The sequence below is a fragment of the Astatotilapia calliptera genome, chromosome 5, assembly GCF_964374335.1.
Source record: "Astatotilapia calliptera chromosome 5, fAstCal68.1, whole genome shotgun sequence".
Lineage (NCBI taxonomy): Eukaryota > Metazoa > Chordata > Actinopteri > Cichliformes > Cichlidae > Astatotilapia > Astatotilapia calliptera.
Window position 1 is genome coordinate 37,208,577 of NC_137426.1, and position 144,179 is coordinate 37,352,755.

The 144,179-nt window shown below is 41.8% G+C and overlaps 2 protein-coding genes across 17 annotated transcripts; one reads left to right on the forward strand and one right to left on the reverse strand.

Annotated features, from left to right (window-relative positions):
* The first annotated feature begins 32,716 nt into the window (after positions 1-32,716).
* Positions 32,717-40,347, forward strand: LOC113023062 (C->U-editing enzyme APOBEC-2-like). The gene is made up of 3 exons (XM_026169132.2): positions 32,717-32,875; positions 38,571-38,794; positions 39,653-40,347. The coding sequence occupies exons 1-3, from the start codon at positions 32,844-32,846 to the stop codon at positions 39,958-39,960; spliced, it is 564 nt and encodes a 187-aa protein (XP_026024917.2). The 5' UTR covers positions 32,717-32,843; the 3' UTR covers positions 39,961-40,347.
* A 10,106-nt stretch (positions 40,348-50,453) lies between these two features.
* Positions 50,454-120,511, reverse strand: plekha6 (pleckstrin homology domain containing, family A member 6). Of its 16 annotated transcripts, none has more exons than XR_013909354.1 (22): positions 119,818-120,278; positions 105,454-105,569; positions 96,849-97,247; positions 95,721-96,183; positions 95,412-95,498; positions 94,924-94,977; positions 88,459-88,530; positions 87,814-87,894; positions 86,820-86,969; positions 86,555-86,650; positions 82,570-82,681; positions 82,332-82,471; positions 77,386-77,553; positions 76,927-77,002; positions 76,559-76,662; positions 75,696-75,854; positions 74,630-74,776; positions 74,357-74,487; positions 63,496-63,644; positions 57,967-58,074; positions 57,472-57,646; positions 50,454-57,376 (listed from the first exon to the last, which is right to left on the reverse strand). XR_013909354.1 is itself a non-coding variant. In XM_080302181.1 (22 exons), exons 3-21 carry the CDS (start codon positions 105,485-105,487, stop codon positions 57,977-57,979), a joined length of 2,697 nt encoding a protein of 898 aa, XP_080158307.1. In that variant the 5' UTR covers positions 105,488-105,569; positions 119,818-119,918; positions 120,342-120,511; the 3' UTR covers positions 50,454-57,646; positions 57,967-57,976. The 16 variants fall into 16 exon arrangements, 14 of the variants coding, with proteins under 14 accessions (XP_080158307.1, XP_026023498.2, XP_080158308.1 ...); XM_080302181.1 differs by adding an exon at positions 120,342-120,511 and having other exon boundaries at positions 50,454-57,646; positions 105,477-105,569; positions 119,818-119,918; XM_026167713.2 differs by adding an exon at positions 120,342-120,492 and having other exon boundaries at positions 50,454-57,646; positions 119,818-119,918.
* Between the last annotated feature and the right edge of the window lie 23,668 nt (positions 120,512-144,179).

Genomic DNA, 144,179 nt, shown 5'->3' on the forward strand with positions numbered 1-144,179 from the left:
CTATCAAAAGTTACAGCTATTTATATGAAGTTGTACAAAAACGCTTTCTTTCGCCAAGACAGTGCGTTTCTCACTGTTACATGCATTTGAATGGGGAACTCGACCGAAACAAAGTATAGGTTTTCATTATGTGAATAACTTGGAAATCTTAGCTCAAACAGCTACAAAACCTGTTTTCCCAGCACGGGAACCTTGAGTTCTATAAGATAAAGCCATAAACATGTTTGTCTGAGTCTTCTATCAAAAGTTACAGCTATTTCTATGAAGTTGTACAAAAACGCTTTCTTTCGCCAAGACAGTGCGTTTCTCACTGTTACATGCATTTGAATGGGGAACTCGACCGAAACAAAGTATAGGTTTTCATTATGTGAATAACTTGGAAATCTTAGCTCAAACAGCTACAAAACCTGTTTTCCCAGCACGGGAACCTTGAGTTCTATAAGATAAAGCCATAAACATGTGTATCCGAGTCTTCTATCAAAAGTTACAGCTATTTATATGAAGTTGTACAAAAACGCTTTCTTTCGCCAAGACAGTGCGTTTCTCACTGTTACATGCATTTGAATGGGGAACTCGACCGAAACAAAGTATAGGTTTTCATTATGTGAATAACTTGGAAATCTTAGCTCAAACAGCTGCAAAACCTGTTTTCCCAGCACGGAGACCTTGAGTTCTATAAGATAAAGCCATAAACATGTGTATCCGAGTCTTCTATCAAAAGTTACAGCTATTTATATGAAGTTGTACAAAAACGCTTTCTTTCGCCAAGACAGTGCGTTTCTCACTGTTACATGCATTTGAATGGGGAACTCGACCGAAACAAAGTATAGGTTTTCATTATGTGAATAACTTGGAAATCTTAGCTCAAACAGCTACAAAACCTGTTTTCCCAGCACGGGAACCTTGAGTTCTATAAGATAAAGCCATAAACATGTTTGTCTGAGTCTTCTATCAAAAGTTACAGCTATTTATATGAAGTTGTACAAAAACGCTTTCTTTCGCCAAGACAGTGCGTTTCTCACTGTTACATGCATTTGAATGGGGAACTCGACCGAAACAAAGTATACGTTTTCATTATGTTAATAGCTTGAAAATCTTAGCTCAAACAGCTGCAAAACCTGTTTTCCCAGCACGGAGACCTTGAGTTCTATAAGATAAAGCCATAAACATGTTTGTCTGAGTCTTCTATCAAAAGTTACAGCTATTTCTATGAAGTTGTACACAAACGCTTTCTTTCGCCAAGACAGTGCGTTTCTCACTGTTACATGCATTTGAATGGGGAACTCGACCGAAACAAAGTATAGGTTTTCATTATGTGAATAACTTGGAAATCTTAGCTCAAACAGCTACAAAACCTGTTTTCCCAGCACGGGAACCTTGAGTTCTATAAGATAAAGCCATAAACATGTGTATCCGAGTCTTCTATCAAAAGTTACAGCTATTTATATGAAGTTGTACAAAAACGCTTTCTTTCGCCAAGACAGTGCGTTTCTCACTGTTACATGCATTTGAATGGGGAACTCCACCGAAACAAAGTACAAGTTTTCATTATGTGAATAACTTGGAAATCTTAGCTCAAACAGCTGCAAAACCTGTTTGCCCAGCACGGAGACCTTGAGTTCTATAAGATAAAGCCATAAACATGTGTATCCGAGTCTTCTATCAAAAGTTACAGCTATTTCTATGAAGTTGTACAAAAACGCTTTCTTTCGCCAAGACAGTGCGTTTCTCACTGTTACATGCATTTGAATGGGGAACTCGACCGAAACAAAGTATAGGTTTTCATTATGTGAATAACTTGGAAATCTTAGCTCAAACAGCTACAAAACCTGTTTTCCCAGCACGGGAACCTTGAGTTCTATAAGATAAAGCCATAAACATGTGTATCCGAGTCTTCTATCAAAAGTTACAGCTATTTATATGAAGTTGTACAAAAACGCTTTCTTTCGCCAAGACAGTGCGTTTCTCACTGTTACATGCATTTGAATGGGGAACTCGACCGAAACAAAGTATAGGTTTTCATTATGTGAATAACTTGGAAATCTTAGCTCAAACAGCTGCAAAACCTGTTTTCCCAGCACGGAGACCTTGAGTTCTATAATATAAGGCCATAAACATGTTTGTCTGAGTCTTCTATCAAAAGTTACAGCTATTTCTATGAAGTTGTACAAAAACGCTTTCTTTCGCCAAGACAGTGCGTTTCTCACTGTTACATGCATTTGAATGGGGAACTCGACCGAAACAAAGTATAGGTTTTCATTATGTGAATAACTTGGAAATCTTAGCTCAAACAGCTGCAAAACCTGTTTTCCCAGCACAGAGACCTTGAGTTCTATAATATAAGGCCATAAACATGTTTGTCTGAGTCTTCTATCAAAAGTTACAGCTATTTCTAAGAAGTGTTACAAAAACGCTTTCTTTCGCCAAGACAGTGCGTTTCTCACTGTTACATGCATTTGAATGGGGAACTCGACCGAAACAAAGTATAGGTTTTCATTATGTGAATAACTTGGAAATCTTAGCTCAAACAGCTGCAAAACCTGTTTTCCCAGCACCGAGACCTTGAGTTCTATAAGATAAGGCCATAAACATGTTTGTCTGAGTCTTCTATCAAAAGTTACAGCTATTTCTATGAAGTTGTACAAAAACGCTTTCTTTCGCCAAGACAGTGCGTTTCTCACTGTTACATGCATTTGAATGGGGAACTCGACCGAAACAAAGTATACGTTTTCATTATGTTAATAGCTTGAAAATCTTAGCTCAAACAGCTGCAAAACCTGTTTTCCCAGCACGGAGACCTTGAGTTCTATAAGATAAAGCCATAAACATGTTTGTCTGAGTCTTCTATCAAAAGTTACAGCTATTTCTATGAAGTTGTACACAAACGCTTTCTTTCGCCAAGACAGTGCGTTTCTCACTGTTACATGCATTTGAATGGGGAACTCGACCGAAACAAAGTATAGGTTTTCATTATGTGAATAACTTGGAAATCTTAGCTCAAACAGCTACAAAACCTGTTTGCCCAGCACGGAGACCTTGAGTTCTATAAGATAAAGCCATAAACATGTGTATCCGAGTCTTCTATCAAAAGTTACAGCTATTTCTATGAAGTTGTACAAAAACGCTTTCTTTCGCCAAGACAGTGCGTTTCTCACTGTTACATGCATTTGAATGGGGAACTCGACCGAAACAAAGTATAGGTTTTCATTATGTGAATAACTTGGAAATCTTAGCTCAAACAGCTACAAAACCTGTTTTCCCAGCACGGGAACCTTGAGTTCTATAAGATAAAGCCATAAACATGTGTATCCGAGTCTTCTATCAAAAGTTACAGCTATTTATATGAAGTTGTACAAAAACGCTTTCTTTCGCCAAGACAGTGCGTTTCTCACTGTTACATGCATTTGAATGGGGAACTCGACCGAAACAAAGTATAGGTTTTCATTATGTGAATAACTTGGAAATCTTAGCTCAAACAGCTGCAAAACCTGTTTTCCCAGCACGGAGACCTTGAGTTCTATAATATAAGGCCATAAACATGTTTGTCTGAGTCTTCTATCAAAAGTTACAGCTATTTCTATGAAGTTGTACAAAAACGCTTTCTTTCGCCAAGACAGTGCGTTTCTCACTGTTACATGCATTTGAATGGGGAACTCGACCGAAACAAAGTATAGGTTTTCATTATGTGAATAACTTGGAAATCTTAGCTCAAACAGCTGCAAAACCTGTTTTCCCAGCACAGAGACCTTGAGTTCTATAATATAAGGCCATAAACATGTTTGTCTGAGTCTTCTATCAAAAGTTACAGCTATTTCTAAGAAGTGTTACAAAAACGCTTTCTTTCGCCAAGACAGTGCGTTTCTCACTGTTACATGCATTTGAATGGGGAACTCGACCGAAACAAAGTATAGGTTTTCATTATGTGAATAACTTGGAAATCTTAGCTCAAACAGCTGCAAAACCTGTTTTCCCAGCACCGAGACCTTGAGTTCTATAAGATAAGGCCATAAACATGTTTGTCTGAGTCTTCTATCAAAAGTTACAGCTATTTCTATGAAGTTGTACAAAAACGCTTTCTTTCGCCAAGACAGTGCGTTTCTCACTGTTACATGCATTTGAATGGGGAACTCGACCGAAACAAAGTATACGTTTTCATTATGTTAATAGCTTGAAAATCTTAGCTCAAACAGCTGCAAAACCTGTTTTCCCAGCACGGAGACCTTGAGTTCTATAAGATAAAGCCATAAACATGTTTGTCTGAGTCTTCTATCAAAAGTTACAGCTATTTCTATGAAGTTGTACACAAACGCTTTCTTTCGCCAAGACAGTGCGTTTCTCACTGTTACATGCATTTGAATGGGGAACTCGACCGAAACAAAGTATAGGTTTTCATTATGTGAATAACTTGGAAATCTTAGCTCAAACAGCTACAAAACCTGTTTTCCCAGCACGGGAACCTTGAGTTCTATAAGATAAAGCCATAAACATGTGTATCCGAGTCTTCTATCAAAAGTTACAGCTATTTATATGAAGTTGTACAAAAACGCTTTCTTTCGCCAAGACAGTGCGTTTCTCACTGTTACATGCATTTGAATGGGGAACTCGACCGAAACAAAGTATAGGTTTTCATTATGTGAATAACTTGGAAATCTTAGCTCAAACAGCTACAAAACCTGTTTTCCCAGCACGGGAACCTTGAGTTCTATAAGATAAAGCCATAAACATGTGTATCCGAGTCTTCTATCAAAAGTTACAGCTATTTATATGAAGTTGTACAAAAACGCTTTCTTTCGCCAAGACAGTGCGTTTCTCACTGTTACATGCATTTGAATGGGGAACTCGACCGAAACAAAGTATAGGTTTTCATTATGTGAATAACTTGGAAATCTTAGCTCAAACAGCTACAAAACCTGTTTTCCCAGCACGGGAACCTTGAGTTCTATAAGATAAAGCCATAAACATGTGTATCCGAGTCTTCTATCAAAAGTTACAGCTATTTATATGAAGTTGTACAGAAACGCTTTCTTTCGCCAAGACAGTGCGTTTCTCACTGTTACATGCATTTGAATGGGGAACTCGACCGAAACAAAGTATAGGTTTTCATTATGTGAATAACTTGGAAATCTTAGCTCAAACAGCTGCAAAACCTGTTTTCCCAGCACGGAGACCTTGAGTTCTATAATATAAGGCCATAAACATGTTTGTCTGAGTCTTCTATCAAAAGTTACAGCTATTTATATGAAGTTGTACAAAAACGCTTTCTTTCGCCAAGACAGTGCGTTTCTCACTGTTACATGCATTTGAATGGGGAACTCGACCGAAACAAAGTATAGGTTTTCATTATGTGAATAACTTGGAAATCTTAGCTCAAACAGCTGCAAAACCTGTTTTCCCAGCACAGAGACCTTGAGTTCTATAATATAAGGCCATAAACATGTTTGTCTGAGTCTTCTATCAAAAGTTACAGCTATTTCTATGAAGTTGTACAAAAACGCTTTCTTTCGCCAAGACAGTGCGTTTCTCACTGTTACATGCATTTGAATGGGGAACTTGACCGAAACAAAGTATAGGTTTTCATTATGTGAATAACTTGGAAATCTTAGCTCAAACAGCTGCAAAACCTGTTTTCCCAGCATGGAGACCTTGAGTTCTATAAGATAAAGCCATAAACATGTTTGTCTGAGTCTTCTATCAAAAGTTACAGCTATTTCTATGAAGTTGTACAAAAACGCTTTCTTTCGCCAAGACAGTGCGTTTCTCACTGTTACATGCATTTGAATGGGGAACTCGACCGAAACAAAGTATAGGTTTTCATTATGTGAATAACTTGGAAATCTTAGCTCAAACAGCTACAAAACCTGTTTTCCCAGCACGGAGACCTTGAGTTCTATAAGATAAAGCCATAAACATGTTTGTCTGAGTCTTCTATCAAAAGTTACAGCTATTTCTATGAAGTTGTACAAAAACGCTTTCTTTCGCCAAGACAGTGCGTTTCTCACTGTTACATGCATTTGAATGGGGAACTCGACCGAAACAAAGTATAGGTTTTCATTATGTGAATAACTTGGAAATCTTAGCTCAAACAGCTACAAAACCTGTTTTCCCAGCACGGGAACCTTGAGTTCTATAAGATAAAGCCATAAACATGTGTATCCGAGTCTTCTATCAAAAGTTACAGCTATTTATATGAAGTTGTACAAAAACGCTTTCTTTCGCCAAGACAGTGCGTTTCTCACTGTTACATGCATTTGAATGGGGAACTCGACCGAAACAAAGTATAGGTTTTCATTATGTGAATAACTTGGAAATCTTAGCTCAAACAGCTGCAAAACCTGTTTTCCCAGCACGGAGACCTTGAGTTCTATAATATAAGGCCATAAACATGTTTGTCTGAGTCTTCTATCAAAAGTTACAGCTATTTCTATGAAGTTGTACAAAAACGCTTTCTTTCGCCAAGACAGTGCGTTTCTCACTGTTACATGCATTTGAATGGGGAACTCGACCGAAACAAAGTATAGGTTTTCATTATGTGAATAACTTGGAAATCTTAGCTCAAACAGCTGCAAAACCTGTTTTCCCAGCAGAGAGACCTTGAGTTCTATAATATAAGGCCATAAACATGTTTGTCTGAGTCTTCTATCAAAAGTTACAGTTATTTCTATGAAGTTGTACAAAAACGCTTTCTTTCGCCAAGACAGTGCGTTTCTCACTGTTACATGCATTTGAATGGGGAACTCGACCGAAACAAAGTATAGGTTTTCATTATGTGAATAACTTGGAAATCTTAGCTCAAACAGCTGCAAAACCTGTTTTCCCAGCACGGAGACCTTGAGTTCTATAAGATAAGGCCATAAACATGTTTGTCTGAGTCTTCTATCAAAAGTTACAGCTATTTCTATGAAGTTGTACAAAAACGCTTTCTTTCGCCAAGACAGTGCGTTTCTCACTGTTACATGCATTTGAATGGGGAACTCGACCGAAACAAAGTATACGTTTTCATTATGTGAATAGCTTGAAAATCTTAGCTCAAACAGCTGCAAAACCTGTTTTCCCAGCACGGGGACCTTGAGTTCTATAATATAAGGCCATAAACATGTTTGTCTGAGTCTTCTATCAAAAGTTACAGCTATTTCTATGAAGTTGTACAAAAACGCTTTCTTTCGCCAAGACAGTGCGTTTCTCACTGTTACATGCATTTGAATGGGGAACTCGACCGAAACAAAGTATAGGTTTTCATTATGTGAATAACTTGGAAATCTTAGCTCAAACAGCTGCAAAACCTGTTTTCCCAGCACGGAGACCTTGAGTTCTATAAGATAAGGCCATAAACATGTTTGTCTGAGTCTTCTATCAAAAGTTACAGCTATTTCTATGAAGTTGTACAAAAACGCTTTCTTTCGCCAAGACAGTGCGTTTCTCACTGTTACATGCATTTGAATGGGGAACTCGACCGAAACAAAGTATAGGTTTTCATTATGTGAATAACTTGGAAATCTTAGCTCAAACAGCTACAAAACCTGTTTTCCCAGCACGGGAACCTTGAGTTCTATAAGATAAAGCCATAAACATGTTTGTCTGAGTCTTCTATCAAAAGTTACAGCTATTTCTATGAAGTTGTACAAAAACGCTTTCTTTCGCCAAGACAGTGCGTTTCTCACTGTTACATGCATTTGAATGGGGAACTCGACCGAAACAAAGTATAGGTTTTCATTATGTGAATAACTTGGAAATCTTAGCTCAAACAGCTACAAAACCTGTTTTCCCAGCACGGGAACCTTGAGTTCTATAAGATAAAGCCATAAACATGTGTATCCGAGTCTTCTATCAAAAGTTACAGCTATTTATATGAAGTTGTACAAAAACGCTTTCTTTCGCCAAGACAGTGCGTTTCTCACTGTTACATGCATTTGAATGGGGAACTCGACCGAAACAAAGTATAGGTTTTCATTATGTGAATAACTTGGAAATCTTAGCTCAAACAGCTGCAAAACCTGTTTTCCCAGCACGGAGACCTTGAGTTCTATAAGATAAAGCCATAAACATGTGTATCCGAGTCTTCTATCAAAAGTTACAGCTATTTATATGAAGTTGTACAAAAACGCTTTCTTTCGCCAAGACAGTGCGTTTCTCACTGTTACATGCATTTGAATGGGGAACTCGACCGAAACAAAGTATACGTTTTCATTATGTGAATAACTTGGAAATCTTAGCTCAAACAGCTACAAAACCTGTTTTCCCAGCACGGGAACCTTGAGTTCTATAAGATAAAGCCATAAACATGTTTGTCTGAGTCTTCTATCAAAAGTTACAGCTATTTATATGAAGTTGTACAAAAACGCTTTCTTTCGCCAAGACAGTGCGTTTCTCACTGTTACATGCATTTGAATGGGGAACTCGACCGAAACAAAGTATAGGTTTTCATTATGTGAATAACTTGGAAATCTTAGCTCAAACAGCTACAAAACCTGTTTTCCCAGCACGGGAACCTTGAGTTCTATAAGATAAAGCCATAAACATGTTTGTCTGAGTCTTCTATCAAAAGTTACAGCTATTTCTATGAAGTTGTACAAAAACGCTTTCTTTCGCCAAGACAGTGCGTTTCTCACTGTTACATGCATTTGAATGGGGAACTCGACCGAAACAAAGTATAGGTTTTCATTATGTGAATAACTTGGAAATCTTAGCTCAAACAGCTACAAAACCTGTTTTCCCAGCACGGGAACCTTGAGTTCTATAAGATAAAGCCATAAACATGTGTATCCGAGTCTTCTATCAAAAGTTACAGCTATTTATATGAAGTTGTACAAAAACGCTTTCTTTCGCCAAGACAGTGCGTTTCTCACTGTTACATGCATTTGAATGGGGAACTCGACCAAAACAAAGTATAGGTTTTCATTATGTGAATAACTTGGAAATCTTAGCTCAAACAGCTGCAAAACCTGTTTTCCCAGCACGGAGACCTTGAGTTCTATAATATAAGGCCATAAACATGTTTGTCTGAGTCTTCTATCAAAAGTTACAGCTATTTCTATGAAGTTGTACAAAAACGCTTTCTTTCGCCAAGACAGTGCGTTTCTCACTGTTACATGCATTTGAATGGGGAACTCGACCGAAACAAAGTATAGGTTTTCATTATGTGAATAACTTGGAAATCTTAGCTCAAACAGCTGCAAAACCTGTTTTCCCAGGACAGAGACCTTGAGTTCTATAATATAAGGCCATAAACATGTTTGTCTGAGTCTTCTATCAAAAGTTACAGCTATTTCTATGAAGTTGTACAAAAACGCTTTCTTTCGCCAAGACAGTGCGTTTCTCACTGTTACATGCATTTGAATGGGGAACTCGACCGAAACAAAGTATAGGTTTTCATTATGTGAATAACTTGGAAATCTTAGCTCAAACAGCTACAAAACCTGTTTTCCCAGCACGGGAACCTTGAGTTCTATAAGATAAAGCCATAAACATGTGTATCCGAGTCTTCTATCAAAAGTTACAGCTATTTATATGAAGTTGTACAAAAACGCTTTCTTTCGCCAAGACAGTGCGTTTCTCACTGTTACATGCATTTGAATGGGGAACTCGACCGAAACAAAGTATAGGTTTTCATTATGTGAATAACTTGGAAATCTTAGCTCAAACAGCTGCAAAACCTGTTTTCCCAGCACGGAGACCTTGAGTTCTATAATATAAGGCCATAAACATGTTTGTCTGAGTCTTCTATCAAAAGTTACAGCTATTTCTATGAAGTTGTACAAAAACGCTTTCTTTCGCCAAGACAGTGCGTTTCTCACTGTTACATGCATTTGAATGGGGAACTCGACCGAAACAAAGTATAGGTTTTCATTATGTGAATAACTTGGAAATCTTAGCTCAAACAGCTGCAAAACCTGTTTTCCCAGCACGGGAACCTTGAGTTCTATAAGATAAAGCCATAAACATGTTTGTCTGAGTCTTCTATCAAAAGTTACAGCTATTTATATGAAGTTGTACAAAAACGCTTTCTTTCGCCAAGACAGTGCGTTTCTCACTGTTACATGCATTTGAATGGGGAACTCGACCGAAACAAAGTATAGGTTTTCATTATGTGAATAACTTGGAAATCTTAGCTCAAACAGCTGCAAAACCTGTTTTCCCAGCACGGAGACCTTGAGTTCTATAAGATAAAGCCATAAACATGTGTATCCGAGTCTTCTATCAAAAGTTACAGCTATTTATATGAAGTTGTACAAAAACGCTTTCTTTCGCCAAGACAGTGCGTTTCTCACTGTTACATGCATTTGAATGGGGAACTCGACCGAAACAAAGTATAGGTTTTCATTATGTGAATAACTTGGAAATCTTAGCTCAAACAGCTGCAAAACCTGTTTTCCCAGCACGGAGACCTTGAGTTCTATAATATAAGGCCATAAACATGTTTGTCTGAGTCTTCTATCAAAAGTTACAGCTATTTCTATGAAGTTGTACAAAAACGCTTTCTTTCGCCAAGACAGTGCGTTTCTCACTGTTACATGCATTTGAATGGGGAACTCGACCGAAACAAAGTATAGGTTTTCATTATGTGAATAACTTGGAAATCTTAGCTCAAACAGCTGCAAAACCTGTTTTCCCAGCACGGAGACCTTGAGTTCTATAAGATAAGGCCATAAACATGTTTGTCTGAGTCTTCTATCAAAAGTTACAGCTATTTCTATGAAGTTGTACAAAAACGCTTTCTTTCGCCAAGACAGTGCGTTTCTCACTGTTACATGCATTTGAATGGGGAACTCGACCGAAACAAAGTATAGGTTTTCATTATGTGAATAACTTGGAAATCTTAGCTCAAACAGCTACAAAACCTGTTTTCCCAGCACGGGAACCTTGAGTTCTATAAGATAAAGCCATAAACATGTTTGTCTGAGTCTTCTATCAAAAGTTACAGCTATTTCTATGAAGTTGTACAAAAACGCTTTCTTTCGCCAAGACAGTGCGTTTCTCACTGTTACATGCATTTGAATGGGGAACTCGACCGAAACAAAGTATAGGTTTTCATTATGTGAATAACTTGGAAATCTTAGCTCAAACAGCTACAAAACCTGTTTTCCCAGCACGGGAACCTTGAGTTCTATAAGATAAAGCCATAAACATGTGTATCCGAGTCTTCTATCAAAAGTTACAGCTATTTATATGAAGTTGTACAAAAACGCTTTCTTTCGCCAAGACAGTGCGTTTCTCACTGTTACATGCATTTGAATGGGGAACTCGACCGAAACAAAGTATAGGTTTTCATTATGTGAATAACTTGGAAATCTTAGCTCAAACAGCTGCAAAACCTGTTTTCCCAGCACGGAGACCTTGAGTTCTATAAGATAAAGCCATAAACATGTGTATCCGAGTCTTCTATCAAAAGTTACAGCTATTTATATGAAGTTGTACAAAAACGCTTTCTTTCGCCAAGACAGTGCGTTTCTCACTGTTACATGCATTTGAATGGGGAACTCGACCGAAACAAAGTATAGGTTTTCATTATGTGAATAACCTGCAAATCTTAGCTCAAACAGCTGCAAAACCTGTTTTCCCAGCACGGGAACCTTGAGTTCTATAAGATAAAGCCATAAACATGTGTATCCGAGTCTTCTATCAAAAGTTACAGCTATTCATATGAAGTTGTACAAAAACGCTTTCTTTCGCCAAGACAGTGCGTTTCTCACTGTTACATGCATTTGAATGGGGAACTCGACCGAAACAAAGTATATGTTTTCATTATGTGAATAACTTGGAAATCTTAGCTCAAACAGCTGCAAAACCTGTTTTCCCAGCACGGAGACCTTGAGTTCTATAATATAAGGCCATAAACATGTTTGTCTGAGTCTTCTATCAAAAGTTACAGCTGTCTTTATGAAGACCATGAAAAACGCTTTATTTCACCACGTTAGTGCGTTTCTCGCTATTACATGCATTTGAATGGAGTTCTCGCCCGACACCAAGTATAGGTTTTCATTATGTGAATAACTTTAACATCTTAGCTCAAACAGCTGCAAAACCTGTTTGCCCAGCACGGGGATATTGAATTCTGTAAGATAAAGCCATGAATACGTATATCTGAAACGTCTATCAAAAGTTACACCGATTTATATGAAGTTGTGCAAAAACGCTTTATTTCGCCAAGACAGTGCGTTTCTGACGATTACATGCATTTGAATGGGGAACTCGTACGAAACAAAGTATAGTTTTTCATTATGTGAATAACTTTAACATCTCAGCTCAAACTGCTGCAAAACCTGTTTGCCCAGCACGGGGATATTGAATTCTATAAGATAAAGCCATAAATATGTATTTCTGAGTCTTCTATCAAAAGTTACAGCTATTTCTATGAAGTTGTACAAAAACGCTTTCTTTCGCCAAGACAGTGCGTTTCTCACTGTTACATGCATTTGAATGGGGAACTCGACCGAAACAAAGTATAGGTTTTCATTATGTGAATAACTTGGAAATCTTAGCTCAAACAGCTACAAAACCTGTTTTCCCAGCACGGGAACCTTGAGTTCTATAAGATAAAGCCATAAACATGTGTATCCGAGTCTTCTATCAAAAGTTACAGCTATTTATATGAAGTTGTACAAAAACGCTTTCTTTCGCCAAGACAGTGCGTTTCTCACTGTTACATGCATTTGAATGGGGAACTCGACCAAAACAAAGTATAGGTTTTCATTATGTGAATAACTTGGAAATCTTAGCTCAAACAGCTGCAAAACCTGTTTTCCCAGCACGGAGACCTTGAGTTCTATAATATAAGGCCATAAACATGTTTGTCTGAGTCTTCTATCAAAAGTTACAGCTATTTCTATGAAGTTGTACAAAAACGCTTTCTTTCGCCAAGACAGTGCGTTTCTCACTGTTACATGCATTTGAATGGGGAACTCGACCGAAACAAAGTATAGGTTTTCATTATGTGAATAACTTGGAAATCTTAGCTCAAACAGCTGCAAAACCTGTTTTCCCAGGACAGAGACCTTGAGTTCTATAATATAAGGCCATAAACATGTTTGTCTGAGTCTTCTATCAAAAGTTACAGCTATTTCTATGAAGTTGTACAAAAACGCTTTCTTTCGCCAAGACAGTGCGTTTCTCACTGTTACATGCATTTGAATGGGGAACTCGACCGAAACAAAGTATAGGTTTTCATTATGTGAATAACTTGGAAATCTTAGCTCAAACAGCTACAAAACCTGTTTTCCCAGCACGGGAACCTTGAGTTCTATAAGATAAAGCCATAAACATGTGTATCCGAGTCTTCTATCAAAAGTTACAGCTATTTATATGAAGTTGTACAAAAACGCTTTCTTTCGCCAAGACAGTGCGTTTCTCACTGTTACATGCATTTGAATGGGGAACTCGACCGAAACAAAGTATAGGTTTTCATTATGTGAATAACTTGGAAATCTTAGCTCAAACAGCTGCAAAACCTGTTTTCCCAGCACGGAGACCTTGAGTTCTATAATATAAGGCCATAAACATGTTTGTCTGAGTCTTCTATCAAAAGTTACAGCTATTTCTATGAAGTTGTACAAAAACGCTTTCTTTCGCCAAGACAGTGCGTTTCTCACTGTTACATGCATTTGAATGGGGAACTCGACCGAAACAAAGTATAGGTTTTCATTATGTGAATAACTTGGAAATCTTAGCTCAAACAGCTGCAAAACCTGTTTTCCCAGCACGGGAACCTTGAGTTCTATAAGATAAAGCCATAAACATGTTTGTCTGAGTCTTCTATCAAAAGTTACAGCTATTTATATGAAGTTGTACAAAAACGCTTTCTTTCGCCAAGACAGTGCGTTTCTCACTGTTACATGCATTTGAATGGGGAACTCGACCGAAACAAAGTATAGGTTTTCATTATGTGAATAACTTGGAAATCTTAGCTCAAACAGCTGCAAAACCTGTTTTCCCAGCACGGAGACCTTGAGTTCTATAAGATAAAGCCATAAACATGTGTATCCGAGTCTTCTATCAAAAGTTACAGCTATTTATATGAAGTTGTACAAAAACGCTTTCTTTCGCCAAGACAGTGCGTTTCTCACTGTTACATGCATTTGAATGGGGAACTCGACCGAAACAAAGTATAGGTTTTCATTATGTGAATAACTTGGAAATCTTAGCTCAAACAGCTGCAAAACCTGTTTTCCCAGCACGGAGACCTTGAGTTCTATAATATAAGGCCATAAACATGTTTGTCTGAGTCTTCTATCAAAAGTTACAGCTATTTCTATGAAGTTGTACAAAAACGCTTTCTTTCGCCAAGACAGTGCGTTTCTCACTGTTACATGCATTTGAATGGGGAACTCGACCGAAACAAAGTATAGGTTTTCATTATGTGAATAACTTGGAAATCTTAGCTCAAACAGCTGCAAAACCTGTTTTCCCAGCACGGAGACCTTGAGTTCTATAAGATAAGGCCATAAACATGTTTGTCTGAGTCTTCTATCAAAAGTTACAGCTATTTCTATGAAGTTGTACAAAAACGCTTTCTTTCGCCAAGACAGTGCGTTTCTCACTGTTACATGCATTTGAATGGGGAACTCGACCGAAACAAAGTATAGGTTTTCATTATGTGAATAACTTGGAAATCTTAGCTCAAACAGCTACAAAACCTGTTTTCCCAGCACGGGAACCTTGAGTTCTATAAGATAAAGCCATAAACATGTTTGTCTGAGTCTTCTATCAAAAGTTACAGCTATTTCTATGAAGTTGTACAAAAACGCTTTCTTTCGCCAAGACAGTGCGTTTCTCACTGTTACATGCATTTGAATGGGGAACTCGACCGAAACAAAGTATAGGTTTTCATTATGTGAATAACTTGGAAATCTTAGCTCAAACAGCTACAAAACCTGTTTTCCCAGCACGGGAACCTTGAGTTCTATAAGATAAAGCCATAAACATGTGTATCCGAGTCTTCTATCAAAAGTTACAGCTATTTATATGAAGTTGTACAAAAACGCTTTCTTTCGCCAAGACAGTGCGTTTCTCACTGTTACATGCATTTGAATGGGGAACTCGACCGAAACAAAGTATAGGTTTTCATTATGTGAATAACTTGGAAATCTTAGCTCAAACAGCTGCAAAACCTGTTTTCCCAGCACGGAGACCTTGAGTTCTATAAGATAAAGCCATAAACATGTGTATCCGAGTCTTCTATCAAAAGTTACAGCTATTTATATGAAGTTGTACAAAAACGCTTTCTTTCGCCAAGACAGTGCGTTTCTCACTGTTACATGCATTTGAATGGGGAACTCGACCGAAACAAAGTATAGGTTTTCATTATGTGAATAACCTGCAAATCTTAGCTCAAACAGCTGCAAAACCTGTTTTCCCAGCACGGGAACCTTGAGTTCTATAATATAAGGCCATAAACATGTGTATCCGAGTCTTCTATCAAAAGTTACAGCTATTCATATGAAGTTGTACAAAAACGCTTTCTTTCGCCAAGACAGTGCGTTTCTCACTGTTACATGCATTTGAATGGGGAACTCGACCGAAACAAAGTATATGTTTTCATTATGTGAATAACTTGGAAATCTTAGCTCAAACAGCTGCAAAACCTGTTTTCCCAGCACGGAGACCTTGAGTTCTATAATATAAGGCCATAAACATGTTTGTCTGAGTCTTCTATCAAAAGTTACAGCTGTCTTTATGAAGACCATGAAAAACGCTTTATTTCACCACGTTAGTGCGTTTCTCGCTATTACATGCATTTGAATGGAGTTCTCGCCCGACACCAAGTATAGGTTTTCATTATGTGAATAACTTTAACATCTTAGCTCAAACAGCTGCAAAACCTGTTTGCCCAGCACGGGGATATTGAATTCTGTAAGATAAAGCCATGAATACGTATATCTGAAACGTCTATCAAAAGTTACACCGATTTATATGAAGTTGTGCAAAAACGCTTTATTTCGCCAAGACAGTGCGTTTCTGACGATTACATGCATTTGAATGGGGAACTCGTACGAAACAAAGTATAGTTTTTCATTATGTGAATAACTTTAACATCTCAGCTCAAACTGCTGCAAAACCTGTTTGCCCAGCACGGGGATATTGAATTCTATAAGATAAAGCCATAAATATGTATTTCTGAGTCTTCTATCAAAAGTTACAGCTGTCTTTATGAAGACCATGAAAAACGCTTTATTTCACCACGTTAGTGCGTTTCTCGCTATTACATGCATTTGAATGGAGTTCTCGCCCGACACCAAGTATAGGCTTTCATTATGTGAATAACTTTAACATCTTAGCTCAAACAGCTGCAAAACCTGTTTGCCCAGCACCGGAACATTGAATTCTATAAGATAAAGCCATAAATATGTATTTCTGGGTCTTCTATCAAAAGTTACACCTATTTATATGAAGTTGTACAAAAACGCTTTATTTCGTCAAGACAGTGCGTTTCTCGCTATTACATGCATTTGAATGGAGTTCTCGACAGACACAAAGTATAGGTTTTCATTATGTGAATAACTTGAACATCTTAGCTCAAACAGCTGCAAAACTTGTTTGCCCAGCACGGGGATATTGAATTCTATAAGATAAAGCCATAAATATTTATTTCTGAGTCTTCTATCAAAAGTTACAGCTGTCTTTATGAAGACCATGAAAAATGCTTTATTTCACCACGTTGGTGCGTTTCTCGCTATTACATGCATTTGAATGTTGTTCTCGCCCGACACAAAGTATAGGTATTCATTATGTGAATAACTTTAACATCTCAGCTCAAACAGCTGCAAAACCTGTTTGCCCAGCAACGGAACATTGAATTCTATAAGATAAAGCCATAAATATGTATTTCTGGGTCTTCTATCAAAAGTTACACCTATTTATATGAAGTTGTACAAAAACGCTTTATTTCGTCAAGACAGTGCGTTTCTCGCTATTACATGCATTTGAATGGAGTTCTCGCACGAAACAAAGTATAGGTTTTCATTATGTGAATAACTTGAAAATCTTAGCTCAAACAGCTGCAAAACCTGTTTGCCCAGCACGGGGATATTGAATTCTATAAGATGAAGCCATAAATATGTATTTCTGGGTCTTCTATCAAAAGTTGAAGCTGTCTTTATGAAGACCATTAAAGAGAGTGTGAGACGGTCGAGAGTTTACGCCAGCGCCCGGTTATAATTTAGATAGCAAGGAGCAGACGGCTGAGTTTCACTCCACCGAGGGAACTCATGACGTACTACCCAGCTTTCTTTAGACCGAAGGCCGGGTCCCCCGCTGTTTCCGGAGCGGCTAATAATAACGGTGACATTTAACGTATTTTATCCGATAAATAAACACTGTAAAATGTATTTATCACCCCCCCAACAGCCCTTTTGAATGTCTCCCTAATTCTGAGGTCTCAAGGTTGGGAAAGTATAGCCACAACACCTCACTCTTGGAGCACTTTTTTGCCACATGTATCGCAAACCATGTCTCAGCTGTTTGTGGAGGTAAAATGCGTCCGCAAAATTACGCTCAGCCATTGTTGTGAGTGCGCGCGCCAAGGGGCTGCGAGACATTTATACAGCCGTATTTCGCACATGACTATGAAAGGCGGAAGAGGAAGTAGTTCCTTTGAATGTAGACAATCCGAATGTTATAGTTTCTTTCCACTGTGTTGCTGTTAATGATAAACTACAAATTAACCTGAAATTACTAAAAATATCGATATTTTAATGTGAGAATCGATTCTAAAACATAAATGACTGGTATCGGAGGAATCGATATTTCAGGATCGATCCGCACATCACTACTCCCCACCATTTGACCTTAGAACTGAAGAAGCTTCTCAGATGAGAGGTGAAACGTCTTCAAGCAACTTAAAGTCCAGACGCTTTTCTTTGTAAGCTCCTTTGACTACGATGACCTGGATGACTGAGAACCTTCACAGACATATAAGTTCTAATCTTAAAAAGTTTAAATTTCTTTGGTATTTAACAGCAGAAATTAGGCTTTCTTATCGGAGGTCAATTTTGAAAAAAACAAAAACAAATAAACAACAGCAGCTGACAGCACTGTACATGACTTGTGCATAATAAGCAAACAAATAATGCAGAAAACAGAGATTGGATATGGGAAACTGTTCTTGAAGTACACTGAGAGTGATAGAGAGCTGTGCAGGAAGTGTGATTTTATTGTGGTGGAAACAAAACAGCCAAAGTTAGAGAGCATGATATTTATCAAACATGAAGCGTAGCTTTGATCTTCTTTTGCTGCTGGTTCAGGGAATTTTGATTCGGAGATTGACAAAACCTGCAGATTTAGAAGCTGTGATATGTCTGCTTTCAGCACTGACGGCGTTAGTGATGGGATTTCCGGCTCTTTTTAAAGAACCGGCTCTTTCGGCTCGGCTTACTAAAAAGAGCCGGCTCTTTTGGCTCCCAACGGCTCTTCAGGTTGTTTTGTTGCTTTAATTTATTCATTGTTAACAAGAATATAAAATTATGCGCAAAAAGGGATTACTAATGTAAAAACAAACAAACGTGGTTTTACTTATATATGTTCCAAACTCCAAAGCATGTACAAACTCCAAAACACATTTCTAGCATTAACTGACCTTCCAAAACAGAGCTACCTAGATCACTTAAATTACACAATTGAACGCATATGTGTATTGTTTGTGTATTAATACACAAGCACTCATATGTATTCAAATAATTTAAAAAAATGTTCATTTACCTGTTACTACCACACACCAAATCCGGTCATTGATACTTGTTGGATTGTGTAGCCACTAGGTAACAAAAGCCTAGTATCCGGGAGCACTTCTGTTGTGTTTTGTACGTGTTTTGGAATTTGTACGTGCTTCTGAGTTTTTACGTGTTTTGATGTTTGTATGTGCTTCGGGGTTTGTATGTCCTTTGGAGCTTGTACGTGCGTTGGAGTTTGTACGTGCTTTGGAGTTTGTATGTTTTTTGGAGTTTGTACGTGCTTCGGGGTTTGTACATGCTTCAGGGTTTGTACGTGCTTTGTCTCTAGCGGTTTCCGTAAAAATACTTTAATTTATTCACTCTACATAAAATGTAATAAATAAATCATTTAATACAAAAAACAACTATTTACATCTCAACTTTTAACTATTTAAATTTTCAGCTTTTTCCTTTTAAACAAATTTAAAGTGAAACAACACAAAACACTGCAAACCACAACACAATTAAATATAAATTAAAATATGAACACAAAAAGAACATGTATATTCTGTCATATGGACCTGCATGAATAAACTTTCTGAATCATTTATCATCTGCAACTGAAAATAGTTGTGGATGATTACTATACCTTTCCAATGTGACGTTGTTGTCCCTGGCTCTCTTTCTCTGTCTCTCCCTCCGGCTCTGTTCCTGTGCTACTGCAAGTGTAACTACCGCCCTTACCCCCTCTTCCCAGGGTAAAGCACAAGGCTCGCATGCTGAGTGAAGCGGAAAAAAAGTGCAAGAGAGAGAGGGTGAGAGAAGGAAAAAACAAAAACAAAAAAAAACACGGCTTGCGATAAGGAGCCGGTTCGCGTTGTTTACTTCAAAGACCCGGCTCTAAGAGGCATTTCGTTCACGACCGACCCATCACTACATCTGAGTCTGAGACCTGACATTTTTTCTTGTGAGACTGAGACCTGACATTTATTCTTCTGAGACTGATACCTGACAACTTTTTTCCTGAGACCTGACGATGTCCTAAAATGTACACCGTACCTCAGAGCAACACAAAGACTGAAAACTAGTGATGTGTGGATCGATCCTGAAATATCGATTCCTCCGATACCAATCATTTATGTTCTAGAATCGATTCTCACATTAAAATATCGATATTTTAGTAATTTAGAGTAAATTTGTTGTTTATCATTAACAGGAACACAGTGGAAAGAAACTATAACATTCGGATTGTCTACATTCAAAGGAACTACTTCCTCTTCCGCCTTTCATAGTCATGTGCGAAATACGGCTGTATAAATGTCTTGCAGCCCCTTGGCGCGCGCACTCACAACAATGGCTGAGCATAATTTTGAGGACGTATTTTACCTCCACAAACAGCTGAGACGTGGTTTGCGATACATGTGGCAAAAAAGTGCTCCAAGAGTGAGGTGTTGTGGCCATACTAGGGAGACATTCAAAAGGTCTGTTTGGGGGGGCGTGATAAATACATTTTACAGGGTTTATTTATCGGATAAAATACGTTAAATCACTATTATTATTGGCCGGCCCGGAAACAGCGGGGGTGTCCAAATTCAGAGGCTGCTTCCACCTGAGGACCCGGCCTTCGCGGTCTAAAGAAAGCCGGGTAGTACGTCGCGAGCTCCCTCGGTGGAGGGTGAATATAACCGGGCGCTGACGTAAACTCTCGACCGCCTCACACTTCTGTTTAATTACTTTTCTGTTTGACGTTTATTCAGCTGTGTGAAAACCCCGGAGGAACCCTTCCGAAGGATTAATAAAGTTACATTTAATTTAATCTAATCTAATAACTTTAATCTCAATCAAACCGAATTACTCACAAACAAATAAAACACTGAAAAAGCCAAACAATAACATTTTTAAGTTATCAGAGTGGCTTGTATATCATGTTTAACCCCGAGTAGCGAAAGACCACGGGGGTTTGAAAACAATGTGTCAGTTGGCTCAGATATTTGAAGTTCACACAGCTACATTCTCACCAGAAAATATGTTAAAAGTTTTTTGCGACCCAGAAAGAGAAATAAGAGTAATATTAAAACTAAGTAGCTGCCGCCATTGTTGGAAACTGGAATTGGCTGGGCCGCGCTATAAATTCCGTGATATGGTTTTTCAATTTTGTTGTCCGGGTGGAAAATCGGGAGAAATTCGGGAGAATGGTGGCTCCGGGAGATTTTCGGGAGGGGCACTGAAATTCAGTATTCTCCTGGAAAAATCGGGAGGGTTGGCATGTATGGTTGTGGCAACATCACTAACCTTGTCAAACACCTCAGAGTAAATCATATCACAGAATATGAGGAGTGTATGTTGAGGCGAACTGAAGAGGAGGAGAGGGACAGGTGCTGCTAGGGCGAGACAGACCTCTCTCATGGAGTCCTTTAGTGCTGCAGGCAGGCGAGGTGTTCAAATAGACACAACTTCAGATTTTTTTTATTTCTATATGATGAACTCTGCATTATTAATTCGTAGAACCTGGGACCATTTCGTGGCCTTTGCGTTTTTTAATTCCACGCCATTTCCACTGTGTTTAATGGAGTATAGCCAAATTTTCAAACATGTATTTTTTTCCGATTTTATTTTAAAATTTCAGTCTGAGTTTTTTAAATGAGCTTAAATGGCTGAATAAAAGGCATACATCCACTATCGAACCTCGTGGCCGATTTCTGCCCCTTGAAACCCATTATAAACGCTATTTTTCACTGCAAATTAATTACGGTCAAAGGGATCGTCGATGTTTTTAAGTTTCATTTTCATTTTGGAGGAGGCCTTAGAGTTGTAATTTTTTTATTTGTCCACCGGGTGGCGCCCTTGCTTCACATTTGACCCCGGGCTGGAAAACAGCGGGCTGCTTAGACAGACCTGCGGGAAAAGAAGCCTGATTCCCGGCGTGCAGCAGCGGCTTCGCCCGCTGATCGGGCGGGACCATTTTCGGTCCCTAGGACCGTGAGAGGGTGCTTTTTTTTTTTTAGTTAACAGGAAATTACGTATTTGTTGTCACGTGGTATCGGACGTGTGTGCTGGAAAAAGCAGTCCCCGGTGATTGTGCCCCGGTCATCGTCGCGACTTACCCCGGGAAGATGCACTTTTTTCGGCCTAGAGGAGCAGCATTTGCCGCCTGGAGACCATTTTCTGGTCCTGAAAAAAAAAAAAAAAGGCGATCGAAATGACTTTTGGTGCCAATCTTTAGTCCATCTAAAGGCCTAATTATAATAACAATTGAATATTACCTCAAATGGTTATTTTGGAAAATATTCAAGTTTTATGTTTTTTGGGGCAAAAAAAGCAGTGCGCTCATGTGACGAAACCGGGATATAAAGGGTTAAAATCTGCGAAATGTAATTAAAACTTGACATGAATATTTCAAGGAGAAGTAGGTCTAAAAGATTGGCTAATTTAAAGTGGAATAAAATATTAATATATAAATTTTTTATAGCACTTTTTTGGGCGTGGTCGATTAGGACCGATAGTGTGTGCATTTTATGAAATGCGCTCCTGCAAAAAAAATAAAAGTGGATCGAAATGAATGTTGGTGCCAATCTTTGGTCCATCTAAAGGCCTAATTATAATAACAAACAAATATTACTTCAAATGTTTTTTTTGGAAAATTTTTTGTTTTTTGGGGCTAAAAAAACAGGGCGCTCATGTAATAAAACTGGGATTTAAAGGGTTAAAACAATGACATGAATATTTCAAGGAGAAGTAGGTCTAAAAGATTGGCTAATTTAAAGTGGAATAAAATATTAATATATAAATTTTTTATAGCACTTTTTTGGGCGTGGTCGATTAGGACCGATAGTGTGTGCATTTTATGAAATGCGCTCCTGCAAAAAAAATAAAAGTGGATCGAAATGAATGTTGGTGCCAATCTTTGGTCCATCTAAAGGCCTAATTATAATAACAAACAAATATTACTTCAAATGTTTTTTTTGGAAAATTTTTTGTTTTTTGGGGCTAAAAAAACAGGGCGCTCATGTAATAAAACTGGGATTTAAAGGGTTAAAACAATGAAAATATAATTAAAACTTGACATGGATATTTTAAGCAGAAGTAGTTTTAAAAGATTGACTAATTTAAAGTAGAAAAAAATATTGATATATAACATTTTTAGAGCACTTTTGGGGCGGGACAATTTTTGGTCCCGAGGTTCACGAAAGGATGGGATTTTGAGGTTCTACCAAGGGTTAATTAGTTTTCTGTTTGATTATTCAGCTGTGTGAAAACCCCGGAGGAACCCACCCGAGGGATTAATAAAGTTAAATTTAATTTAATCTAATCTAATAACTTTAATCTCAGCCAAACTGATTTACTCACGAACAAATAAGACACTGAAAAAGCCGAACAATAACATTTTTAAGTTATCAAAGTGACTTATATATCATGTTTAACCCGAGTAGCGAAAGGCCGCAGGGGTTTGAAAACGATGTGTCGATCGGCTCAGATATTTGAAGTTCACACAGCTACATTCTCACCTGAAAAAATGTTAAAACTTGGGGTTTTTTTGCGACCCAGAAAGAGAAATAAGAGTAATATTAAAACTAAGTAGCTGCCGCCATTGTTGGAAACTGGAATTGGCTCGGCCGCGCTATGAATTCTGCAATATGGTTTTTCAATTTTGTTGTCCAGGTGGAAATTCGGGAGAATGGTGGTTCCGGGATTCTCCCGGAAAAATCGGGAGGGTTGGCATGTTTGGTTGTGGCAACATCACTAACCTTGTCAAACACCTCAGAGTAAATCATATCACAGAATATGAGGCGCGTATGTTGAGAGGAACTGAAGAGGAGGAGAGGGACAGGTGCTGCTAGGGCGAGACAGACCTCTCTCATGGAGTCCTTTAGTGCTGCAGGCAGGCGAGGTGTTCAAATAGCACAACTTCAGTTTTTTTTATTTCTATATGATGAACTCTGCATTATTAAGTGATACGAACAAGTAATCTGATGTCCTGTAATCATTATGACGCTATAATTTGAGATACAATAAATAAAATAAGTTTTTTTGTATAAAGTATCGGTATCGGATCAGTATCGTCGATACCATCCTGAAAATTACTTGGTATCGGATCGGAAATCAGTGGTATCACACATCACTAGTGGGGAGTCCCAGATTTAAACCTAGTGGGAGTATCCCCCCACAGAGGGACAAAAGGACCCCCTGATGATCCTCTAATCGCCTGCGCCAAGGTGTGAAACTGGGTGTGGGTCCCAATCAGCCAGGGTTAGGGTGAGCTCATTGTGAAAACCTGGCCCCACCTTATTATGCAAATTCCTGAGGTACTCAAAACATGCGGCTATCCTAAATGGGCGTTCTTAAAGTCAGCAAAGAGGCACAGAAAAGAAGATCAGACACCAGCGAGGATAAGAAGGACAGACGCAACATCATTGTCATCCCCTATGTAGCCGGTGTATCAGAAAAACTCAGGAGAGTTTTCTCCAAGCATGACATCCCGGTGCATTTCAGACCCAGCAACACGCTCAGACAGAAACTGGTTCACCCGAAAGACAAAACTCCAAAACACAGACTTAACAATGTGGTGTATGCTGTACAGTGCAGCAAGGAATGCCCAGACCTCTACATTGGAGAGACCAAACAGCCACTTCACAAGCGCATGGCACAACACAGAAGAGCCACCTCCACAGGACAAGACTCAGCAGTCCATCTGCATCTTAAGGACAAAGGTCACTCTTTGAGGATGCCAATGTTCACATTTTGGACAGAGAGGACAGATGGTTTGAAAGAGGAGTGAAAGAAGCCATCTATGTCCACTGTGAGCGACCATCTTTGAACAGAGGCGGTGGTTTACGACACTAACTGTCTGCCATCTATAATCCAGTTTTGAGATCCCTTCCCAGACGCCTTAACGCCCACTCACATCCTGGCCATCTGACCTCAGGAATTCGCATGATAAGGTGGGGCCAGGTTTTCACAATGAGCTCACTCGAAACCCTGGCTGATTGGGACCCACACCCAGTTTCACATCTTGGCGCAGGCGATTAGAGGATCATCAGGGGGTCCTTTTGTCCCTCTGTGGGGGGAAACTTCCACTAGGTTTATATCTGGGACTCCCCACCATTTGACCTTAGAACTGAAGAAGCTTCTCGGATGAGAGGTGAAACGTCTTCAAGCAACTTAAAGAAGTCCAGACGCTTTTCTTTGAAAGCTCCTTTGATTAGAACTTATATCAAATTGCAAAACTCTTAGCTGTATCTCTAATTAAACCTCTTTAACTTTGCTCTGCTTCACTTCAGCAGCATTAGGTGATGTTTATATGTCGATTCCTGGTTTTCTTCAGGTTTTGATCTACTGCAAAATATTTTTAAGGTTATCTGCTGTAAGGCCAGGACAATCTCCTTCATGTTTTTCAGTTTGACACAAAGGCATCTGCTGTGATGCTCACACTTCTAATGAAGTCTCACAAGTGTCAGTACTGATAAATGATCAGAATTATAATATATTTTCCTACTGTGTGAGGCAAAATTTCCCCGATTCAAATCGAATCAGGACATTGTGAATCAGAATCAAATCGATTATAGAAATCAGTGATGATACCCAGCCCTATTCATCACCTCCTCGGTCTCCTCCTATCTTCCCCCTTTTGCCCATCTTTTGCTGTTCTTTCTCTTACCAAACGGCTTCATGGAGCATGAGTCCCATCCCGTTCTTTCTCTGTCTCTCTGTGACCTTTCATTGGCCTCGTGGCCAATATCCTGTACCTGGTATGTGTGGCACAACTCTCCAATTACCCCTAGAGTGATAGAAAATGTTAAGGTGGGAGTTTGTCTAGCAAGGAGGAGAGTTAATGGGGATACGTAAGATGATGGTTGACTTGGTCAGGGTGGAAGCCCATAAAGAGTTTAACACAACAGCAGCCTGAGCCCAGTGACCAGCTCAGCTCCAAAGTAGGAACCAGTAGGAGCCAATTTTTTCTGCCAGTTTACTCCTTGACAGCAGTTAAGTGTACAACAATAGGAATTATACTGACATTTCAACCACCTTCAGCTCACCAGTTAGTGTAAACACACACATGGAGTACACTTTTCACCGGTATAACACTCACATTCTCGCTTGGAGTACCTTTTAGTTAGCAGCCTCATTTTTAGAGACATCACAGATAATCAGATTCGTCCTATCACTGCCAGCAATAATACACAGGTGTCTACCTCTCAGAGACAGAAAAGAGACACACTACCAATTAGGAGTTGGAGATTTAATGCATCATTACTTACAGAACAAGATTTCCTTAATTATTTGAAAAAGGTGTATGGACTCATTTAGAAAACAATGACCTGCCAGGAATATCACAATGTATTCTTTGGGGAGCTAGTGCAAAGGCTACGTTTGGAGAACTTTGAACATAGCAACATATTTAGAAATGTCCTTGCTAACCAGTTAAAACTTACAAGTATTTATTATATAAACAATTTGACTAGGAACATTACTCATGATCCGCAGCAAATAAAACAATCTTTTAAACACTTATACAAAGCTTTATGCTTATTACATCTGTAAACACGAACTCTGCTATCATTAGCCTACATCTTAAACTAGGTAAAGATCCCACACTCCCATCCAGCTACCACCCAATCTCACTCATAAATGTAGACATTAAAATAATCTGCAAAGCCCTTGCCAGAAAATTAGAAAAAAAATCACTTCTTTCATCATAATAATAATAATAATAACAATAATAGCTTTATTTATAAATTGCTCTCAGACAAAGTGCTGTACAGCTATTTGAAAATAAAGATAAATAAATAAAAGTGATGCATATCAATAAAAGTTAAAAACATAATAAAAGTTAAAAATGATTTAAAAAAAAAACCCTAAAAGGCAAATAATTAAGACATGTTGGATATGGTGAACAAGAGGGTCTTCAACTTAGCTTTAAAAACCTCCACAGAGCATGCCTGCCTAATATCTTGAGGGAGGTTGTTCCACAAAAATGGGGCACGAAAAGAAAAAGCGTGTACCCGGATAGTTTCTTTCTGGCTCTAGGAACCTTTAAAAGGCCAGAATCCTGGGATCGGAGAGCATGGGATACAACATAAGGGTGCAAAAGATCAGAGAGTTATGAAAGTGCAAAACCATTTAAAGCCTTGTAGGTGAGCAGCAGGACCTTAAAATCTGCTCAAACCCGGCAAGGTAAATGGTAAATGGCCTGTATTTATATAGCGCTTTACTAGTCTCTAAGAACCCCAAAGCGCTTTACATATCCAGTCATCCACCCATTCACACACACATTCACACACTGGTGATGGCAAGCTACATTGTAGCCACAGCCACCCTGGGGCGCACTGACAGAGGCGAGGCTGCCGGACACTGGCGCCACCGGGCCCTCTGACCACCACCAGTAGGCAAGGGGTGAAGTGTCTTGCCCATGGACACAACGACCGAGACTGTTCAAGCCGGGGCTCGAACCGGCAACCTTCCGATTACAAGGCAAACGCCCAACTCTTGAGCCACGATCGCCCCTTCAAGGTAGCCACTGAAGGGATTTCAATACAGGGGTAATGTGCTCAAATTTTCCAGTTTTAGTTAAAATGCGAACAGCTGTATTTTGCACCATCTGTAAACCTCTAAAACCTTTCTTTGGTAGCCCAGAAAAGGAGAGTGTTACAATAATCAATACGTGAAGACACAAATGCATGGACAAGAACCTCTGCAGTGTTGCTTGATAAAACATGTCTGATTTTGGCTATGTTCCTTAAATGATAAAAGGCGGTCTTTGTTGTCTCTTTTACATGAGACTCGAAAGAAAGCACCATGTCGAACCCCATACCCAAGTTTTTAACCTTGTCCCTGCAATTTATGACATAGTCATAAATTTTCAAGATGAAATTTTGGGACAAGTATTGAAATTTTTGTGGTCCAGTGACCATCAACTCTGTCTTATCAGTATTAAGAAGCAGGAAATTATCCGATAACCAGCCCCTAATTGCAGATAGACACAATTCTAATTTAGACACTTCAGCCCAATTTCCAATGGTTAAAGGAACATAAAGCTGCATGTTATCAACATAACAAGGAAAAGTTACATTAAAAGAATGTAATAGAACACCAAGAGGCAGCAGATACAGAGAAAACAGCAATGGGCCAAGTACAGAGCCCTGAGGCACCCCATGCCCCACTGCACAGATCTCGGAGAGATCGTTTTTGAAACTAACAGTCGGAGACCTCCCAGACAAGTAAAAACTCAGCCATGATAAAACATTTCCTGTAACTCCAATAAAATGTTCAAGCCTATCCAATAAAATACAGTGATGCCAGCAGTAATAAAACTGAAGTGCGATCGTTGTCTGCATTTACCAGCAGATCATTTACCACTTTGACTAAAGCTGTTTCTGTGGAGTGATTTGGTCTAATAGAAGACTGAAATGTAGAGATGGGATTTCCGGCTCTTTTTAGAGAACCGGTTCTTTGAGATCGGCTCACTAAAAAGAGCCGGCTCTTTTGGCTCCAAACCGGCTCTTCGGGGTGTTTTGTTGCTTTAACTAATTTATTATTAACAACAATATAAAATTATGCACAAAAGGAATTACTAATTTTAAAAAAAGTGGTTTTAAATATATATGTTTATATATAAATATATGCGGTGGCCCCTAGAGACAAAGCACGTACAAACTCCAAAACACATTTCTAGCATGAACTGAACTTCCAAAACAGAGCTACCTAGATCACTTAAATTACACAATTGAAAGCATATGTGTATTGTTTGTATATTTATACACAAGCATTCATAAATAGTCAAATAATAATTTTTAAAAAAAAGTTCATTTACCTGTTATTACCACACACCAAATCCGGTCGTTGGTACTTGCTAGCTTGTGTAGCCACTAGGTAACAAAAGTTCAACACTGCCCCTAGCATCCTGGAGCACTTCTGTTGTCTTTTGTACGTGTTTTGGAGTTTGTACGTGCTTCGGAGTTTGTACGTGTTTTTATGTGTTTTGGAGTTTGTACGTGCTTCGCAGTTTGTACGTGTTTTTATGTGTTTTGGAGTTTGTACGTGTTTTGGAGTTTTTACGTGTTTTGGAGTTTTTACTCCTCACCCCCCACCCACCCCTGTGGCTTGTCATGTCTTCACAATGTTGTGCTGTGGACATTTATGTGCTTTTTTGTGCAGAGGAGTTTTTTTGTTTCCTGTTCTCATGCTGTCCTACCATGGAAGCATAGCATGAGTAGGGGTCTCTTTTTTTCCTCTTGTACCTTCCCCATTGTAGTGTACATTTCAATGTTTTTTTTCTCTGATTCTACCAATCTCCCACCTGTATCCCCATGTAATGTTTGTGCTATAAGTGTAAGGTCGGGGGGGTCCCATTTCACTGCAAGGCAACCTGCATGTGACGAATAAAGCTTTGATTGATTGATTGATTGATTGATTGATTGATTGATTGATTGATTTTACGTGTTTTGGAGTTTCTACATTTTGGAGTTTGTACATGCTTCAGGGTTAGTATGTGATTTGAAGTTTGTATGTGCTTTGTCTTTAGGAGCCACCATAAATATACTTTTTTTTATTCACTCCACATAAAATCGAATAAATAAATCATATAATACAAAAATCAACTATTCACATTTCAACTTTAAACTATTTAAATTTTCCGCTTTTTCCTTTTACAAATTTAAAGTTAAACAACACAAACCACAACACAATTAAATATAAATTATAATATGAAAACAAAAAGAACATGTATATTCTGTCATATGGACCTGCATGAATAAACTTTCTGAATCCTTTATCATCTGCAACTGAAAATAGTTGTGGATGATTACTATACTTTTCTAATGTGATGTTGTTGTCCCTGGCTCTCTTTCTCTCTCTCTCTCCCTCCTGCTCTGTTCCTGTGCTACCGCCCCTAAAGCACAAGGCTCGCATGCTGAGTGAAGCGGAAAAAAGTGCGACAGAGCGGGTGAGAGAAAGAGAAAAAAAAACAAAAAACAGCTCGCGATAAGGAGCCGGCTCGCGTCGTTCACTTCAAAGACCCGGCTCTAAGAGCCATTTTGTTCGCGACCGACCCATCACTACTGAAATGGTTCATACCGATTGTTAGTTGACAAATGCTCAGTGAGCTGCTAAAAAAACAACTTTTTCATAGACCTTAGACAAAAAAGACAGATGTGAGATGGGTCTATAGTTTGCAGCCATGTCAACATCCAGTCTGAGCTTTTTCAAGATTGGTACTACCACAGGTGATTTAAAACATTCAGGGAAGACTCCAGTCGTCAGTGAAGTATTTAAAAGAAACAGAATGTAGAGTCCTAATACTGTCCTTTTAGTGACTGTAAATTTGATTCTTTTTACTGAATCGAGTTTTAATGAGTCACTCACCAAAGTGAATCGGGTTTTTTGACTCATTTGATTCACTGAGTCAGTTGACCAGAGAGTGCAAAAGATGTACATTTTCACTCAAACTTAATTTGTTTCTCTTTTCATGTAAATCCTACTGCTAAGATGAGTGATTCTAAAAGAAAAAAAACTATTTTATAGAGCAAAAAAAGCACAAATACATTTCTAAAATTAAGTAATTTCCTATCAAAATTGCTTAATAAACATTTATTTTGTTTATTTTTATTTTATTAGATTTTTCCTTAAATGCGTCAAATATATATTTTCTCATCTAAATGTCCACTGAGCTGTGAGCCAGGGGGCGGTAATGCGCCTTAACATTGGTTGCCAACCAAGAAGAAGAAGAAGCTGTGAGCCAGGAAGGAGGGGGTGAGTGAGTGAGTGATTCGTTCGCTCTATGGTTGTATCCCAATTCAGGGTCTGCAGCCTTAAAGGCCGCATTTTAAGGCCGATTACGTCACAGCGACTCGATGAAGGCTGTCCCAATTCAAAGGCTGCTCGAAATGTGGCCCTCAAATGTGTCCTTCATTTCCCTGAATTTTAAGGAATTTTAATGATTTTAATGTAGACTTCATGGTCCAACATATCCCAGAATGCATAGCACGGCAGTGGGTGTGGATAATTTTGCCGAAAAAAAACTGCAGATGAGGGCGGAATGATCAAAGCTCATGTAGAAACAAACACATGAACAAAAGATTTTCTCCTTCATTTCTGTCAAACAAAGCTGTATGACACGTTTCCAGCTGTTAGTATCATGGTTGCTAGGCAACCTGGGCAACACGACGGAGGCTAGATGGTCCCATTTCACAAGCCTCGCACTTCCGGCCTTAGCGGTCTTTGAGTACTCGGCCCTTGAGGATCGTTGAGGCCGCGTACTTTAAGGCTGCAGACCCTGAATTGGGACACAGCCAAGGATTCAGCACAGGAGGGAGGGGGTGAGTGAGTCCTGAGTGATTCGCTTACCCTACGATTCAGCACAAGAGGGAGGGGGTGAGTAGCTCAAATGTGCTGTTAGCAGAGCGATGCTACTGTGAACCGAGGAGCTATTGTCTTGATGAGCTTCTCCTCAGGGTTTTTTCTTCCAGTTCAGAGCAGAAATTTTTTTGTTAAGATACTGGATGTTGTGTTTTTCTCCACAATTTTAATTATAAGTTAGATACATTGCTGCTAACAGCAACAGGGATGAGTCAGTGAGTCAGTTGGGCTTGTGAATCATGATTCATGAGTCAGTAAAGTGATTCTCGAGTATTGAACGATTCATTCATGATTCGCGCATCACTAGTTCCTTAACACTTAGAGCCCCCGAGAGCAGCCATTTGGCCCAGGTTGGTAGAGGATCCAAAGAACAGGTTGTAGAACGAGCTGCATTTACAATCTTAGTTAATACAGACAGGGAAGTAACCTTGAAGTCAGAGAACAGTTTATCCAGGCTCCAGAAATCTAGAGGCCCTCCAGAGCACAAGATCCCAAGGAGGACCACTGAAGGGGTTGTCACCCCACCCTCCTAGAAAAGAGCTGAGGAGAGCCCCAGGCGGGGCAGTCACCTTGCAGGCACTGTGCACAGAAAGCTGTGACGATGTGCCCACAGGCTCCGCCAGCAGCCAGCTACGCCAGAGCAGACACACCCCCCCGGGCCCAGAGACCCGAGGGTCCCCCCACCACCCGGAAGCGGCCCGACTAAGCCATGGGCTGGTTCTTATAGAGTGCTATTCTGATCTCAGTACTCAAAGCAATTGATGACAAACATTTGACTTTTTTGTCAAAAGAGCAGCTGAATAAAAAAAATAAATGAATGTGAATGAATTCATTTGTGTGATTCTTTTTAAACAAATAACTTCAAAAAGTATGCTAAATGCTTCTACAATATAGGTGAAACTAAAATGAATGTGTTATAAGAAATACTCACATATATATTAGTTTAGCACTTTCTAAAGAGAATACCAAATGTGGTCTTTTCATACAGAGGTGGGCCCTGTTCTGACACCCTTTTTAATTCTATTCACACCCAGTCATGTGCTTCTAAGATACTAACACTGTAACTGAACAGTTTTCTGCTTTCTGAATATTTAGCCTCTTTCACCAGACATTCTCTTTTATCCAGAATGTCTCTCTGTGCCTCTTACAGTTACACTACATCACTGACAACAAATTTAGCAATGCTTCCCCCACTCTCAAGGTCTTTAAATAGCTGCAGCTCACAGACCGGGCAGCTGCTTCTGTGCGTCTTACTCTGGTTTGACCCAATTAAGCCTTTAAAGGCTAATCCCATTCCTGCTATTTTTAGATTAAAGTGCTGATAAAGTTTTTTTGTTTTTAAATATCTTTGCATTTCTGTTCCAAGAATAAATGTGGGTTGTCACCTATCCTATCTCTCAGAGATTTTTAGTTATTTGCTGTAATCTCTGTGAAATTGTTCCCCTTAGATTTCCTCACCTTGACACCAAACAAACAAATAAACAAAACTTAATATTAGCCAGATTTATCCTTTGAACTACTGTCTCACCTATATGGGCTGCTCCTTTTGACTCTCTCCTTCTCTCATTGGCTGCATTCCTTTCTTCTTTTTCTCAGCCCTGCCCCCATCTATCATTCTTCTCCTTCTTGCTCACTAGTCCTTACCTCCCTTGACAGTATATTTCTTTGGCCATGGATGAAAAATGTCAAACACTCGTGAAAAGAAGACAAAAAGAAGAAAATTAAGTTGCTGAAATCGCAAAGGATGCAAAAGAAAAAAAGAACAAAGAACAGGAAACTGTGGATAATAGAGAAGTTGCATCAGCTGAAGCAGCAACCACCAGTTGCCATACTGGAGATTTTCAGTTGGAGCCAATGGAACTACCTCCTTTTGAAATAATTACAGGGTAGGTTACCCCTTTGACAAATTTATTTTAAAATAAATGCATCTTACACAGTTTTTCTGTCTGTTTTTTCTGCGACTCTTTCTTAGATGTCTGTTACTGTAACATGTTCATTTTGCTGTGGTCTGCGTGGTGTTAGCTCTACTAGCCACTGAGCATGTTATGCGTTCTGTCCATCTCCCATATACTCTTCCAGTATTGCTCCATCTCCAACCTTGGTGGGGGTTTTTTCATATAGTTCTCCGGCCACTGACAGGATATTTTGTAGGTATTCCTTTCGTCATCGCAGTTTTCTGCAGTTCTGATAGTTGGCTAACTTCTCTCTGTGTTGCCTTGATCTAATCTGATTTTCCATGGATGATGATATCTCCCACCGATCTGGGACAATACTTGTCATGCATGGTTTTGTCCTACAGGCAGAAAATGCCCATGTGTTAAATTCAGCTTTGGGAAAAAACAATGACTTTAGAACATGTAAAACATCCATGTAAAACACCGATGACCTAACAACTCCCCAAAAATTAAGCCAAAATGTCTTTATCGCCCCCTGTTGTCTAGCTTCATAAACCCCGCCTCCTCCATATTAGTGGGAACAGCTTGTTCCTGATGGTCTTCTTCACCCATCTTTGTTCAGGGTGAATGTATCTGTAGATAATAATATGGACTCTGGATCCTGTTAACAAATAAAAAGATCTAATTACACTTATATGAAACCTGCTGCTATGTTTTTACATTGAACATTTTATTTAAAGTTCCCATGTTACCAGGCTGTAGAGTGACCTGTGAGTGCAAAATGGGTCTGATCCTCAGTCTTAGTTAAAATCCTAAAGGACAACATTTAATTTTCAGATATTTCTGACATTAACACTTCCTCTGGGCCTCTGTGCAGTGGGCAGCTGATGTCATCTCAGTCTAAAATAGGAGTGCCGAATCATTCGACTATATAGACTACAAGAGTAACACAGGTGTGAAGCATTGCTAACTAGCTAGCACAAGCCTCTAACACTGTGTGCATGCTAAACGGTTAATCTAGCAAAGTTCTTAATGATAGGAGCAACAAACTGATCAACTATAAGCTGTTAAGGCATATGTCTTTTTAATTATAGCAACGTGGTTGTATTTATCTTAATTTAGCAAGCTGTCAGTCACAGTAAACTAGAGATGGACCGATCCGATATACACTATCGGTATCGGTCTTAATCTGACCTAAATTACTTGTCGGATATCGGGGAGAAAAGTAATCCGATCCATTAAATAACACAAAAGCATCTCACAAAACTTGCAACAATGCATAGGCCAGGCCAACCTTAGCACGTTGGAGCAGTATGCGTCACGTGACAGAGCAGCTGTTGTGTATGAGACCTGTCGGGCAGTCTGGAGTTCACACTGTAAGCATCTGGAGCCTTGCTACACGCTGCCAAACCAAGTGTTGTGCTAAGGTAGGTATCCCCGACAAGATAAGTTACCCCTGTGTCACGAGCATTTGCTGGGCACAGAGATCCAGTTTACTCCGCCTCCATTACACACAATTAGACATGGAAGTAGTGATGTTTTAGTTTTTTGAAAAAGTGAAAAGTGAGTGTGGTTACATTACCATTCAGTTTGAGGGTTACAGCAGAAAATTATATATTTATTGTTCTCACGTGGTATTGTAGGGGATTATTCTAACAAATGAAGGACATTTTGCCTGATAATTAGTTTTTATCCTCCTGTAACTAAAACCTCCAAAGTTTCAGGAGTAGGTAGTCATTATAAGAAGTGTTTGTGAAATAAAAATCAAGAATGTGGGATACTGTTTGTCCGTGATTTGGAGCGCCCAGCATGTGCTCCCAACGCAAGAGAAATGGTTTCTATTGGGGATACCTACCTTGGAACGACACATGGCTAAACGGTTTCAGAATCAGAATACTTTATTGATCCCTGGGGGAAATTATTTGGTTTGGTGGTTCGGAAAAAAAAACTATGAAAAACACTTTTGTCATACATTTGTTAAGTGTTGTATAGAAATTACATGAAATTCTTTCTCAGGTTAAACGTGATAGAAGCAGCTTACACTGACATCCATCCTGATAACAGATGAGTATCGTGAAGCTGTGTTTGCATTTATTTGCACTGCTTTCCACTCTGGAAATCTATTTATGTTCAGCTTAAAGTATAGAAGGGTCAATTTTTTAAGTTGTTGAATACTAACTTTATTTTGTCCTAGTATTGCACTTCTTTTTTTCAGAACCAAAAAGTTTTTGAAATCTGCATAAAATTGTATTTTATGTTACTTTCTGAATATTTCTTTAAATACTTAGATTTAAAGTTCTGCTAAAAGTTTAAACAGAAAGATCAGTATTGCTGAACTGCGAAATATTTTGGGTCCAGTGTATTATTTGGATATGGGTATAACCTAGAATAGCTTTAGTGTTTTGTTTTTTCAAACTTGAGTATGACCCTATACAAAATGGAGTAAAACATTAAAAAAACAGTTTCATTGATTATAAAAGACTGTATCAGATTCATATCGGTATTGGCAAAAATCCAAAATTATGAAATCAGTATCAGACATAAAAAAGTGGTATGGTGCCATTTTTAAAGTAGAGCTGAGGTTTGTGGTTGGGGTTTGACGCAGTGACTCTACCTGAAGTCACTGCTGTGCAGAATCTGGCTCCAAATGTGCAACATGGCAGCCTGCACAAACAGGAAATTTTGGTTTCATTTCTGTGCAGTTGTTGGAAGTGGAACCATGTCATTCATCTTTTATACAGTCACTGGTCAAAAAGCAACCTGTTTTCACAAAGAAGTTTGGGATTTTTTGATATAAGGAAAAAAAAGACACTAAAAAAACAACAGACAACATCTTGATGCATTCTCAATCATCCAGGGAAGCAAATCTCCAAAAGTTGATTCTGTTCATCTGGACATAGCGTTTTGTGGGAGAAACGTTTCGTCATTAGTGTTTCATCCTTTCCTTCTTTCAATAACAAAGAAATATTAGCTTCACATAGCGTACGGGGAAATGCTTGAGTATGGAAAGAATGCTTAAACATTCTCAATAAAAGCGGGACCACCTTTTCAGAGTATTTTTTATACAATTCAATGCCAAACCCATCTGGGCCTGGGGACTTTCCATTGGGGAATGACTTAATAGCTTTTGAAACTTCTTCAATAGTAATTTCTGAGTTTAAAGCCTCTAGTGCAGCGTCATTCATTTTCGGGAGATCCAGCTTCCTTAACCAATCAGAAATATTGCCCCAAGATTTCGACATATAGAGCTCTTCATAATATTCTCTAAATCACTCATTAATAGCTTTAGGGCTGATTAAAATTTCGCCTGATCTTGATTTAAGGCCTCTCAGCTGCAGAGAAAGAAGCTTATGGGGTTTATCTCCAAACTCAAAATGCTTCTGTCTGATCCTAAATAACTGATTTGTTACTTGACTAGATAAAATTGTGTTATACACAAACTTCCTTTTAATGATGTCTTGAAACAAAGAGGGACAAGACGAGGCCTTGTGGTCCTGTTCTAACTGTGTTAATTCAATTTCTATTTCTAACAGGCGTTTCCGGCATTCTTTTTTTCCTCGAAGTTTCAAAAGAAATCTCCTTGCATTACCACTTTAAGTGTTTCCCATAAAATCGAATCAGAAACATCTTGTTTCCAAGAATTCTGATATTTTAGCTGTCATAAATTGGCAAAAGAATGTCTCAGACAGGAGTGACGGGTGAAAACGCCAGTTACCCTGTTGTTTCGTTCCACAGAAGTGGTTTGAGAGTGATCCGAGATCAAGATGTTGTGATAAGTTGAGCATACAACTTTAGACATCAATTTAGAATCAAGCAAAAAATAATCTATTCTGGAGTACGATTTGTGCACTTGTGAAAAATAAGAGTAATCTCTACCAGTAGGGTTACACAGTCTCCAAACATCAACTAGGTTAGTAGAACTCAACATATTATTCAGAACAGTCAAAGCGTTAATCAACTGGGAGGTTTGAGTAGAATCTATCCAAGTGTTTATCAAGTACACAATTAAAATCGCCTCCTAAAATTACATGAGTATCAGCGAGACTAGGTAACAAATTAAATATTTGTTAAAAGAAAGCTGGGCTATCAAAATTAGGACCATATAAATTCAATAAAGTAACATGGGTTGCATGAATATGGCCCGTCACCAGAACAAATCGACCATTCGGATCACTAACTAACTAACCGTGGACTCATGTCTAAATGGGACTGTTCTACGGATCAATATAGCCACTCCTCGGGCTTTACTGGAGAATGTCGACTGAAAAATATGATTAGTCCAGGAGCACCTGAGCAACCTCTCTTTAGTCTGTTTCATATGAGATTCCTGAAGATACACAACATCAGCAGCTAGCGATTTCAAGCGAGAAAAAAACCTTAGCTCATTTGTGCACATGCCCCATTCCTCGCACATTCCAGCTCACAAATCTAATGCCACCACTTAGCGATGATGAATTAGGATTCACTCCAGAAATAATAAATAGCAGTGTACACATGAATTGCCCTTGTATAACATTAATAAGTACAACATACCGACAACACAAAAAACATAACCCTCTTCCCCCCATCCCACTTTCCCAGACAAAGAAAAAACCCTGCATACTCACAGAGGGTCCACATGACCATTACGAACTAAACGGTCCAAGGTGACGAGCTTTCCAACCTCCCCCCACAAAAAAAGAAAAAAAAAATACCCTCAATGCCAACATAGTTGAGAGAAAAATGAAATAGTCACATACATCCCGATGCAATGAGTTTCAAATGAGATATCAGAGATGCCTTCCTGTATAGTTCCCAAAAAATCCTCAGCCTCACGGGGCGTGGTGAACGCTTTGACCATGGAGCCATGCGTTACCCGTAAACGCGCTGGATAGTAGAAACTACACGGAGCTTCAGCATCCATTAGGCGTTTACGCACGTCCTGGAAGACCTGTCGCTGTTTCACCACCTTCGTCGGGAAGTCAGGGAGGATGTGAATCGCCTTGCCATTAAAGTTCAAGGGAAACTGCTCCCGAGCAAGCTGTAGTGTCTTCTCTCTCACTTGAACGCGATGAATCCGCGCTATAGTTACCCGGGGATGATGATCGCCTCATTATCCGCTTGCAATTTTAAACATGTTTTCTCAACAAGGGAAAGACAATGGTGGTGATCAGAGCTAGCGTTTTCAACCTCCTGTAGCCAACCGCAGATACTCGTCTAAGATGCCTGTGATATAGCAAGAGACACTTCAAGACTGTCAAACCTTTCAGTCATCATGATATTTATTTTCTGAATTTCAGAAAGAACCTTGAAAAAACTTTTATCACCATTGTCCACGTCTTTAGCAGGCTCCGAGGTTAGTTCAGCTTCGTCGACTGGTTCAGGGGGAGCGGTGTTGGTCCTGTTCAGAGGCTTATCCTGCTTTTTAGCTTTTTCAGCTTTTAATTTGGGCATCCTGTTTGAGTTAGGAAACAAGTATTCTTCAGTGAAATCAGGAATTCTGAGGGATAAGGCAATAAAGTCCAAAATGTGAAGAGAGTATGAGGAGCTCCACAGAACCATGTCTACTCCATTCGGGGCTCACTAGCGCCCCCGTTTTTGACTATATATAAGACCATTTTGTTTCTTTCTCTACGAGATTGAAAAATGCATCTATAAAATATTATGTCAGCAAATGTTTTTTTTTCACTTATTCTGTTTTATACAGGGACAGGATAGATCCTTTTATCTATAAGTTCCAGTTCAAGAATGTTGAATACTCTTCAGGACGCAACAAGACCTTACTTTGTTACTTGGTGGATAAAGGAAACACATCAGATGGACTGCTAAGAGGCTACCTGGAGGATGAACATGCTGGGACTCATGCTGAGGAGGCCTTCTTCGCTCAGTGTTTGCCACATTGCAACCCTACAGTCAAATATACAGTCACCTGATACAATATTTGTTTAAAGTATCGTGTGGTCTTGAGAACGTGGCAGTTTAGTCGAAACTTATTTCTTGTTTCAGTCAGGTCAGAAGTCTCCATTTTAGACCCACTCACCTCTAGTTTCACCCTTCAAGGCAAAAATCATACATACAATAATGACAGGGGGAATTAAAACTATTAGTTACTAATATTAATGAAAATGAACATGGGTTGTTAACAGAACAGCTGGTTGAAGTTATTACATTTATCCAATCAAATAGTTTTCAGTGCACACTGAGCCTGAACCTGCTCAGCTAGGCTGTTTCATTAGACAAGATGGGTAAACACGCAAAAGGTGAAGGCATCTGCAGTATTTGAAACCTCAGCAAAATGGATGTTAAAATTGATCTCACTGAAACACTGCAAAAGAACTCAAAAAGACAACTCTATCAGGCCACCTTCTATTTGGTTTGGCTCCATAGAATACTGGTTTACATGTTTGATTAACAAGCAGCAGATCCCTCATTTGAGCTTGAGAGGAGACATAAATACCTTGAAGCTTTGTCACGAAAGGCATTCATTGTATGTAAAAGGCTGCAACATCTAAAAGTTTTTTTTTTCCTGCCTTTTTTAAAGCAAAATTCTGCTCCATACCAGATGGTGGCCTGGGTGGGCAGTTCAGTGTGAGACTCCTGTGTACCTGTGTAAAATGTGGAATATGTCTGAGCCCCACACTGTTCGTCTGGTATATCATTTGTTCTCAGACTATGAGACAATCAAACTAGATACAATAAAAGCATCCAGTGACATAAATTAGATTTTGCTGTATACTGACAAGTAAAAAGAAATGTATTTTAATTTGAATTCTGCCTTGTTTTTTTCCAGGTACGTGTCCTCCAGTCCCTGTTCAACTTGTGCTACAAAGATAGCTGAACTATTGACGGACCGGAAAAATCTTAAGTTGAATATCTTTGCTGCTCGGCTGTTTGAGTGGGAGGAAGGAGAGATCCAGGCTGGGCTGAGGACCCTGCACGCTGCAGGCTGTAAACTGAGGATGATGAAGCCTCTAGATTTCTCTTACACCTGCGATACATTTGTTGAGAATGAGGATCAGCCTCTGAATCTGTGGGAGGACTGCAAAGAAAATTACGAGTATTACCATGAAAGACTGTCTGATATTCTAACACCATAAATTCTCATTTTTAGCATTTTGCCTTTTTTAGAGCTATAAAGTTATGCAGTGATACTAAATCTGTTATCTGCTTTGGCATTATTTATCTTTAAATAACTTCTTTACAGTTCAGATCTGGTACAGAGAGATACACAGACAGAAACAGAGATATTTTTCATAACAAAAGCTGAAAATCCTAATTAAAAAATTTATGTATGTGTGGATCTAGCCTTAGTGTCGGTAGAAAACTGGGATTTATGAGATGGCCACAGTTACTAATGTTGCTTTAAGCAGATTATTGTTATTTGTTTGTTGTTGTTATCTGAAATTTTTTACATTTCAAATAACAAAGTTTCACTGCTCTGTCACCAGTTTACAGTAAGAAATAAAAAATATAAGGAAAGCAAATTCAAGCTGCTGGCTCTTTAACTTTTAGTAAAATTCATCCAGTTCAGTTGCACTCGCAAGCTCTAAAAACAAAAGATTCAAAAATGTTCTCTTCCTTTTTATGACTAGGATGAACCGTGAGTATGGTGCAAGTAACATGTTAATAAGAAGTCGTGTTTTTGCTGGAAACAATCAAGCAATTGCACACTAAGACCCACAACTAAGGTGCAATTACCCTGTAATCACATGCAATTTCAGGTAAAAAGTTAGGCTTTTGCAGGAATCAATGAAACCAATGCGCCTTAGTCTAAGGTTTTGGTCTCATCTGACCAGAGCAGCTTCTTCCACATGTTTGCTGTGTCCCCCACATGGCTTGTGGCAAACTGCAAACGGGACTTCTTATGGTTTCCTGTTAACAATGGCTTTCTTCTTGCCACTCTTCCATAAAGGCCAACTTTGTGCAGTGCACGACTAATAGTTGTCCTGTGGACAGATTCCCCCACCTGAGCTGTAGATCTCTACAGCTCGTCCAGAGTCACCATGGGCCTCTTGGCTGCATTTCTGATCAGCGCTCTCCTTGTTCGGCCTGTGAGTTTAGGTGGACGGCCTTGCCTTGGTAGGTTTACAGTTGTGCCATACTCCTTCCATTTCTGGATGATGGCTTGAACAGTGCTCCGTGGGATGTTCAAGGCTTGGGAAATCTTTTTGTAGCCTAAGCTTGCTTTAAATTTAAATAACTTTATCCCTGACCTGTCTGGTGTGTTCTTTGGACTTCATGGTGTCGTTGCTGCCAATATTCTCTTAGACAACCTCTGAGGCCGTCACAGAGCAGCTGTATCTGTACTGACATTAGATTACACACAGGTGCACTCTATTTAGTCATTAGAACTCATCAGGCAACGTCTATGTGCAACTGACTGCACTCAGACCAAAGGGGGCTGAATAATTACGCACACCCCACTTTGCAGTTATTTATTTGTAAAAAATGTTTGGAATCATGTCTGATTTTCGTTCCACTTCTCACGTGTGCACCATGTGTGCGCTTCACACTACATTCAGTCATCCACCCATTCACACACACATTCACACACTGGTGATGGCAGCTACATTGTAGCCACAGCTGCCCTGGGGCGCACTGATAGAGGTAATTATAGTTCAGTTATGTTCAGTTAGCCCTGCGACAGACTGGCGACCTGTCCAGGGTGTACCCCGCCTTTCGCCCTATGACAGCTGGGATAGGCTCCAGCGCCCCCCGCGACCCTGAAAAGGATAAGCGGAAGCGAATGGATGGATGGATGGATATGTTCAGTTACCAAAGTAATAAACGGTTAATATTCACATAATATCATGGTAGCAACAGTGGTTACAGTTGAGTAATATTACACTGAAATGTATGTAATTGGATAATAGGAGCCCAAAAACCAGGGACTATAGTCTGACAAACAGTTATTTCATAAATGTAAACTATAGTAGATAGGACAATGATTATGGGCAAACAGGTTTTCCAGCAGTTTGAGCTAAAAGTTTGAAATCATATTCAAAATGACAAAATGTAATCTTTAATTTTCGTTTCAACACATTAATCGCAATTACGTTGGCTATTGCATACACCTCAAAATCTGCTGGTTCTCAGTGAAATACGTTGTTTTTGTGCATCATCATATAGATAGATGTAATTCAAACATCTTTTATTCAGTTTGAGCTAAGAATTTCAAATTATACTCAAAATGACAAAATGAACATGTTTAAACAAGAACAGTGTCATTTCACTACATTAACTGCTATTATAAATTCTCAGGGAGTACAGCGGTCTCTCACAATAACGCGGTCCACCTTTCACAGCCTCGCTGTTTCGTGGATTTTTTTGTGCAATTTTGCATGTTTTCTTTCTTTCTTTTTTTTTCATTTACAGCGCATTTTGTTCTGCTTCCTGATTGGCTGTAGATCATTGTCAATCAGTCTCATGCCGTGTCTCCTGTACACTACAGAATGTGTTCAGCTTGTAAGATTTACATAGATCTTCGATTGCTAGCAGTGTGATTCTGAAGTGCTGTACTGTACGTTTATATGTTTTCTCCCCAACAAACAACAATGTTGATGAAACTTTTGCACTGTCAAAGGGACCTGCAGGTGCCTTTGGTTTCATTCTATAATACTGGACTTGTGTTTTTACACTCAAAAAAAATGAAATTGGGTGGTTGTTACATGTACAAGATTCAAACTTGTAATTTGAACTAAATAATTTCACGTTTCTATGGTGAACATAATTAAATCATGTAGCATCTGCATGAAATTCAGCAACTTAATTTGTTCTTGTTGAGGTGACATGATACAATCTTGTTGTAAGAGTGGTTAGTTGCCTGGACTCACAAAATTTACAAGATCACATTAGACGTCAAACTGCAGGAAAATGGCTGGAATTTTAAGAGGCAGACAACTACACCACACCACGTGTATGCTATCGCTATTTATTGTGGTTTAACCTCTCAAGGACAAAAATGTACAGAAAATTCTGCATCAAGCCTTGTAATCATAGGTTTCCTAGTTTTGATAAGCCTGGATTTGGTTTGGTGGTGTGATGGTTAGTGCTGTTGCCTCTTAGCAAGAAGGGCATGGGTTCAAATCCACAATCTGGTTGGTTTGCAGTGGGTTATTAGAGTGAGCTTAATTGGTCATTCTAAATTATCCATGAATGTAAGTGCAGATGATTGTTTATCTCTATGAAATCATCAACTCCAATATTGGTTCATTAAGCAAGACTAGCAGTAATTGCCTTGATTAACAAAGTAGTTGTTCAAACAACAAGATTGTGTTTTCCTGAAGTGTTTAACTTGTGTAAAATGAATTAAAACAGATTTCGCTTTACATACTTCAATAAATCACTTCAAATCAATGCAAGTATACTATGTTGATCCAATGTAATCTGATTACATTAAACCACCAAATGTCAAATGCATTGGTTTGCCATGGTCAAAAATGGGTTATTGTACTTGGTTAAATCACGTGGAAAAAGGTGCCATGATTAAATTCAACATCATTCAACAACAGATTTTTTCGAGTGTACGAAGGTTTGAACTTTGAGAGTTTAAACAAGAGAGAAAAGTGTGAAAATGTTCATGCCTGTCTGAGAAAAGTGTATAAAGTGTAGTGAGGGTTTTACAGCCTTAAAACATCTATAATAATTGTAAAAATACAGCTGGCTACTTTGTGGATTTCACTTATTGCGGGTTATTTTTAGAACGTAACTACCGCGATAAACGAGGGACCACTGTACACGTCAGAATCACTTGTTCTCAGTGAAATATGGTCTTTTAATGCATCATCAAAAAAAAAAAAGTAAGTAAGAGGCTAACAAACTGTTTTCTGAAGCGCTGGTGCCTCTATTAGAAAAACAACACAGTGCTTGAGAAGCACTATGCTGAGGCTTGGTTCATCTAACCCGAGTCACGTCACTGCTTTCAGTACCTGATTCAATGGTTTAATGAAGTAAATCATTGGTGGGATCTTTGGTACGTTTTGTGATGATTCTGTGCGAGAGATAGTGAACCAGTGTGCGAGATGTCATGGAGCCAGCGAGGAAGAGAGGACTTTCTGCCTATTCCTAAATAAAAAACAAACAAATAGAATAACTTTATATGTTTTGTGTTTTTATTTTACCAGTTCATTACAAATCCTGCTCACAGGTCACAAACATACATAAGAAATACACTACACATAAAAGTTATAATAGAGTATATCAAATGTACCTGTCCACTGGATAATTACATAACCACATGGAGGCAGGACATCACAGCACACTCCCAACCTATTGTAACAGTCTCTTGTAAATTATTATACATAATGTCACAATCAAAGAGAGACCATACCATGGTACATGTTTTAAACAAGGAAGGTTCATTCATCAAAATTATTTCATAGTGAAACAGACATAACATAAACAGTATCCCGATATCAGACAGAACTGTCACGTGATATTATACAGAAGTTGTCAACTCAGCTCTCTTGAGTGGGCAATTGTAACAAAATCGTTGATTGCAAGCTGTAGATTCAAGCAGCTCTTCATATTTTTGTCCAGCAGATGGCACCAAAGAGGACTGTGTAAAAGCTTTGAGTAATGAACCCTTTTTCAATGCTTCAGAAAGCATTATTTGGCCACCACTAGTAGTACGTGATCATCTACACATTTTTTCTTTTCACGACATTGTTTTTTTTAGCAGAGCCAAGAAGGCTTCATCTGTTTAAAAATTGTCCTTCAATATAGTTTGTCAACAGAGATTATTGCATTCCGGGTTTTTTTTAATAACTTGCTTTCTTATGAGGACCAGGTGTTCGTTGTGCAACAGTTTAACAAACTGGCATCAGCACTGATAGCTTTTGATCTCAAGAAATAATGTGTCGCTAACCTGAGATGAAGAGGTTGATTTTGTCTGGGTTGGCAAATTGGTGAATGAGTCCAGTCATTGAGGGTGTTTTGATGAGGATGCAGCTCCATTTTTTGTCTTTTTCTTCTCCATTGTAATATTTGCTAATGGGATGAATAAATATAGTATTTCAGCTCATCCAGGTTGAAATCAGGAGTTAATGTAAAAAAGTGTGAAGAGAATGTGTTTATTCTGCTGGATTGTTTCAGAAGTGGTCCTTCTCAATGTCATGCCCTTCTAACAAGATGCACTCATAACAAAATTTCAATTGTCTAGTAGAGCATGAGGATGGCAGAACCACGATGAGTTGCTAGCTGCCCATTACAGTTTAACCAGAGGAAGGAAGTAAAGAAGTGCATATACAAATGATAGGGAGAACTTTCAGGTATCTTTACTTTACTTTAGTAATTGGCGATCGTGGCTCAAGAGTTGGCAGGTTGTCTTGTAATTGGAAGGTTGCCGGTTCGAGCCCCGATTCCGACAGTCTCGGTCGTTGTGTCCTTGGCCAAGATACGTCACCAGTTGCCGACTGGTGGTGGTCAGAGGGCCCGGTGGCGCCAGTGTCTGGCAGCCTCGCCTCTGTCAGTGCGCCCCAGGGCAGCTGTGGCTACAATGTAGCTGCCATCACCAGTGTGTGAATGTGTGGGTGACCGAATGTAGTGTGAAGCGCATTGGGGTCCATAGGGACTAAGTAAAGCGCTATACAAATACAGGCCATTTACCATTTTAATTATTTTTTGAGAACTTTTAATCTCTACATTTTAAAGAATATATCTGTACTCTATTTTTTGGGAGCCTTTTTCAACTTTATTCGATAGATACAGTGAAGAGAGGACAGGAAGGTAGGGGCAGATGAAGAGGGCAAGACATGCAGCAAAGAGCTGCGGGTCAGACTAAAACTCGGGCCAGCCGCTCTCAACCATATGGCATGTGCTGACCCGCTCAATGCACTAAGCTAAACCAGCATCCCAAAAGTCTGTACTTTTTACTCCCTACATTTTCAAAATAGGCTCTGAGGAGAGTTTTTTCATGTCACTGCTAGCCTTTGTACATCAAACTGATTTGAGCCTAAAAATTAACACTTGGAAGACAATATTAATTGTGTATTAATTGTCAAGACATTTTGCATCAAAAGTGATTAAAGAGACAAAACCATGTGCCCTATACAGGGGCTAAAGTTAGTTGTTGTTGTTGTTTTGTTTTTAGGCACAACACCAAAACGAGTGCAGATGTCTATAAGTTACAGTTACCATACTTATATAAAGCATCTAGGTAGTGCTACAAACGAGTAGTGAGAGAAGCATAAAGGGAGTCATGTTTTTTAAGTTGCAGGTAACTTTAAGTTCCGCGTTTCTATCAGCTCAGCAAACATAAACTGTTTGGGCCTACAGTTTGTCTGCTGGCTAAAGGTATACCAGCAGTTTTTCACAAAGGTAAAGACAGGACAGGAGATGAGGAAGAGAATTTATATTTAAAGATAAGGACTGCTCATTGGTGTTTGATAACTGGCAATTTAAAGCTTAAATATAAGTCCTCACGTTTTTAAATCAGATATTGGGTCTGCACATATGGAACACCAGGACTGCCATAATGAATTAATTAAATACACCATTAAATAATTAATTAAATGTGGCAATAATTAATTACAATTGTAAATAATTAATAAAAATGGGAGATAATTAATTAAATAAATATTTTTGACAGATTTAATTAATTATTTATTTATTTCACATTTTAATTAATTATTGACACATTTAAATAATTATTTAATGGTGTATATATTTAATTCATTTTGGCACTATTGAGTCCTTCAGGTCTCACCACGAATTTATTTTATCTGTCAACCTCAGGGGGCGGGGTTAACACTGATCCAGTAAAAACCATTGCTTTGGCCTGGTGGCCATTGTTTTTAGCACACAAGAACCAGCATGTTGAAACTAACAGAACTGTACTTTGAAAAACCCTGTTTGTGTGTCACCAAATACCGCTTTAATATTTTTTAGCCGAGAATGTAGTGGTTTAATCTTCAGATATCTGGTTGGTTTGTCAAGATACAGCCTCTTTGCAAAAGTGCTTCGATAATTTTGGAGATGTCTGCCCAGTCTCACGGCAAAGCGTGGGATAGACCCGCTTGCTTTGTAAGCAATCGAGCTGTTATTACCGCCGACAAAATGCAGGTCCCGGTAGTCAGCTGCCATACACTGACTTCATTTACTGAGGTTATATTTATCGGGTTTTTATTTCCTGATGTTCGTATGTGTCATACCTGTTTCAGTCGCCAATTCTGAATTATAACTAACATTAAAAACATGTTTAAGGAGGAGGGAGAGCAAATAAATCTGATTCACATCTGATCTTTGGGTTTTTGTTCAATAATCAGCATGACCTGTGTATAAACGCATAAACTTTATTAAAAGAGATAACATTGGTTTTCTGTCATGTAGTAACTACTAGGTTTAACTGTACAAAGGTTGTTCGACATATGAAACACATACTTCATGATGTTCAGCTGATATTTTTATTGCAAATATTAATCATGAGGGTAAACGGCCCTGTACACCATGGAGCCAGGTCAGCACGATATCTTCTGCTCTCTGATTTAACACAGAGTTTCCCAGCTTGGTCACATGAAAGTGTCGGCAGCATCAAACTAATCTAACAGTCATCTACGAATAATTCACGGATCATATCAATATGATTTTACAGAAAATCATCCTTATTACTGCCAACTATTCCAGAGACGTGAAAATCTACAGTATAAAGAACAAAAATACAGCAGTCTAACGCAACACTGTAACAGAGATGAACGCATCAGTTTGTCGCAGATCAAAGTGGAATGAATGTGATTGGTTGAACAGATGTTCATGATCTGTGTTACCTCCATTTTCATCAGCATAAGAGACTCAGCAGCAGATTAGAATAACATTTATACATTTGATAAATCAATCAAACCTGTTCCGACAATTTGAGTTTGTATTCCCTCAGCTGCAGACTCGCTGCTGTTTAAGTGTTTGAGAGGAAGATTAGATAGAAAACAAACGTCAAACATAGACTCAGTCTATGTACACATTTGATATGAGGCCAGTACGTATAGTTGCTGTGTCCTGTTTTAAGATCATATATGTAAAATTGTTGTCTGACCTGCGTCCAGCTGCTCAGAGTCTGTGGTTACCATGGTTACTGCATAAGCACAGGTCATTTAAACAGCTGGCACTGCGAAAACCTACAGACGACATGAGTGTTTATGTTTGTCATTGCAAAAGAACTGTCTGAATGGTTAACTGAAGTTAACTTGGATAAATTATAGTTAAGGAGTATCACAGATAACGCCTACGTGAGCTGTGCGACTGTTCACCACTACACTGAAATAAGTAGGCTATTACTGAAATACACGTGCTATGTCATAAACTATGATATAAATAGGGAGGTCCTATTAACATGTTTAGTTTTAGAGGACACCTTCCTGCCTTTAGTCTCATTTATGAGCAGTATTAGTTTCTTCTACCCTCCAGAAGTCTGCACGATGTGTTTTATAGTTTCTAATAATCCTTTGACAGTTAAACATAACATGACCGAAAAAGAAAATCGGGAAAAAAAATCACACAAATTGTATGTTAACCTCGTTTATTTTTAGTTAAGTAAACTCTAAAAATTCTAACCGACAGCTGGTGCTTAGAATACAGTTGAATAACTATTAAAAAACAGATGATATAATATTTCTGTCCAGGTTGCAGACTTCATGATGAACATGCTGTTGCAAACTCTGCTCCTCTCAGTGGAAATGCGCCTTCTCTTTCCTCTTTGTATAAAAACATTTTAAAAGTCAGTTTAATCTCAAAATTCACTGTTAAATCCAAAACACACCAGATAAAGAAAAGCGAATAGTTCAGTCTAACACATGTGCCAGTGAACCATTAAAGGTCTGTAAAACTATGCAGTTATGAAACGTAACTTTAACCTCAGCCAAACCGATTTGCTCAGTTGTAAATAAAACAGCGAAGTAAACGTGACCCGACAGACAGAACCTGAGTGAATGAAGTCCAGCGTTTAACCACTGAGAGCTAAAACTCAGGTGAGGTTTCAAAGTTGTGTGCCGGTGATTGGACATCAGCCACTGATAAAGTGGGTTGGCTTATAAAGTGCTCTGTTGGGAAACAAGCTCCAGCAGCTCTGCGCTCGGGGGAAAAAAATCTATATTTACTTTTCTTGTGCAGAAAAATGCGCTGACATTGCTTTATATCGAGCACCGGCTGCCCAGTTAAACTGTGACTATCACCAGGTAACGTGGGCGCGTTTCTTGAATTAGCAGCAGGTGTTAAACAGCTGACAGGTGAGGAGGAGGATGCATGCAGGTAAACTGCGGGCCTGTTGAGCTAAAAAAAAAAAAAAGCAGTTAAGCTGGAACACCGGGGCTGTGAGCTCGGTGCACTCTGCATGCTGACTGTTAGCAGAGCTAGTGATATCTCTGAAAACATCTGAGCACTTTTGTAAACATGTTCTATGTTGACAACCTGACCAGACATGTGAAGATTACGCCGCGACACTAAAACACTATTAAAAGTGTAGTTGGTGACAGAAAAACGGGGTATTTTAAAACTACACCACCACCACTGCTGCCTGTGATTTGAAATGCATTCTGGGATACCTGGCTGCCCCAAGTCCACACAAGCAATCGATTATCTAGGATTGACCTGTCTTGACTTACTTTGCACGGCAACCAATCAAATGTGAGAGAAGCTGCAATGGCAGCGTTAACCCCGCCCACTTAGGTTGATGGGTGAGGCTGACAGATAAAATGATTTCAAGGTGAGACATGAAGGGGACAATAGTGCCAAAATGAATTAAATAAATGCATCATTAAATAATCAATTTAAACTGTCAATAACTATTTAAATGTGTTATTAATTAATTATGTCAATAAATTATGGGTTAGTGTGAGTCAATAATTAATTAATTAAATGTGTCATAAATATTGATTTAATTAATTACTTACAATTTTAATTAATTAATGCCACATTTCATTAATTATTTAATGGTGTATTTAACGAATTCATTATGTCAGTCCTGGCGTTCCATGTGCACATGTGACATTATGTGAAATGTGCTAAAAAACAACAAAAATAGACTAGATGCTATTAAAAGGTTACATGAAAAAAATTGCAGTTTAGTGCAGGATTAACTGGTTAGCTTGCAGGAATGTGATGGATTTAAATCAAAGCATTGTGCTGGACTGGTGCACAGTGGCTGTGGTGCTCATGGTCAGAGTTAGGTTACATTAAGTGTAGCAGAAATTTGTTTGAAGTTAAGCTGATGATGGTTAAATTGATTGATTGATTGAACTTCACCTTCATACTGTTTAGTATAAAGTAGTGCTGTGCGCATTGCACAGATTTAGGTATCTATCCAATACCAAATAAATACAGGGCCAGTATTGCTCATACCAATACAGATACTGAACTTCCTGTCGCACTAGTATTGACCATCGATACCAGAGTATTTTTTTACTTTTACTCGAGTAAAGAAGTTGAATCAGTACTTCCACTTTTACTGGAGTATTTTCAGTGCTAGTATGTGTCCTTCAACCTGCAGAATGCCTGTACTTTTTCCACCTCTGAATTTAACCAATCGTCTAATTGAGTCTTTATGTTTACTAGAACTTAAGATGATCACAAATACAACGGCCTGTTAAAACTCAAAGAGTCCAAATTGTCTTTGGTTATGCCCTTTATTCATTCAGACATACAGACAGGACAGTTTTCCTCAGTAGACTTCATGGCAGTGAATACCATCATAAAATGAATTAAAATAACAACAATAAAATATATTATACACAATGTATCATACAAAATACTGTAATGAAACCATAAGCATCTAGTTAAAAGTGTATACATTTACTTTATTTTATTTATTGCTTCTTTATTTACAAAGCAAGTGAATAGCATTTGTCTCCTTTTACTATAATTTGCATAGTTAAAGCAGTTTTTCTATTTTAAGATCCAAAATAAATATAAAAATGTTCAACTCAGAATGTTGTAAAAAAAATGTTAGTCATATTACTGATAGCTACATTTAGCATGAAATACAACACACTAGCTTTTGAATGTGATTTCTGAATACATCAGACTCCAATAATCCAATAAACAAAAATCATTATTTTCTGATCCTACATGATAAATGTGGAAAATTACAGAAAGGTCTTGTGCTGTAATTTTATAATTACAAACATAAATTTGTTGTTAATTCACAGAGAATGCCCTGTTTTCTTACTGTGGACGCACTGTCATAGTGGAAAAACAGGAACTTTGTATTTCACAGCTTTTCCTATTGAAGGCCGCCTCCATTGCCACCAAATCAATTAACTAACAAAGTTCAAAATCTGCAAACTATTTCGTATTTTCTAAAGTTGTCCAGCAGCTGTCATTTGATGGTATCCACATTCAAACTGGATGAAGGGGTTTAGGAGATTCAGCGTCTTAACCAAAGGTACCAAAAGTAATTGGACAATTGACTCAAAGTGTTCTTTCATTTGCATGTGTGGGCAGTTCCTTTGTTATGTCATTATCAATTAAGCAGATAAAACGCCCGCAGTTGACTTGAGGTGTGGTGCTTGCATTTGGAAGATTTTGCTATGAACAGAAAACGTGGTGAAAAGAGCTCTACATGAAGGTGGAATAAGACATCCTAAAGCTGCAAAAACAGAAAAAAAAAAGCTGTCTGAGAAATATTACGAATGGCAAAATCTACAGTTTTGTCAATTCTGAGTAAGAAAGAAAGCACTGATGAAGTCAGCAACACAAAAAGACCTGGACGTCAAAGACAACAGTGGTGGGTGATTGCAGAATCATTTCCATGCTGAAGAAAAACCTATTCACAAAAGCCAACCAAGTGAACATCTAATACAGCCTGCACAGTGCTGGAAAAACACTCATTAGACAGATTAAACCAAAATCAACCTCTACCAGAATGATGGCAAGAAAAAATGTTGGCGAAGGAGTGGAACAGCTCATGGTCCAAGTAACCACATCCTCTGTAAAATACTACGGAGGCAGTGTGATGGCTTGGGTGTACATGGCTACAAGTGGCACTGGGACACTAGTGTTTATTGATGATGTGACACAGGACAGAAGCAGCTGAATGAATTCTGAGGTGTTCAGAGACATACTGTCTGCTAAATCCAGCTAAATGCAGTCAATCTGATTGGGCCTTGTTTCATAATACAGATGGACAATGACCCAAACATACAGCCAGAGCAACCCAGGAGTTTATTAAAGCAAGTGGAATATTCTTGAATGGCCAAGGCAGTCACCTGATCTTAAACTAAGTGAGTGTGCATTTCAGTTGTTGAAGACTAAGCTTCAGACGGGGCCGCAAACAAACATCAACCGAAAGTCACTGAAGTAAAGCCTGGCAGAGCATTAAAAAGGAGGAAACCATGAGTTCAAGACTTCAGGCTGTCAATGCCTTTGGCTTTTCAACCAAGTATTAGAAACAGACATTTTATTTTCAGTTATTGAATTTGTCCAATTACTTTCAAACCCCTGAAATTCAATTTGATTTTATTTATACAGCACCAAATCACAGTAACAGTTACCTCAAGGTGCTTTAAAAGCAGCTTGCAAGGTAAGGTAGACAATATTTAAATGAAGGGGTTGAGTTAAAACATGCTTTACTTCCTCATATTTATTTTTGATCAACCCACTGAATAAAAGCTGAAAGTCTGCACTTCAACTGCATTTGATTTGCTTCATTTAAAATGTACAGAGCCAGTATTAGAAAAAAGTTGTCTGTCCAAATATTTATGGGCTAACTGTATGTGTCCACCTGTCTTACATGCACTGTGTGAGCGGTGATCATTTGTGTGTCAAATTCCATTTTCTGTGGCTATTGTCACACAATCTGTTCACAGACCCTTTACAATCAGAGTTTCAGGGCAAAAAGCACAAAGAATACACACCAAACAGGGAGGTGTACATGTGTGAATCTAATACAGTGTGTCTATAACATAAACTGGTAACTTTTAACAAAGGTGTGTTTTTGGATTAAAACATCACAGTTTATGTGTCTACTGCATTTATATAGTCAGAAAAAGTATTATGACTGAATACAGTGATTTTTTTCCTGGTTTTTTTGTGGGTTTTGTTTTGTTTTTATAAATTCAAGGATTTCCTAAGTACTTAAAAGGAAAGATTGTTTATGTTTGACAGGCTGGAGCAGATGGCGCATGTTCTCAAAGTTTCACTCATTACATGCTATTCTCTGATTAAAAAGGTGTTTCTTTCATTTTTGTGCAGCGTATTTATATTTGTATTTAAAAATTAGCAAAAAAGTTATTCGTCCTTCTGATACTCTAGTCAGTGATAGTATCTTTAACTGTGAGCATGGTTTCAAAGAGGATCAAAGTTCTGCAGGTCCATGTGTGAAACACCCCAAAACAAAGCAACAAAACAAACAACCAAACAAATGCAGTCATTTCTGCACATTTTGTAAAGCCTAAGGTCATGGTAAAAAGAAAATCAATCTAAGGTTTTATAAGGGAGTGATAAAACAATTATGTATAGTTTTTACCAGGTTTTAAAATGAGGTAAATACAATTTGAGATGAACATTAAGTTTAACACTATGTCATAATTGATTTAATTAACAAAGACAAAATGCATAAGCAGTGTGTGAAAAACTAATGACATCCAATGATTCAGTAGCTTGTATCCTCTCATCACCTTTCACATACTTGTGGAGCCATTTTGCCGTACTCTTCTATACAGTCACTTCAGTTTATTGAGGTTTGCAGACATTTGTTCATGGACACCTGTCATGAGGACAATAGATGGGGTCTGAACCGTGGACTATGATAATGCCTCAGTTCTACTCATATCCTACTTATTGTAGATTTGATTAGATTATTAATGTTTTGTGGGGTTTTTTTTTTTTTTTGCTTTCTTGTTGATGTGCTTAGGATTACTCTCCTATGAGGTCATAGTATGCTTTGTCTGGTACTGTAAATGCGTTCTTAGGTTTCCTCACACCTAAATAATAACACAGTGTAATGTGCAGAGTTTTGTTCTTGTATTGGCCCCATTTTAAAACCTGGTGAGGACCTGATTACTTTCCATTGTAACATGATACTTAGAGGGTTTTAAGTATCACAGAGCGCACTTAGCTTTTTTTTTTTTGTACTATATATATATATATATATATATATATATATATATATATATATATATATATATTAGGGGTGCAACGATATTTGTATCGACATTGAACCGTTCAATACAGTGCTTTCGGTTCGGTAAGCATATGTATCGAACAATACAAAATTTGTAATTTATTTTATCAACTTTCCTTCTGACAATGCTGTCTGTGTTGAGCGCTCAGTGAATCTGCGTTTGACTACTCCGCCTAGGCTGCACTGTCGAGCGCAGATCCACTGAGCGCTCAACACAGACAGCATAGGCAGAAAGAAGAGCGCAGGGCAAGCTAGCAAGACAGAAGTTAAGCTCTCCTTGCAACATGGCAAATTGAACCTCATTCAGATCTGGCGTTTGGAACTATTTTGGTTTTCATGTGATGTATGACCCTGAAGGTAAGCGCGTCATGGACTAAAGTAAAACAGTATGTTGGATGTGCCACGCAGTGTTGGTCAAGTTACTTGAAAAAAGTAATCAGTAACTAATTACTGATTACTTCCCCAAAAAAGTAATCCCGTTACTTTACTGATTACTTATTTTCAAAAGTAATTAATTACTTGGTTACTCAGTTACTTTTTAAAAACACGATTTACAACCTGAAGAGGTGATAAAGCGATAGATCTTTCAGTCCAAAAAATGTACAAGTACAAAATGTAATCAAATGGAAAAGTCTCTTTTTTAAACTTGTTTTATCAGTTTTAATCTTTTAACTTTATGCATCAAGCAAAAATTTAATTATATGCAACATTCTCTGACTTGAATAAATTAGTTTAACATTTAAACCTATTTTCTGCACATTCCAGCACATAAAATAAAATATTTTTTGTGTTTACACTCACTCTTTCAAATAGATGCAAGTAAAACACAGCAGAAAATAAATAAAGTCAAAGACTCAGCGGTCCTGTTGCTCTATTTTCACCTGTAAAGCAGGACTGCGGTAGGCGGAGGTTTACCCTGGTGCAGGTGTGCCGCGGTCAGTTGAAGAATCCGTGACTTTCTCTGTGAGTTTCCCATCACGTCGTAGCTACTCGGTGCTTGCTTGGAAGTTTAGGGGTTTTTTTCACTGTAAAAAGAAGTTTTCTTCCCACGCACAATGTACGCTAATGTTTTTGTCACTTTTTATGGAATCAAACTCAAAGTACGGTCAGTACTTCCACGCTTTAAACGCTGCACGCTCATACTCTCTCCCACAATCGATATGTGATCCATTGTTGATCTGCACACAGCTGTTGTCACTAACGGCGCACTCGCTTACGTCACTGTCGTGAGACATTCTCGCAAAAAATCACGGTTTTAGTAACGCAGTAGCGCAGCGTTCCTACGGGAAAGTAACGGTAATCTAATTACCGTTTTTGCAATAGTAATCCCTTACTTTACTCGTTACTTGAAAAAAGTAATCAGATTACAGATTGCCCAACTCTGGTGCCACGCAATGCTCAATTACATAGGTGGGAACTAGTGTGTTAGCGCAGTTAGCTCGTTAACGTGTTGGCCGTCTAGCCCCATGCACGGGGCGATCCGCGGTAGTTCGTTAACGGAGATTTGCCGTGTTGTGGCGTTAAGGTCATTTCAACGAGATTAACGCTGACAGCACTAGTGGGAACACAATGAATATGACTGCACATTTACGCCGACATCATCCTAGTGCAAAGACAAGTGGAAGCAGACAAAAACAACAAGCACGCATGCTACAAACTTTACCAGAGTCATTTAGACAGCCGTTAGCACACGATTCTCCTTATGGGGACCTGATATGTTTAATATGCTGCTGAGAATAAAGCCCAGAAGAAGCGTATAGTATAGCTTTTATTTTGGAAAAAGACATTTCTCTGTCAATCGCTGTCAAAATAAAAAACACGCACAAGGGTTAGGGTTAAATTTAAAAACTGTACTTTTGAGTTAAAATATATATTCATAATTTTAATAAATGACAAATTAAAAAGGCATGAACATTTTTGTCGAAAAAATATCGAACCGTGACACCAAAGTATCGAACCGAACCGTGAATTTTGTGTATCGTTGCACTCCTAATATATATATATATATGTGTGTGTGTGTGTGTGTGTGTGTGTACAGTACAAGAAGCAAATAAAATGTTATGGCTCTGCATTATTGGATGAAATGCCAGTGTTTCACAAAAGAGAACCTCTTTTAAATAACAAACTACCAAACTGCTCTTCTAAGGTCACTTCTATTGTCCCATATACAGCATATCATTATCTAGAGAAACAAACAATCCACATACCTATAAACGTGACACAATCACAGGGAAAAGTCATCGAGGAACTCCTACTCAATTTGATGTTAAGTGCAAAGCCATTTAACCAAATGCAGTATGTGTCTGTGTTGAGGTAATCATGTCTCTTAAAAATAGAACTACCAATCCTGTATGTGAGTCCAATTTAAATTACATTCATATACAACAACTTATCTTGGTTTCCACCAGATTTCAGCTACATAAATTTTCAACATCCCTCAATATTTGCTGTACAGTACCCACACCAGTCAGATGGCTATTTCAATGTACAGAGGTTATAGGTCTCTTCAGCGTCCCGGACATCGTGCTCAGAGATAAACCTGTAACACTACGAAGGGTACATGACTACACGGCATCTGTGTTCAGCTCTTGGTAGGCTGTATAAAATGTAAAGAAAAACAAAAGATCCATATCAAATGTTGACATAAAGCAGCAACATATTTTAAAGCTGCTGCGTGTCACTGGTGCACAGCTTCAAGGCCAGCATCAGTAACAATTTGAGGGTGCAGCATGGTATAGATATTTTCAACATCTGTGAAGGCAAATGTGAATTTACTTACATGCAACGATATGTGTACAAGTTTATACAGCAACATGCTCTCAATCACACATGCTTTTCTGCCAAATCCTTGGACTGTATCAGCATTGATAACATGTCCAGGTCCTAAAATGGCCTGCCTCCACTTCAGGTCCTACTTCACTCACTGTAAACATTTGGTGCATTATGAAATGAATTACACCAAACATGGGAGCTTCTTCTTTTCAAAAAAATTTCTCCTTTTTATTATATATATAGTTTTCCTTGTACCGTTTTCATAAACGTAATTAATTTGTTTGTAAATCATTACATTCTGTTTTTATTTGCATTTTACACAGCATCTGACCGTAAAGAAAATGTGATTCTGTTACACGAAACTTTCCAAAGACTTCAACCAGTGTGAATAAATATCCATAGCCTCACTCCTCACTGAGCTTCACAGGCCAGTAGTTGGGCTGGTTGGTTCTTCAACTTTGGCTTTCAGGGCCCAGATGCATCTTTAGATTCATTTACATCACACTCTTAGAAACTGTCTCTCTTCATACTCTCTGTAGCTTTTTTTCATAGTTGATCTTCAGCGAGAGCTTCTTATATGCTATGTTCCCTTGTTAGTTTTTCAGTAATTTCTACTTTGTAGGATATATCCTGAGCTAAAAGAAAAAGAAGTATGCTAAGTAATCTGAAGTGTTCCTTTGTCATTACAGTGCATATATAACAGGAGGAGTCTTGAGTTCATGAGTCTTACCCCATTCTTTTGGATTTCAAATTGTTATTACCTCCCAGAAATTTAATTTGACACATTTAAATGATTTTGTTGTAAAAATTTGGTTTTTCTTTTTCCATTTTCTGAGACTTTCCAGTTTTTTGAGTCAATCCTCAGAAAGATGCGCCATCAACCTTAACAGCGCCCAGGGCTTGAACTAAAAGAGGAATAAAAGAAAATTATAAGAGAGGCAAAGATAGCTTATCGTGGGTAATAAATGGTTATACTTTTTCTGTATAACCATGTCATTTTTCTTATGATGTTGTAAATTAATAAAATAAGCATCAAGACTGTGATATTACTGAGGGAACACTTGCCCACATTGTGAACATAACTACGACTTTTCAAAACCTACATCCTTATAAATAGTCATATCATTTGGGAGATATCACACAAAAACAGCACCAGAGAGTAATGTAAGAAGACGTTCTTCTGAAAAGGACAGGTGGAAAGGTTATGCTGCTAATAGAGACTCACCTTGTGAGAATCACACCTTCATGGTGTGGGTTGAGATGGGAAAGTCAGCCGAGGAAGGGGGAGAAACTATGTTTGTTGGGGAGACTGGAGAACTGGAGGCACACTGAGCTGCAGTGAGAAGAGACGGGCAGAAGGTGAAAATGTAAAACAAAACAGAGCAGTGATTTCTTTCCACTCAGACATGGAGCATCAAAGAAGCTCCAGACTGGGCTTCATGTGATTTGAGACACTGCAAAGTAACACAAGTACAGTTGAATACGCTCAAGGACACATTTCTTCTGTATTTTTGCAAAGTAAAGATGAGAAGGTTAAAATTTTAGATCCTCCCGCAGGCCCACCACCCGCAGGAGGCGCCATAGTGTGCATTGTGTGCCGGGTGGCGGCCAGGAGCAGAGGCCCTGGCGGACTGATCTCCGGCTGCCAAGACTGGCAATAGGGACATGGAATGTCACCTCTCTGGTGGGCAAGGAGCCTGAGTTAGTGCGTGAGGTTGAGAGGTACCGGCTAGATATAGTCGGGCTCACCTCTACGCATGGCTTGGGCGCTGCAACCAGTCTCCTAGAGAGGGGCTGGACACTGTCTCAGTCTGGAGTTGCCCCTGGTGAGAGGCGGCGGGCTGGGGTGGGTATTCTAATATTCCCTCAGCTGGCTGCCGGTACGTTGGGGTTTTTCCAGGTGGATGAGAGGGTTTGTTCCCTGCGCCTTAGGGTCGGGGAACGGGTCTCGACTGTCATCTGCGCTTGTCATCGGTGCTGGAAGGTGCTCCACGTGGAGACTCTGTTGTCCTGCAGGGAGACTTCAGTGCTCACATGGGTAACAACAGCGAGACCTGGAGGGGCGTCATTGGGAGGAACGGCCTCCCTGATCAGAACCCTAATGGTGTTTTATTGGACTTCTGTGCAAATCACAGTTTGGCCATAACGAACACCTTGTTCGAACATAAGGTTGTCCATAAGTGCACGTGGCACCAGGACGCTCTAGGCCGTAGGTCGATGATCGATTTTGTAATCGTATCACCAGACCTGCGACCATATGTTCTGGACACTCGGGTAAAGAGAGGGGCTGGCTGTCAACTGATCACCACCTGGTGGTGAGTTGGATAAGGTGGCGGGGGAGGACGCTGGACAGACCCGGTGCACCTAAACGCGTAGTGAGGGTGTGCTGGGAAGGTCTAGCAGAGGCCCCAGTCCGCGAGAGCTTCAACGCACACCTCCGGTAGAGCTTCAACAGCATTCCGAGGGAGACTGGGGACACTGAGTCCGAATGGACCATGTTCAGCGTCTCCATTGCCGAAGCTGCTACATTGCACTGCGGCCGCAAGGAGGTTGGTGCCTGCCGTGGTGGTAATCCCCGAACCAAATGGTGGACACCGGAGGTCAAGGGAGCCACCAGGCTGAAGAAGGAGTCCTATCGGGCTTGGTTAGCCTGTGGGACTCCAGAGGCAGCCAACAGGCCAAGCGGAATGTGGCTTGGGCAGTGGCTGAAGCAAAAACTCGGGTGTGGGAGGAGTTCGGAGAGGCCATGGAAAAAGACTTTTGGACTGCCTCGAAGAGATTCTGGCAAACCGTCAGGCATCTCAGGAGGGGAAAGCGGTGCTCTACCTGCACTGTGTATAGTGCTGCCGGAGTGCTGCTGACGTCGACTGAGAAAATTGTCAGGCGGTGGAAGGAATACTTCGAGGACCTCCTTAATCCCACTGAGACGTCTTCCAAGGAGGAAGCAAAGTCTGGGGATGAGTCGCCAATTTCCGGGGGCGAGGTCATTGAGGCAGTTAAACAACTCCTTGGTGGCAGAGCCCCTGGTGTTGATGAGGTCCGCCCCGAGTTCCTGAAGGCTCTGGACGTTGTAGGGTTGTCCTGGTTGACACGCCTCTACAATGTTGCGTGGGGATCCGGGGCAGTACCCCTGGACTGGCAGACCAGGGTGGTGGTCCCCATCTTTAAGAAGAGAGACCAGAGGGTGTGTTCCAACTACAGTGGGATCACACTCCTCAGCCTCCCTGGGAAAGTCTATGCCAGGGTGTTGGAAAGGAGACTTCGTCCGCTAGTCGAATCTCAGATACAGGAGGAACAATAATAATAATGGATTGGATTTATATAGCGCTTTTCAAGGCACCCAAAGCGCTTTACAATACCACTATTCATTCACTCTCACATTCATACACTGGTGGAAGCAAGCTACCGTTTGTAGCCACAGCTGCCCTGGGGCAGACTGACAGAAGCGAGGCTGCCATATCGCGCCATCGGCCCCTCTGGCCAACACCAGTAGGCAAGTAGGGTAAAGTGTCTTGCCCAAGGACACAACGACTAGGACAGAGAGCCCAGGGATCGAACCGGCAACCTTCCGGTTACAGATGCAATTCCCAACCCCCTGAGCCACGGTCGCCCCAATGCGGTTTTCATCCTGGTCGCGGAACACTGGACCAGCTTTTTATCCTCTCAAGGATACTTGAGGGTGCATGGGAGTTTGCCCAACCAGTCTACATGTGTTTTGTGGACTTGGAGAAGGCATTTGACTGTGTCCCTCGGGGTGTCCTGTGGGAGGTGTTGCGGGAGTATGGGGTGTCTGGCCCATTGCTACGGGCCATTCAATCCCTATACAACCGTTGCAAGAGCTTGGTTCACATTGCCGGCAATAAGTCGGACTCGTTCCAGGTGGGTGATGGGCTCCGCCAGGGCTGCCCTTTGTCTCCGGTTCTGTTCATAATTTTTATGGACAGGATTTCTAGGCGCAGCCAAGTGGCGGAGGGCTTTCGCTTTGGTGGCCTCAGAATCTCATCTCTGCTTTTTGTGGATGATGTGGTTCTGTTGGCTTCATCGGGTGAGGGCCTCCAGCTCGCACTGGAACGGTTTGCAGCCGAGTGTGAAGCAGCGGGAATGAGGATCAGCACCTCCAAATCTGAGGCCATGGTTCTCAGCCGGAAAAGGGTGGAGTGCCCACTCCGGGTCGGGGATGAGTTTCTGCCTCAAGTGTCTCGGGGTCTTGTTCGCGAGTGATGGGAGAAGGGAGCCGGAGATCGACAGACGGATTGGGGCTGCAGCTGCAGTAATGCGGACGCTGCACCGGTCCATTGTGGTGAAGAGGGAGCTGAGTGTAAAAGTGAAGCTCTCAATTTACCGGTTGATCTACGTCCCTACCCTCACCTATGGCCACGAGCTGTGGGTAGTGACCAAAAGAACGAGATCGCGGATACAAGCGGCAGAAATGAGCTTTCTCCGAAGGGTGGCTGGCCTCTCCCTTAGAGATAGGGTGAGAAGTTCGGCCATCCGGGAGGGGCTCAGAGTAGAGCCGCTGCTGCTCCACATCGAAAGGAGCCTGCTGCTCCACATCGAAAGGAGCAGGATGCCTCCTGGGCGCTTCCTGGGTGAGGTGTTCCAGGCATGTCCCACCAGGAGGAGGCCCCGGGGCAGACCCAGGACACGCTGGAGCGATTATATCTCTCGGCTGGCCTGGGAATGCCTTGGTGTTCCCCCGGATAAGTTGGAGGAGGTGGCTGGGGAGAGGGAGGTCTGGGCCTCTCGGCTGCTGCCCCTGCGACCCGGCCTCGGATAAAGCAGATGAAGATGGATGGATGGATGAAGCTGATAGTAATATATATATATATATATATATATATATATATATATATATTAGGGGTGCAACAATACTCGTATCGATATTGAACCGTTCGATACAGTGCTTTCGGTTCGGTACGCATATGTATTGAACAATACAACATTTTAAATTTATTTGATCAACTTTCCTTCTGACGATGCTGTCTGTGTTGAGCGCTCAGTGGATCTGTGCTCGACAGTGCAGCCTAGGCGGAGTAGTCAAACGCAGATTCACTGAGCGCAGAGCAAGCTAGCGAGACAGAAGTTAAGCTCTCTAATATGGCAAATTGAACCTCCCCCACCCTAATTCAGATCTGGCGTTTGGAACTATTTTGGTTTTCATGTGAAGTATGACACTGAAGGTAAGCGCGTTGTGGACAAAAGTAAAACAGTATGTTGGATGTGCCACGCAATGCTCAATTGGTGGGAACTAGTGCGTTAGCGCAGTTAGTTCGTTAACGTGTTGATGCCGTCCAGCCCCACGCACAGGGCGATCCGCGGTAGCTCGTTAACGGAGATTTGCCGTGTTGTGACGTTAACGTCATTTCAGATTAACGCTGACAGCACTAGTGGGAACACAATGAATATGACTGCACATTTACTCCAACATCATCCTAGTGCAAAGACAAGTGGAAGCAGACAAAAACAACAAGCACGCATGCTACAAACTTTACCAGAGTCATTTAGACAGCCGTTAGCACACGATTCTCCTTATGGGGACCTGATATGTTTAATATGCTGCTGAGAGTATACCCCAGAAGAAGCGTATAGTATAGCTTTTATTTTGAAAAGAGCCATTTCTCTGTAATAAACTCTCTTTTCCAAAGAGGAGTGATTCCTCGATCAGATAGATTAATTTTTTTATTACTTTGTTGTTTCAGCAACATTACATTTAAAAACTGTACTTTTGAGTTAAAATACATATATATATAATTTTAATAAATGACAAATTAAAAAGGCATGAACATTTTTTTTTGTATCGAAAAAATATCGAACCGTGACACCAAAGTATCGAACTGAACCGTAAATTTTGTGTATCGTTGCACCCCTAATATATATATATATATATATATATATATATATATATATATATATATATATATATATATATATATATATATGACTCATCCAGGCTACAGAAACTGATCAGGAAGGCTGGCTCTGTGGTTGGCATGAAGCTGGACACTCTGGTGACAGTGGCAGAGAAAAGGACACTAAAAAAACTGCTGGACAATTATGGACAATGCTGGGCATCCTCTGCACACGGCCATAAACAACCAGAAGAGTCTGTTCAGTGACAGGTTGCTTCTCCCAAAGACAAGAACCAACAGACTTAAAAACTCCTTTGTCCCACACGCCGTCAGACTGTTTAACGCCTCTCTGGAGGGGAGAGGGAGGGGGAAAAGGAGGACAAAGGAGGGGGGAACAACTAAGCTGTAGTGCCTCTTCACTTCACTGTGCAATACTTTTGTTAATAGTCAACGGTGCAATAGACCTCAATACTTTAAATGTGCAATTCACTTGTATTTTTATTTTTATTCGTATTTATTCTATTTATCCCCTTCGTATATTTTATTTATATATGTCTCTGTATTTATATATGTGTGTGTGCGTATATGTATTGTAACTTCTGTCGGTGCTGTGCCTTTGGAAACCGAATTTCCCAGACGAACCCACCCGAGGGATTAATAAAGTTTTATCTTATCTTATCTTTTATTCATATATATATATATATATATATATATATATATATATATATATATATATATATATATATATATATAAGTTCATGCACATAAAAGCAGCTACCAGTCAGGGCTTTAAAACACAGAGAGCAATTGTGCCACTGTGGTCCTGTCTATGTCATGACTTAGTTTTGAAAGAGTGTGGTGGACTCAGGTGCCATGTGATGCTGCCATGTGGTGAGAGTGTTCACCAGAGAGAAGGCGACTACGACGAGAGGCCTCAGCAGCCAGAGCACAGGAGATCTCAATACGCTTCTCTTGCTCCTGCAACTGCTGCTGGGAGCTGGCTGGAGCTCCACCTTCCACTGGGCCGTCCAGAAGGGGAACCATATTCTGCAGACTGACAGGAAGTACATGAATGTGATAACATTCATAAAAATTAAAATCTCTCAATATATATATTTAGTAAATTTATAAATACCCGCACGGAAAAATATTAGAAAAAATGGATACAAAACCCTCAATTTCTTAATAACATTTAACTTTTCACTAATGAATTACACAGCGTTGAGAAATACATTTCATTACAGTACGTGTTTTTTCTGAAAATGCTGTACCTGAGTTAAGGAAGTCATTCCACCACTGTTCATTTCTTCATTGTCATGTACCAACACAATTTAGAGCAGCTATCTAAACTATACTGCCACACAGGTAAGCTATCACATTAATAGTCCCCACTGTGTCCAATATTGTGAATTTTGTTGTGAGCTAGAGCATCCACCCCAAGTGGAGCTCTCTGATCGTGCAGCGAGTAAAATAGGGGACACTGAGCATTCTCCCTGGATGCATAAACGTCCACGGTCGCCTGACCGAATCGCAGCCAGATCTGCTTCCCTACCTCCGCGTGAAGCTTCCAGTCCCCATACAGCGGGTTGCCCCTGGAGAGAAGATCTGCTCCAAAGTTCAAGATCCCCGGCACGTGAGTTGCTCTCAGTGACAGCAGGTGGACACTGCTCCAGACTATCAGTCTGTGTGCCAGCATGTGTAACTTGGGGGACCCCAGACCCCCCTGTCTGTTGATGTAGGCCACAACGGTGGAATTGTCCGACCTCACTAAAACATGATGACCTCTCAGCCAAGGGAGAAAGTGTTTTAGTGACAGGTGAACCACCAGCAGTTCCAGACAGTTTCTGTGGGCGGAGCGCATGTGAGGGCCCCATTCCCCATTCACTGTTCTGCCCTCGTGGGTGGCCCCCCAGCCGGAAAGAGAGGCATCTGTGGAAATCACCTTCCTGGCTGAAACTGCCCCCATGGCAACGCCCTGAGACAAGAAACCTGGCCTCTTCCACTCGTGGAGAGCGAGTGAACAGTCTGCAGAGACTCTCACGCGACGGTGGCCGTCTCGGTGAGGGTCCAGTCCCCGCGAGCCCACCCAGCGCTGAAAGCCTCTCATGTGCAGGCGTCCCAGTGGTATCGCCACTAGAGAAGAAGCCATCAGACCGAGCAGCCTCTGGCACTGTTTGAGGGTCACTGTGTTGCCTCTGCGAAACAGTGCAAGGGATGACTGTATGGCCGCCGTTCTCTCCGGGGACAGAAAAGCCCTCACCCGAAGGGAGTCTAGGCTGAGCCCTATGAAAGTAATGCATTGAGTTGGCGTCAATGTGCTCTTTTCCACGTTTATCTGGAAACCCAAACTCTCCAGATGGTGTATGAGAGCATTTGTGTGACAAGTCGCTCCCTGGCGGGTTGGGGCTGCCACCAGCCAATCGTCGATGTACGTGGCCACCCGAATGCCCTTTTTCCTGAGCGGGGCCACTGCTGCCTCGGTGCATTTCACAAACACCCTTGGGCTCAGTGAGAGACCAAAAGGCAGGACTACAAACTCGTATGCCATCCCCTGGAAAGCAAATCTCAGATACCTTCGGTGTGGGGGATATATGGGGATGTGGAAATAAGCATCCCTCAGGTCGATTGATGTGAACCAGTCGCCCGCTCGTACAAACCGTAGCAGCGAGGCGTGCGTCAACATCCTGAACTTGTATGTCCTCAAATGCCGGTTCAGGGCACAGAGATCCAGAATGGCTCTCATCCCCCTCCCCCCCCTTCTTTGGCACAAGGAAATACCTTGAATAAAATCTGCTGTGCATTTCCTCGGGAGGGACAACTCTTATAGCTCCTTTGTCTCTCAAGGTGGAAATTTCCTCCAGGAGAAAACTGGCAGACTCGCCCGGAGCACGAGAGTAAATAATTTCTTTGAATTGTGGTGGAGCGACACTGAATTGCAGCCTGTAGCCCTTTTTCAATGTCCTCAGCACCCATGCTGACTGAGTGCAGGTGGCCCAGCTCTTCATGTGGAGAGACAGGCGAGCGAGGTGACGGGCTCATCTGCATCATCACAGCCGTGGAAACGCGAGTCTCCACGGGCTGCGTTATGGCAGACGGTGCTCCGTTTTTCAGCATGTTTGATTTTTTCATGTGTTTTGCAACACTCGACAGCGCCGCCCTTGGCAAACTGCCTGGATGCACGTGTCGGGGCTTTTTTAATACAGAATGCATGAGAGAAGTGCTCGTGAAACAACACTGCGAACTTTGGCTCTCTTTCCCTCTGGCGGGTCCGGTGACAGGAACGCCGGCCCGAGTTAAGCACTCTGTGTGGAACATGTCCCGTTGAACTTGCTCTGGAACGGAGCTGGGAGGCGGGAGGGTGGCCCATGAAGGGGGGAAACTGGGTTCGCTCCCGCCTAGAAGAGAGGCTGTCAGGCCGGCCGCTTCTTCCTCCTCACGATCGCGGCAGCGGGGTGAGGAGGAGGGGCCGCTTGAGGTCTGGCCTGGGGAGATTGCTTCCGAGTCCATGGATTCTTAGGGGCCCCGGCAGCCTGGGGGGCTGCCTGCGTCTTAGGCACTTTGGGAATCCTGAAAGCGGGGACCGGGCGAGACGCTGCCTGCGCGAATGACTGGCGCGGCGCTGCTGGGGTGGCGTGCTGGGCCCTCCTCGGCAGGCAGAGTTTCAGAGCCTCATCATCTTTCTTTTTCTCCTCACATCTCTTCTGCATGGATGTAACAGCCGCACCGAAGAGACCGTGAGGGACGACAGGGGTGTCGAGGAGTTCCTCTTTTTCCTTAGTCATCAGGTTGGTGAGCGTGCTCGCTCCTGAAGAACCATGAGGCCCATGGCTCTCCCAGTAGCCTGTATGGCTACCTTGTGGAGGCGGAGGACGTGGTCAGTTATAACACAGATTTCTTCCCACACTGTGGTATCTGTGTTAGCTGTCATGTCCTCTTCTAGCTCAGCTTGGTAAGCCATTAGCATAGAAGAGGCATTGTGGGCTCTTACTGACAGAGCCGCTGCCTTGTAGCACTTATCTGTAAGGCTAGACTGGAAGCGGTCTGTTTTGGGAGGGAGAGATGGGGCCGATGAGGACAGAGACGTCTTCGGGTGAAGATGGCTCGCCACCAACGGCTCCACTTGTGGCATCCGGCGGAGGCCGATAGACTCCATCCCCTCACAATCCAGCAGGGAGCTCCCCACGATGGGGTGTTTCTCGCTGTAAGGTTTTGCTTTCCACGTCACCGCTATCTCATCGAGTAGCTCAGGGAAAACAGGCAACACATGCTTCCCCGTCTTTTTCGCCTTCGGCAATTTCTTACCGTCAAAACGAGACTTTACAACCTCTGTTTGAATGGCGGGCCACGGGATGTTGAGCCTAGCGGCTGCGCGCTTGCACATGTCCTGCATGTCGAGATCCAGGGGAGACGACGGTGTCGGTCTTTCAACCTCGCCGGTAGCCGAGGGCTTTGCAGCCCAGCTGATGCTAGCCAAGGAGGTGGAATCTTCCTCCTCGCTGTCGTTAGACAGCAGGAGCTCCGAGTCAGCCGACTCATCTCCGTCCTCGTTAGCATCTCCTCCCCAGGTGACTCCAGCGTCGCGGAAAAACGGTCGCGATGGGCTGAGGGTCTGCCTCTGCCCAGCTTGGCCCTGGCGTTGCGGCCAAATCATCGGGCATCTCAGTTTCTCCTTGCGCCGCAGCAGCCTCACACAGCAAAGGGTCGCCGCCCGACAGGTTAGCCTGGCGAGCTAGCTTGCAGCGGAGTAGTTTGCGTGGGAAAGCCGCACAGTGGATACAGTCGTGTGCAGGTGTCAAGGCAGCCTGAGCGTGAGATAAGCCCAGGCATGCCGCAGACACGGGGTGTGTATCCCAGGCAGAAATCTTCTTGCCGTCGTAGCCATGGTTAGCTAGAGGGTCGCGCACGTTAGTGAGACTGACACTGAGTGCGGAGAATATTGCTATTCCTCGCTAACATGGGGTGAAAAGTGTTGCTACTTTTCTACAGGTATTGCTACCTAATGTGTAAAACTGCTAGCGTCGAAGGGTATTGCTACCTGATGGTGAAGCTAGGGGTACCTTTATTAGCAAAGTGTTGCTACTTCGCTTTCGGAAAGTATTGCTACTTCGCTGGGTGAAAGTATTGCTACTTGGCACCCGCACTAGCCACAGAACAGTATTGCTACTGCTTGTATGCTAGTGGACAACTGAAAAGCTGGGAACAAAGCGCCCGGCGACCAAGTTGTTCACTCGAATCTGTGGACAGTTTAGCTTTAGCACCCAATAGCACAGTTGTCTACAGGCTTCTGTGAGAAGCGAGAAGAGGTTTTTCAATGACATCTGACGCTATGTCAGCCTATTATATAGGGAGGCACTGGCCCCTCCTGACATGGGCGTCACCTAGCCAGCCTGTAAGGGCTGGCGTAATGGTATTTGAGCTTCTGATGAGGTCACGCAGGAAGCGTTCCCATAGTGAGACACGAAACGAATGCTATGAAAGAGAACTCACAAATGCATTCCTTAAAGCAGATAATTCATGAACTGGACAGGAAATGGGGTGTTACTAATTTAAAAGGGTCATCATTTAGCCTGGCGAAATAGTTTGCTGCTTTTTAAGAAAGCCCTCCATAAAGCTAGAACATCTTACTATTCATCACTGATTGAAGAAAATAAGAACAACCCCAGGTTTCTCTTCAGCACTGTAGCCAGGCTGACAAAAAGTCAGAGCACTGTTGAGCCAACCATCCCTTAAACGTTAACTAGTAATGACTTCAGGAACTTCTTAGAGGAAAAATCATTGATAACCACAGCCATATTATAGCTTTTATACTCTGGAGTGGACCGTACTTCAGAATCTTGTTAATGCTACTGAGGAGGAGGACATTTCTATTTGCTCAACAAATTTGAGGAAACACACAAACTGTTTGTGTGCAGTTTGTTGCATGTTTGATCTGCTAGCTAAACTTCTAAGGGAGAATGCAGAAAAAGAGCTAACTACACACAAAGATGGAGAAAGATGGATAGGACAGTGGAGGACGAAGAGAGGCTAAGAAAGGTTATATAAAGGTAACGATGTCACGGATCTGGGTCAGTGTTGACCCAGCATTTTGAGTTTTTTATATTTTGGTCTATTTTTGCATTATGGATTATTTTCTGATGTTCTGGTGCTTTGTTTATTATTATTATTATTATTATTATTATTATTATTATTATTATAGATCTGTTTCAGTTATTCTTGGTGAGGTATCAGTTCTTAGGTTTTGCGTTCTCATGTGTATTGCAGTTTCTGTTCAGTGTCTAGTCTGTCTCTGTGTCGTGTCTGCATCTTTGTTTAGTGGTTTCTTGTTTCCTGTCTCATTGTGAAAGTCTTTGTCTTATGTTAGTGTGTGCAGCTTAGCTCCCCCGTCTCGTTAGCCCTGATCTCCCCCAGCTGTGTCTCCCTTCTGTTACCCATTCCCTGATTACCACCCTGTGTTGTCCTCAACCCAGTGTCTCGTCGTACCCTCAGATTATGCCTGTGTGTTTTTTGGTTTCTGTGTTCACGTCACTTCACGTTTGGTTTTCATGTCAGCAATAAAGCTGAGGTTTTGATTTACAATTCTGTGTTCGAGTCCTGCGCTTGGATCCTCCTCTCCGCCTGCCCGCACACAGAGCCCTGACAAACGATTGCTCAGTGATACTTGATAAACTGCAAATTTAAAGCTTTTTTTGTAATGTCACATTCATTAGAATTAGAATTTAGACTGGAATAACATTCTCATGTACTAAAATAATAATAATAATAATAATAATAATAATAATAATAATAATAATTATTATTATTATTATTATTATTATTATTATTTTAGCACAAGGTTTAGTTTAAGTTTGCACAAAAATAGCTGACAGAATTGTTCATTAAGGAGCTACTTTTTACTTTCTTACTTTGAGTACATTTCAGAGCCTGTACTTTCTCACTTTTACTCGAGTAAAGAAGTTGCTTCACTACTTTAAATTTCACTGGAGTGTTTTCTTTTTTGTGAAAGTCTGTCATTTTGCCACCCCTCACAGTTTGTACTGACAAGTATGCTTAGTTATGTGTCAGTTTCATTTCATTGTATACAGTAAATCCTAGTCTGATAAATTGAGTCAATGTAAAAGAGTCACACTGTTAAAACTGAAAGGTTTCCCTTTTCAGCTTTTGTATTGTCAGTTTGGGTTCCTTAATGGATATTGTATTTATTTTAGGTACATTGCTTTATATGTTTTTAGACCTGGGACATAGTAATTCTTCAAATTTTGGGGTATATAAAGTATTCCTTATTCTTACAAATATCATGGTTCTGGGTCCTTTTGACCCAGCATTTTATGTTTTTATGACCTGTTGTATTATGGTTTATGATTCTTTGTGGTATCCTGAGTTTATTCTGTGTTAACCTTTGTACTTTGTGTCTCCCTCTGTGCATCGGTGTTTATTTAATTGTGTGAGTGCTTGACCCTTGTTTCCCCTCCTTGTGTTCAGTGTTGGGAAGGTTACTTTTAAAATGTATTCCACTACAGATTACAGATTGCATGCCCCAAAATGTATTTTGTAAGGTATTCTGTTACGTTACGTTCTGTTACACGCGTATATAAAACAGGTCTGCGGCTCCCAACCATAGTAAAGGGACCTCTGGCTAATACATCGGGTTTGTGTCAGGCTCTTAGCCAAAAACTAGCTTTACTTTGTTCTCTGGGTCACTTTGCTAGCGAGAGACAGAGAGAGGCGTAGAAAGGCTGCTTCAACGGAGCTTATTGTTTCGGAGGAAAACACGAACACAGCGTACAGTCGAGTCTTAATAGCTTACTTACAGCTGGGCTACACTGCCCATGAGGCTACATTCTTTAGGGCTATGCCTGTCACACTCTGCCTATTGCCTTCAAATTAAATAATTTTTTGAACAATAATTTTTTAAAATATTTCTTTATGTCATTATGCGGACCGCAAGTAGAGCTGTCATAGGCCGTGGGATTGAGACACAGGCTTTAGAGCCTCTTGATGTGAGTTTTGATTGGGTTTCCACCGGCGTGGAATTACCAAAAATAGAGAGAGCATAGCCTAACATATGAAACAGTAAAAGATCGCTGTGTAATACATTTATTTCAACAACGTAACTGTATTCTAAATACCACCTTTTTAAATGGTAACTGTAACGGAATACAGTTACCCATATTTTGTATTTTAAATACATAATGCCGGTACATGTAATCTGTGACTCCCCAACACTGGTTGTGTTTTATTTCATCATGTTTCCCCAGCCCAGTCTGTGCTCTCCCCCATGCTCCTCTGTGTTCTCTCTCCCCCTCTGTGTACTTCCTGTTTTACTTTGATAGTCTCCCGTCAGTGTACGTCATGTTGTGTTTGCCTGTCTCGTTATGATTATTTGTCTCAGCTGTGTTCCCCGTGTGCTCCCACGTCACTTGTTATCTTTCTCTATATTGTGTCCACGTCTCCCTCATGCTGTGTGCGTTTCACTCTATGATTCTCCGTGACTTTTGTTTATATTATCCCAGTGTAGTATTGTATGCTTTTTCCCTTGAGTCAGCAATAAAACTGCTTTTTGAGTTTGCATTTTTGCCTCTGTGAAGTCTGCTTTTGGGTCCGATATCCTGCCTGCCACTCAGCGACTCGTGACAACAAATTGTTTTTCTAACCACAGTTCTCTTTTGAATATCATCTATGGGCAGAAATCTGTGCCATCAGAAACTGAATTTGAATAAGTTGAATTTGAATTGCTCAGATTGAATCTGAATTGTAACTTGAATAAATGCTTTTGAAAACTGAATTTGAATTAGTCTAATTTGAAATTGAATTTATGGTTTGAAAATGATGATCACTAAATTGAAATTGAATTTATATTTTGAAAATGAATTGATTTGCTTTGAAACTGCATTTTATCCTTTAAAAATTCAGCTCTCGAATAATTTCAGTTTCACTTCTCACCATTCAGTTTCAGTTCTACAATTCAATTTCAGTTCCAACATTCAGTTTTTTGGAACTTACATCCGGTTCCGGTTCAAGCGCAGATTAATAGAACTACGTTTTACTAGCGGACCGAAAGTGTTACTGACGGGAATCTACAGCATGTTGAGCTGAATTAAGACTTCAGAAGTCATTCGTCATGTCGAATGACCAGCGGATAAACTCTCAGGTTGGTAATAAATGTATTACATGTATAAGAACAAGCGTTATGTTAACAAATGATAGCCATAAGGTAACTTTTGTGCTTATTGTAGCTGCTAGCTAAAAACGCTAATTTAGCGTAGTTTGCCCTGAATTCAGCTTTGACAAACAAATATGATCGACTGTTTCTAGTAGAATTCCAAAGTTGTCATCTTGTACCCTCTCAGAGTACCCCCTCTGTATGCTTGCAGAGACCCCTACAGTTAGGGAAACATGTAAAACGGTGCCCAAACCTTTGTATTTTAGCTTTATTTATGTCTTACACAGCATCCCAACTCTTTAGCTAACTTAATAACTTTAGCTAAAGTGAATAGTTAGTCTAATTCATTAGTGCAGCATTACTGGATCATCTCTGTTTGAAGTGATATAATATGATATACAACTATCACTGAAACGGCAAACTTTGTAAATAAGCAAACAACACTTCTCATTCTCTAAACGTTTGGCCACAGCTGTAGATTACACTATCAGTGCTTGTTCACTCTTGACAATAATTACATTTCTAAATTCTCTTTGTGCATTTACAGGTAAACAATATCTAATATTTTATCTAAATGACTGCTTTGTCTTTTAAAAAGGGTGAAGAGCCTGAGGCCGGTGACAGTCCAGTTCTACTCTAAGTACATCCTTACAGTGGATCTCAGGACAAGGCCACATTCTTGTCCTGCCAGAAGAGAAGAGAAACTTCAGAGTCTTCATGCAGTTCAACCACACCTGTCATATTCCGTATGACAGGGGTCTCAAACTCCAGTCCTCGAGGGCCGGTGTCATGCAACTTTTCCATGCCCTCGAGGACTGGAGTTTGAGACACCTGCCGTATGGTGTTCATGCTGTTTTCTACCACACAGTTACAGCATGTCTGACTGCCTGTTCAGCATATGCAAAAATATATGATGAGTTTAAGCATGTGATGACTAAGGCCTTCCATTATGGTGTTTGTCATCACATGTCACAGACATCTGGATGATCATTTGGAATAAACAAAAAACTTGTTACTTCATCTTTTATCTTTATTATTATTATTGTTCTTATTTTACACTTTTCATTGTTAGGCATTAGGTTTATTTGTAGTAGTCCTTTCCAACGTCTTTCCCTCTTCCATGTTACTGTGTCAGCTTGTCAGGATCTATTTGGGTTTGGAAGTGGAACAGAAATTAAAGAAATCCAAAGTGCCATTAAAACCAGGAGACATTCTTATATTTCAGAAGAAGGGATTAATTCAAAAGAAATGACCTCAATGCCATATTTTATTTAGGAACCCGAGAGAGCACTTTGCAAAATAACACATTCTTATAATTTCACCCTCAGATGAGCCAAGCTACAACTGTCAGGGAAGGTGGTGTAGGCACAGAGCATATGAGAGTGGTTAAGTTAATGTCTCTTGTCTAGATGAAGGCACAATACGGATCAATGGCAAGGCGTAGAGATTCAGTATCTTCAGTCTTCAGTGGACACTCCATTTCTGGCACAAAACACCTGTAAAAGATGGTCGATTTAGGAGGTGACCCGACAACTTCAGCCTGTCAAACATATTAATGGAGCAGTATGCTTTAAAAAAAAAAAAAAAAAAAATCAAATTAAGCATGCATTCAGTACCCTAAGAATTATTATGGTAGTTAAACACAGTGATAGTTGTATATCACTTCAAACAGAGGTGATCCAGTAATGCTGCACTAATGAATTAGACTAACTATTCACTTTAGCTAAAGTTATCAAGTTAGCTACAGAGTTGGGATGCTGTGCAAGACATAAATAAAGCTAAAATACAAAGGTTTGGACACTGTTTTGCATGTTTCCCTACTGTAGGGGTCTCTGCAAGCATACAGAGGGGGTACTCTGAGAGGGTACAAGATGACAACTTTGGAATTCTACTAGAAACAGTCGATCATATTTGTTTGTCAAAGCTGAATTCAGGGCAAACTACGCTAAATTAACGTTTTTAGCTAACAGCTACAATAAGCACAAAAGTTACCTTACGGCTATCATTTGTTAACATGACGCTTGTTCTTATACATGTAATACATTTATTACCAACCTGAGAGTTTATCCGCTGGTCATTCGACATGACGAATGACTTCTGAAGTCTTAATTCAGCTCAACATGCTGTAGATTCCCGTCAGTAACACTTTCGGTCCGCTAGTAAAACGTAGTTCTATTAATCTGTGCTTGAACCGGAACCGGATGTAAGTTCCAAAAAACTGAATTTTGGAACTGAAATTGAATTGTAGAACTGAAACTGAATGGTGAGAAGTGAAACTGAAATTATTCGAGAGCTGAATTTTTAAAGGATAAAATTCAGTTTCAAAGCAAATCAATTCATTTTCAAAATATAAATTCAATTTCAATTTAGACTAATTCAAATTCAGTTTTCAAAAGCATTTATTCAAGTTACAATTCAGATTCAATCTGAGCAATTCAAATTCAAATTGAACTTATTCAAATTCAGTTTCTGATGGCACAGATTTCTGCCCATAATCATCTCCTTTTATTATAAATGAAGAGGTAAAAGATGTTACAAATTTAAAATGTGTACAGCTTTAAATAAACAGACTTTTGCTAGAAATTTAAAGGAAGTTAAAACTGTACTTTGATTTGGCAATAAGGGTCTTGATTCGTTCTAGCTTCTTCTGCTTCTCCTTCTGCTCCTCTGGGCTCAAGAGAGTGTTATTCTCCACATCCAGGTAGCGTTCAGGGATCAGAACCTTGTCAGGAGCCATCTTTTATAACAAGAAAGAAAAAAATCTCTTTTATCTTTGTCTTTTATGATTTTGGACACAAAGGTAAGCTATTATGATTCTATTGTGAACATACCTGCCTTAAAATAGCCACAAAGTTAATAAATGATTCAACTTATTTCACCTCTTTGCTGATGTTGTAATGCTCTGGTTCAATCTGTAAACGTCTCAGACGAGCAATTTCTTCCTCTGGTGACTCTTGCCCCTGTCCTCGAACTGCCTTCTCTAAGTCTTTGATGTCAATCTCATGAGCTGTCAGCCGCCTACGGACCTGTGAATACAAACACAAACTAGATAGGACACACAGGCAGATACAATCAAATCATCAGCTAGCTAAAATGCGTATACCCTAGTCATACAACTTTGGCCTATCTCAATCACTGGTTTTATATTTGTAAATATTGGCAATGTTTTTCAGTGGATTATCTTACCCACCTGGAAGTACCAGAAATGCAAACAGGTGGACAATACGCATGGTACATGGACTGGTTTTTACTTTCCTACCATATCTAAGTGCTCAAAGCACTTTACAGAATTTGCCTCGTTCCCACAAGCACTTTTTCTATGCAAGTGCTTTCTATCTAGCATTCACACACATTCATACTCCAATGGACGCACTGGAGAGCAACTTGGGGTTAGTATCTTGGAAAATTTAGCATACAGACTGGAGCAGGCAGGAATCGACCAACCAACCTTCCAATTAGCAGATGACCTTCTCTACCTTCTGAGCTACAGCCACCCCAGTGTGATCAGTGTAAAGTGATCTCTATCATTCTGTCATTTTTACACATGAACTGACGGTGTTGGAGAATCACATTCACACAACAGGAGAAGGTCCATTTCAGATAAGTTGTAACTACTTGGTGTTTACATGGGTTATGTCTAGCTATTGTACCCAAGTGAATTTGCTAGACCACAACTTTCTCAGATGGGCTCACATGGAAATTACAAAGCTTTGTACTGGGGTAGGCAGGTATGACAGCAACAATTTGGGAAATCTGGGAAATGTGTGATATTGAGAAAAATTTCAAGCTGCAGTACATGTGTGAAAGTTCTTTCACACATGTACTGCAGCTATGACTATCATCTGAAAAATAAACACATACATGATTCATTTTTTACTTTACCAGCTCACTGTGACAATACTACAATTAAATACATGACAAGGATCACCATTAGCTTGCTCATACCACTTTGTAATTGGCTGGAGACTGGCCTCCTGACAGGTTTAGGCTTCTCCTTTTGTCCCTCATAGAACTGCACTGGTTGCGACGAAGTCGCTCATTTTGTTCCTCCACACTCATCTTCATCTTAATTTCTGTGGGAAAAGCAGCACTTTTTGGGCGCTCCTATGACAGAGAACAGGCTTATTTTTAGAGATAATTTCTCTCATATAAAAATATAATAAAATGGATTATAAATAAATTAATGCTGTCAGTGATAATCTCGTTAAAATGACGTTAACGCCATAACCGCATTAACGCGGTGGAGATTTGTGGTTATGGCGGTTATGGCATTAACGTCATTTTAACGAGATTAACGCTGACAGCGCTAAAATGAATATCAACCTTGTAACAGTTGAAGTGGTGTGGTGTCTCTTTAAGACAATGTAAGGGTTAGAGATGTCATAAGTATGCACCACTGCCCACTTTGGAGTATGAGATCCACTTGCTTGCAAGTGAGTTTATGGACTCGGACCTCTTTAACTTTTTGCAACGGGTTGTAGGAACACTGTGCTTCATGTATGATAATTAGTAGCTGTTCAATGGGTCTTTGTAAGGTTGAGTGTGCATTAAAATACAAGCACTGTGGAATTCCCAGTGCCAGTGTGGTCATGAGTTTTTCTGACTGTCCTGCTAAGTGTTTCCACTGCTCCTCTCAACCACTGAGTACAACCCACATTACAACCTCTTATGTGCATTCATGTCTAATGTTGTGAATATGACCCATTTCACATGTTTCTCAGTTCCACTGACCTGTTCATTGTTTATTATTGTTTGTTGTTTATTAAGGCTTATATTTTTTCTCTCCTAACCAGAGTGGGTTGACATACCCTGGAGACTCCATTAAGCACTCTGCTGTTACGGCGATGAACTTCAGTAAAGTTCCTCTGTGATTCATCAGTGGGGGATTTGGTTCTAGGAGGAACAATGCCAACTGTGCATGTGAAAAAATAAATACACTTATAAGTACAGGCCAAAAAAAACATGTTTGTATTCTCAAACATAACACTATGAGTCAGTCTTTAAAGTGTCACTTGATTAATTCATGCAATCAGACGTCAAAAGACAGAATACTGAATTTTTATCTTTAACTTGCTATTATAAGCGCCTTAAAGAATGTATCTCTGGGTTCTGCATACCCAAGTTATTGTTGTCATTGTTATTGCCATTTTTAAATCTTGATATTAAACTGTTGTACCTTTATTCATGGTGGACTGCCTGTCCTGGGCCTGCTCCTGAACATCACTGATATTGTTCGATTCTCCAAACTTGGGCTGGAATGCAGAGATGTTTTTATTTTGTCAGCACTGAACCTGAAGGTAGTGAACGATTCTAATACTGTTCAAAAAACTCAAGAATGCATTAGATAATGCCTTGTAATGGAAGAAACAGCTGGTACACCTGAAGAATCCCCAATGATGCAATCACACTATGGTTGAAAAAGTCTTCTTATTTTAAAGGAATTGCAGTAACCCATTCTTTAACAGTACTATACCTTTACTGTACAGCTGACCAGCTGCCAACTGAAGTGACAGTGCTGATCAAAATGTCCTCTTCAAGTACACATGACTTCAACAAATGTGATGCACCAAGGTTGGTTCACATTTTATTTCTTTCTCTAATGAAAGAGAGTATACCAGCAGAAATACCCAATTACCTTTCTGAAGTCAGAATCTTCACCACCAAGGTAATCAACATCGATGCCGAAGCTGTGTGGCCAGGTCGTGCTGTCAAAAGGCAGGGGAGGGATGGAGGGAGGAAAGGTATAGGAGGGATCCAATGGGTAATAGGATTTGGGAAGGGGAGGCCTAGGGGGAACACTTTCCTTGATCACCATAAGGGCAGTAGGGAGTGAAGAAGGAAGTTAACATAGGATAGGAGGAAGAGAGAGTGCTGCATATCAGGATAAGTGACAATAAGCCAGTCAAATTGCAAAGCAGAAATGTATTGATTGAGTTTCAGTCTAGTTAGTTAAAGAGTTGGATGAAAATCCCCAGCTGGTTGCTGAAACACTGATCACACCTTATAATAGCTAAACTCTAAGAAGCATTAAGACAGACTTAATTCAACATATGAAAATAATTATTTACGCATATTAATGTCTGTGAAGGTTCTCAGTCATCCAGGTCATCGTAGTCAAAGGAGCTTGCAAAGAAAAGCGTCTGGACTTCTTTAAGTTACTTGAAGACGTTTCACCTCTCATCCGAGAAGCTTCTTCAGTTCTAAGGTCAAATGGTGGAGAGTCCCAGATATAAACCTAGTGGGAGTTTCCCCCCACAGAGGGACAAAAGGACCCCCTGATGATCCTCTAATTGCTTGAGCCAAGGTGTGAAACTGGGTGTGGGTCACAATCAGCCAGAGTTTCGGGTGAGTTCATTGTGAAACCTGGCCCCACCTTATCATGCGAATTCCTGAGGTCAGATGGCCCAGGATGTGAGTGGGCGTTAAGGCGTCTGGGAAGGGATCTCAAAACTGGATTATAGATGGCAGAGAGTTGGTGTCGTAAACCCCCGCCTCTGTTCAAAGATGGTCGCTCACAGTGGACATAGATGGCTTCTTTCACTCCTCTTTCAAACCATCTGTCCTCTCTGTCCAAAATGTGAACATTGGCATCCTCGAAAGAGTGACCTTTGTCCTTAAGATGCAGATGGACTGCTGAGTCTTGTCCTGTGGAGGTGGCTCTTCTGTGTTGTGCCATGCGCCTGTGAAGTGGCTGTTTGGTCTCTCCAATGTAGAGGCCCAGACCTCTACATTGGAGAGACCAAACAGTCACAAAGTCCAGACGCTTTTCTTTGCAAGCTCCATATTAATGTGGAATCAAGTAATATGAAAGTTCAAGGCATCGTCTTTTCACAAACTAATGTTAATCTAAAGTATTGATCTAAAGATGGTCTTAAGTGTTGACCATAAACCTAACACTGGCCAGCCAAGTAAGAGCCGTATACCTGTCAAATTTAAACTAAAACATTATACGGTAGGGCTGCACAGCAATTGTGAGGTTTGAAACAGGCTTGATTGTTTACAAGAATATTAAGGGTATAGAGTGCAAAACTACATCTTAACCATACCTCAAGTAGAACAGTGTGGTAAAAAGCACTGATCATGCACTCTTCCCTTCTTATCTTAACATCTAATATCTTAGACTTGTCACCCCTTTGTATTTCTATTTGTATTCTATCCCTTTATTCTATCCCCACCTCCTCCTTTTTGGTTGGTTTTATTTTTGTTTATTTCTCTTGCCTGTCTTGCTGTACACATCATCATACAATGTAATAGCTGAAATAAAACAAATTAAAATGAATAAATAAATAGATTAAAGATTCACATGAAGAGGATGGACCCATAGACACTCTAGCTGTTCGTGCAATAGCAAAATGTGTTTGGCACCATAATGCATTCAGATCACAATTTGGATAGGACAGGATTTTTTGAAATACTTTATCTCTTCTTCTTATTTACCTCTTCTTAAGTTGTTCAGAACTTTAGTTGTTCAGTTGAAGTTGATGTTGATACTAAAATAATTAGGAAACAATTTGAAATTAATCTAAAATAATTTGGCTTAGACTTTGTTCTTTATTTTATTGACAGGGACTCTGGAATTCAAGCCTGAATATTTGTCATTGTCCTTGACCCAGTGTTTTGTACACACACACACACACACACACACACACACACACACACACACACACACACACACACACACACACACACACACAAAACAAGGTGCACGTCAGGTGTTGAGAAACCAGGACACCTTGATGAGAAGTGGGCTACTGGAACAATATGGCATAAGTGGGAAAGAGAAGAAAATAGGGCGCTGTTGATATCGAAACAGCTAGGAGCTCAGTATTTCAACATTCAGAAGAAGGAACTGCTCTCACAGCTAGAGATTGACAAGGTACAAAACAAATGTTATGGCAAGGGGGAGCCTGGACAACATGTCAGGGGGATCAAGTATCAGAGCTGCAGAGAGGTGCAATGGAGAAGGTGCCTAAGACGTACAGCAAGCTGTCCATACTGGAGGCCTTGGAAACTGCCAAGCAAAGATTCACAGCCTTGGCCAGCCACTTGACAAGGTACACCAGAGAAATAGAAAGCAGGAGAATGAACCAGCTGTTCTCTGCAGAACCATCCAAAGTGTACTCTCAGTGGCAGGGGAACAGTATGAGAACAATATGAGAACAGCACCAACAAAGCTGGAGACTGGAAAATACTGAAAGAACATATATGAGAAGGATGCAACTCATAACAGCAATGCTCAGTGGCTAGTGGATCTAGAAGCAGACCACAGGAACCTCCATGAACAGGGTCCAGTAACCATCACAGTGGCAGACATCCAAGAAAGGGTCTCCAGTATGAAGAGTTGGACAGCACCAGGCCCCGACATGGTTCACACCTAATGGATGAAGAAGCTGACTGCACTCCACAAGCGTCTGGCAGCACAAATGAACCAGCTGCTTGTCGATGAGAGACACCCAGAATGGCTAACTGAAGGCCAGGCAATCCTGATCCCCAGAAGGGACCGGTCCCATCCGGCCAATAACCTGCCTCAGTACCACCTGACAGTCATCATAGTGGCTAAGATGAACAGGTCTATGGCTCCATACATGAGCGGGGCACAGAAAGGGATTGGCAAGAATACCAGAGGCGCAAAACACCAGCTACTGGGAGACAGACCAGTCACACCAGACTGCAAGATGAGGCTGACTAACGTGTGCACTACCTGGATTGATTACAAGATGGCCTATGACTTAATGCCCCACAACTGTATCCTGGAATGCCTAGACCTATACAAGATCAACAGGACCCCAAGATCCTTCATCAGGAACTCAATGGGGATGTGGCGTACAACACTAGAGGTCAACTTTAAGTCCATAGCACAAGTCAGCATCAAGTGCGGGATCTACCAAGGAGATGCTCTGTCCTCACTGCTGTTCTGCATAGGCCTGAACCCCCTCAGTGAAATCATTGACAAGACTGGCTACGGATACTGACTACGGAGTTGAGCAGTTGTTAGCCACCTCCTCTACATGGATGACATCAAGCTGTATGCCGATTCACTGATCCACACCACCAGGATATACAGCAATGACATCGGAATGTTGTTCGGATTGGAGAACCTGGTACCTGGGAATCCCACAGGCAAATGGGAACAACGAGGAGCCCGTTAGGAAAGATGCAAACACCAAGTACCTGCAGAAGGTCAGGCAAGTCTTGAAGAGTCAGCTGAATGGTAAGAACAAGATCCTGACATCAAGACCAGGATGCTCCTGACCATGCTTGGAGGGTTTCACTCCAAGTCCAGCACCCTGAGGCTGTATGCTAAGTGGAAGGAAGGAGGCCAGGGACTGGTGAGTGTCAGTACCACAGTCCACGATGAGACAACAAAAATCCTTGAGTACATCAAAAAGACAGCCACAACTGACTGTGTGCTCAGTGAATATCTTAGGCAGCAGAAACCCAAGAAAGAGGAGGAACCATCATGGAAGGACAGGCCCCTGCACAGTATGTACCACCGACAGACAGAGGAAGTGGCTGACATCCTACCAGTGGCTGGACAAAGCTGGACATTTAGACTGGTTGGGCAAACTCACGTGCATCCTTGAATATCCTTGAGTGGATAAAGAGGAGTTCTAAGACAAGGAACGAAACTGCTTTGTTCCTCCTGAATCTAAGGTTCAACAAACAGATGGACTCCCCTCTCCAGTCCTGGCATAGACTTTCCCACTGTGATCCCCCTATAATTGGAACATAATCTCTTGTCCTCTTTCTTAAATATGGGAACAAATACCCCAATCTCCCATTTTAAAGGCACCACTTCAGACCTCCACAGAACATTGCAAAAAAACATGGCAGCCAGGACAGCTATAGCATGGCAACACGATGCTATGAACAGCTAATAAATAAATGATTTGTTCTTAAATTTAGAAATAGTGAAGCCATTATTTAGAAATTATGAAAACACCTTTCATCAAACAGGTTGTATATTAAGTTATTAATTAAGAATAAAAATGTCATACCTGTGTTTTTTTAAATGCACACTGATGTAATGAACTATTTACTTAAACACTTACTGAATGAGCCCGATGTTAGGAAACACCCCAGTAATCATGGGAAAACTAACAATGATCCAGATGTAAGCATGTTACGACATGTTTTCTGAGGACAAGCTTGGCTTCATCTCTGCAACCGTCGAAGGTTAACTAATTAATCTCTCGAGTATCAGAATGGATATGGATTGCATCTGAGTGCTGATTGGTATATTCAGAATATTGGCATTGTACACCAAGAAAACTGGTCTGTTCTCTGGCCTTTCCTGGGTTTATAGCTTAGTTAGTCCCTTTTTGATCTATTTCCTCCTCTACAGGGTTTAATGTCCTTAAGGACTCCCTGAGGTTCTAGAAAGCTAGAGTAATCTATGAAAAGTATGCTCAGTTTTCACAACCATAATAATTTACATGTTCTGCATAAGACACTGGGTCAGCTTCCCTATAACTTTGGGGTCCATGGTTTGGCATTTTGTCAGGTTTGAAATTAGGCACAAGGCATGGCTTGGGACGTTTAGAATTTCCTCTTCTATGCAATTTAGGATTAAGTGCTTACCTCCAGACCCAACTCCTTGGTTGGAGAAGCCTGGCAAACAGGCACTGGGGAGTAGGGGCTCAGTGGACTGGTAAGGCTTACTGAGCTCAGTGGGCTTGCTGGACTATTGGTGGTAAAGGACCCTGATGCACCACTGTCAACTGAAAAGAGAAACAAACTTAAAGTGTCAGGAAAAGGCCATTAGATAGAAGGTAGAAACACAGGCCATTATGTTCAAGATTAGTTTAGTTTCTTTTACCTCTACCCTTGGCTGTTTTTATGCCTCTGGATAAGCTGTTCTTTTGTAGACCTTCTAATACATCCTGGACTCTCCAAAACTCTTTTTGGATGTGCCGCCGAACTAATTCACTCTAAAAAGAAATTACAAGGAAAAATAGCAGAAATTAGACCCTAATACTAATAACAGTCAGGTCCATTTATTAATTTCAGTTATGTGGAAAAAATGTGGAATTGGTGTTCCCCCGGATAAGCTGGAGGAGGTGGCTGGGGAGAGGGAGGTCTGGGCCTCTTTGCTTAGGCTGCTGCTCCCGCGACCCGGCCCCGGATAAAGCGGATGAAGATGGATGGATGGATGGATGGAAAAAAATAACTACATGTCATCGAAATTGCTCGCATTTTTTTTTGTTTCATTTTAACAAAAAAAGAGGAAAAAACAAACAAAATCTGTTGTTATGGAATCATTAAAGGATTAGATATATATAAAATATATGATAGCAGACCTCCACTAAGATAGCAGAGAATATCATTCTGAGTACTTACTTCGCATGCACTAGTATTTGTAATATACTCATTTTGTTTTCTTTGTTTTTTCTAAATGTTGTTTAAAAAGTTTGTAGTGCAGTAAAAATTAGATAACATGACATATTTTTACTTTGATTACACAAAGATTACGTAGAAGTAATGGATAATAGGTTTTTGTACTTTTCTCGATATATATCTTGTGTTTTTTGTTTAGCATTGCCCTGTTTAGTTTTGATAATTTTTCTCAGTCTCCCCATGACTGTTTGTTTTTTTGTTCAGCCAGAAATAAACGGCTCTCCTTTTGTTTGCTCCATTTCTGTCTCCATTTATCTGCCTTTGGGTCCACACACTCCACTCCACGCCGTCAGCTACAGCAGACATGAAACATCCCAATGGCATTCAACTCTGGATAATATGGCTCTTCGGAAAGAAGACTCAAATCAGGCTCGACTCCCTAAAATAACTCTCAAAGGCGAATTTTATGAGCTGGAGAGGAATGGCATCTCACTAGTTTAGAAGATGATCGTTTAGGCTGGAAAGAGTTTGCTCCTCCATAAAGCTCACTAAGTCACTGACTTAAGAAAATAAGAGGTTTATTTTCAGAGTCATAGCTCTCTTAAGCCAAGCATTCCTTTAACCTTAACCAGTAACAACTTTATGAATTTCATTACACAAAGATTTTTAACCGTTAGAGAATTATTTATTCATAACATCTGACTGCTAAAAGAAATACTACCATAAATTAATGCTTTAATCATATAAAGGCGCTCAATCAGTCCCTATTACTGGGCTGCATACCACAGGCCTTTAAGGTGGCAGTGATTAAACCATTACTTAAAAAGCCATCACTTTACTCAACTGTCTTAGCTAACTAAAGGACATTCTCTAACTATCCTTTTATCTGAAAAATTCTTGAAATAGCAGTCATAAAACAGCTAACTGCTCATCTGCAGAGGAACTATTTATTTGAAGAGCTTCAAAAAGGCAGAAACATGATTACTGAAGATCACAATGATCTTCTTATGGCCTCTGACAGTGGACTTACCGTGTGCATGTTTTACTTGACCTCAGTGCAGCTTTAGATACTGTTGATCATTGCGTTTTATTACAGAGCATGTCACAGGTATTAAAAGGTACTGTGCTGCAATGGTTTGAATCATATCTATCTGATATACTCAAATTTGTTCATATTAATGTGGAGTCCTCTTCATACAATGAGGTTAATTACAGAGTTCACAGGCTTATGTGCAAGGATATGTTCTATTTAAATTATACATGCTTCCCATCTTATCTTAAAGACCTCATAGTCTACCACTTTGTTCTTAGACTGCTTGCTTACTTGTCATGGTACTCCAGTCCTTCTGTGTGTCCACTTTGCCCTAATCTCCTCCTGTGCACATATTTTCTGCCTCTCCCTCTGTTTTAATCAGGTTTGTACAGTTGTTGTTGGGTTGGGACCTTAGTTACACTACAGTGCAACATGTCACAATTAAAAGCTAATCTTTAGCTATTAGCAGTCGCTTATTGACAAAGTAGTTCACTTTTTGCTGGAATCTCCTGCTCTAATTACATCCCACCATCTATTTTCTGACCATGACAATTATACCTTCTTCCATCTCATCCTCACTCTGTTGTTGGGACTGCTAATCCAGAATTCAAAATTGTGCTCCTCACATACAAGGTCTTAAATAATCAGGCCCCATCTTATCTTAATGACCTTGTAGTACCATATCACCCTATTAGAGCACTTTGCTCTCACACTGCAGGCCTACTTGTTGTTCCTAGAGTATTTAAAAGTAGAATGGGAGGCAGAGCCCACAGTTTTCAGGCCCCTCTTCTGTGGAACCAGCTTCCAGTTTGAATTCAGGAGACAGACACTATCTCTACTTTCAAGATTAGGCTTCAAACTTTCCTTTTTGCTAAAGCATATAGTTAGGGCTGGACCAGGTGACCCTGAATCCTCCCTTAGTTATGCTGCAATCAGTGTAGGCTGCATTGGGTGTTTGTTCTTCATTCACTATGTGTTAATAGACCTCTCTGCACTGAATCATACTCGTTATTTATCTCTGTCTCTCTTCCGCAGCATGTCTTTATCCGGTCTTCCTTCTCTCACCCCAACTGGTCACAGCAGATGGCCCCGCCCCTCCCTGAGCCTGGTTCTGCCGGAGGTGTCTTCCTGTTAAAAGGGAGTTTTTCCTTCCCACTGTCACCAAAGTCCTTGCTCATAGGGGGTCATATGATTGTTTTTGTTTTTTTCTCTGTATGTATTATTGTAGGGTCTAGCTTACAATATAAAGTGCCGTGAGGCCACTGTTGTTGTGATTTGTTGCTGTATAAATAAAATTGAATTAAATTGAAAATTCAATTATCCATTCTCTGGCACTTCTTGGGATTGCGAGGGCTGGTTACTAGTTGTTGCTGGTACTGTTGACAGTGCAGCAACAGCCCTGACACCTGACTGTCAGTGAATATGAGAGTTTGCTGCATCTATTTCTATTTTCTTTTTCTCTCTCAGCTTTTCAGCTCCACCTTTTTGTGTTTGTTCATCTTTATCAACCACTTCTCCCCCACTAAACTCTGTTCCACAAGGTGCACCCAGGGAAGGTAAAGGAGGGGCCGGTAACATAAAGAGATTAGATTAGGAAATCAGTGTCAGAAATTACAATGAACAAATGGGCTGCAAGTGCTTGTAGGACTGGTGAGCAGCGGACTCTGTTTTAAAGTGAGATTTAGGTTTAGGTGTTGATATTACTGGATTTTTATCAATTGAGAGAGTCAATAAAACGTTGTTTAGTTAATAATTAGAAACTGGCAGAAAAAGCAGGCTCACTTTGCTTAATTTAAACGTTCTAAATTAATCACAAAATGTGCATATCCTGCATATCTGGCCTTTTTCAATTTAATCTCATTTTTTCCACACAGTGACAAACTTGTTAAATTAGCCTCTGGAATTACTTATATGTAATTCACACAAGCTTAATATTTAAAATTGTTTTCCAGTGTCACTTTGACACAAATCAACAGAATGTAGCCAGCCAACCTCCTTTGACCTAAGGTTGCAAAAACCCTATAATAGCCAGTTGCTGTAAAAATATTTAATCAGATTTTTAGATTAACTTATATCACATCAAAACCTCTGCTGTCTTGTTTTCGTTTTTTGTTTTGTTGTCATCATTAAAAATCATTCAAAACAGACAAATAAAGAAAAAATGACAGTTACTACAAATCAAAAAAAGTAGATGGTGGTGGCTGGCTGAATAATTATGACTAGATAATCTCTTACTGTAAAATAACCTAAAAATAATGATTAATTAAAAAGGAGGGGGGGGGGGGGGGATTACAGATATGATGATATTGTTCAATTCAATTTCAATTCAATTTTATTTATATAGCGCCAAATCACAACAAAAGTCGCCTCGAGGCGCTTTATATTAATAATAATATTAATAATATATGTATTATATTACATTGTGACCTTTTACCTGTCCTCCAGCATTAAGCTGCTCCCACAGGTCTCCATGGATGGCATTGGCCTCATCCTCTAATGCTTCAAACTCCATGCAAGCAGTTGTTAAAGCCTGAGAGACATACAAAATAAAATAAAAATAGTATTATTTATACTGTCAGCAATATTCAGACTGTTTGATTTAGACATATAACAAATAGAACATTTAATGAGCAGATGTACATTGCACAATCACGTGGAGCTGTGCATTTTTTGAAATGCAGACAAGTTACTGAACTCACACTGGAGGCCTGGGAGAGCTCCCCTCTGATGTTAATCAGCTGGTTCTGCTGGGTTTCCTTTTTGAACTGCAGCTTTTCCATGATTAAAGGCTGGTTATGGTATATCTCCATTTCCTGATGAGTAGCCAACAGTGCTTCCTCTAGGCTGTCCTGGTAACAGCAAGTGTTTTGTTGAAAATTAGTTTTTCTGCTTATTTAGTAAATAGACAGTGCACTGCAACATCCCTGTTGATCTATTTAAGAGAACATACACATTTCATCTAAATATTCGGATGTAAGGTTATAATGGTTTCACATAAATAAATGAGTGAAATTATTAGCTACGATACATGCTAACTGACCAGAAGAAACACTACATTGTGCACTAATTTAACGCAAGAGTCAGAAGACGTTGATTCAACTCTGTGGTCATTAATTGTGCTGTAGTTAGTGGGGTTGTTGTATTGGAACAATTCAGCCTCACCGCAGGGAGTAAAACTACTTGGGTAGGGTTAGAAAAAAATCATGCTTTGGGTTAAAACACAACAGATAACACTTTTTTCAAAGCTTGCCAGAGCGACGCATCCCCTCAGAATCCACATAGGCACGAGACATTCCTCCAGTTGAAATACATTTGTTTCAAAGTCGTGCTGACTGTAATGAAAAAAGAGGCCAGGGTGGTGAAAAACAAAACAACTTTCAGTGTAAAGAGGTCCCGTACAACAACACCACAAAATACAGCTTGAAGTCACCACAAATTAAGTGTTGACTAAAGGTAAGGTTGTATTAATAGCTAGGTTGTTCTAATGTACTGAGTTAAACTGCTTTCCTCTGATATATAAAGTATATTATCTTCAAATATGGTTAGGACAAATAAGGCTTTATGGGTTTCCTTTACCATGACAGTAGTACATTGCTGTGTTCAGTAGCTATTAAAAAACTCCAGTGATTTCATACGAAGCGTTTCTTAAGAATTTCACAATAAAATGTCACATTTCCGAGGAAAATTGTGTACCTTATTCATTCTCAGTCTGTGGACAACTGCCTCATGGTCTTTCAAAATCTGGTTCTGCTCACATAATCGCCCCAAGAGCTTCTGTGTAACAAGGAGTGGTTATTTTGTGAATTTGAGAGACACCAGGAAGGAAATATAAAACAAAGACAGGACAGCAGTGTGTATATGTCAGTAAAAAATATACAGCACAAAAACATCACATTTGTATGCAATATGTGACTCTTAATCTGCTTCTTCTAGTTTCAACCACTAAACTGAGTAGCAACTGATTTCAGACATTTAATAAATAGGGTTACTGTAATTATATTTTTTATTGTTTTACTGACAATGTTCACCCTCATGCAAAAACTAGGAAAACTATATTGTAAATATATTATTGTGGACTTCTTGATGCATTCTCAATCATCCAGGAAAGTAAATCTCCAAAAGTTGATTCTGTTCATCTGGACGTAGCGTTTTCAAAAACGCTACATCCAGATGAACAGAATCAACTTTTGGAGATTATTGTGGACTGTAAAATTGAGATTAGGTTCCTAGTCTACAGGACATACAAACATGGGGAAATGAGTGCTCACATACTTCTCACCATGCACTGTATAAAAAAATAAAAAGCACATCATTTGGGTGTGAATGCAAAACTCTTACACTGGTTTCGATCTCATTGAGTTTCAGTGTAGGATGCAGTTCTCTGTAGTTTATATCCTGGAAAGGAGGCACCTGTAAAAAATGATTTGCCTGTCATTATCAATCAGAGACTGTATACTGTTCCACTGAGACGAAAACAAAATTAAAATATATATTCTGGTCTTTATTAAAGTAATGTAAAGCCCAATTACATCTTTACATTGAACTAAAATCTCAATGATTCTATTTATTCACAAAATTATTGAGATCAATGGTTATGTTCTTTCTGAGATCAACAGTTCCTGTACTGTTAAACTTGACTAAATTGAGCTATGTAACGGTTTTCAATCTAGTCAACATGACTGTATTAAAATTACATACCAACAAAAACAAACAAAACCAACAAGTACATAAAATAAAACAAAATCATAAATTTCCACTTTTTTCTAAAAATTTCAATTCACCCCTTTAAAAGGGTGATAAATAATTAGAAAGCAAACAGTAATGTCAAGGTTGAGCTTAAACATAAGCAATTCAGAAGTGTGAGAGAAAAAAGTAAAACAACATGTGACCACATTAACGAAACCAATATTTCAAATTATGGGATCCCCGATAATCACAGCAGAAGGGGTAAAAAGACGAGCGTGACACGGATTGCTTTTGGATTGACTAAATCCTGTTTGTGTTGTGGGGTGGTGACATTAAGATTGTAAGTAACAAATCTGTATCGCAACCAATGTTCTGGCCACACACGAGAGTGTTTGATATATTTTGGGACTACGACTATAAATAATTAGCAGTTTTCACAACTGTGGCTCAAATATCCTGCCAAGTGCAGCATTCAGTTATGTTGAATTCACTCTAGAGATCTTCTTGTCACTATGCTTGCACATTTTAATTTTAATGCCATAAATGCCAGTGAATCAGACCTGAATTCAGCTGATTCTCCATGTATATCTTCAGTGAAATCTCAGCTGCAGGGGAGGGGTTGAGTGTACAATAAAATAAGCAGTCACCATTATTCCTTAGTGCTAGTGGTGCTGAAACCCAGTAGTGTGATGACAAATCGATGACCTCCACAACAGTTGGAGGTAGTGATGGGATTTCCAGCTCTTTTTAGAGAACCGGCTCTTTCGGCTCGGCTCACTAAGAAGAGCCGGCTCTTTCGGGTCCCAAGCGGCTCTTCAGATTGTTTTGTTGCTTTAATTTATTATTAACAACAATATAAAATTATGCAGAAAAGGAATTAGTAATGTAAAAAAAAAAGTGGTTTTATTTGTATATGCTTATATATAAATATATACGGTGGCCCCTTGAAACAAAGCACGTACAAATCCCAAAGCACGTACAAACTCCAAAACACATTTCTAGCGTTAACTGAACTTCCAAAACAGAGCTACCTAGATCACTTAAATTGCACAATTAAAAGCATATGTGTATTGTTTGTGTATTTATACACAAGCACTCATATATATTCAAATAATTCAAAAACTTTTCATTTACCTGTTACTACCACACACCAAATCCAGTCGTTGGTACTTCCTGGCTTGTGTAGCCACTAGGTAACAAAAGCTCAACACTGCGCCTAGCATCATGGAGCACTTCTGTTGTGTTTTGTATGTGCTTCGGAGTTTGTACGTGCTATGGAGTTTTTACGTGTTTTGGAGTTTTTACATGTTTTGGTGTTTGTACGTGCTTCAGGGTTTGTACGTCCTTCAGAGTTTGTACGTGCTATGCAGTTTGTACATGTTTTGGAGTTTTTACGTGTTTTGGTGTTTGTACGTGCTTCAGGGTTTGTACGTCCTTCAGAGTTTGTACGTGCTATGGAGTTTGTACGTGTTTTGGAGTTTTTATGTGCTTCGGGGTTTGTACGTGCTTCGGAGTTTGTACGTGCTATGAAGTTTTTACGTGTTTTGGAATTTTTACGTGCTTCGGGGTTTGTACTTGCTTCGGAGTTTGTATGTGCTATGGAGTTTTTACGTGTTTTGGAGTTTCTACGTGCTTCGGGGTTTGTATGTGCCGTAAATATACTTTAAATATACTTTTGTTTATTCACTCCACATAAAATGTTAAAAAGAAATCATATAATACAAAAACCAACTATTTACATTTCAACTTTTAACTATTTAAATTTTCAGATTTTTCCTTTTAAACAAATTTAAAGTAAAACAACATAAAACACTGCAAGTCACAACACAATTAAATATAAATTAAAATATAAAAACAAAAAGAAGATGTACATTCTCTGTCATATGGGCCTGCATGAATAAACTTTCTGAATCCTTTATCATCCGCAACTGAAAATAGTTGTGGACCATTACTATACCTTTTTAATGTGAAGTTGTTGTCACTGGCTCTCTTTCTCTATCTCTCCCTCCCGCTCTGTTCCTGTGCTACTAAGAGTGTAACTACCAGCCCTCCCCCCTCTTCCCAGCGCAAAGCACAGGTCGCGTGCGAAGTGAAGCGGAAAAAAAGTTCAAGAGAGAGGGTGAGAGAAAGAAGAAAAAAAAAACCACGGCTCGCGTCGTTTACTTCAAAGACCCGGCTCTAAGAGCCGTTTCGTTCGCGACCGACACATCACTAGTTGGAGGTGCTAGTCCAGACAGTGGTGGAACTGCCAGCTATACAACTTCAAGCAGGCGGCAGCGAATTGCCGATGGCTGGACAGGGTTAAAAAATTATTCAAAAGGAATGACTGGCCATTGGGGCGGGGGGGCTGGAAGGAGGTGTTGGCCGTCCGATTGGGATCTGGGATGCGGGGCCTCCCTGCTGCTGCGGAGCCTGGGACGGTCTGCTTGCTTCCACCCTGGGGGAAAGGGTAAAATCTCCTGGGTCTAGATGCCAAGGTGTTGGAAATGATTTTCCGTCTGTTAGTCGATACAAGAGGGAAAATGCGGTTTTAATACTGGACAAGCCCTTCATGCTATGGAGGATACTTGATGGGGCATGTGAGTTTGCCCAACCAGTCTGCATGTGTTTTGACTTGGAGAAGGCATTTGACCACATATGACAGGTGCTTCAGGAGTATGGGGTGTCATTCAAACCTTATACAACCATTGCAAGAGTTTGGTACGCATTGCTGGCAAGACCCTGGTGGTGACCAAGGGCCAGCGCTGGTCCACCAGATGACGGGGTTCTGTTGGCTTCATCAAGTGATGGCCTCCAACTCAAACTAGAGCAGCAGCGGGTATGAGAATCGGCCCCGGAAGGGTCGAGTGCCTACTCTGGGTCAGGGATGAGTTCCTGCCCCAAGTAGAGGAGTTTAATTATCTCAGGGATTTTTTCATGCGTGAGGAGAGAAGAGAGCGGGGGATTGACAGACAAATTGGTGCAGCTGCTGCAGTGATGCGGATGCTGTACCGGTCTGTTGTGGTGAAGAGATATCTGAGCGTAAAAGCGAAGCTCTCAATTTCTTGGTTGGTCTACATCCCTACCTTTACCTATGATATGAGCTTTGGGTAGTGACTGGAGAGATCTCTCAGCTGGCCTGGGAAGGCCTTGGTGTTCCCCTAGAAAAGAGGCTGGAGGAGGTCTGGCCTTCTCTACTTAGGGTGCTGCCCCCGCGGCCCAGTCCAGGATAAGTGTAAGAAAATGGATGGATGGATGGAATGAATAATGGCCCAATTTCATTGGCCGGGGATTTGGGAGGACATGCACCAGTGACGCTGTAACTTAGGTGGTAAAGCAGGTCGCCTACTAATTATTGGTTCAGATACTAATCCTATGTTGCTCTCTGATGCATCCATCGGAGTATGAATGCATCTGAATGTTAGATAGAAGGCACTTACATAGAAATAGCATATAAAAAAAAGTGCTTATGTGAAGCAAGATGTGTAAACCGCTTTGAATGCTCAGAGTAGAAAAGCGTTATATAAGAACCAGTCCAGTCCATTTGGTGTGCATCGTACTCTGATTGTGAGCTGGTGAACCAGTGGGCCATTTCAAAAACACCCAGTAGTGTTAAGGGTACTCTCATTCAAGCGCACTGGCATGGACCAGCATGAGGACTACTGTTCCCTTCACGGTCTTTTTGAACTCCTCTCTCTTTGTTATTTCTCAAGTTTCTCATGTTCCTACTTCCTAGTGTTTCTATCATTTGGTATAGCTACATCTATCACTGGTGTCATCCTCCTCTGCTTGTCCACCTCTACTATGTCCGGTTGATTAGCCATCAGCTGTTTATCAATTTGTATCTGGAAGTCCCACAGGATCTTAGGTTGGTCAATCTCAACTACCCTTGGGAGGCAAGACAAGGGTAGTTTGACCTCTGGACCTCCAGGCCATACCCAGCACAGATATCCCTGTATACTATGCTAGTCACTTGGTTAGGGCATTTCATGTATTCCCTACTTGCGATTATCTTGCGCCCTGCTGTTACTTGCTTGTCTTGGGGGAATCTCTGCACAGCCTGCACCTGGGATCTTTTGCTTAGAGTATGTTCCTGTGCTGTCTTGATTATTTCCTCTGTGCTTTCTTTGAGTCTAGCATTCTCTAGCCATTGTAGGATTTCTTGACATCAGCTATGTCTTCTATCTGCCAGTGGTAGATGCGGTGCACAGACCTGTCTTTCCATAATAGTCCCCTTCTTGCTCCTCTGCATGTGCCTGTTCATGCTAACTACTATGATGCCTGACAGGAGCTTCCATGTTGAGCTGAAGGTTATTTGTCGGTAGTTGGATGTGACCGGTGCAATATGGGGATCCGTGGGTATCAGGACTGTCTGTCTTTCAGTTAGCCATTCTCTGTGTATCTCATCCATTAGCGGCTGGTTCATTTGTGCTGAGAGACATTTGTGGAGTGTAATTAGCTTTGTTAACCAGTAGGTTAGAATCATGTTAGGGCCTGGTACTGTGTAACTTTTCATGCTTGAGACACTTTCTTGGAGATGTCTGCCACTGTGATGGTTACTGAATCCTTTTTAGGGATGTTACTGTGGTCTGCCACTTGCCACTAAGCAAGAGAACAAAAACAATTTTTGGATAGATTAAACAAGATTCCGGTACAAGATTATCTGGTACCTGATTGATGGGAAGAGAAAAGTATGGAGAACTAAAGGAACAACATTATCTTTCCAACATGTTGAAGGTGTTATGGCATGGACATGTATGGCTGCATTTGGAAGCAGGTCACTACTGATGATGATAATGATGTGACTGCTGATTGAATTGGCAGGATGAATTCTGAGGTTTACACGGCTATGCTCTCTGGCGGTTCAAACCTTCAGGTACAGAAACAGCCAAGTATTAAGCATTTAGTATAGTTACTTATAAACCCCTGAAAATGTGGGACTATTGCTGGAAACAGTTAATTCAGTACTTTTGTTGAAGGTCTTGAAGCCTTTACTTCATTTTTTCTTATTTAAAATTCCCTGTTGTTATGTACAGAGACATAAATTACACAAATTGTGTCAATGCCCAAACTTTTATGGGCCTAACTGTAGGTGGACAGCAGCTATCATAACCAGAACTGTGCACTTAAGATGAGCATATTAAGGACATCCCAACTTGTTGGTGTCAAAAAATTTCAAATACAGTGGAACCCCGACATACAAATACCCCGTTTCACAAAAAATTCAAGTTACGAAGGCACTGAACGTCAATATTTTTGCCCGTGTTACGGCAAAATGCCCGAGTAACAAAATACGCTGGCTCTGATTGGCTGAGCCTACAATGCCCACAATGCCTTTCGAATCATGTGACAACCCCTTGGCTTCCGTACTTGCGCTTCGCTGTTCCACTTGAATGACATATTGTTGTTCTAGTTAGCAATTAGCCTATAGCCTATCGTACAGCATCGCCTCAGTCAAAACGCGCGATGGATGCTTTGGCTTGTGAAAATTTTCGATTTAAGAAAGACCCTCGGGAATGAATTAATTTCGTAAGTCGGGGTTCCACTGTAATTCAAAGCATAAATAAAAATGGGAGTTTTCATGTATGTAATCTCCAAAGTCTGTATCCCACATTACACAGCCAATACATTAATTTGATTTTGACTTCAATAAGAAATGAAGGTAGGCAACACATTAAATTAGGCTGACTATTTAGGACACTATACCATACAAAAAGAGCAAAATAAATTACATTTTGTTGTTATGGTGGTGTTATAAATACGTTTAGTCTCAACTGAAGCCTGCCTCCTCAGGGGCTGCTACTTTCCTTACTTCTACTTTGTTGTTGAGGGTGAGTGCTCGAAAAAATTGGGGACCATCCCAAATAGAGAGCTTTCCCTGAGTAACTGAAGCTTGGATTATAGACCAGAGAAGAAAGTTGTATGACAGGACAACTGGAACAATATTTGAACTGTTATAAAGGAATCATATTTTCGAAGTTAATGGACAGCCAAAGATACTCTATACAAGAGAAGCACACAAAAAACATAGAAAAGAGATTTTAAAGGGCAGTAAAGTAGGTAAGAACTGTCAAGAATTATGAAAAATGGTGTGTATAAAGTATTTATTGGCAAACACTACTGTATGTTTCCTCCTACCTGTTGATCTAGGTAATCCAGGTTGCGCTGGAGCTGAAAATCTAATATATCCTCCTGAACCAAGCAGCAGCATTGGTGGCAAGCGTGGAAATCAAAAAGACAAATATTGTATAGATAGCAACTCTTTATCTTATTATTTTGATCTTATGATGTATTGTTTTAATAAATGCATATGCAATAAATATATATTTGTAAAGTTCCTTTAAAAACAAGACCAAAATGTGAAAGTCATCCTTAATGTCCCCTTTGCATATCATTCCTAGTTTATTTTTCACAATCACAAATACAGTGTATTAATGGTACCCAATCATTGCTTATTATCAGTAGATACCCAAAGCCAAGGTAACCAAAATGGATCAGACATCTCTACTTGGACATACAGATAATTAATGCCAGACCCCACAGCTGACAGCATTTACAATACAAAGTTACATATGCCACAGCATGAAGTGCATTAAGTACAATTTACATACTTTTGCAGCACATACCATTTTACTGTGAACAGAAGGGGAAACAGGGTAGTTGTGGTGGTATAATCCTTGGTTTAATGATCTCCTATCACCATGGTAGTTATACTAAAGGCAGTAGGGAAGAGAACATAGAAAGAAGAAAGGACAAAATAGAAGTAAGGTGAGTGAGAGTGTTAGAGTGGTGTTAGATGAATATGGTGTCACTATATCAAAACTGGAGAGTCTTGATTTTATCCCTGCTGACTTTCTGTATTGATAAATGTTATTCAAAGACTTATCAAACATTAGTTTCTCAAAGCTACACACAAACACAGTAAACCGGTTCACCTTTGGGGAGCTGAAAGATCTTCTCAGACTGTAGACTGGTGGATAGATTGCATCTTCATTCATCCTCCCTGAAAACCGGTCAAAACCATTGGATAGTGATCGAGCAGGTGAGGCATAGGTGCATGACGCTGGTGAATAGGGCCGCCTCGATGATGAGGATGGTGATCTGGGCACAGACTTGGAGCGTGGCTGAATAAACAGGCTCCTCATGGATGTTTCCATTCCACCATAGTACTGTGGCCCCCATTGGTCTTGGGGCATCTGTTTCCTGTACAACCGGTGGGGTTCATCCCTCAGAGAGTGTCGCTTTTGCTCAATAGTCCATAGTCTGTCATAGCCCCCCACAGCAGACATAGAGCAGATGCTGTCTGGTCGGACCCCTGGTAGGTACAAAGAGTATTCGTCCACAAAGTTATAGTAGCCAGCTGAGACTTCTTGGTTCACAGAATAGTAAGAGGGTGGCCTGAAAGCACAGGAAAAATTAGAGAATATTTCCGACATGAAAAACTATTTGAATGTGTGAAAGTTTATCTTGGTCTAGTTCTTCTTTAAGAAACACAATAGGATAAAGACTAAAATTACATTTTTCCCTTTTTAAAATACACATTAATTTTTATATATATACATTACATTTTCATAAAACAAATCAAATTAAGTCTTTCTAGAAACACAGAAAGGAAACTTACTCATGAAATAGCAGTTATAGACAAACAATACAAAACAGAAAAGATGAAAATAAAAACAGTTGAAAGGTTTTATTTAATTATGGGATCTTTGAAATTAGTGTGATAATATTTTTTTGGGATTAAATAAGAAGTGTGAATAATTTGGTTAGTGCCAAAGGTGTCTGAAAACTATAGAAAATCATTTGAGAACCAACACTTCTTCAAACAGCCTTACAAAACAAGTTGTGCACTGCTTTAATATTTGTTTTTGAAAGGTTTTCTATTCCATTAAAATAATCAACAATAATGTATATAATCTGTATTTCTGATAGTTTACATTATTAGTGTGCACGTAATTCAATGATCACTGTGCCAGTGTAAAATCATAGTAAATAACTTATAATATTTGAAGACCTGGAGACACAAAGAGCAGTTATATTTCTTCTCTTCTAAATTGAGCTACCTGTTGATGTCTTCTTGCGAGGCCATGCCCCGCCGCTGGTTGACCCACTGTTGCAGTTGAGCCATTGAGCACTTTCTTTGGGCCAACCTCTCTGGAGCTGTCCTTGGGACAAAACCTCTCCTCAGCACCACATTCTCCTGTTGTTCCCTGGGCTCATATGATAAACCAACACCTGGCTCTTCATGTCCCTCAGCTGGTTGATGTCCATTGTGGCTGTTGGATGGAGGGGGTTTACTACTGCTGTTGAGGGGCATGGCACTAGGAGGAGGAGTTGTTCTTCCCCCTTCAGCTTCTTCACTTTTCCCTTCCATTCTATCATTTATGTGAGAGCATAAGTGTTGTGTTTGTGAGTTATGAGGCTTTGTCTCCATGCTGTGGTTGATAAAATCTTGGTGTTTCCTGGGTATTTGGAAGAAAAAGAATGAATGAGAATTAGGACAGCACTGGATCTGACACCAAAAGATCAAGCAGAGTACGGCACCAAAGAGTCAAGAGTCACTGTTACCGATATTACCCCACTTATTTATTTAATAATAGTAGTTTCTGTTGTTGCTGAGTCCTTGGTATGTGCCATGGACTTGTCCTGCTCCAGGGCCTTTCCGTAGGACATGCCTGGAATAGCTCACCTAGGAAGCGTCCAGGAGGAATCCTAGTCTGATGCCCAACTACCTCAACTGGCACAGAAGCAGAAGTAGAGGAGCAGCCGTTCTACACTGTGTCCCTCTTGAATAACCAAGCTCTTCACCCTATCTCTAAGGGAGGGCCTAGCCACTCTTCTAAAGAAATTTATTCCACTTGTGTCCACAACCTGATTGTTTCATCCACTAATGAGAGCTTGTGACCATAGGGTGAGAATAGGAACACAGATTGCCTGGTAAAAATACATCCTCGCTTTTATTCTCAGCTCTCTCATTGCCACAACAGAGCTCATGTGTTGTATTATCTCATGTTGACAGATAACGTGAGGGAGTGTTCCATTCTCCCCTCAGTTGGGAACAAATACGTGAGATACTTCAGCTCCACTGCTTGGGGGGTATAACTCGGCCCTGATCTGCAGTCGGTGCTCTGCCCTTTCAGACTTGGAGGTGTTAATTATTGTTCCCGCCGTTTCACACTCGGCCACAAAAAGCTCCAGTGCAAACTGGTGGTCACCACCTGATGAAGCCTGAAGGCTATCACTTAGCTATGTCTAGATATTTTTTCACAGTCAGGTTCCACCATCACCCATTGCTGGCTGACTTCTGGCATGGTAAGTGGTATGTCATAGAGATATGGGTTTTGGGTCACTGTTTATGTGATGGCATGCCACATCTGGCCAGATTGTGGCTTGGTTTATGTGGCCCAGGCTCATAGGAAACAGGACTGGCCTGGATCCGGCATCAAGTTGGCACTTCTGACTGACTGGTGTCATGGCAGGGTGTATGTCAGCCAGATGTGGGCCAGGTCTGGCAATGATGTTTAGTTGGAGGCCAGGATGGGACAGTTCAGGAGGCCTCCTGGCCTGGCCTCCTGTGTTATCGGGCCCCAGGCCGGCCACCTGAACTGTGTTTCGGACTCTGCTCCCCTGTGAGTTTTGTGTGCCTTATTTTGGGACTCTGGGGCCTCCATCTTTGGTCATGGCCCGGTCCCTCCGTCCTGGGCCCCCTGCCGCCCGCAGGTGGTGTGTTTCTGTGGCTGTCGGGGGCCAGCCCTTGAGGGGGGGGTACTGTCATGGTCCTGTGGCCATGACTCAGTGACTTTGTGTTTATGTTCTTTATTGTTATTACTTTCATTATTATTCGTGGCTGTTTGGGGATGGTTTGTGTTTGGGATTTTAGATACTGGGTTCTGGGTTTGTGCTCCCTCTATTGGTCCCTGGTGTTAGTGTTCCCCTGTCTCGTCAGGTTAATCAGGTCCAGCTGTTTCCCCTACCTGTGTGTGATTTCCCAGTGTCTCTCTGTGTACTTATAGTGTGTGTTTTCCTCTGCTCCTCGTCGCGTCGTCTGTGTTCATACCCTGTGAAATCCCCTGCGTGCTCTCCCTGCTGTTCTCCCTTCATGTTCAGGTTTGCCACTCCTTTGTGTAGTTTCTCCCAGTTTAGTTCGTCCTGAGTTCAGTTTTTGCCATCTCCACTTTATGTTTGGTATTGTCAATAAATCACCCTTCACGTCTGAAATAGTGCTGCGTTTGAGTCCTCCTTCCACTCTTCACACGGCCGCTGACCCGGACCGTGACAGAAACCTGGCTTACAAAATCAATTCCTGACAGACATCACAATAACGGCTTTTCTGTTGCGACTGCCCCAGGGTGGCGGTTTTGCAATTTATGTAAAAAAGTTCCTAATTAAGTTCAGTTCCGTAATCTTAATTATGCAAATTCTCATGACCAATGATCAGTGGGCTGGTTTCAGTCATTATGCAAATGTGCTGTTTATAAGATTGGGGAAACCTGCTGAGACTGAAGAAGTCACTTGGATGAGCGACAAAACGTTTCTCCCACAAAACGCTACGTCCAGATGAACAGAATCAACTTTTTGGAGGTTTTCAAAGGCTATTTTATCACCATTGTGGGCTGTTACAGACACCCCTCGGCTAGTAGTGAGGCTTGAATTTAATTTAGTGAAAAACTATCTACATTAGATTTTGATGAAATTGTGCTGGCTGAAGAGTTCAACTGGGACTGGTCGTCTTCTGCCTCAGACTTTTTTAAATCTATGTGTGATTCATACAATCTCACACAACTAATTTACAACTCATCCAAATCCTAAATGCCCATAAAAGTCGTCACTTATAGATTTAGTTTTAACTGACACGCTGTAAATACTGTAAATATTCTCACACTGGGTTTTTTGCAAATTATATCAGTGACCACTGTCTGATAACTGTAGTCAAACAACTGAAGGTCCCAAAATCGAGACCACAAATAGTTTTTAAATAAGATTTGAAGCATTTCTGTGAGCAAGCTTTCTTTCGAGTTTTATGGGACTATAACTGGAATAAAATCCACCTGATCACTGATGTTGAGCTCAGATGGAATTATTTGTATGGCAGTTTTATCAAAATTATAAATAAACATGCCCCCATGCGCAAATTTAGAGTAAAGTGCAGAAACAACCCTTGGTTTTCTCCTCAGCTATCCAGTCTCCTCAAAAAAGGGATGCTGCCTGGGCTCAGGCCAGAAAAACTCAGTCTGAAGCGGATTGTCTGATTTTTAGACAGCTCAGACTTCGTTCAACCTCCATAATTAAAAAGGCCAAATCAGAATTCTGTCTTTAAAAAACAACTAAACATCTGAATGACCCTAAAAAATTCTGGATATAATAAAAAAATGAAAAATAAGAAAATCTTCTCATGGGGACATAACTACCAATGAGTTGCCAGTGTGCACGTTAACAGAAAAATGTGACATCTTAAACTGCTTTAATGGGCATTTTCTTTCATCAGGGTCTTTATTTGAATCTTTCTATCCAGATTTAAAACAGCTTAATCAACAGAAGTCTCTCTGCAACCACTCAAAATCAGTGTGATTGTTTCTAATATACCTCATAATGATCAGTTATTGCATTTTTTTAACATTTGTATGGGATATTGTATTTATTTTAATTGTTATGTACTTATGTGGTACATGTATTTTTGGCTTTTGCTGGTAGGTCTCTCTTGGAAATTAGATTTTTAATCTCAATGAGATTTTTACCTGGATAAATAAAGGACTAATGAAAAAAAAACTATAAACAGAATTGGTGACAAAGAGCAGCCCTGGCAGTCTAAAAATACACCATAAACTAGTCTGATTCACTGCCGGCAATACAACCAAGATCTTCCTGCAGTTGTACAGGGTCTAAATGGCCTCCATCGACTGGACAGACACCCTGTACGCCCAAAGCAGCCCCACAGGTTTCCTCCAGGGACCTGGTCGAATGCCACAAAACACATGTAGACTGGTTGGGCAAACTCCCACACACCCTCAATTGAAATTAGCTTTGGTCAAAATAATAACTATTAACAGCATTCATAAATTTAAAAAAGCAAAAAGATAGCACCCCCCCCCCCCCCCCCCAAAAAAAAAGATAATAAAAATAAAGCAAAGTGAGGTAAAAGAAATAGAAAATCAATAAGACATTGCTTGAAACCAACAAAAGACCAGCAAAAATTAGATGGAACACAAGGTAAATACAAGAAGTAGCCATAAAATTAAATAATAGTTAATAGCAATAACTTGTCACAAGGAAAGAGTTACTGCCCCAAGTGGAGCAGTCCACATATCTCGAGTCTTGTTCCTGAGTGAGGGGAGAGTGAACGGTGAGATTAGCAGACCGAATGGGGCACCATTTGCATCTGTTGTGGTGAAGAGAGAGCTGAGCATTAAAGCAAAGCTGTCGATTTACCAGTCAGTCTACATTCATACCCTCGCCTGTGGTCACATGCTGTTAGTAGTGGACGAAAGAATGAAGTCAAGAATACAACTGGCAGAAATTTTTTTTTTTTTTCGAAGAGCGGCAAGACTCTGCCTTAGAGATGGGTGAGGGGCTTGGTTACTTAAGACGGCCTTGGAGTAGCGCCACTGCTCCTCCACTTCGAAAGGAGTCTGTTAAGGTGGTTCAGGCATCTTAATAGGATGCCTCCAGTATGACTCCTAGGTAAGGTATTCTGGGTATGTCCTACCAGGAGGAGGCCCTGGGGCACACCTAGGTTTGCTGAGAGATTATATCTCTCGCTAGCATGGGACTCACTTGGTGTCGCCCTGATTGAGCTGGATGAGTTGATGGGCATAGGAACTCCAGAGCGATAAAAGCGCACTGTAGGTATTACAGGTACTGCACTGCAGTGGTTTGTATCATATCTATCTAATATACTCCAATTTGGTTATGTAAAGTGAGAGTCGTCTTCACACACTAGGGTTAATAATGTAGTTCCACAGGGTTCCATGCCCCATTAGAGCACTTCGCTCTCGCTCATTGCTACGGGCCATTCGATCCCTATACAACCGTTGCAAGAGCTTGGTTCGCATTGCGGGCAATAAGTCGGACTCGTTCCCGGTGGGTGATGGGCTTCGCCAGGGCTGCCCTTTGTCTCCGGTTCTGTTCATAATTTTTATGGACAGGATTTCTAGGCGCAGCCAAGTGGCGGAGGGCTTTCGCTTTGGTGGCCTCAAAATCTCATCTCTGATTTTTGCAGATGATGTGGTTCTGTTGGCTTCATCGGGTGAAGGCCTCCAGCTCGCACTGGAACGGTTCGCAGCCGAGTGTGAAGCAGCGGGAATGAGGATCAGCACCTCCAAATCTGAGGCCATGGTTCTCAGCCGGAAAAGGGTGGAGTGCCCACTCCGGGTCGGGGATGAGTTCCTGCCCCAAGTGGAGGAGTTCAAGTATCTCGGGGTCTTGTTCGCGAGTGATGGGAGAAGGGAGCCGGAGATCGACAGACGGATTGGGGCTGCAGCTGCAGTAATGCGGACGCTGCACCGGTCCGTCGTGGTGAAGAGGGAGCTGAGTGTAAAAGTGAAGCTCTCAATTTACCGGTCGATCTACGTCCCTACCCTCACCTATGGCCACGAGCTGTGGGTAGTGACCGAAAGAACGAGATCGCGGATACAAGCGGCAGAAATGAGCTTCCTCCGAAGGGTGGCTGGCCTCTCCCTTAGAGATAGGGTGAGAAGTTCGGCCATCCGGGAGGGGCTCAGAGTAGAGCAGCTGCTGCTCCACATCGAAAGGAGCCAGCTGAGGTGGTTCGGGCATCTGACAAGGATGCCCCCTGGGCGCCTCCTGGGTGAGGTGTTCCAGGCATGTCCCACCGGGAGGAGGCCCCGGGGCAGACCCAGGACACGCTGGAGAGATTATATCTCTCGGCTGGCCTGGGAACGCCTTGGTATTCCCCCGGACAAGCTGGAGGAGGTGGCTGGGGAGAGGGAGGTCTGGGCCTCTTTGCAAAGGCTGCTGCCCCCGCGACCCGGCCCCGGACAAAGCGGATGAAGATGGATGGATGGATGGATGGGCTCTCGCTCTGCAGACCTACTTGTTGTTCCTAGAGTATTTAAAAGTAGAATGGGAGGCAGAGCCTTCAGTTTTCAGGCCCCTCTTCTGTGGAACCAGCTTCCAGTTTGGATTCAGGAGACAGACACTATCTCTATTTTTAAGATTAGGCTTCAAACTTTCCTTTTTGCTAAAGCATATAGTTAGGGCTGGACCAGGTGACCCTGAATCCTCCTCTCCCGCGTTACACTGCAATAGGTGTAGGCTACTGGGGGATTTCTATTATGAGTATTTCTTCTTCAGTCACCTGTTCCACTCACTATGTGTTTATACACCTCTGCATTTAATCAGTATTAGCACTAAGCTGTTAATCTGTCCAGGATGTACCCTGCCTCTCTCCGTGACCCTGATAAGGGGGAGAGAATGGATGGCTGGATCAATCTTTAAAATATGAAAGTGATCTGTGACATCAACATTTCTAAATTGTGAAATGGTAAATGGCCTGTATTTGTATAGCGCTTTACTAGTCCCTAAGGACCCCAAAGCGCTTTGCACATCCAGTCATCCGCCCATTCATGCACACATTCACACACTGGTGATGGCAAGCTAACAGACACAGAACAAATACTCACTCAGATCTTGTAATATATGATCAAAAACATTCATTTTCTGAGCCACATAAGTCTATTCACCTGCTAAGTTGCATCATTAAAATATTATTTTCATTTCATGTCAAATTGTGCCACTCAACTCTGCCACTATTTATTCTGTAGTAATTCACAGCCTTGGCTCTTGTACTGTGTACTGTAGTTAGGACTGATAGAGATCAATAACCAATAACCAAGAGATCAATAACCAAGTTGTCAATTCACTGGTTTTAGGAAAGGAGTCTGTATTTGCTGATAAAAATGGATCTGCTATGTGGTTACAATTATGCCCTGGCTATGGCCTTGGGGATAAGTTGACCTTTTGTACATTTCTGCTCTTTTCATGCAAAATAACAACATGATCCAAATTTTCCATTTATCTCTTGCCTGGCTTGCATTCACACCAATCTGACTGGAAATCTGGATAGGTTCAAATGAATTGGCCCAATAGACTATGGCTGAATATATACATATACATATTTTCAAGTGCCATGTATAGAGATTGACAGACCACGTGACTTTCGCACATTGCATTGTGGGTACGAGTGGCAACAAAATCAAAACACTGCATCAAGCGCTAGCATTTCCAGCACAGGTAATCGTTATTTCTGCGGTTTTAATCCCTACTTGCATTTTATTTGCCCCAAAAACTGTTATGTACAAAACGAAGGAGAACACGGCAGCTCCGTACAAAGACAGACGTGACGAAAAGGCAAAAAAATGTACGAGGAAAAAAATCAAAGGAGTGAAAGGGTAAGACCCATACAAGCATACAGAGTGGAGTAAGGACGTTAGCGTGCTGCCCAACTTTCATCACGCAAATATTTATTATTATATGGTCCTAAGTGTGAGTGCATACACTCACTTACTTACTCACTCACTTACTTTGGTGATTTGGACTATTCCATTTCACAGCTGTTGTTAATTTTTCCCCCTTTATCTCCTGTACAGGTCAACGCAATCTAGTTGTCGTTTCAGGTTGTAGTGTTACACAACATTCTCAGATCTATTAGAAATAAAATTAGTGTTTTGTAATTCATTCAATTATAGTCTTTATTTGTAACTGGCATTATTGTTTCGTTCTATTATAGAATCTTACAAGAAAGAGGCAAAATTGTATTCCATCACGCTTTATTAGCTGCTTCGGTGAAAAACAAATCAACCATGCAACAAAAATAAGCCATTGCAAAACAACATACTGGAAAACAGTTATTCATCAATTGATTGCTTCAATACAACACTTGGGCACATATATGCAGGACTTTTCGTGGCTGTTTTGATATCGCTCTCTCTCTCTCAAATCTCGCTGTGGTAGCAGCTTTAAACTCGGTCTGACCCAGGTTGATAGAGGGGCCCAGTCTGGATCACATTCCAGCATTTTGTAGGCTGGTTTTCTTACAAAACACAAGAAATAATAGCCCGCAAAGCCACAGTGAACAAAGCAGCATAGCGCAATGAATTCAATTCAAATCAATATAAGACTTGATTGTAACCTACATCAATAATTATGTTATGATAAATTACGTAATAACTACAACAGAAGACTTACCTTTGTGGAAATGCTTGGAGCAGACTAACATGTGAGCTGGAGTGTTCTGGGACGTCATAGTTGACTCTTCATATTACTGTGAAGCACTTTGGTGTGCCTTCGGGTTTTTAAATGTGCTATATAAATAAAATTGTATTGTATTGTATTGTATTGTATAGTTGGTCTTCGAATGGCTGCAATCCAGGCCATCCGTCGGCTCTTTGTTACTTCAGAAACATGGCTTAAACAATTTCTCTTCCACGACGCTTCCCGTGAGTGTTATGCGACCGGATATTGCAGTTTATACTACAACAGCTTCTTGCCATTCTTTGTGTTTCTTTTTATGGCTGTGTAACTGTTTTCACGTGAAAGCCTGCGTGCGCTAGTACCGCTTGCCACTCGTACCCACAATCCTTTGCGGTTTTACCCCAAAATGATGTCACATTTTCAATCTCTTTATAGCTCCATGCATGTGTGTGTGTAAACCTGTTTCTTGGTTGACTAGTGACCTCAGCAGCATCACTCAGGGCTCTGATCCACTCTTCCTGTTCTGCATTGCTGTCTGTGCTGAAATAGTATGTCCTGGTCCCGACATGCTCCACCTGAATGCAAAATCAAATAAACGCTTTAAATTGCCTTTTTCACTTTTCTCCTCTTCCTTCCACACCTGCAGAGTGAAACAAAGAGATGCAACACATTCAACTCAGTCTCAAACTGTCATGGTCTCCGTGCCTGCCCGGCCGGCCCCACAAAGCTACATGTGCTGTTTTGGTTCTCTCTCTCTCTCTCCCTCTCTGCCTGGGCGGAGCTCACTGTGGGCTCCCGCCCTTGACCCACACACCTGACAACAATCACCTGTCATCACCGGGAGCACTATTTGAGGCTGGAACACAATTCCTCTTGTCACTGGATGATTGTACTACTGATGTTAGTGTTTCTCGCAGCTCCTGTGAACTTGTGCTTAGTAATTTCAGATTCGTGATTCGTTTCTTCTCTTTCCTTCTCTCCTGCTTTCAGACCTTCCTCCCCAGACCTGTGACCTCCCTGCCGTGTGAACGTGTGTGAGTGTGGGAAGAAGACGTGAGCGAGTGTGAGAGAGCTACCCTGTGATTCCCTGGAGTTTTGGATTCCCTTCACTGGATATACTGTGCACTGGTGCTGTAAATAAACTGTTTTTTGGAGACATCTAACACCTGAGTTCCTACAACCAGATTGTGACACAAACTACTATCCTGCAGGCAGTAATTTTGACACTTATTATTTTTCTATAAATGTAATAATATATTTAATAATAAAAGCGCATTAGTATTGGTAGCTGGCTTTATAAAAATTATAAAATAAAATAAAGGTTTTTTTTTTCTTTTTTATTCTGAAACGCTCGTGGGTGAGTGGTGCCATCATATTCCCAGAGTGTGGTTTTGTTTAATAATATAATTTAGTTTAATTAGAATGCAAACTAGTCCAAAGTGCTAATAGCTCAGTATTATCCTGGGTATAGTTTCTGATTAGCTTTGCTAAGTAGCATGCCAGAATCCTTACATGTTCTCTTGAGGTGAAAGTGAAACTTTATGAACTAAACCAGGATGAAGAATAGAGATGACATACAGATAATAAATGGTAAATGGCCTGTATTTATATAGCGCTTTATTAGTCCCTAAGGACCCCAAAGCGCTTTGCATATCCAGTCATCCACCCATTCATACACACATTCACACACAATAACTGAAAAAATGGCACGCAGTTCAGTGCAACAGAGATAATAGTGCATTCCTTGCAGGCAGGGAAGTTCTAAATCAGAGTAAGACATAAAATATTAATGCTGTATTGTTCACTATCTTACAATGCTGTGTTTGCACCCATTCCCCAACTCTCTGCGAATGGTACTCATGGCCATTGATCAGTTGTTGTTGATCAATGGTCATGCCAATTTGCATAATAATGATCAAGAACTGACCTACCAGACCATGAATCATTCAGTGGGCTGGTTTCAGTCATTATGCAAATGTACTGTTTATAATTTTGGAAACCTGCAGTCACTTGGATGAGTGACAAAATGTTTCTCCCACTGAAAACGCTACGTCCAGATGAACAGAAACAACTTTTGGGATATTAATGTTGTTACCAACTGCGTTTCCTAATAAAACAAAAAGACAAAGCCCTCATGTGTGTAGATGAAAGTGGGAGGAAAAAAACACAGAGGGGAGGAAAAGATTAGCTGTGACAAAAGCCACCAGTCACTGCTCTTTATAAAATGCTGCACTATACTCTAGCTTCAACACACTGTGCACTATGGATCACAATGCTTTAAATATCTACTAAATATTAATAATTGCTTTATCTAGTACTGTAGTTATTTCAAATAATGACATAATCAATCCATTTTGGCTACACAGGTAATTCTTCATATTTCAAGAAACTCATATCTGTCAGTCCGATTTAAATTCTGGGATGTAGATTTAGTTTGGACACATTTTTCATAACTCCTTTTCATTTGCGGTTCTAATTTTAAAGCATACTGCCTCTGAAAACACAATGTGTGACTGGTAAATCGACAGCTTTGCTTTAATGCTCAGCTCTCTCTTCACCACAACAGATGCAAATGGTGCCCCATTCGGTCTGCTAATCTCACCGTTCACTCTCCCCTCACTCAGGAACAAGACTCGAGATATGTGGACTGCTCCACTTGGGGCAGTGTGTGTGTGTGTGTGTGTGTGTGTGTGTGTGTGTAGAGAAGATGTCCTCTAATGTGGATAGAGGACATGATGTCACTCATAAACAAGAGTCATTTCCTTCCACGGTGGAACATCATGAGACTCCACCTCCAGCACTCACAGAGGGTGATGCAACTGTGTGAAATGGCTGAATATTAAGACGCAGCAGTAACCTAGCAACAGAGGTTGGGGCAGAGCATGTGTGTGCATGTACGTGTATGTATAACCCTTCTTTGTTGTCCTTTCTTTCTTTCTAGAGCAGAAAATGAAAGAAGGAGAACAAGTTACTGATCCCTCCATTCTTTGCTCCTTTCTTAAATCATGAACGTATTACTTACAATTATACAAATATACTTTTTAAATCTACTGTATACTATTTGCTATTATACTTAATACCAAAACTAACACAAAATGAAAATGCATTTAGGCAAAGGCATTAGATTGGGAAGCAGAAAAAAATTAAATAAATTAAAAAAGAAAAGGCTAAAAAGATAATATAAGAAATGGAATGACAATAGAGCAAAAACATAGTAAGGTTTCCAGTTTCACGTTTCCTCACTGGAAACTTAAGACTGAAAAATAAACAAAAGATGAGAAACAATTAAAGACGGAAGAAAGGAAGAACAAATAGAGAAGAAACAAAGGAAAAACAAAGCCAATAAAGAAAATACTAAGGTGGCAATAATATGCTTCAGTGAACTAGAGATGAAGCAGACAATAGCACACTACATAAAACCTCTTCAAAAGTAGAAAAAAAAAGAACCTGAATTAAACAAAAAATGTAATTAAACTTCAGCACTTTTTAATAAGAGGCAAAATCAGGTCAAATACTTATGGATGCAATTGTTTTTGTATTTTATATAACAAAATGTTAATGCATCTATAAAATATTTCTGTGCCCTTCACCTTTGACCTAAGTACATTACTTGCATAAATGAAGCTCAATAAACAGAAAAAAAAATTCCTAACCACTGAACACTCTGAAAAACACTAAAACCACAGTGCAGCTCTAAGCCTGATACGTCCTTGGGTTGGGTTTGAGCTCCTATAAAAGCAGTAAAATAACTTTCTTTTTTGTGGTTACAGCTAAATTTTCATTGTAGTCAGTGTTATTCAAATGAATGCTATCCACATTAAATAAATATTTTACTGATCCAACAAGGGACATTTTTCTGTTACAGTAGCATGATAAACAGTAAAAATAGTATAGTCTACAATACACAACAACACAGCTGAAATGAAACGCAGGCTCCTGGAATATGATAAATGGTAAATGGACTAGTTTCTATATAGTGCTTTTCTACTCTTCTGAACACTCAAAGCACTTTACACAACTTGTGCTTTCACCCATTCACACCAGCACATTTTCTAAGTGCTTTCTAACTGACATTCACACACACATTCATACTCCGACGGATGCATCGGGGAGCAATTTGGGGTTAGTATCTTGCCCAAGGATGTTTGGCATGCAGACTAGGAGAAGCCAGGAATTGAACCACCAACCTTCTGATCAGTAGATGACCTGCTCTACAGCCACCCCTTGTACTATGAAAGAGCGCAGGAATTTATATATTGACAAGAGTGAGACAAAGTAAGCTAATGCTCACAAGAAATATACAAATCTCTTCTGACTACAATTACTAATACTAGTATAGTAGCACTTCACCACAAATCAGAAGGGCAGGAGAATATTGGACAGGGTAGCAATAGAGCTAATATTCGGAAACAGAAAGTGTACTCATGTTACATGAAAAGGAATTGAATATTAGATACAGTTATTTTGTCAAATCCTAAAGATAGGGGTACCAAAAGTACAGAAATTATTTACTTAAGATGAAGCATAGATACTTGCGTGAAAAAAGACTCCAGTAAAAGTAAAACTACAGCTAAATAAACCTAATGCTGTATTAGTCCTAGGGATGGGTATTGATAAGATTTTAATGATTCCGATTCCATTTTCGATTCTGTTTAACGATTCGATTCTTTATCGATTCTCTTATGGATTCTTATTTTTAAAAAAGGAGAACACTAAAGTCGATTAGCTTAGAACTTTGTTTTATATCTTCTCTTTGAACAAGATAGAAATTTAAGAGTAACATGGCCTTACAAACCCAACAGTGAGATCTTAAGAGATCCAGCCTACGGCTCTTCAATGGGGTGTCACAGGGTCCCCAGGAAAAAAAATGTAAATGTAAAATAATAAAATAAATATTCTCCTGTAGCAATAACAAAGTGTAACATAAATTATTCTGTAGCAATTACACAAGAATATACAGTAATGTCCCTGCCTACAATTAAACACATTCACTTACCAAAGTGAAATCGGGAGCATCTGCTGTGGCAAATGGGTGCAAGCCTTTGACCACAAACTTAGTCACTGCTCGGTGACATTCGTCTATCCTGGCCTGAAAGGAGACGCTACCAGGTAGACTGCAGCGAGAACTGCCAGCATCTGAGCCAGCCGGACTCTGTCTGTCTCATCATGGTCACCTAAATGCACAGTAATGGCAGGTTTTGTAAGAAGGCAGATCGCGCTAACATAATATGCACTGTTAGTTGATTATTTACCTGCCGCATTAACACGAGAGGACGTGCAAACGTTACCGCTGCTGCTCGGTTGAGATTCACGAGTCCGGAGCGGAATTAAAAACACGACATTCATTTAAGGTCATCGCGTGTTTTGTGAGCAAATGCTTTTGATATTCGTAGTGTTTCCTCCCTTAAATGAAATATCTACTTTGCAAGTATTGCAAGTTGCCCTGTTGTCATCCGTTCTCGTAAAGTATAACCAAACTTTTGAGCGTTTGAGCCGCTTAGGCGCCGTGTTTCCTGCCGGGTAAATGAAGCGCCACAACGTGGTGACGTCATTCGGGGCGACTGGAATCGATAAGGGAATCCTTTGCAAAAATGGCAAACGATTCCAAGGAATTGAAACAGTGGGAACTGGTTGTCAACAAGAACCGGGTTTCGATACCCATCCCTAATTAGTCCATGGGAATACAAACTTTTCTTTTTACTTTGCCCCCACACCTGAACAGGAAACTTAATATGTTAGGGTAATAAAGTGGTTTTAGTGGGAGGGAAAATCTTCAGTTTGGTTGTAGTGACACAGTATGGTGAAATGATCACAAATAAAAATAATTTCTTTTGTGAGTTCAAATGGATTTTCTTTTGTTCACAGCCTATGATCAATGGATCAACTGTGATCATGAAACTACATAAAGGTTTACTGCTCTTAGTGGAACTGAATTCAATAAGATAAAAGCAGCTTAGCTCAATTCCATTCCCTACACTTACAATATACTGTTTATACTGTGTTTTTACTAGGCAGAATAAACAGTATTGAATTCTGTGAATAAATCTAAGCATGTTCAGTTTAAATTTGAATACATCTGAGCGACACTTGATATAACCTCACACTGACTATGAACACCACAGCCACTGTGGACCAGTCCAACACAGTCCTTTACTGTCATGGTACTGGGTCTATGATCCAGTGTTTCTGTTCCTTAGGCTTTTACTGGTATTGTTTAGGTTTCTACTTTAATCATTTGGATTTCTAGTTGTTTAATTATTCTGCTCAGATTATATTGATAGATTCTAATCCCTACGTTTCTGTTACTGTGCTTCCCCTGTATCCTACGTTTCATATCTAGTCTCGCTTGTCTTCATGTTCGTTTATCTCCAGTATCTGTTTTCTGTGTTTTCTTTCGTTTTCCCCAGTCAGCTATGTTCTTAAGTCTGTTGAAGATGGAGAACCAGCTTCAGCAGAATAATGTCAGTAAAGTCTGGAGAGGTCTTAGAACCATCTCGGGCCACAAAGATCAAAACTCTCTGCCTGTGGGGGATGTGAGGCGGACAAATGAACTGACTCTTTTCTTTAACAGGTTTGATTCATCCAGGATGCAGTCTCCAACACCGGCTGCAGACTCACCCACCCCCACTGCTGCTGTTCCACCTCTGAAACCTCAGCCACTTCACACCTTCTCCACTCACCACGGTCACTACTCCCCATCCCCATCCCCAACCACAGCACCCAGTACACATCCTGCACAAGGTTCCTGCCTGTCTCTCTCAACTACCCAGGTTAGGAGGGAACTGAGGAGGATTAAAGCCAAGAAGGCAGCGGGTCCAGATGGCATCAGCTCAAGGGTCCTCAGGTCCTGCGCAGACAACTGTGTGGGGTGATGGAGCACCTCTTCAACCGGAGGCTGAGGCTGGGGAGAGTCCCACGGCTCTGGAAAACCTCCTGTGTTGTACCAGTGCCAAAGACCTCACGCCCCAAGGACCTCAACAGCTACAGGCCGGTGGCTCTGACATTCCACCTCTTGAAGACCCTGAAGCAGCTGGTCCTGTTACAGCTTCTGGCCCTGGTGAGCTCATCACTGGACCCACTTCAGTTCGCTTTCCAGCCTGGCACTGCAGTGGATGATGCTTTCATTCATCACCTACATTGTTCCCTCTCTCACTTAGAGCCCGCTGGGAGCACTGTGAGAATCATGTTCTTTGATTTCTCCAGTGCTTTTAACAGCATTCTGCCCATGGTCCCGAAGGACAAGCTGGAGAACTCAGGAGTGGACCATCACCTTACAACATGGATACTGGACTACCTCAGTGACCGACCACAGTATCCCTTTAGCGTTCTGCTCAACGATATGGTAGAGCACATTTTCAGGCCCTATATCTAACTGAGGCTTTCACTGAAATTGACCTTCCTTATTGAGTCTTTTCTACCAATAGTTTTACATCTGTAATGCCAAAAAATAAATAAATAAATCCACCAGAAGGCACTGTGAATGGAAACTGTTAAACTGTTGGCTCTTCTTATACCTCTCCCAACCAGGAAGTCAGAAACAAAAACCCATCCAACATATTTTGAGTGTTTTTGATGAAACTAAGGTAGGATGATATAATCTTTTGATATATGATAGTGTTAGATGACTTACTAAACAGATGTATGTCACTTGACACCATTAAAAAAGTGAAAATAAATGTTTAATAATTTTTTTAAAAGGTGGTCAACCAAACGGTTGATTTGTCACTTTATGGTGCTACTGCTGATATAACCTAAATGTTATTTAAATTGATTTTTTGACATAAATTCAGACCACTAGACCCATTGTGTTTATCCGTTGCTATTGATAAATCACATTAAGTGTTTGCACAGCAAGAATATGGTGAATTTCCTCAGTAAGTCATTTTTGTAACTTTCTGAGTTAATATTAACAATTATTGTAAAAATCAAGAATAACATGTGGAAATCAGAAATATCAAAACTGATTTCCTTTTAACCAAATTACAGTAGCTGGTAAATTAATATTACTAAGTTGTCAAAAATTTTATTTCATGTTTAACAAGTGCTATATGGACTATAAACAATTATATGGCTAAAAATCGCATGGTTCTGTGGCATGATACTAATGATACCATCCACCTTCAACCACAGTGTGTTTGAGGTCATGGTTTCATATGAAGCCACAAGGGCTGGCACTCTCCACCACTATATTGCAAACAAACCAGATGAGTGGGGCTTTAAATTGTTCTGCCAAGCAAGTTTATCTGGCATCATCCACGACATGCTGCTGTATCAAGGGGGGTCTACATTCTTCAATGTTCCCCTCAGTGAAAAACAAACAGAAGCTATCTCTAAGGGGCCAAAGTTGTAAAAAAAACCAAAAAACACTATGCAAACCCATTAAAGAACCTCAGCTCAGAACCTACAGGCTCTAATGAAGGTCTGATTGCAATATAATGGTTTGACACCAAATGTGTCAACCTCCTAAACAATGCCTGTGGGTTCATGGTTTTTTCATCGGTCAAACGGTAGAGCAAAGAGACCAATGCAAAGATCACCATCCCATGCCCATCACTCATCCCTGTATATAATTAACATATGGGGGGAATTAAGCTTTCTGATATGCTATTACACCTGTATAAGACAAGTTATAGTTATAGTAAGTTATAGTAAGTAAGTAAGTAAAGTTTATTTTATTAAGTGCTTTTCATGGACAGGCCGTCACAAAGCGCTGTACAAAAAGATTAAAATGAACAGAAAGTTAAGTCACAGAATAAGATATAATTAACAAGTTAAGGAGATGGCAAATTCCACGGTTCGGATACATCCTTAACTTGAATACCTGGTCTACAAGAGGGACTGTGCTCTACTGGATCAGAAACCGCAACTCTCAAAAGGTTTCCACCTGGCTGTGTCTGAACCAAGTTAACAAGCCAGCATCTAGAGTTAGACAACCATGATCCAGCTCTTCAAGACCACAGAATAAATGCTACACCCTAAAACCCCAACGACCAAAACCACAAGCAGATGTGCTCGATTTGCACTGTTTTTATTTTATTTTTATAAAAAAAAAAAAGATTTTGCATAGTAGCATTCATTTAGAAGTGGCCTGAATGTGAGTATTTTGTGCTATTGCACATTTTTCACGTTTGCAGATTACAAAAATATGTATTTTGTTGTTTGATATAATACTTTCCTTTGATGAAATGAATACAGCAATATTCACTGGCATGCTACTAGAAATAAACTGTATCAAATGCCCTGGATAGTTTTTGTCAGTAATTTAATTATAATTTGGCCCTTTATTAGATTTTTTCAACTGTATTATCTACTGTACTTGTATTTGCATTATTTCATTTCATACTTTTACCATTAAGTGAAATCTCAACCATTTGGTAGAGATCAATAATTTGAAAACTAATTTAAATTTTTTTATTTTGAAAAAAAATATTGATTGTGGTTATTATTCACCCAAGTCATTAAGAAATGCAAACAAAAAAATTTTCCATTGCGTTTTTTTCTTGGTGGGGACCTCAAGGGGGTATGTGAGAACTCAGGGCTGTGTGTCGGACAGGGTCGTCTGCAGTACGGGGGCCCCACAGGGAACGGTTCTGGCTCCGTTCCTCTTCACCATCTACACTGCAGACTTCTCCCACAACTCCACCCAGTGCTTCCTGCAGAAGTTCTCTGATGACTCTGCAATAGTTGGCCTCATCACTGATAGGGGATGACAAGGAGTACAGAGAACTGACACAAGACTTTGTGGACTGGTGCCAGCTGAACTACCTCCAGATCAACGCCAGTAAAACCAAGGAGTTGATGGTAGACTTCCGCAGGCACAAGCATTCTCCACTGCAACCACTGAACATCCAAGGTATGGACATTGAGACTGTGGACAGCTACAGGTACCTTGGTGTTCATCTGAACAATAAACTGGACTGACTCATAATTCAGACGCCCTCTACAGGACAGGGCAGAGCAGGCTGTACCTGCTGTGGAGACTCAGGTCTTTTGGCGTGAAGGGCCCACTCCTGAAGACCTTCTATGACTCTGTGGTGGCCTCAGCCATCTTTTACGGTGTGGTCTGCTGAGGCGGCAGCATCTCTGCTGGGGACATGAAGAGACTGAACAGGCTGATCCACAGGGCCAGCTCTGTTCTGCCCTCTGGACCCAGTGGAGGTGTTGAGTGACAGGAGAATGGTGGCTAAGCTGTCATCCCTGTTGGACAACATCTCCCACCCCATGCAGGAGACTGTGACAGCACTGAGCAGCTCCTTCAGTGGCAGGCTGCGGCAGACAGACCCACACGCACATCCAAAACACAATGATAACTTTCACCCTGTCTCCCTAATGTGCAACAGTACCAAGTGCAATTTTCCCAATAGAGCAAAGTATTTTATTCTTTTTGTATAGCATGTTATTCTATCTTATCTTATTCTACTCGGTTTTTTTCTTTTTTTCTTAATTTTTACTGCTCTTAACATTTCTGCTGTGACCAAAAAAATTTCCCACGTGTGGGACTAATAAAGGTTTATCTGATCTTATTCTTCCCTGGTCCTAGTATCAAGTCCTGTGTCTCAGTGTGTGACTCATGTTTCCTATTTTACTTTGATAGTCCCTTGCCCTATTTTTAGTTTACTCATTTTTGCTTCCTCTCTGTCTTGTTATGACAGATTAGCTCCAGCTGTGTTTCCCTCCTGTTTCTCATTCCCTTGTTATCCTCTGTATATTTAGTCTTGTTTTCATTTGCCTGTTGACACATCATCCCATGTTCCTGTGTATGTTTCCTGTCCTCCAGGTTATTTCTGAGTTTGTTCCTAGTCTAAGTTCTATTTTTCAGATTTAGTTTTTATTTCACTTCTATGTTTCATTTGGATTTTTTCACAGCAATATAGCTGCTTCTTTGAGTTTATCCTGTTTTGTTTAAGTCCTGCATTTGGGTCCCGCACCACCAGGACATTTACTGTACATTCATCACAGTTGCACCCTGACAGGGTCTCCCAAAGCAAACTGGTCCTGGAAGAGTGGCTAGACAAAGAGTAATTCAGTCAACCCCTTTGTGAGAGAAAAAAGCAAGTGTATTCTGGAGTAGGGTTACTGGGCCCCACCTTTGAACTAGAAAATCAGACTCATTCCCAGTGTGGGTTGGACTCTGCCTGGGCTAAAGCACTTCTGGATGGATGCAAACTGCATTTCGTTGCCCTGTACCTGTGCATGTGCAATGACAATAAAGTTGAATTCTTTTCTTCCCTTTGTGACCAATTTTGCTCTGTGTTTTTATGGATAGAATTTCTACTCATAGCCAGGTGGCAAAAGGCTACCATTTTAGTGGCCATAGAATTGCATCTCTTATTTTTTCAGATTATTCTGCATGGTTCTGTTGGTCTTATCAGGCAGTGGCCTTTAGCTCACACTGGAGTGGTTCTTAGCTGAGTGTGAAACAGCAGATATAAGAATGAGAACATCCAAGTCGGAAGCTATGGTCCTCAGCCAGAAAAGGGTGGAGTCTCTACTTCAGGTCAGGGAGAAGTGACTGCCCCAGTGGAGGAGTTTAAGTATATCAGAGTCTTGCTCATGAGGCATGAGATTGTCAGATGGACTGGGGCCAAAGTGGTTCAGTGATTTGGGCATCTGACAAGGTGAGGTGTTTGAGGCATGTGCCATTGGGAGGAGGCCTTGGGGCAGACCCACTACACTGGACAAATCAGCTGGCCCAGGAACACCTCATGTTTCCCCAGATAAGGTGGAGGAGGTGGCAAGAGAGAGATCTGGGTATCCTTGCTGTGACAACTGCCCCTGTGACTCAGATAGATGTAAGAAAATGGGTGGATGGATAGATGCATGCAGATGCGCAGAGTACACTGAGAGAGAAAGAGAGAGAGAGAGAGAGAGAGAGAGAGAGAGCTGTGCAGGAAGTGTGATTTTTATTGTGGTGGAGGGAATTCATGACAATTTTTATCAAACGTGAAGCATAATTTGGATCTTCTTTTGCTGCTGATTCAGTGAACTTTGGGGATGAAACCTGCATCTTTAGAATCTGTTAGATGTTGGCTTTCAGCTCAGATGGCATGCCTGCGTATGTGCCATCAGGTGAACAATGCTCTGTGTTTACATCTTTGTGCTGAATCCGTGTAACTGCTCTCATTTACTGTTTTAGCTGTTTAGTGGTCATTAAAATAGTTTTGTGAGCTTTAACCTGAGATTCTGGCATTTCTGGCAAAGTCCATTTACATTTAAAAAAATCGATTTGAGATTTAATGACTCGATATTGCTTTATTTAAGATAAAATTAATTTGACTTGGGAAAATCGTTTTTTAAAACCCAATCCTATTTCTGCATCCTTATTTTAACTTTAAGAATAGTAAAAAGAAAGTGTCAGTCATATGCAGTCCCACAGCATAAGACTTTCAGATAAATCTAGCACAATAGCTGATATTGTGAATAAATCTGACAAGCCAGCCTTATTTGCCATAAAGGAGAAATTGACATGATATAGAACCTTGAGTTCTTCTCAGGTGGCTGTAACTCAGATAGTAGCGCAGATCCTTTCCTAATTGAAAGGCTGGTGGTTTTGATCCATGGCTGCTCCAGTCTGCATGTCAAATATCCATGGACAAAATACTAATACCAAGTTACCCTCTGATGTATGAATATTAGAAAGAAAGCACTTCAGTAGAAAGAAGTGCTTGGCTGAATGAGGCAAGTTGTATAAAGTGCTTTGACATTTGATTAAATATTTCTATTAAAATATAATAATTTTGGTTTGGCTTGAACACTAAGGTGAAACATAACTTTTAGTTGCACATTTGTCAACTTTACTGAAACCCTTAAATGTACCCTAGGTTAACCCACACCACTGTACAGGAAGGTGGTAAATCTGCTGATAAAACCGGTTTCAATAGCTTGCTAGTTGAGCTGATATTTGAACCATGCTGATAAAAAACTGAAATGCCTTGATTATCTGTCTCATACATAAACACATACCCAGCCAGATGCAGCTATATCATAAAAACTACACAATGAACTTAGGCTGCTGCCCCCGCGACCCGGCCTCGGATAAAGCGGATGAAGATGGATGGATGGATAGATGAACTGAAGGACCTGAAATTTTGGTGTGCATGTTCATGGTTTCAAAATGACCGCTTTTCTGAACTTAACAGAAAGATTTTATTACATATTCACCAATCTATTTTTGTTATTAGCAAGGAAAAAAATCTTGCTACACTGAAAATGGTCAGCAATGACCTCCCGCATGCTTCTGTAAATGTGAAAACAAGAGTTGCAATTATCTGTGTTCGTTTTAACGTTTTAACACTTTGCAACAGGATTAACAAGACATAAAAAACACAGTTTGACTTAGCTGGTCGAGTACACCACTCACTGATGGACCTGCTATTATGTAACTGTATGGTCTCTGTACACCCAAAACCAAATACCTTAGTTATGAGGAAAAGAGACAAGAGTACTAAGTACTGTAACAACACTGAATAAAAAAAGGGTTTTTCAGTTCATGTTCTTTAGGGGGGAAAAAAGCAGTCTGTCTCCACTCAGTAAACAACCTACTTGGGCTTTTGTTTGTGTGTGTGTACACACTGGGTACATAAACTGGACTTTGAGCCAGAGTTTGCACTAGTGAAGAGAGAGTGACAGAAAAGCCTAGATCTACTGAAAAGTGAAAAAGAAAACAGTGATTGCAGTAAAAGCTGAAAATAAAAGGCAAATATAATGTACTAAAGACTAAAATGGGGTGTGGTGGCTCAAGTGGTAGAGCACATCAGCTACTGATTAGAAGGTCAGTGGTTCGATCCTTGGCTTCCCCAGTCTACATGTCAAATATCCTTGGGCAAGATACTAACCCCAAGTTGCCCTCCGATGCATTCATTGGAGTGTGAATAAATGTGAATGTAGATTAGTTTGCACTTGTGTTTAGAAGTGAATGAGGCATGTTGTATAGAGCGTTTTGAGTACTCCGGGAGAGTAGAAAAGCGCTATATAAGAATCAGTCCATTTACCATTTAAAATAACTGAATATATTTTAATAATAATCCATTGTTCTAATCCCAGGTCTTTTCTTTAAATGAAAATAAAACATAAATCTTTCACTATGATGTAAACGTTGCCTCAGCCCAAGGCTATTAAACTTTTATTAGCCAGTACCAAATCAACATCCTTCACTACACCAAGGCAAAAAAACAACAACAAAGTTCCAACATTAGCAAATCCTAATTTTTTCAATGAGACGTTTTGTTGCACAAGGGAGCTCAGGGGTTAAAACAGCTGTTCTGTGAGGAACTGTTATCACTCAGGAGAACAGGTAACAACCATCCCACTATATGGGATATTATAACAGCTGCCTATTTCATTATAAAAATCATCTTGTGCTAAAGAGAACCTTTCTAAAGACCTTCATTAATCAGTTGTATAAGTTAAGGCAAAGTACACTAATACGAAGAACCAAGTCATATTTGCTTTCCACTAAGCTACAGACTAAAGACTACAGAAGTGGCTTTAGCTCAGGAGGTAGAGCAGGTCATCTGCTAATCAGAAGATTGGCGATTACCAGAATACTAACCTACTAACTAAGTTGCTCTTGGATGGATCTGTTGGAGTGTGAAAGCTAGCTATAAGCACTTACATAGAAAATACATACTGATGTATGAATGGGAGAGTGAAGCGAATGCTTTGACTGCTAAGATGGAAAAGCATTATATAAGAACCAATGCATTTATTGCAACAATTGCACATTCCAAAGTCATTTAATAGATCTATGCTGTTCAATACACAATGTATTTCTTCCATAACAAGCAATTATATATGAACCTTTTGTAATGTTCAGTTACTGACCTTAAAGGCAAATTTGCAGGTGATGTTTTCTGAAAGCTCTACTCCTCCAATCTGGAAACTGAGCAGGGGCAGACTCCCTAACACTGTATCCTCTTTGTCATCTGTGAATAAAAAAATTAAAAATGTAAAAAAAATATCCAGAATATTACACTTGAGTAGTGCTACAAATATGTGAGAGAAATAGCAATTACAGCTTGGGTTAGTAAAAATTGGCAGGATTAAGAAACAATAAAAGGAAGCAGGAATGTCTAGCCCAAACATGACTGGAATAAGAACTGCTCTTCTAGGACACCCAGCAATCCCCTCAGCTTCCACATTGAAAGTTTCCCACAATATAGGTCCATAATGGTCTGAACAAGCCTGTGATATGCAGTGACAAAGGCACAGACATTCTTCCTCACACATACCCAAAGGTATCCAGTGGAGATAAACAGGCGTACTGTAGAAGGGGCGTACCAGCACTGACTAAAGAATAAAACACATGAAAATTGAAGTAGTTTGAAAAATAATCAGTGTTTTCCTACCTCTTAAATCGCAAATGTAGCTGCGCACCGACAATTTTGCTTTGGCTGAGTGTGTGCCTTTACGTGTAGGCGTGCACTACAGAGAAAAATAGAGACAACAGAAAAGGGCAGGGAAGCAGAGAGACGGAGGGAGCGACAGGGCGAGAGCTCTAAAGGGAGGGGGAAGGGCTTGTGCAATCACAGAATACACAGATCCCTGCTCTGTGTGCCTATTTGTGTGAGATAATCATCAGCCCATGTGACTAAGTGTTGCAAGAATCTAAGCCCAGCCAGCTGAACCTGCTGCTTGCCTGCACCAATGAGACTCAAGCAACGCATGTGCTTGCATGTTTGAGCGCTTCTTCAATTCTGCTCATTGCTCCCATGCATATGTGAAAAATGTATTGATTTATTATATTTATAGACTGGAGCCATAAGACAAGATAAACCTAATCCCACATGTGGGAAATCTTTTGGTCATGGCAGAAAGTACAAGTTAAGAGCAGTAAAAATTAAGAAAAAAAGGGGAAAAAACAGTAGAATAGAATAACTATACAAACTAGAATAAAATACTATATACAATATAAAAAGTACTATGCAAATAGAATAAAATACTTCGTTCTATTTGGAATATTACTATTGAAAAAGTACATGGCAGTAGTGGTCGATAAGACTGAAAAAGCAGAACTATTTGAACAGAAAACACAATGTATGCAAAAATGGTGCAGTGCACAAAATAAATGAATGAAAACATTTTACAACGTTAAACTAAATAGTCCCAGAATGTCTCTGGGACATTTTACTGTATGGTATAGTATTTTTAAAATCACACAGACAATAATTAACATTAATGTTAGTAAAGGAAGAAGCCAGAACTTTTATGTGAGGTTGAGAGGTACCATGCAAATAAAGGTAGGACCACATCAATACACAGTCTTGTTTCTGGAACTAGTCTCCTGGGAAGAGGCTGGACTCATTTCCACTCCACCATTGGTAAGGTCATTATACTTCAATGTCTGTACATTGGGATTTTTGGTAGGCAAGAGGACTGTTTCCTTGACTTGGTTTGCAGCCTAGGTCAAACCTATGTTGATGTTTTTGTAAATGTATCATCAGATTCGCAGCCATATGGTCTTCTTATTTCATACGAGTAGTGAGTCACTTAGTTGGGTGATGAGAGGAGCAGAACGGCATAGGAGCATTTGGGATCAGCCAAATATACCAACATTTTTAAAGGACTTCTTTGTTTCCTCCACAGAACGCATTTCAGTCCCACAGAGATGTTCAGAGTGTAGGGATTTGGCCATCTGAGAATGGGGTCAGTGAAGTAAATAAACATATCTTTGTTGACAAAGCCGTCCTAGCCATCCTCACCCGAGAAACTGATACAGTTGCAGGGAATGGCTGGGCCTTAGCTATCCTGGGAGCAGGAACACAAGGACAAACAGCAGTGGCAGACTGTGTGGTTTTCTTTTGAGATGACCCAAATGTGGACTTTAACAAAGAGTGTGTAGTTTATTATGGCAGATGACAAAAACAGGTTTTCACAGTTGACGAACATCATCTAATCATACCTTTATAATTTTCCGGAGAGGTCTAGCTTAGTAACGTATGTAGCATTAACCTTTCTGTAATCAGTACAGAAACGTGGGATGTTATCTGGTTTGGGCACCAAAATACAGGGCGAACTCCATGCACTGCTACTGGGCACAGCTAACCCATGTTTAACTAGATATTCAACTTACTGTTACATTAAAACCAGTTGGTTGGTAGGATTCACTCTATAGGTGTGTTGTTTTATTGCCTTATCAACTTCCACAACGATGTCATCACCAATGTTTGCCGAGGATAGTCAGAAAAAAGCAGCAGATTAGCTTTCATCAAATCGATGATATCTTTGAGGGTGGAATCCAGTGATGGGAATAACGGCGTTACAAGTAACAGCGTTACTAACGTCGTTAATTTTTTTAGTAACGAGTAATCTAACTAATTGCTATTCCTATCGTTACAACGCTGTTACCGTTAGAAAGAAAGAAAGGAAGAAAGAAAGAAAGAAAGAAAATGCGGTGCGGTCGCGTTACTATTTTTCAACAAACAGACGGTTGAAGCTGTCTTTAGTCTACCGCACCTTATATCAGTTGAATGGAAGTAGCTGTCTATGTAAGTAATCTGGGCGCTACAGCTTTAAGCAGCTGTGCACGCTCCTGCGGGCAGCAATCACTGTCTGGTAGATGATCACTTTTTGGCACAACACCTGGAGCTCAGGGGGCAAACCAATCGCATGAGTGCTGCTGTTTGGCTGAGGAAGAATAAAGTAGTCTTGGTAAGCCAATCACATGACCACTTTAAGATGACAAAGCAACAAGGTGATATATACCAGTTTTTAAATTGTGTTGATAGTCCACGTAAAACCAGAGTCATGATAAACAATATATACGTGTTTTTTCTTCAATAGTTTTGTCACGTTTACTGTCTAAGGACAGCGCGGCGAGCACTCTCTGCTTATGAGCAAAAAATAAAAATACAAAAAAAAACAGCCCGTTCATGTTGGTGGAAAAAGGCACCATGTCGACCAATCAAAAAATGATATGGCAAAATGACTGCTGCTGCTGCTGGAAGTTCTATGCATTAAAGAATGCTACCACAGTTGATAAATCCCAGCCATTTTCTTCGCCGTGACTTCCTGTCAGGATTTGTGTTGTGTGGAGGCGAGGAAGTGACCCAAACGCAGGACTCGTGGATAATGAAGAACGGAAGATTGTTTATTACAAAGAGTGGATGAACAGGGCAGGAACGAAAGGACTGACTGGCTGAAAGACTGGATGGCTGGCTGAACTGAACGCAGGCAGAAACGACAACATAACATCAATGACACAACAGTGAACAAGTGGAAACAGAGGACTTAAATACACAGACTGATAAGGATGATAATGAGAGACCGGTGAGTACACAGCTGAACATAATCTGACTAACGACACAAGAGACGAGCTGACACAGGAAAAGCAGGAAGTGAGAACATTGATGTGGCAACATAAACTAAACCTGACAAAACTGAAAGCACTGGGTCAAAGACCCAGGAACTCTGACACCTCCCCACAGTTTCTCAAGCACAGCACAGGTGTAGCACTGAATTTAGACTTTTGTTTAGGTCCTATGAAAAAACATATAATTCAATTCAATTCAATTAAACTTTATTGATCCCGAAGGTTGACCCCGAAGGAAATTGGATTAAGGCTGCCGACCTTTTGCCAACTCCATCTTACCCTTCCGACCATACATACATTACACAACATCACATGGGGAAGACAGGTCAGAGAGGTATATCAATGGAAAATGCACTACATGAGGAAAGACAAGGAGAAAAAAGAACTCCAACAGGGAGCTCAGTTTGAGAACAGAAAAAAACCTCAGTAAATAGCACATGAATCATAACTCACAACATAGAAGACATAAGCTTCAAAGGTGTTTGGAGGGGGTGGGGGGTGGGTGTAGGTCTGTGTCAGTGTACATGTGTAGGTGTGCGTGTGTGTGTTCCATGTTCAGCCGAGAGAAAGTGTCCCTTCACCCGGTTAGGCAAAAGTCAACAATCTTCGGTCGACGCGGGTGACCTTGAATGAGGAGGGAGAGAGTCACAACAGTCTTATTATCTAAGGGAGAATTGTTATTCCCATCAGCTTTTGCCTTGAGCATCCAGCTGGTGCCAGGGGGGCCACATGAGATGAAGATGGTAGTGGTTTTGGTTAGTGCAAACAAACTGCATCCAATTTTACAGTAGGTCTAATGTCCGTCACTAGTCACCAGGTCTCTCAATTCCCGTTGTTCTTCTCCAAGATCTTATCCATATTGCATTCAAAAAAACACAGTCTGAGTACACACAGTCCTGCCCGTCATCTATCATGTTGGCCAGCCTTGTGGGTTTTTTAACAGCTGTAGCTGCTTTTGTTCCTCGATAAGCCGGGTCTGAGCCAGCTCCAATAGGCCATGGTTCCGAATTGGTAGATGTTATTCAATGTCTTCCATCGATAGTGTTGCCAGACACACGATACAACCGGCCATCGAGTATCCGGCAGGGAGAGGGAGCAGGAGAAAGTGCGACCGCCTCCGTCAAGAGCCAAGAGATGACAAAATTCCCGCCACATGTTGGAATTAGTTGTTGTGAACTGCGTTACCCAAATACTTGTCCACCCATCTTCTGTAATCTCAATGTCCATTTCTCTTTCCCATTTCTGTTTTATGTAAATTGTTGAGTCCTTTTAAGCTTAATCATACATTTGTACACTTTACTTATCAGTGCTTTGTTACTCTCGGAGTCATAAGCGTCAATGAAGATGATAACAATCGAGAAGTCTCCAAGGACACAGCTGTTTATTCTTTTGCCAATATAGTCACAAAATTGCAAGTATTGGAAGAAGTCTTGTTTATCGAGGTCATAAGTCTTACATAAGGCATCTAAAGCCATAATTTTAGATTTTGCGATAACTGTACACACAGAAGTCTAAGGAGCTTGCAAAGAAAAGCGTCTGGACTTCTTTAAGTTGCTTGAAGACGTTTCACCTCTCATCCGAGAAGCTTCTTCAGTTCTAAGGTCAAGTGGTCAGGAGTCCCAGATTTAACCCTAGTGGGAGTATCCCCCCACAGAGGGACAAAAGGACCCCCTGATGATCCTCTAATCGCCTAAGCCAGGGTGTGAAACTGGGTGTGGGTCCCAATCAGCCATAGTTTCGGATGAGCTCGTTGTGAAACCTGGCCCCACCTTATCATGCGAATTCCTGAGGTCAGATGGCCCAGGATGTGAGTGGGCGTTAAGGCGTCTGGGGAGGGAACTCAACAACAACACACAGGGCGCCCTCTGACCCCGGATGGACACACCGTCGCAGCGAGAGGGCGTCACCCGTCACTATGGCAACATAAACAAACAGAACTGTACAAACAGAACCCCAAACAGCCCTGACCCGCTACATAGCCCCCACCTAAGGGGTCAGTCGTACCCGAGGACCCCATTACCCCACACAAAGTCCTGCAAATGTCCAGGTGCCTTCTTTTGGCGCACCGGCTGGTCACGGCCGCCGGGGGAAAAGTCACTCGGGTCAGAACATGGGGTGCCACCATCATCCCCTGCCCCGGCGTCTGCCGGAGCGAGCGGTCGGTACGGTGAGAGCCTGTCCCGATGCAACACCACGATGCGTCCCGGGCCCGGCATGCGGATACGGTACACCACGTCTGTTAGCTGCTCCACGACCTCCGCCGGCCCTTGCCAGTGACTGCAGAGTTTGGGGGACACTCCTCTCTGGCGAACCGGGCAGTACACCCAAACCTTGTCGCCAGGCATGAAAACCCCCCCTTGGCACTTGGTGTCATAGGCTCTTTTCTGTCGTACTCCGGCGCTGGCCTGGGCCTGGCGGGTGTAGTCACGAACCACCTGCAGCGTTCCCTCAGCCTCCTGTAGTAGTCCATCTCTGGCCCACCATCACTCTCCGGCTCGGGGGGGGGGGGGACCCGAACACCAGGTCCACAGGCATCCGGAGCTCCCGTCCAAACATCAGAGCGGCAGGTGTGCACTGGCTGGACTCCTGCACCGCAGTCCGATACGACCAAAGGACCAGGGGCACATGTCGGTCCCAATCCCGCTGGTGGCAGCTGGTGAGAATGGCGAGCTGGGTGGCCAGCGTGTGGTTGAAGCGCTCAACCAACTCTTCGCTTTGTGGGTGGAGCGGTGTGGTTCTCGTCTTCTCCACCCCCAGTCGCCGGCAGATCTCCCCGAAGACCTTCGATTCGAAGTTACGCCCCTGGTCACTGTGGAGCTCAGCCGGGACCCCAAAACGGGTGAACATCTCCTCCACCAGCTTCTCGGCCGTCGTCGTTGCGCTCTGGTCCGGCACCGCGTAGGCCTCTGGCCACTTCGTGAAATAGTCCATAGCCACCAACACATACCGGTTCCCTGACTCTGTGATGGGAAAGGCCCTTGGACGTCCACTCCCACTCTTTCCATTGGGGCCCCCACCAGGTACTGCTGAAGGGGGGCAGTGGAGCATTGAGTTGGGCCCTTCTGTGCTGTGCAGGTGTCACAGCAGTGCACATGAAGTTCCACATCCCGTCGACAGCCAGGCCAGTAGAACCGTCCCCTGAGGCGGTGGAGAGTTTTGGCGTTCCCATAGTGTCCTGCCTCCACCGAGCCGTGGACCAGCTCAAGCACCTGCGACCGCAGCGACCGAGGCACCAACAGCTGCAGGAGATCTCTACCCTGACCGGGGGCTCGCCATCTCCGGTACAGGAGGCCGTCGTGGGTCTCCAGATTGTTGTGCTGGGAGTAGTAGGCCTTCACCTCGGGCTCCTTTCCCAACACCCCCGTCCAGGCGGGGCGTTGCGCCGCCTCTAGCCAGGCCCCCACCTGAACCAATGTTGCTGCTGCTCCCGCTTCAGCTGCTGCTTTGTCAATGGGAGCCACCCCCCTCCACCGGCTGTGGCCTGAGCAGTAGCCACCCCCAGCACCTCCCGGGCCCGCTCCTCCTGTCGCAGGCAGTAGCGGCACTCGACTCGAAATCTGCTGAGCGGCAGCTGCTCGACGCCTGTCTCGTCTGGTCCCCGCTCCCTACTTTTGGCCACGCTGGAGAGGAAAAATCTCTGCGCCAAGAGTGATAGCCAGCTTCGCGGTGTCGACACAGGCCCCCCAGCGGCTCAGCAGATCCAGGCCAATGATGCACTGGTCTTGAATGTCGGCGAGCCAGAAGTCGTGCACCAGCTCTAGATCCTTCACTCGGATCCGCAACGGTTTCTTCCCCCGCATAACAGTTTTCTCCCCCTTCACTGTCATCAGCTGGGTGTCTGTGGGCAACCAACCCTTCACCAGTGGCCCGGATGTTTCAGGGAGCATGCCAGGTCGTATCAGGGAAATGGTAGACCCCGTGTCCACCAGGGCCTGGCATGGCTGGCCCTCAACACAGCAGCTCAGGTAGAGTCCCTTGAGGTGCCCGACTCGGCCCACCACTGTGCATCGTCCTTGGAGGGGGGCAGGAAGCTGGAGCGGTGGTCCCCTCGCTACACCGCTCCCTCCTCATTTCCCTGAGGCTGCGTAGTTCTGGTCTTTGGAGCTGGTGCTGGGCAGTCATGCGCCACGTGGCCAGGCTCATCGCACCGGTAGCTGCGGTCGGTCAGTCGACGAGGACGCCTCCGGGGCACTGAGGGTTGCAGCTGGGACATCTCAGTGACCTCCCCCTCCTCGTCGCAGTCTGCGGCTCTGATTTGGGGGTAGTTTGGGGGGGGGGGGCACCTGCTGGTTAGGTTGCGAGGTGAGCACCGGCCTCTGAATGTCTCTCTCCATTACGGCGAGGGTGAGCTATCCCACTTCTGACACCAATGTGGCGAGCTCAGACAAGGAGGAGACGGAGGTATCGTTTGGTCTTGCTTCCCGTGAGCTAGCCAGGGAGCACAGCCGTTTATTAACATTTCCAGAAGAAGTCAAAGGAGCTTGCAAAGAAAAGCGTCTGGACTTCTTTAAGTTACTTGAAGACGTTTCACCTCTCATCCGAGAAGCTTCTTCAGTTCTAAGGTCAAATTGTGGTGGACCACTAGAGGGCTTCACTCACACCCAGTGTATAGAAAGTGTGTTCCTGTGTTTTGTGGCGCGATATGCGCAGTTGATGTTGGAGACGAATAAAGGAGTGAGAACTGAGAGCTCTGTGTCGTTGATGCTTACCTCCACATTGGTGACCCCTGACTTAAGCATGCAACGGGCCGTAGATAACGCAGACTCGGCTATGGATGCATCAGCGGCCGCCGGACCTCCGCCTCCTGTTGCAGCTACGTTCGCTGTGGCGCTGAAACTGCCGGACTTTTGGCCCCCCGTCATGGTTTGTACATGTGGAGGCTCAGTTCGCCCTTCGCGGCATCTCGGCTGACGACACGAAGTATCACCATGTGGTGGCCTCGCTCGACCCGCTGGCCACCCGTCGCGCGATGGCGCTCCTCCGGGACCCACCCAAGGGAAATACGCCGCCTTCAAAGAGCTGCTTCTTCGGCGCTATGCCCTCGCCGACGACGAACGAGCCGAAAAGCTCCTCAACCTGTCAGGCTTGGGTGGCGGTACCGCGCTCGAGCTCATGGAGAACATGCTATCGTTGCTCGGGCCGGATCACGGTGGTTTCCTCTTCGTGCACCTCTTCCTCCGCCAACTACCGGCCGCCGTGAGAGCTGTCCTCGCAAACTCTCCGCTTCTGCCTGCGAAGGATTATCGCTCCCTGGCTGAAGAAGCGGATCGCATTCTCCTGGCTAGCCGCACTTTCGACGTTCACGCCCTGGCTACGGACACGCCAGCGGCACCTTCCACGCCTCCACCTGCCTCCCCCGGAGCATCCGCCCCCTTGCTGACAGCAGGGATTGCTACACGCCGGCACCGTGGAAAGAGCATCTGTTTCTACCATCAGTGTTTTGGCGACAGAGCGCGTCGCTGCCTGCCGCCTTGCACTTTCACGGCCCAGGGAAACGGACCCGCCAGCGCGCCGTAGCAGCCGCGACCGCTGGCAATACAGAAAGACTGCTCTTCATAGAGGACTCGCTCTCCGGGAGACGTTTTCTCGTGGACTCCGGCTCCCAGAAGAGCCTCCTTCCCCCTACCGCTGCCGACGGACTAGCAGCGAACTGTGGGACGCAGCTCATTGCAGCTAATGGCTCTCCCATCAAAACGTTTGGGGAAAGGTTGGTGACTGTTTGTTTTCATGGCCGGGATTTCCAGTGGAACTTTGTTGTTTCCGCTAGCTCTGTACCTATTTTGGGTGCTGATTTCCTGTGTGCTCATGGACTACTTGTCGATGTTGCTAACAGACGTTTAATCGATGCTCTCTCATTTTCTTCGCTACCCTGTTTTACTCGGGCCGCCGAGCCCCTGATTCGGGCTAATGTAGTGACCTCCGGGGATGCTTTTCAGCGTTTGCTTTTAGAGTTTCCATCGCTGTCTGTCCCTAATTTCTCTAGCACGGTAACGAAGCATGGGGTTGAGCATTATATTCCCACGGTCGGGCCCCTGGTGTTCGCGCGCGCACGCCGCCTCGACCCCGCGAAACTGTCCGTCGCTCGGGAAGAGTTTGCATGGAGCGCCTTGTACAGCGTTTGAACAGTGCATGGGCCTCTCCGCTTCACATGGTGCCCAAATCGGACGGTCGGTGGCGGCCATGCGGAGATTTCCGCCGTTTAAATAATGCCACGGAGAATGACCGTTACCCCATCCCCCACATTCAGGATTTTTCTGCCAATCTCGCCGGAACGTCGATTTTTTCTAAAATTGACTTGGTGCGGGGGTATCACCAGGTTCCCGTGCGCGCCGAAGACGTTCCTAAAACCGCTGTCATTACCCCCTTTGGCTTGTTCGAGTTTTTGCGCATGCCGTTTGGCCTGAAAGGTGCCACCCAGACCTTTCAGCGGCTGATGGACTCCGTTTTGCATGGGCTGCCGTTCGTTTTTGTTTATCTGGACGATATATTGGTGGCCAGCTGCTCAGCGAGCCAGCACGAGTCCCATCTGCGCCAGGTTTTCCAGCGTTTGGCAGCGCACGTCCTGATCATCAACCCTTCCAAGTGCCAGTTTGGGTTGCCTGTTCTGGATTTCCTCGGGCACCGCATTTCCGCTGAAGGTGTGGTTCCGTTGCCCGACAGAGTCCAGGCCGTTTCGGCTTTCCCGCGTCCCACGTTGGTTAAAGCGTTGCAGGAGTTCTTGGGGATGATAAATTTTTACAACCGCTTTCTCCCCAGAGCTGCCCACCTGCTACAGCCACTCTATGCTACCTTAAAAGGTAAAACAGCCGGTTGACTGGCTGAAGGAACGCGTCCGTGCGTTTTCCGCAGCCAAGTCTGCGCTGGCTGACGCCGCCCTGCTGGCCCACCCGCTTCCGTCGGCGGAGATCGCGTTGACCACCGACGCCTCTGACGTGGCAGTGGGTGGGGTGTTGGAACGGCGGGTTTCTGGTCTCTAGCAACCGCTCGCCTTTTACAGTCGTACGCTCCGGGATGCTGAACGCAAGTACAGTGTTTTTGACAGGGAGTTGCTGGCCCTGCACCTCGCGACACAACATTTTCGTTTTTTCCTTGAGGGTCGCAACTTTATTGCATAAGTTGACCACAAACCTTTGACGTTTGCGATGTCCAAGGTCTCTGACCCATGGAGCGCACGCCAGCAGCGCCAGTTGGCGGCCATTTCTGAGTTTACCACAGACATTCAGCATGTGGCTGGTAAGTCCAATCACGTCGCTGACTGTCTCTCACGTGTGTTGGTTTCTCCGGTGTATGTCGGCATCAACTACGCTGCCATGGCCGCCGAGCAACGTGCTGACCCGGACGTCCTTGCCCTTCAGTCAACAAAAACGGGCCTCGTGCTGGAGGACACTCCGGTGTGGGACGGCGGTCCGCACCTTCTTTGCGACGTTTCCACCGGCCGCCCCCGCCCGGTGGTTCCCCTTTCGTGGCGTCGTCATGTCATCCCGGCGTCCGGGCCTCGGTCAAGCTGGTCAGCCCAGGTTTGTTTGGCCGGGCCTTCGCAAGACGGTGAAAGGATGGGCGGCGGTTTGTATCCCATGCCAACGCTCGAAAATCCACCGGCACACACAGGCACCCCTCGAACCCTTCCGTGTCCCGGGTAGGCGTTTCGATCACGTTCATGTGGACCTGGTTGGTCCCTTGCCGCAGTCACAGGGTTTCACGCACCTTTTGACTGTGGTGGACCGCACAACCAGGTGGCCGGAGGCGGTACCCCTGGCATCCACGACAACGGCGACGGTGGCCAGGGCATTTTTGTCAACGAGGGTTTCACGTTTCGGCCCCCCTGCTGACATTACCTCGGACAGTGGCCCCCAGTTTGTTTCCGAGCTTTGGTCTGCTATGGCTGACGGCCTGGGAGTCAAGGTCCACCGCACCATAGCATACCACCCGCAAGCTAATGGGATGTGCGAACGGTTTCACTGGTCACTGGTCACTCCGTGCTTCCTTAACAAGTGGCGACTGGGTCGACTGTCTTCCGTGGGTTTTGCTGGGATTGCGTAGCACGGTTAAAGAAGACCTCGGGGTTTCCCCGGCTGAACTGGTCCTCGGCCAGCCTCTCCGGGTCCCCGGGTAATTCTTACCTGAGAGCCCTCGATACCTCTCTGTTGCCTTTTCGCCCCCCCAAGAGACTCATTTCCTGTTCCTGGTCCTGTGCACCACTGCCTGACACTTTTGTTCCGAGTTCATTGGACTCTGCTCGTTTCGTTTTCGTCAGGCACGATGCCCATAGGACTCCGTTGCGTCCACCATATGACGGGCCATACAGGGTTCTTAAACCAGGCAACAAACATTTTATTTTGGACTTTGGCGGTCGGCAGGAAGTTGTCTCTGTTGACAGACTTAAGCCTGCACATGTTATGCAAGAGGATCAGGTGGTCCCGGCCCAGGTCCCTCGCCCGCGGCCGCCCACCTGCCACCGGGCTGATGGATTCTGTTTTTTCCCCAGGAGCGACCCAAAATCAACGGAGTCCGAGTCGTCTGCAGCTTTTTCTGACCGCCAGTGCCAGCCTCGCTCCCGGGCTGGGTTGCCCTCTGTCAGTTCCCCCCCCCCCCCCCAGTTCAGCCGTTCTGGCCGTTTGCTTAAGCCCGGGGCCTGGACTAGTTCTGCTGGGTGTTCGGGGGGGGGGGGGGGGGAGGGGGGGCATGTGTGGTGGACCACTAGAGGGCTCCACTCACACCCAGTGTATAGGAAGTGTGTTCCTGTGTTTTGTGGCGCGATATGCGCAGTTGATGTTGGAGACGAATAAAGAAGGAGTGAGAACTGAGAGCTCTGTGTCGTTGATGCTTACCTCCACAAAATGGTGGAGAGTCCCAGATATAGGGCTTTGGAACTTGATGTCACGGGGGTGGGCGTGGAAAGGATTTTGCCCCGATCCGCCATTTTGGGGGTCTAGCGCAAGTGAAAAGGGAGCGAAGGCACACACAACAGCCATGGTTCGTATTTGCCGTGTGGTCGGCTGCAATGTTCGATCACACGACCGGCAAGAGAATAAGCTTGAAAAGGGTTTGTCTTTTCATTCTTTCCCAACCTGGAAGCAACATGAGGCAGCTCGTGTATCGGATGTTACCAAACGAAGGCGTCTAGCCTGGATAGCAGCTGTGAGACGAGCTGACGTGCAGTTCTCTTCCATCTCCAGATATCTGTTGGTGCTCCAGACATTTTCATTCCGGTAAGTTCTAAATATGTTCATATCACTCTTTATAGCCTATTAGTTTTATTTTCTATGCGCTCTGAGCTCATAGCAAATTAGAACAAACATCCTACTGAGTGATTTTGCAGAACTACCTTCTATTTATAGAGTTGCTAATTATTTGGCATTATTGCAGCAAACCAGCCTATGAAATGGATGAAACACATCGTGACTGAGTTCCAGCGCTACACAAGGGACCTGCTTCAAACATCAGATTACTTCTTCCATGTGAGGGTGAAGAGGTGACCCTCCTGGATAAGATGGTGAAGGTTTGCTGCGTTTGGTGAACAGTGTGATAATAAAACCAGGGAAAAATGAAACCTGCTCCTGTTAAATATTCTTAAGTCTTGTGCTGTTAAAATTGCTGGATTTTTTCAAAAGATACAGTAAATAAAGTAATGTTAGTAGTGGGTGATATCATGTAAACACTCATGATTTTGTTTAAACATTTTGTCATTTGTAAACTATAAATGTAATGGATTCTACATTGTAACTGATGTGATGTTCTATAAAGTGGTTTTAATTTAAAAAAAAAAAAAGAGGCAAAAAGTAGTTTGTTTCTTTATTCAACTTTTGAACAGTGGGACTCAGTCAGTACATATTCAGTAAATGCAAATTATTTACATGGCAGAGCACAACAGGCATAAATCTAGACCCCTAGATAAATCATTATGGGTCATTCCCACAACCCACAGCTTTACTGTGTTCCAGCAAAGTATCCAATAGCAGTGACAACTCCTCCACAGTAGCAGGTGGGATTTTTCTGTTTTGAGGACGGCTCCTTTTACCTGTCACTACAGATGGTCTGTTTATGTTTTGATTGAGAGCCTTTTTTTGGGCAGCTGAAGAGGAGAAGTCTATCTTATGGCCAACCTCTGGCTGTATCTTGGTCATATTACCCAGCAAAACCCAGTATGCAGGTTCATCTGTAACAGTCCTTGTGCCACGGATCAACACTGTTGCTTCTACATTAAACAGAAGAGCAGTGACGTGGGTGCAGGTCTCTGCGACTCCGGCCATACAGGTGCAGTGGGCTGCTTCAACCTTCCCTGTGATGCTCACAGTGACCCGTGGCTGCAATGCTGGTTCGTTCAGTCTTTGAGAGTGCAGGACCTGAAACACACACAGACAAAGTTCATTTAAAGACAAGAACTAATGGGCCAAGGCCGACATAAATGTCTTTAATCTACTTTATCATAAATGTAACAAAGTGTTTAGAAAGTTAGCACATACATGTAATTTTTCATTTCTTTATGAACGCTGCATGTTATATTCTAAATCTGCCTGTTCTGTCAGAAACCTGCCTGCAGAAAATGAACCTAAAGTATGTAATGCAAGGATGTAATCACTTTCAAGATGGAGAAAGCATAAAGTGACAATTATGAATCACTTAACATGATAAGGAGATTCTGCAGGTCATTAATCAATGTATAAAATTAAAATAAAATTTATTTTTAGTGACACAGGATACAAACATGGAAGCAAGATGTATAATTAGGATTATTTATAATAAATATGAATAAATTAGTGCAATTTCTTAAACCATAAAGAATAACTAAATCCTTCAGGACAATGTCACATCAATGCACTGGACTCACTATGTTATCCACCTAACAGCCTCCACATGTTCTCACTGTAATTTCCCCTCATGAATGAATTTATGCTGCACTAATCTGAATGTTTGCAGGGAAATGAAATGCATTTCACACGCAGTACTCAAGCTGACTTACCTTTGTTTGAATGACGACTTGTACGCGCTGACTCCACAGACAAGGTACGAAAATATGTCAGGCTACGTCAATAGTGGTTGGTCTTCAGGGTTTCTACTCCACGGCCGTATTTCATACGGGTCCACATTTCCAATGCACGCTATTTTCTGCAAGTACCGCTGCTTCGCCTCTGGACGCAATCGGTCTCTATACAGTTCATTCTCTTTTGAGCTGCTTTTAAGCATCTTTCTTGTAGTCGTCGTTCCAACACAGTGTGTTGTTTCGATTCGTAGACCCCGAAAATGGCGCTGCGCTCCCACAATGCATTGCGGCGTGACGTCAACTCCAAAGCCCTATAAACCTAGTGGGAGTGTCCCCCCACAGAGGGACAAAAGGACCCCCTGATGATCCTCTAATCGCCTGAGCCAAGGTGTGAAACTGGGTGTGGGTCCCAATCAGCCAGAGTTTTGGGTGAGTTCATTGTGAAACCTGGCCCCACCTTATCATGCGAATTCCTGAGATCAGATGGCCCAGGATGTGAGTGGGCGTTAAGGCGTCTGGGAAGGGATCTCAAAACTGGATTATAGATGGCAGAGAGTTGGTGTCGTAAACCCCCGCCTGTGTTCAAAGATGGTCGCTCACAGTGGCTTCTTTCACTCCTCTTTCAAACCATCTGTCCTCTCTGTCCAAAATGTGAGCATTGGCATCCTCGAAAGAGTGTCCTTTGTCCTTAAGATGCAGATGGACAGCTGAGTCTTGTCCTGGGCCATCTGATCTCAGGAATTCGCATGATAAGGTGCCTGTGGTTGGCTCCTCCATAGGAGGGGTAAAGTCTGTTTGAGGAGCAATGCACACTTTCAAGGCATTCCTGTGTAAAGTTTGTATATTACCCCCCTTTTCTGGTTTGACCTTATACACTAAGCCCATATCTCGCACCTGTTCCAACACCACATACGGCTCAGCAGACCACCAGGAACACAGTTTTCCTTTGCTCTGCCTGTTTCGGTCACATACCCAGACTCTCTCTCCGGGCAACAGTGGGAGGGTACAACCTCTCTTCTCATACTGGCTTTTGTGTTGGGAGGCAGCCCTATACATCCTCTGCCCAGCCAAACGGTAAGCTAGGGAGAGTTTCTGTTGATGAGAATACACCCATTCACTTACATCCTGCCTCGCCTGCTGGGGGGCCACGCCTAATGGGAAGTCTCAAGGGTCAACCAAACATCAAATAGGCAGGCGCATAACCTGTGGAAATATGGATAGTATTGTTATAAGCATGGACGAGTTCTGGCAGATTTCCTACCCACTGACTCTGTCTAACTGATTCTAGTGAGCGAAGCATGTTCAATAGGGTCTGATTGAAACGTTCTACACTACCATTCCCTGCAGGGTGGTAAGGTGTCGTGCGGTTGTTTCATTAATGCAGATTCGAAATTAGACCCACGGTCGGAGTGGAGTCGGCCTGGGCAACCGAACGGCTGTATCACATACTTCCACAAAGCCTTTACTATAGTCTCTGCTGTTTGGTTTATTGTAGGGATAGCCCAAGCGAACCGTGTAAACAGATCAGTAACCACAAGTATGATCTGGTAAGTGTCAGTGGGCCGGCCTAAGGACAGGAAATCCATGCCTACGACCTCCAAAGGGTATGAGACTGAAATAGGGTGTAGTGGAGCCCTAGGTTCTACTCTCTCCTTCTGTAAACTACAGGGGACACAACCCAGATGAAACTGATGTACCTTCCCTTCCATGTTAACCCAGTAGAACCGCTGCCATATCCGAGAGAGGGTTCGGTCTATCCCCGCATGGGCAGCAGCCTCGTGGATCCTCCGCCACACCTCATGGCACTTGGAACTGGGACACACAACTTGATAAAGAAACTCCTGGGTATATTCATCCAGCACTTTACGGCACAGTATGCCATCTTGGATCAGAAGTCTTTGTTGTTGCTGCAGGAGTCGCCGCACACCATGTGACAATGTCTGACGTTCTAACTTTATGGGCGCGACATGAGCTTCCACAAGTTGCTTTACCACTTGAATATCCGGATCACCAGCTTGTGCTTCTGCCCAGTCACTCCCCTCTGCCTCACAGGTCAGTTCAATGGCTGCTGAAGTGACTCCACGCTCTGATCCAGCCTCTTCCAGGTGCTATGCTGGACAGTGGGGAATCGAGAAAGGGCATCAGCATTAATATTGCTCTTACCCGAACGATACTTGATCTCGTAGTTGAAAGAGGCCACCTGGGCAACACAATGTTGTTCTACTGCACAAAGGCTTGACAATGTCTCTTCTATTCGTGGCAGGGGGAAAGCATCCTTATGTGTCACCGCATTACATTTTCTGTAGTCCACACAGAACCTCCAGGTATCATCTTTTTTCCTCAACAAAACAATGGGTGCAGTCCACGGGCTACAGCTTTCCCGGATAACTCCCTTTTCCATCATATCTGTCAAGAGGCTCCTCATTTTTTTATACATTGCAGGGGGCAAAGGACAATACTTCCCCCTAATGGGGGCTGCATCACCTGTGGGGATACAATGATGCACCAGGTCAGTCCTCCCAAAATCTTCGTCATCCTTAGAGAACACCTTCTTCCATTTAAGCAGTAAAGCCCGCAGCTCGCCCTGTTGCAGTTCAGACAGATCAGGTCTTTCAATCAATTTACTCACCTCCTCAGGTAATCCTTCATCCTCCGCGGGGGCGCCACTGTCGACCAGAGCCACCTCCACCACATCATCTGTCCCAAGGGACAGGCTCTGGTCCTGTGAGCCATGTACGTCGGCTTCATCTACGCAGAATAACTTTCACAGTTTCTGGTAGCGACCTATAAAAAGAGGATAGGGGTGTGGGTTACAAATCCTCACTGGCACTCTCACGGCCTTTACCATGACGAGGGTTCTCGCCACCCCCACATCAGGGGTTTCAGGCAGTGCCTCCACCAGGGCACAATAATCCGTTCCTTGCGGACCCATCTGAGCCTGGCCCCACACCATTATTTCACTCCTTGGGGGAATTTTAATTTTGCCTCGGCCAGCTAACCGTACATACCCCACCATTCCGTCCTCCACTGTACTTGCTTCTACGCATGTTGCGAAGGCAGTCCTCCAGGCCTGTTGATTCGTTAATTGCTGTGGGACAGGAGCAGTCTTTTCCGGCCACTTAAATACATTCCAACAGGCAGTCACAACATTCATACCAACAATCAGTGGGTGCGTGCAATGGTCATCTTTTACCACCACAACCCCGCGTCCAGGAACCTTAACATCTTCTATTTCCATGTCCAGGACAGCATAGGTGGTATAGGGAATTTCCAGACCATTGGCGGCTCTCAGCTTAAAGGCGGTTGGAGTTTTCTCAAGCTTAGCCTGGGAAAAATGCTCATTTAACAAACTCTCCTATATCAAAATCACTTGTGATCCTGTATCTAACAAGCCTTGAAGCTCCACCCCCTCGATCACTATCTTCACTGTTGGACACTGCCCAATAAATGTTTCTGTGGCCCTTAATTCCTTAGGTGAACCAAAAGCTCCCGCCCCTCGGACCTCAGCAGCAGGGTCATCTAGTTTAAACTTGGCTGAGAAGACATGGAGGTCTGGCAAAACCTAGCTATATGTCCTGCTAGTTTACAACTCCGACAGATAGGCCGACCTTGTGCATCCCAGCTAGCATTTGATCGTCGCAGTCCTCTCCTAAACTGAGGTGCAGGCGGAGGAGTAGCTACAGCTGGCTTGTGGCCCTTGTGTATTGTGAATCGCATCAGCCAGCAACACAAGCCCTGGTGTAATGTGGATGGCCTCAGACAGCAACGCAGGCCCTGGTGTTGTGAAAATGGCCTCACAGTGAGCACTGGGACTGATGAAATGTGGATGGTATCAGCAAGTAGCACAGGCCCTTTTTTTGTGGATGGCATCAGCCAGCAACACTGGCCCTTGTGTATTGTGGATGGCATCAGCCACCAACACAGGCCCTGGTGAAATGTAGTTGGCCTCAGCCATGAACACAGGCCCTGGTGAAATGTAAATGTTCTCAGCCAGTAGCACAGGCCCGGTTGTAATGTGGATAGCCTCATCTAACAACACTGGCCCTGGTGAAACATGGATGGTATTGGTCAGCACCACACACCCTAGTGTAATGTGGATGGCCTTAGCTAACACCACTGGCCCTGGTGAAATGTGTATGGTAGAAGCCGGCATCACAGTCCCTGGTGTAATGTGGATGGCCTCAGACAGCAGCAAAGGCCCTGGTGTGGTGAAGATGGCCTCACAGGGAGCACAGGCCCTGGTGTAATGTGGATGGGATCAGCCAGCAACAAAGGCCCTGGCAAAATGTTGTTGGCCTCAGCCATGAACACTGGCCCTGGTGAAGTGTAGATGGCCTCAGCTTGCAACATACACCCTCGTGAAATGTAGTTGTTCTCAGCTTGCAACATACACCCTGGTGAAATGTAGTTGGCCTCAGCCAGTAGCAGAGGCCCTGTTGTAATGTGTATGGCCTCATCTAACAACACTGGTGAAATATGGATGGGATTGGTCAGCAACACACACCCTGGTGTAATGTGGATGGTATCAGCCTGCAGCACAGGCCCTGGTGTGGTGAAGATGGCCTCACAGGGAGCACTGGCCGTGGTGAAATGTGGATGGCATCAGCAATAGCAGAGGCCCTTGTTCATTGTGGATGGCAACAGCCAGCAACAAACTCCCTTGTGTATTGTGGATGGCAACAGCCAGCAACGTACGCCCTGGTGAAATTTAGCTGGCCTCAGCCAATAGCAAAGGCCCTGGTGAAATTTAGATGGCCTCAGACAGCAGCACAAGCCCTGGTGAAATGTAGATGGCCTCAGCCAGTAGCACAGGCCCTGTTGTAATGTGAATGGCCTCATCTAAAAATACTGGCCCTGGTGAAACATGGATGGTATTGGTCAGCACCACACACCCTGGTGTAATGTAGATGGCCTTAGCTAACACCACTGGCCCTGGTGAAATGTGCATGATATCGGCCAGCACCATAGGCGCTAATGTGGATGGCATCAACAAGCAGAAGAGGCCCTCGTGGGGTGAAGATTGCCTCACAGGAAGCACTGTCCCTGGTGTAATGTGTATGGTAGAAGCCGGCATCACAGTCCCTGGTGTAATGTGGATGGCCTCAGCCAACAGCACAGGCCCTGGTGTGGTGAAGAAGGCCTCACAGGGAACACTTGCCCTGGTGTAATGTGGATGGCATCAGCAAGTAGCACAAGCCTTTATGTATTGTGAATGGGATCAGCCAGCAACACAGGCCCTTGAGAAATGTTGTTGGGCTCAGCCATGAACACAGGCCCTGGTGAAATGTAGATGTTCTCAGATGGCAACATACACCCTGGTGAATTGTAGTTGACCTCAGCCAGTAGCAGAGGCCCATTTGTAATGTGGATGGCCTCATCTAACAACACTGTCCCTGGTGAAATATGGATGGGATTGGTCAGCAACACACACCCTGGTGTAATGTGGATGGCATCAACGAGCAGCACACGCCCTGGTGTGGTGAAGATGGACTCCCAGGAAGCATTGGCCCTGGTGTAATGTGGATGGTATAAGCCAGCATCACAGGCTCTGGTGTAATGTGGATGGTATAAGATAGCATCACAGGCCCTAGTGCAATGTGGATGGCCTCATCTAACAACACTGGCCCTGGTGAAATATGGATGGTATTGGTCAGTGCTGCGAGATCGATCAACTTTAGACCAGACAACAAACGACGGAGACTCCGGAAAAGTGCAATCAAACGATGAGTTTTATCATCACAGGAGAACAACCAACCATCAGCATACGGAATGTGTTGCTCTGACAAGAATACATTGGGTTCTGGTTTTATAGGACAAAATATCACACCTACGTCAATACAGTTCAAAAATACATGGTGACAGACGGGCAAAAGTTCAACTCGTGCAGACAAGGGTACATCACGTACATATAACCTTACACCGACATATAACTTCTCCTTTCTACATTACTTGCCTTTTAAGGTAATAACTTCAGGTCTTAGCATCTCTGAGAGCTAATAATGGACCCTCGTCATTAATCACTAAGTAGAGTACTTTGCAGCCAGTCTCAAACTGAAGCAGAAGACACTTAGGCCTTTGCTCAGACCTGCTACTAGATTAATATGTGTATCGTAAGCGTGCATGCAATTAACCTGCTATGTTCTCATCTCCCCTCAGCATGTATCATCTGGACACTCTCACCAGTGAAGCTTAAAACCTTCTAGAATGGAACATCAACTCTAACCAAGCACATTTATGCATTGTGTATAAAATGAACTCAACCTATAAACATAGAAAGGTCAATGTGATGACAGACATATTCAATGCAATATAAACCCTGTAGGAAATATTACTGATAAATGATACTGTGAAACATGTTATTAATACATTCTTCATAAGGCAAATTATATGATAGCAATAAAAGAATCTCTGAATCCCAACATTCCCTCTTTTGACATTCCAACAGGAATGTCACCATACTTCATGTTGCCCCCAACCCAGCCAGGGTTCGCAACCCTCGCCACTATCTTTACCAACAATCCTCTGACACATACAACACCCAGCGATTACCAATATTCCCAAAAATACAGCCAATGAGCACATCACTGATATAACCCCACACCTTTCCATTGTCCAAACACGGATGTCATCCAGGATGCCAGCGGGTTTTCAATACCTGAGTGCTCATGCATGGTTTTAGACAAATTTTCAGGCCCTCCAGAGCTCGGGTTACTGAGCCATCTGGGGCAGTATTGTTGTTCCATGGCGTCCCTGGTAAGGCTAGAGAGTCTCAGCAAGTTGTAATGAACGTAGTTAATGCGGTCATCATTCTTATTAGGCGTTATCCAAAGGAATATACTTTCAAACCCTGAAGCTACTGGGTCTGCCAGCTTATACTCGTTGGGAACTCCCCTGGGCACTCCTATGGAGTCTATCCTAGTCGGAGAGTTTAACCGGGGGTCATATGCATGTATACCCTGGGTCCCTCTTTTTGCCAAAATGTGTCTCTTATGTCTGGCTGCTAAGGTACGTGTGTTGTGTTGCTGAATAGCCTTTACCTGATTTCCAATCAGTATGAGTGGAGCTCCCAGTCGCACCATCGCACATGTCCCTACGCTTCCCATTGGGACACGAACCAAAAGGGTGCTTTGCCCACAATAATAATACAACCCACTTCTTGCCTATGTTCCCATTAATGTGCTCGGGTCACTCACATTATTCGTGGTTCTTCCCGTGGGTGTGACGGCACACCAAGTAGGGTCGATTTCTCCCACGTGGTACTTTACATTATCTGTAGAAAACCTGAAACATGTATAGTTATCTTGTTTTGGCATAAATGAATTGGCATTCTCCGCTTGCCCTATCGTGTTTGGTGCCGAGATTATTAGTTTATCAGTTAGAGTGGTGGTTGAGTTTTTAAGTGTGACTCAGGCTTTGGGGTAAACTAAGTGTACCCTAATTACCCCAAACGAATCTGTTCCTGACATGTCCACTCTGATTACCAGATAGAATACGCCTCCCGGGCTCTCGGCTTTAGGCAGTATGTTCCATGGACCTAAGAAGATGGTGACAGGGTTATGAAAAACAGAATAAACCCTTTGAATTACTATTCCTTGCAGGCCTTCTGGCACATTTGGCTGCCATCCTACTCCTGTCCAACCTACCTCACCTTCCCAGGAGCACCACTGACCTGCTGTGTATGTATGGATGTGTTTGCCCCAGGAGGGGCTCCAATAAGCATGACTGGAGCATATCATAGGGTGATTACAGACCCACACATCATATGCTCTCCAGCTGCTACTAGCTCCTGCACACTTAATGACGTCACACAAATCAAACGTGAATGAGCTGGTGGACCCTTTAACATAATTTAATTCTATGCCATTGTATGTGCTGAGACACTCATCACCTATACCTGACACCTCGCGCTTTAGTCTTTTCAGCGATCCCGTTTGAGCAACTATTGTCTCAGGAAGTGCTGTGCTGGACTGGCATCCGCGTCCGACCGATTCAGAAAATGCGCCCTGCAACATAGAGAGACCTAATATTCAATAATCCACATTTCACTGTCTTAATCTTTGGTTCAGATGTGGATTCTGTGTTGTTTGTTCTTCGTGCTTGTTTATGTTTAAGTTGTTTATTTCTAGCTTTTAGTTTGTTCTTATCTGTTTGGAAGCTGGCATAGTCTCTATGGATAAGGGTTTTTTCCCCGGGTACCCTAAGGAGAAAAGCTCCAGAGAGGCGTGTTTCATATTAAAAGTTAAAATATAACAAAAGAGATTTTGCTCAACAAAACAATACCTTTTAATTGCCGAACCCTATCTCTCCCCTCAACGGGTTGTATGCTTCAATGTTTCCTAATTATTTTGTCATCAAAAAATCAAACAAATAAATCAAGCTGTGAGACAGCACCTTGCGTTTACGCCGGGCTGTGAGCTGCCCTAAATCTACTTCCTACACCTTCACTCCTTCTAGTTCTTTCAATTTGTTACCGCTCCTTTTGGTGGCGCGGCGACCTTCTGCGATGCTCTTCTTCTTTCTTCGGCCTTCCAGGTGGACTACTGGTCGGCCCGTTGCACAGGTGAGAGGGTTTATTCTGCCTCTGTTTGTTGACACCTGTGTTCTTTGAAGACGAGTTTTCCTCTACCAAGCTCTCGTGTGCTGGTGCACACTGCGACCAGTGGTATCAGGTGTCGCCTTTCTCTTCCAGTTGAACTGCTGTAGTCGTTCTGGCAATGACCTCGTAAGGACCCGTCCAGCGTGGTTCCTTCCACTTTCGTTTGAGCACCTTCAGCCACACCACCTTTGCCTCCGGGGTCGCCCTGTCCACAGCGTGTACTCCAGATGTGACCTGTTTTGTGAAACTGGAGATCCTCGCCACCCCTGTGGTCGCTGTGGTACTGGAATGTTCTCCTGTAAAGGATAGAAAGCAGAAAGCCTCTCCCTGCTACACCTCACTAATCTACTGTGTTCATCTAATGTTCCCTTAATCATTCAAAGTTGGTTCAAGATACCATGTTCTGGGCTCTATCCTTTATATTAACTTTACTTAATCTCAATGCTCTTTATGTGTGTAAAGAGTTTATCTTCTAAACAGGATTCAGTTCATTTTAATCCTTCAACTTGAACATGAAAATAACAATTTCTGCCTCAGTTTCACCATATCTAAATTAGAGATGGACCGATCCGATATTACGTATCGGTATCGGTCCGATACTGACCTAAATTACTGGATCGGATATCGGAGAAAAATAAAAAATGTAATCGATCCATTAAATATCGCGAAAGCACCTCACAAAACTTGCAACACGCCGTAACTCACCTCAGAACGTTAGCAGTCGGAGCAGTATGCATCACGTGATAGAGCGGCTGTGGCATGCGGGACCTGTCGGTGGTCTGGATAGCATGTGGAGCTTCGCTAGCAACCCGGCATTTCATCTCCGACAAAGTTATCCCGAGAGAAGTAAAGCAAGTGTGTAAGTCCATCTCTGAATGTTTTTAAAGCATTCCTGCGTTAAGCTTAACAAGCGACTGCCTCTCGCTCTCCGGCTGCTACTTCAATCATGAAACTGCTTAACGATCAGCTGATCGGCTTTTCTGTCGCGAGTCCGTCTCTCTAGTTTGCTTTTGGCCCACTTTGCACCAGAAAGAGGAAACCAGCGGCTGAACAACAGCAGCACGTTTAAGCTTGATCAGCTGTTGTTAGAATGTATTTAATATTACTTTCTACTCGAGGATCTTTTTCTACGTAGCTGACGCTGGTAACTGTGCAGGGGCGGATCTAGCAAAGTTTAGCCAGGGGGGCCGATAGGGCATTAACAGGGAAAAGGGGGCACAAAGACATACTTTTCTTTCTTATTCTCATTTAAAATGTCGAGCTTTTAATAAATAATTATCTGACACCCAAAGTTTTAA

What these genes read in the sequence shown, in the direction of transcription:
- LOC113023062 (XM_026169132.2), top strand. Translation starts at nt 32,844, where the DNA reads ATGGAACTACCTCCTTTTGAAATAATTACAGG. An exon ending in CCTTTTGAAATAATTACAGG is followed by an intron (nt 32,876 to 38,570) that starts GTAGGTTACCCC and finishes TGTTTTATACAG; the next exon opens with GGACAGGATAGATCCTTTTA. An exon ending in AGTCAAATATACAGTCACCT is followed by an intron (nt 38,795 to 39,652) that starts GATACAATATTT and finishes TGTTTTTTTCCA; the next exon opens with GGTACGTGTCCTCCAGTCCC.
- plekha6 (XM_080302169.1), bottom strand. Translation starts at nt 120,222, where the DNA reads ATGTGTGAGGAAGAATGTCTGTGCCTTTGTCACTGCATATCACAGGCT. An exon ending in TGGATTACCTAGATCAACAG is followed by an intron (nt 88,531 to 94,923) that starts GTAGGAGGAAAC and finishes CATTTTTTACAG; the next exon opens with GTGCCTCCTTTCCAGGATAT. An exon ending in ACCCTTATTGCCAAATCAAA is followed by an intron (nt 63,645 to 74,356) that starts GTACAGTTTTAA and finishes ACTTCCTGTCAG; the next exon opens with TCTGCAGAATATGGTTCCCC.